The sequence below is a fragment of the Nycticebus coucang genome, chromosome 1 (assembly GCF_027406575.1).
Source record: "Nycticebus coucang isolate mNycCou1 chromosome 1, mNycCou1.pri, whole genome shotgun sequence".
Taxonomy (NCBI): Eukaryota; Metazoa; Chordata; class Mammalia; order Primates; family Lorisidae; genus Nycticebus; species Nycticebus coucang.
In genome coordinates this window covers 701,526-845,704 of record NC_069780.1, presented here as the reverse complement: position 1 = coordinate 845,704, position 144,179 = coordinate 701,526, and the positions used below count along the sequence as shown (strand labels likewise).

At 40.4% G+C, this 144,179-nt stretch overlaps 3 protein-coding genes and 1 pseudogene across 3 annotated transcripts in view; 3 read left to right on the top strand and 1 right to left on the bottom strand.

Moving 5' to 3' along the window:
* The window catches only part of LOC128589652 (UDP-glucuronosyltransferase 2B31-like), a 25,527-nt gene extending 15,573 nt beyond the window's left edge, over nucleotides 1-9,954 (top strand). The window contains exons 4-6 of the mRNA XM_053596710.1: nucleotides 4,245-4,332; nucleotides 5,206-5,425; nucleotides 6,744-9,954. Of these exons, the coding sequence (XP_053452685.1) occupies nucleotides 4,245-4,332; nucleotides 5,206-5,425; nucleotides 6,744-7,023 (588 nt within the window). The 3' untranslated portion in view covers nucleotides 7,024-9,954. The remainder of the gene's footprint in view (nucleotides 1-4,244; nucleotides 4,333-5,205; nucleotides 5,426-6,743) is intronic.
* A 51,923-nt stretch (nucleotides 9,955-61,877) lies between these two features.
* On the top strand, nucleotides 61,878-81,622 carry LOC128588757 (UDP-glucuronosyltransferase 2B4-like). The gene is made up of 6 exons (XM_053595894.1): nucleotides 61,878-62,651; nucleotides 63,973-64,121; nucleotides 70,668-70,799; nucleotides 73,370-73,457; nucleotides 74,297-74,516; nucleotides 79,836-81,622. Exons 1-6 carry the CDS (start codon nucleotides 61,928-61,930, stop codon nucleotides 80,113-80,115), a joined length of 1,593 nt encoding a protein of 530 aa, XP_053451869.1. The 5' UTR covers nucleotides 61,878-61,927; the 3' UTR covers nucleotides 80,116-81,622.
* Nucleotides 81,623-95,225: 13,603 nt separating this feature from the next.
* LOC128588019 (transmembrane protease serine 11E-like) lies at nucleotides 95,226-137,071 on the bottom strand. Its single transcript, XM_053594951.1, has 10 exons — nucleotides 136,997-137,071; nucleotides 122,289-122,413; nucleotides 116,099-116,220; nucleotides 113,501-113,568; nucleotides 110,392-110,555; nucleotides 107,040-107,078; nucleotides 105,203-105,380; nucleotides 104,084-104,343; nucleotides 103,210-103,352; nucleotides 95,226-97,028 (listed from the first exon to the last, which is right to left on the bottom strand). Exons 1-10 carry the CDS (start codon nucleotides 137,002-137,004, stop codon nucleotides 96,867-96,869), a joined length of 1,269 nt encoding a protein of 422 aa, XP_053450926.1. The 5' UTR covers nucleotides 137,005-137,071; the 3' UTR covers nucleotides 95,226-96,866.
* LOC128592742 (uncharacterized) lies at nucleotides 108,117-108,215 on the top strand (annotated as a pseudogene).
* Nucleotides 137,072-144,179: the final 7,108 nt, after the last annotated feature.

Below are 144,179 nucleotides of genomic sequence, written 5' to 3'. Positions count from 1 at the left end.
ATCTCTGATTTGATTTTGGATATTTCTTTTCTTCTACTGAGTTTAGTCTTAGATTGTTCTTCTTTTTCCAATTCCATAAGATGGCTTGTGAGATTGTTGATGCGCTCTCTTTCTTTTTTTCAAATGTAGGCATCTAAAGTGATGAATTTTCCTCTCAAAACTGCTTTTGCAGTATCCCACAGGTTTTGGTAGCTTGTGTCTTCATTGTTGTTATGCTCAAGGAAGTTAATGATTTCCTGTTTTATTTCTTCCTGCACCCATCTGTTATTCAACAGAAGATTGTTTAATTTCCATGCCTTTGGGTGGGGTCGAGCGTTTTCGTTAGAGTTGAGTTCTACCTTTACTGCCCTATTGTCTAAGAAGATACAAAGTAAAATTTCAATTCTTTTGATTCTGTTGATATTTGTTTTGTGTCCCAGGATATGATCAATTTTAGAGAATGTTACATGGGGTGATGAGAAGAATGTATATTCTTTATCTTTGGGATGGAGTGTTCTATATGCGTCTATCAAGCACAGTTGTTCTAAGGTCTCATTTAAATCTCTTATATCTTTGTTTAATTTCTGTTTAGGAGATCTGTCCAGCTCTGTAAGAGGAGTGTTAAAGTCCCCTGTTATGATGGTATTATCAGATATCATATTGCTCAGACTGAGTAAGGTGTGTTTCAAGAATCTGGGAGCATTTAAATTGGGTGCATAAATATTTAGAATTGAAACATCTTCTTGTTATATTTTTTCCTTGACCAATATAAAGTGACCATCTTTGTCTTTCTTGACTTTAGTTGCTTTAAATCCACATGTATCTGAAAATAAGATTGCAACTCCTCTTTTCTTCTGAATTCCATTTGCCTGAAAAATTGTCTTCCAACCCTTGACTTGGAGCTTTAATTTGTCTTTTGAAACCAGGTGTGTTTCTTGCAGACAGCAAATGGATGGCTTGTGTTTTTTAATCCAGTCAACCAATCTATGTCTCTTCAGTGGGGAATTCAAGCCATTAACATTTATTGAGATAATTGATAAGTGTGGTAGTATTCTATTCATCTTGTTTTGTGAGAGTCCATTGCTTAGTTTTATCTTTTGCATCACTCTGTCCTTTAATTTCTGAGTTCTTACTTTGCTGCTGATCCATTGTGGTGGTCAGTGTGCAGAACAGGTTGAAGTATTTCCTGTAGAGCTGGTCTTGTTGTGGTGAATTTCCTCAATGTTTGTATATCCTTAAATGATTTGATTTCTCTGTCAATTTTGAAGCTTAGCTTAGCAGGGTACAGAATTCTGGGCTGGAAATTGTTCTGTTTAAGTAGATTAAAGGTAGATGACCATTGTCTTCTTGCTTGGAAAGTTTCATTAGAGAAGTCTGCGGTCAATCTGATGGATTTGCCCCTGTAGGTCAACTGGTGCTTACTCCTGGCAGCTTGCAGAATCTTTTCTTTTGTCTTGACTTTGGACAGGTTCATCACAGTGTGTGTTGGAGAAGCTTGGTTAGAGTTGGGGCAACCTGGGGTCCGATATCCCTCTGAAAGCAGTGTGTCAGAATCTTTGGTGATATTTGGGAAATTTTCTTTTATGGTATTCTCTAGTATGGCTTCCATTCCTCTGGGGCATTCTTCTTCCCCTTCTGGGATTCCTATAACTCATATGTTGGAACGCTTCATAAAGTCCCATAACTCTGACAGTGAACGTTCTGCTGTCTCTCTCTTCTTTTCTGCCTCTTTTACTATCTGAGTTATCTCAAAAACTTTGTCTTCTACCTCTGAAATTCTTTCTTCTGCATGGTCTAACCTGTTGCTGATACTTTCCATTGCATCTTTAAGTTCCCTGATTGACTGTTTCAGTTCCTTCAGCTCTGCTATATCCTTTCTATATTCTTCATATCATTCATCTCTTATTTGATTCTGTTTTTGGATTTCCTTTTGGTTATTTTCCACTTTATTAGCAGTTTCCTTCATTGTTTCCATCATTTCTTTCATTTTTTTCATCATGTGTATTCTAAATTCCCTTTCTGTCATTCCTAACATTTCTTTATAGGTGGAATCCTCTGCAGTAGCTACCTCATGGTCCCTTGGCGGGGTTGTTCTGGACTGGTTCTTCATGTTGCCTGGAGTTTTCTGCTGATTCCTCCTCATGAGTGATTTCTTTTATCTGTTTCCTTGCCCTAATTTTCCTTTCACTTCCTCTTGCTCTTTAAGTTCTCGTGCCTATGGACTAAGGGTTCGATGAGTCCTTTTGGTACAGGACCAGAAGGGTGAGAAGGTTGAAGAGCAAGAAAGGGATGAAAGAAAGGGGGACCGAGTGAAAAGAAAAATAAAATAGAGAAAGGGGAGGGAGTGTGTAAAAGGAATATTGTCAAAAAGAAGAGAGGCACAAAAAGATGGAGACAGAGCAATATAGGTGTACAGTAGGGTACTTTGACACAACCTTAAAAAAAACCCACCTTCCGGGGGTGCCCAGTTGGGTGGTTCTCTTGAGGTCAGCAGCTCTTTGCTAACCTGATCAGACACAGTACCCCACCTCCACCAAGTAGAGAGGAAAGACAAAAATGCTATAAATCAAACCAAAACAAGCAAACAGAAAACTTTACGGGATAAAATCTGGTGAAAAACCAAATAATAGTGGTAGAAACACTAGCAAAAATTAAGTTTTAGTTATTGAAAAAGGCAGCAATTGGAAATTATAATTGAACTAGAAAAATTGAGAAAGAAAAAAGATCTGTACGGAAAGGTTACAATTAAAAAACAAAACAACATCAGAAACATCAAAATAAACAAAAAAAAAAAAAACAAACCAAAAAAAAAAAAAAAAACAACCCAAAACAAAGCAGTATGAATATGTTGTTGAATATTGTCTGGGCAACACGTGGTCTTCTGGGGTATGAGATGTTAATCACAGTTCTGATACTACTGGAGGCTGCTGATTTCTCAAACCCCAGCAGGCAGACACCCTAAATCTCTCTTCAGCCCACTTAAAAGGCACTTTGAACTTGTAAACTTGCTGAGCAGAAGATTTCCCAGGAAAGTGCTTGTCGCTGGAATCACTGCTGAAGTGGCTATCCACTTACCCAGTGTGCCAAAACCGGTCTCACTCTGCCCCTGAGGGTTAGGGCTGCCAGGAGGCTCAGACCCCACCCTTCGGCTACTCAGTCACTAGGTTACTAGCTCCCACCCGATTCTAGCTCTGTGACCCTGAGGGCAGAGCTTGCCGGGGCAGATCATTCACAATGGCTCCCTGTGGCCCACAGCCAAACACTATTAACTCCGTCTGGCTCAGTGGCTCAGACTGGGGCCCTAGACAACATCCAAAGTTCTCCGCACTCCGGCTCAGGCTATCCCCAAGGCAGTTCAACTGAGTGTCAATTCCAAAGACACCAAAACAGTTCACAGGTAAGGCCTTTCTGGTTTGCAGTCTCGCTGTTACTGAACTTAACAGTTGCAGGCGGGTTTAGACCGATTGAACACATGCAACCACTTGCCAGTTTTCCACTGTTTTAGTCCTCCTCTTGGGGTCCAGAAGTTTCTTGCTGACTCCCTGTATCCTCACAGGGGTGATGATAGGCAGATCCCACCAGCCAGAGATGCCTAGAGTCCTATCTCCCCAGCTTATGTCAGTCATTTCTGATTGGGGTTACTAAAGATTTTACTTTTTTATTTCTAGTTAGTCTAGCCAAAGTTTTATCTATATTTTTTTTCAAAAAACCAACTCCTTGTTTCGTTAATTTTCTGAATGATTGTTTTGTTTTCAATTTCCTTAATCTCTGATTTAATTTTGGATATTTCTTTTCTTCTGCTGCTTTAAGGCTTAGACTGTTCTTCTTTTTCAAATTCCATCAAATGGCTTGTGAGTTTGTTGATGTGCTCTCTTTCTGCTTTTCGAATGTAGGCTTCTAAAGAGATAAACAGCAAAACAGTCCTGAGAGGAAAATTTATCCCTTTAGTGTATGTTTTTTACACTACAATTTTATTGCTTGGCAAATAATTTCTAAAATGCCTGAATTTACCAGTGTGGGAATCATTTGTGTAAGTTACTCCGAATTTCTTAGATGCTACATTGATCTTGGCAGTCACCCATAAATCCTGGTTATTCTGTTCACCTAGAGTTTGGGTTGTTCTCATGACTTACCAGCCTTGTGCTCCCTTCTCCATAGTTTATATGAAGGGTTTAGAAAGAACACTGACAATCCCTTTAGAGAGCCAACTTGCCTTAATTTTGGATTTGTACTCATGGAATGAGGTATTTTCTCCACTGGAACAGGTCCTGTGGAGATTTGATGGCAAGAAACCAGATACCTTGGGACCCAATACTTGGCTGTACAAATGGCTGCCCCAGAATGACCTTCTTGGTAAGATTCTGGGGGAAAAATACTGAATACATGAGTCACACCCAATTAAGGTGATAGTAGGTCAAAAGCTTAACATAAAAAGTATTTATTTATGAAAACTCAACAAAAAAAGCCAGCTGCTTTATACACATATTCTAGTCTGGGGGTGGGGGTGGAGAATAACCTATAACACTTGGCATTTTGCTGCACACACTCATATTCTTTATGTCCAGAAATAAAAGTGTCCATTTCAGCTACCAGGGGTGTCTCTGTCTCCTACCTCCTTTGGAGCAACTTTACCTTGACCTTCTCCCTACTGAGAGTCATTTCACATGACACTGAGCATCACAGTTCCTCTTCTGTTTCCACGACTCTGTCTTGTCTGTGAGAAGGAATCCCCAGTCTCTATCACAAAATGACGTCGCGTCATAGAGAACTGTGGGCTGTCCTTGCTGTGACCTCAGCCCTGCTCCTGTCACACTCCCTGCTGCCTGGACACCTTGCACATCAGATACAGTGACTGCACTATTTCCCTGGGAGAAAAGTGCTTACATGTCTGACCCTGTCTTTTCTTTTCTTTGTACATTTCTTTGATCCAGAATGTTCTTTTTCATTGTCTCCTGGTGATCTTGTATCTGTCTTCTGTTCTCAAGTCAAACAGAATTTCCCCCCTACACACTTCACTTCTCTGTCCAGCACAAGTAGGTCCTTCTGCCTCTGAATCTGAGAGCAGTTCTAGTCCAGGTTTGTTGGGAGTCTAGTCTACTATCTAGAAAACATTATCCTGTCACTGTCCTTTAATATGCCTTTCTCATTTTATTCCTGAGACTAATGAATTTCTCCTTTTATTCCTGAGACTAATGAATAATTTCACTGATATTCACCCAAATGTAGGTCACCCCCAAACCAAGGTTTTTGTAACTCATGGTGGAGCCAATGGCATATACGAGGCCATCTACCACGGGGTCCCCATGGTGGGCATTCCTTTGTTTGCGGATCAACCTGACAACATGGCTCACATGAGGGCCAAGGGAGCAGCTGTCACCTTGGACTTCACCACAATGTCCAGTGCTGATTTGCTCAGCGCTCTGAAGACTATCATTAATGACCCCACGTGAGTAGCGTGACTTTTTATTAGGTGGTATTTATAGACAGGTTCTCTTGTCATAAGTAAATGAGATTAATTCATTAGTATATTTTAAGTAGATTGGGTTTGAAAACAATTTAAATTATTTTTATATTTTAAAATTATAAATTTCAGTGGATATAAATGCTATGAACCCCCTACTATTTGGAAATTTAAAAAAAAAATTATTTAATCAGCAACTTGCTTTCATTTCCCCCAGGTACTTAGCTCACAGTTGCATTGAACCCAATAAACTTAATGGGTAACTAACTAGTACAAAAATTTTCTATATAAAAATAACTTCAGATACACAGAGAAGTATAAACAAGATGAATGTTTACAATTAAGACAGAATCCATAGTAAAAGGAGTAATGAATTTGGAAATATATGAAAATATTTTCATTCAATTACTACAATTTCTTAATTTATTTCTTTTCTTTTATTCCAAAGGTTATTTTTATATTGTTATGATTTTCATAGATTCGGTAGTAGATATAATTTACATAGGATACAATTGGTGTATTCAAATGTAAATTTTCAATATATTTAATATATTTATGGAGTTATGAAAGTGGCACTATCATTTTAAAATATCTATATCACCCCAAGGAAATTTTGTAAGGCATAGCAATCTCCTCCTATGAACACCTGATCCCAGGAAATGCTAATTTATATTTTCTCTACAGATTATTTTCTGTAAGTATCACATATAGGAATCATATACTTTATGGTGTATTAAAAATAGCTTTTTCACTAACCATAATTGTTTTTAGTTTCATCCATGTTGTTGTGGGTATCAGAATTTGTTCCCTTTTATTATTGTTGTTTGTGATTCATTGCGGGTACAAAGAATTACATTGCACTGATTGCATGTGTTAGGTAAATTCCTCTTAAAATTGTGTCCTGCCCCAAAGATGTGCCATACACCATGATCCCAATCCCTCTCTCTCTTGCCCTCTCCCCTCCTTCATTCCCCTACCCCCTCAGGACGATGAGCATTTTTTCATATGTTTGTTGGCCATTTGTCTATTTCCTTTAGTGAAGGTTCTATTCATCCCTCTTGCCTAGTGGTATGAGGGATTGTTGGCTCATTTTTTGTTGAGTAAATTGAGTTCTCTGTAGATCTTACTTATCAAGCTTTTGTCCGATTCAGCATATGAAAATATCTCTTTCCATTCTGAAGGTTGTCTGTTTGCTTTGGTTATTCTCTTTGGAAGCTAAATGAAGCATAAACTTTTTCATGAATTTGCTAACATTAGCCAATAAACTTACTCTCAATGATGGAATCTTTTGTTTCTCCTCCAGATACAAACAGAATGCTGTGAGGTTGTCTAGAATTCACCATGACCAGCCAATGAAGCCTCTGGATCGAGCGGTCTTCTGGATCGAGTTTGTCATGCGCCACGGAGGAGCCAAGCACCTGCGGGCTGCAGCCCACGACCTCACGTGGGTCCAGTACCACTCCCTGGACGTGATTGGCTTTCTGCTGGCCTGCGGGGCAGCTGTGCTGCTGTTCCTCACAAAGTGCTGTCTGTTCTGTTACCGGAAGTTTGCTACCCCAAGGAAGAAGGGGAAGCAGGAGTAGCTGGGTCCCAGAACTGAAGCTGGGGTCCTGAGTGGAGGGGCTCCCAGTGTATGCCAGAAAGAGGGGTATTATGGAGATTCTCCTCCTCCTGGGACAAAACGTCTTTCCCTACTTACCTGGTCAAGTCAGAATTTCCAGAGATTTAGTTCCTATTTGAAAGATAGAATTATCCCATGTTGAACATTGTTAAAAACTGGAAAATGTAAAAATCATATAAGATAAAAGAGTTTATGGCTAAATGTGTTGTTCTAATTCACAAATTATACAATAAGCATGTACTGACTTAGCTGTGTTTCACACATTGTGTGTGGACAGAAGAACAGTAACAAGTCCACTCTTGGTATCAATACTCAGAATAGTTTGGCTTTATCTAGAGCACAATTTTGTTACTTTATTGAGTATTACTCCAAAAACTATACCAAGATTAGTTTCTACATAAAGTCTCTCCCTGGCTTTTGCTATTGTGAGGCGGGTACTGCTGCTTTGCTCCCCCTGGGCATGCAGTCCCCCTGAACCTTCTTCTCTAGAAGACACCATGACACTCACTTTCTTAGAACCTGATGTGTTTCCCAGGGGACGTGTGTGCGTTAGAAATGCAGCAACTCCTGTAAAACTGCTTCCTAATGTAAAATTGAACTAGCTTACAAACTATTTGGTTTCACAAACAAATGTTTCAGGCCATTTCCAAAGATTTTTCAGGCTAATTTCATTTCTATTTTCAGGCTTTTATAACAGATGTACAGTCTCAACATTAAGGTGTGATGAGACAGATGTGCACACACAGGATGATGCAGCACCGTGAAGGGGCTTGCTGAATTTTCCATCTCTCTAAACATTAGGAAACTTCCATTAAAATGATCCAACTACTCTCCAAACCAATAAATTTAAAGAGATAATTCAAATTGGGAGGAGATCTACATAGGAGCTGTGTTACGTAAAATGTAGAGTTTTAACAAGCTTTACAAGGAACATATAGAAACGGAAAACTGCAACCTCCACATAAAGGAACATGTGCCTGTGAGAGGGCTGAGTTTGTAAATTTAACAGGAAAAACCCTGAAATTAGACACTGTCAATATGTTCAAAGGTAACTGCACTTAAATAAGAAAAGGACGGTTCAATGACAGTGTCACGTCCAGAAGACGATGTGCAGGAAACACTTGAAGCCATTGTTTAAAAAAAGAACCAAATGAAAAATTTAGAGGAAAAATTAAAATAACTGAAATAAAAAATCACTAACAGGATTCTGATTCACATTTGAATCCAAAGAAATAAAAGCCTGCAAGCTTCATGACTGTGCAATAGAGATTACATAATCCCAAGAATAGAGGAGAAAAAAATGAAGGAAACAAACTGAGCCATAATGGATGTTGGGACACACTTCAGTGCAGCAATAAGTGTGACCTAGAGTGCCAGAAAAGGAGGGAAAGAGCGAGAAATGGGGAAAATATTCAAAATTAATGCTTGACGCCTCCATGAGGGATAAGATCTCATCTGTATCCCAGCTGAATGGATTCTAAGTAAGATAAACACAGAGAGATCCAAATAAAGGCACATCGTGCCAGGAAGCTGAGAATTAAAGAACGAAAACCACGAAGCCCAAAGAAATAACCAACTCATCACATGCGCGGAAACTCCAACAATGTCCACAGTTGACTTCTCATCAGAAACAACGCTGCTCAGATGAGGGCTGGAGCAGGATGATCAAACAGAAACCTCCAGTGACTGTCCATCTGCATGAACACCCCATTCAAATGCTGTCCACAGAAACAAACCCCTCAGAAGCACAACCACCAGGTGAGTTGTCATCTTATGTGGCTTTAACATTCTCTCAAGGAAAAGGCACTAAAGGGAGCAGAAAAGACGATTGTTATTTCCTACACCAACCCTCACACATCTGCCAGTGGTGCCTCCCTTGCCGTGTACAGAGGATTGCGTCAGTGCCTGTGGAAGGGACATTTTGACCGGATCAGCCACACAGAAGTCTTCCTCCCTCAAGACTGAGTTCCTGTGAACCCCACGAGCAGTGCAAAGAGTATTGGGGTTGATCTAAATTCGTAAGGCAATGTGGCCACAGGGCTGCAGTCCTGTGGCAATTTCTGTGGCTGTGCTGTCCTGAGCTGGTCGCCATCAGGTGCATGTGACCCAGTGAGACAGTAGTTGGTGCATCAAAGTCGGGGAGTGTCATCCCTCCCCAGTTCCTGTCACAGTCAACACAGCCAGGGAGAGCCTTTTTCAACTGAGGAAAGGAAAGGGAAGAGCTCAAAGGACTTTGTTTTACAACTTGTATAAAATCTCAGCCACAGTAATATGGCATAGCAAGAATTTTTATTTGCAGATACTATTTTTCAATAAAAGGAACATCTCTGCTTGGGAAAGTAATTGATATTACTCCAAGGTCAAGAAAAGCACAAGATAAGCCTGAAATGTGTGTCAGAAAGTTTAAAAAGTGCACAAAATGATGGGAACATAACAAAAAGATACAGAAGACAACTGAAAGGAGTCCCAATAAATCAAATATGGATCGACGTCCACAAAAACAATGATGATAGTTATGAACTGTGGCCTGTGGAATAAATCAAATACTCATGAATCAATATTAACAGAACTAAAAGTAAATAAATAGATCGAGAAAAGGGATGTTCTTTACAGTAGAATTCCTGTTAATAATTATGAGGAAATGATGGGCATAGAAACGACCATTGGGCAAACTCCACAGTAATTTTGTGTCAGGCAAAAGTTAAAGGTCAATGAAGAGAAGTAACAATTAAGTGAATTCTCCCCCATGCAGATATTATATCCCCCTCTTTGCCTCCCATTCACCAAAGCTTTGGAGGGACCTTCTCCAAAGAAATTGAAAGAAATGTTCCAAGGTAAAATGAAGTAACTGGAGTTGATGTAAGCTAGCAAAATAAAACCTTCTTTATTCTGACATTTCTGGATCCCTTTAAGTAGTGTCTATAGCTAAGCATAAAACTCAAAGTCACCCAGTTATCAAGTCCTTCACAGGTACAAACATATCCCAGGGAGTCATTCTATTCTCCACCCTGTTTTTTCCTGAAACACCTTCTCTCTCTGTGACCTGCCTGGGCTGGTACAGTGGCATTATCATTGCTCACCACTACCTCAGACTCCTGAATTCAAGTGATCCTCCTGCCTCAGCCTCCCAAGATGAGACTACAGGTGCATGACACCAAAACAGGTAATATTTTTTTAAGACACAGGGTCTCATTTCACTTAGGTTGGTCTTGAAGTCCTGGCCACAAGTAATCTTGCCTCTGCCTACCAGAGTGTCAGGATTGCAGACATGATCCACTATGCCCAATCAAATTCCTTATTCTTAAGTAAAAAGATAACCAAAGGTTAACAACATTTGATAAAAGCAAATAAAATAACAGGAGTAAAGTGAAGATTAATAAACACCTGGGCATGTACACACATATGCACAAGAACAAAAAGACACAGTCAACAAGCAAAAAGAATTTTTAAATATAATAGGCATAAATTTGTAAGAAACCTCAGAGATAGTTAAAAAAATTCCATCCATCAAGAATAATATTCAGTAAAAGTGAAAGAATAAGGAAAAATGTGAGAACTCTTTCCGGCCCATCGCAGGTGTTTCCACCCCATTGTGCTCTCTGTGCTCTGCCCTGGGTCTCTCACCTTCTGCATTAGGGCTTCTATGACACTTCACAAGGAAGCCTGGACCTCACCCAGCACTTCACGTGGAACACCGGACCTCACCCAGTGCTTCATAGGGAACCCCGGGCCTCACCCAGCGCCTCATGTGGAACCCCGGACCTCACCCAGCGCCTCATATGGAACCCCGGACCTCACCCAGGGCTTCACGTGGAACCCCTGACCTCACCCAGTGCTCACTCACACACGCCTGACCGGACAGTGTGAGAAACAGGCCCTGGAGATACCTTGCATCCAAGCACCTCCCGCTGGATCTGGGTGGGCATGGGTCCCACCAGCTCACAGCCAGGACTGGTTGGTGACTGCTTTACTGACTTTGCTCCCTCCCGTTCACTCTTCCCTGTCCTCTATTCCTGGACCCTCAAGTCATTTCCCAAACTGTAGTGCTCTAATCCTCATCTCAGTCTCTGCTTTCTACGGGAAAAACAGACTGTGGCGGTTTGTGCCTCAGGTAGCTCTAAAAAGCACCCAGGAAGTAGATAACTCACCAATAACTGGGAAAAACAATCTGAAGCCAATAATACACGAGAAGGGATAACTGTGCTATCCAGTGAGGTCACAATTGATCCAGCTTATAAAACTGACATGAGGGGAAGGGAAATTGAGATTTGTTACCTCAAGAGGAGAAACATTTGATTAAGAACAGTATACAAACAAGGGTAGTTTAGAGAGGGAGGTGATTGTTAACAGTTTTAGAGGCCTTGTAAAAAACAAAAAGAAGGCTTAGTTTAAACAAATGATTAACCAAAATATGCTGTGACATCATAATTTCTCCTCTGCAGTCTTTAAAGAAACTTCTGCAGCAACTGAAAACCAGGACTAGGCTGTGGACATGAAGGTAGCAAAGATGCAGGGGACTATTCCCACAGGCTCTGCAGTCGCTGTGTGGAGTCAGGGCGGGGAGAAAAGGAACAGGAGACTAAGGATTTGGGTTAGAGAACAAGCGTGAACCTGGAAATGTCAAATTCTCTGGAATCTGGAGACAAGCAATGCACTTGGCTTTAATGAGAATCAGCCTCAATATCACTTTTTTACTAAAAGCCTGGGGCTATTTTCTTTCTGCCATTGTAAGTCATTTCCCAGCTCTAGTGTCCCTGAAGCAGCATGTGGGACGGAGTAGCACCTCACTGCACAGCCAGAAATTTGGGGTTTCCTCAGAACTTAACTACTAATAGCCTACTGTTCACTGAAATTTAAACATCCCAAACATGAGCTGTGTTAGAAGCTAAATTCCAGGCAAGATGGCCAAGAATGATTTCCTATCTTCAATGTGGCCAAGTCATAAGGCAGAGAATTTACTAAGGCACAGCCCACTGAGAATACTGAGAGCCAAACTGTCCTCACCTCATTCATAAAGTGCAGGGCGAGAGGAAACTTGTCCTGTCCCCTGAACATTTGCTCAAAGATCAACTCACGATTAAGGCCAATTAATAAGAGAAAAGATTTGTTTGCCATTTACACAGAGAGAAATCACAGCATGATAACCCCAGGTCCAATAAAGTTCAGATTTTATTTCTTACCTTTAAGAGAGGAGGTAAGAATTGAGGAATATATAGGGATAAATAGTTGCTGGATGATTGAGGGGATGGGGAAATAGACTAACTTGTCGATTAACCTGAAAACTGGTATTATGTAACAAAAGATTTGGACCCAGTCTGCTGCATTCGTAACCTTCATTCCTACAATATACTGAGATAACAGGAAGGGAAAGGGAAGTGAATTGTCTTCTCTCTGACCTTCTGATCAGATCATTCTGTCTATGCAGAAGAGGGAAAGCCCCTTCCAATGTTTCTTGACCTTGCATGGCCTTAAATTCAAAGTATTCTTTCTGGTGCGGCGTCATATTTGGGCGTAAGTTTCCTGAGTTTCTTCAATATGAAAGGCAAAGTAAAAGTAGAAGTAGGACCTCACTGGGAAAGTATTTTAATAGAAAGGTCACTTAGGGAAAGTATGTTGCTGTCCCTACTGAAAGCTTTGCTCTTCATCCTCTGAGGGTTTCCTGGAAATGAAAAGACAAGAGAGAGATTACTGGGAGACACAAGCACAAATTTATTTTAACATGTATAATATGGAGAAATTGCAAGAGCATGGTTGCCCAATAACCTCAGTGAGGCCCACATGCTTCTCTTCTCTTACTCATACGAACCGAGATGAAAGAAATGTAGGAGCACATGATTTTTAAGGGGAAATAAGTTCACCAAGAAGGCATAAATAATAGGTTATTGGTTTTTGAAAATTAAGTGGCACTGGAGAAGAAATAATGGTTTAACACCAAGTTTGTCAAGTTTCTCTGGATTTTAATTGTGGTCCTTAATTTCTAGTCTCTTCTTCTGCCTAGAAAAAAAATGTGTTGGTTTTTTTTTTTTTTTTATTAAATCATAGCTGTGAACATTAATGCAATTATGGGGTCCAATGTGCTGGCTTTATACACCATTCGAAATATTTCCATCAAACTGGTTAACATAGCCTTCACCGCATTTCCTTAGTTATTGTGTTAAGACATTTATACTCTACACTTAGCAAATTTAACGTGTACCTTGTAAAATGCACCATAGGTATGTTCCCACCAATTACCTTCCCTCCACCCATTACCATATGTGTTTTTACTAATTTGTAGTAGGTAAAATTGGAGCAGAGAAATTGAAGGCAGTTGTTTTTTGCTTTGGTGAGTCCAGTTTTGAAGTAGATAAGGGAGCTTACGTAATTCTAGGTCAGAGAAGGTGAGCTTGGCAGCTGGATTGGTCAACCCAAAAGAGAATATGCCTGCTTCCAGATTGAGGAGAGAATGAAATAAAAAGAGAGATAAATGCATCGAATCAGTTCAAGAATTCTTCAATGAAGCATAGCATGATGAGAAACAATTAAAAACAAGAGAGCTTGGAGAGTAAAGCAGATAATTGGGAGGAAACTAATGAAAACCTTTAAAAAATAAACACGTTTTAATCAGATTAGTGGCAATTCCTAGGTGATTCCTGTGGAGGGCTCAGAAGGTCAATCAGGAAAGCAGAGGACTTGGTGGCCTCTCTGCTGCTGATCCTGTTCCTTCTTTCATTTATCCATTCAATTCTATTTTATTTCATGCAATCAACAATATGGCATATAGTTGGAGAATGCATCAATGATTTTAGTAGTATTTGTTTTTATATTCATCTGCCTAAGCTTACCTTAGTATCGCTTTATGTCAGTGATTCTTTTACCTCTGAACATTTGCGTTGTGAATATTTTAAAATCTTAATATTTGGTTTTCTTCCTCTTTCTACAATTTTTGTGAGCAAATGTGTGTGTGTGTGTGTATTTTGTTATTACCTTGAACTTCTCCTGAGTTAATCTTCAACAGATTCAAATTTCTGCACACATTCCTCATTCCTGTGTTGTGAAATCATCCCTTCACCGTAGTTTGTCAATTGCCTCTGCTGGAGCCCAGGAAGCTTTCCAGTTTCATAACATTTGGTTTAAAAAGTACTTTTCTTCAATGGCTTTTACAAAAAGGGTGAAAGGCAACATGTGTTGATGAGGATGGAGAGAAGAGGTAATTCTTGCAGATAGTTGGTGAAAATGTAAATTAATATAGTGATTATGCAAAATGTATAGGGGTTCCTCAGACAACTAAAATTAGAACTACCATATGATTCAGCAATCCCACTTCTAAAATATATCTGAAAGAACTGAAATTAAAATGACAAAAAGTACCTGCACTCCAGTGTTCACTGAAGCATTATTTACAACGGCCAAGATATGAAATAACCCTAAGCATTCCTCAACTATGACTCGATATAAATCATGTGAGACACATGGGTGGTGTCCTGAGACTTTACTGAATTCCTGATCACTTCCAAGAGTCTTATGGTTGAGTCCTCATGGATGTCTAAGCATGAGATCCTATCATCTAAAAAAGGGAAAGTTTTACCTTATCTTTTTCTATTTAGATACCCTTGATATCCTTCTCTTGCTTAAGTACATTGGCTAGGCCTTCCAGCACTATGTTGAATAGTAGTAGCAATAGTCAACAGCCTTCTTTGTTTCCACTTCTACATGGAAATCCTGTCAATTTTATTCCATTCAATATGATATTGGCTGAAGGTTTATCATAGATGGCTTCCTTCAGTTTAAGAAATGTTGCATCTATGTTTATTTCTTAAATATTCTTATGAGAAAAGGATGTGGAATTTCACCAAATGCTTTTTCTGCATGTATTGAGAGGATCATATGGCCATTATTTTTGCTTCTATTTATGTGCTGAATTATATTTATGTATTTGCATATCAGACATATCATATCATATGATTTACATATCAAACATAATTGCACAATTATGTTTATGTATTTGCTTGGTAGTCCTGGGATAAAGCCCACATGGACATGGTGTATAATTTATTTAAAGCATACTTGTATTCTGTTTGCTAGGATTTTACCAGTATTTTTGCATCTATATTCATTAATGATATTAATCTGTAGTTTTTTGGGGGGAGAGTTGGGGATCCTTTCCTAGTTTTGGCGTAAGGGTATTGGCTTCATAGAAGAGTTGGGGAGGGTCCCTTCTTTCTCCATGTTTTGTAGTAGGTTTGGCAATATGTATACAAGCTCTTCTATGAAGGATTAGGAGGATTCTGGTGTAAAACCATCTCGTCCAGGACATTTTTGTTGTTGGAGTCTTATTTTTTTTGCAATTGCAATACTTGATAATGATCTTTTCAAGGGATGCATTTCTTCCTTGTTAAGTCTAGGTAGGTAATGTTATTCTGGGTATTACACCATTTCCTCCACATTTTGAAATTTCTGATACAGAGCTTTTGTAGTATTCAGTGGTGATTTTATATACCTCTGTGGTGTGTGTTGTTATTTCTCCTTTTTATATTCTTATTGACATTATTAAAAATCTTACTTTTCTGTTTAATATGGCCAAAACTTTATTCACTTTATTTATCTTTTCAAAGAACAAACATTTTAATTAAAAAGTTTCATTAATCTCCCTAATAGTTGTTTCACTCTTGATTTCATTTATTATGAACTAATTTTGGTTATTTCTTCATTCTCGTAAGTTTGGAGTTGGATTTTTCTCTCTTTTCCACTTCCTTGAGATGTTCATTGGATTGTCAATTTGCACTCGATCTCATTTTTTAATGTAGTTACTTAAAGTGATAAATTTTTCCCATGGGAATGCTTTTGCATTATCCCATAGGTATTGACAGCTTGTGGCTTCAATGTCATTTCATTCAAAGAATCTAATGATTACCTTCTTTATCTTTTCTTTGACCCAGATGTTGTTCAGATAAAAATTGTTTGGTTTCCATGGCTTTTTGTGGGGATAAAGTTTTCTGTTGGAATTCTACTTTTATTTCTATTCTGGTCCAAAGAAATGCAAGATATATTTTCTATTCTTTTAAATTTGTTTGAGCTTGATTTGTGTGCAAGAATATGATCAATTTTGGAGAACGATCCATTAGCTGATGAGAAGAGTGTATGCTCACTATTATTTGGGTTGAATGTTCTGTATATGTCTTTAAACTCATTGGTTCTAGACTCATGTTGAAATCTACTGTGTAGTATCTGCTTGGGAATCTTCCATCTCTGTCAGTGGGGTATTCAAGTCCCCAACATTACGGTGTTGAAGGATACCATATTTTTCAGACCAAATAGGATTAATTTTATAGATATGAAATCATTTAAGTTGACTACATACATATTTAGAATTGAAGTGCCTCATTGTTGTGTAGTTCTCTTGACCAGTATGTAATGTCCTAATTTCTATACTCTTGTTGTTTTAAACCCCGTTGTATCCACAAATAGGATTTCAACTCCTGATTTCTTCTGATTTCCAATTTGCCTGAAATATTGTTTTTCAACCCTTCACTCTCTAAGTCTTGTTTTGTCCTTGGATATGATTCAGGAGACAACATATACTTGCCTATGTCTCTTTAGTGGTGAATTCAAGCCATAGATGTTCACTGAGAGAATTGATATATAGGTTGGATTTCTATTCATCTCTGTGGATTCTTACTGCCTTACTTTATCCCTTTGGACATTTTGGAAGCTAGGCTTTGTCCAGTTGTCTTGACTTTGTTGATGGTTCCTTGTACTGGTCTAAATAAAGTACTGTCCTGAGAACTTCCTGCACAGATGATCTTGTAATGGCAAATTTCCTCAATGTTTGCTTGTCAGTAAAAGATTTGAATTCTACATAGAATATGAAACAAGGCTTAGCAGGATACAGAATCTCATGCTAAATGTTATTTTGTTTGACAAAATTAAAGTTGTGACCCCACTGTCTTCCTGCTTGTAGAGTTTCTACTTAAAGTTCCCTGTCACCCTGTTGGTTTTTCTCTTGTAGGTAAAATGCTGCTTGCACTGGTCTGTGTGAAAAATCTTTGCTTTTATTTTGACCTTAGCCAAGTTAATTATAATATGTCTAGGACATTCTGTGTTTGAATTGAGAGGTCCTGGAGTTCAATAGCTATCTAACGTTTGTATGTCTGGCAATATTGGAACGTTGTCTAATATAATGTCTTAAAAAAGTATTACCATGCATTGGGGACTCTCATATTCTCTGTCATGGATATCCACCATCCATATGTTTGTTTGCATTGCCTAGTATCATATCTCTCTAAGAGATTGCACTGGTTTTACTCTCTTATTTTATAACTCTATAATAATTGGGTTAGCTAGAAAATCTTGTCTTCAACTTCTGAGATTATTTCTTCTTTGTGTTCTTATCTATTGCTGAGACTCTCTACACTTTGACTGCTTCTTTTAATTTTTTAGGTTGTGTTATATCATTCCTAATTATGTCCAGATCCTTGGTGACTTTTCTATAGCTTCTTTGATTTCTTGAGGTGATTATTCAAATTCTTTTGCAACTTCTTTTTTTTTTTTAATTAAATCATAGCTGTGTACATCAGTGCAATTGTGGAGTACAATGTGCTGGTTTTATATACAAATTGAAATACATTCATAAAACTGGTTAACATAGCCTGCACCACATTTTCTTACTTATTGTGTTAAGATATTTATATTCTACCCTTAATAGATTTAGCATGTACCCTTGTGAAATGCACAATATGTGTGATCCCGCCAATTACTCTCCCTTTACCCTTCCTCCCCTCTTCCCTCCCCTCCACCTCTCCTCTTTCCCCTTCTTCTTGGGCTATAGTTGGGTTATAGCTTTCATATGGAAGTGTGGGTTCTTATAAATTAGCTTCACAGTAGAGCTGAGTACATTGGATACTTTTTCTTCCATTCTGGAGATACTTTGCTAAGAAGAATATGTTCCAGCTCCATCCATGTAAACATGAAAGAGGTAATGTCTCCATCTTTCTTTAAGGCTGCATAATATTCCATGGTGTACATATGCCACAATTTATTAATCCATTCATGGGTTGATGGTCACTTGGGCTTCTTCCATGACTTAGCAATTATGAACTGGGCGGCAATAAACATTCTGGTGTAAATATCTCTGTTATAAAGTGATTTTTTTTCTTTTTTTTTATTAAATCATAGCTGTGTACATTGATATGATCATGGGGCATCATTCACTAGCTTCACAGACCATTTACCAAGTTTCACATATACCCTTGTAAGGTGCACCGCTGGTGTAATCCCACCAATCCCCTTCCCTCTACCCACCTCCCCCCTTCCCCTCCCTTTCCCCCTTCCCCCTATTCTTAGGTTGTAACTGGGTTATAGCTTTCATGTGAAAACCCTAAATTAGTCTCATAGTAGGGCTGAGTACATTGGGTACTTTCTCTTCCATTCTTGAGATACTTTACTAAGAAGAATATGTTCCAGCTCCATCCATGTAAACATGAAAGAGGTAAAGTCTCCATCTTTCTTTAAGGCTGCATAATATTCCATGGTGTACATATACCACAATTTATTAATCCATTCGTGATCGATGGGCACCTGGGCTTCTTCCATGACTTAGCAATTATGAATTCAGCTGCAATTAACATTCTGGTACAAATATCTTTGTTATGACATGATTTTTGGTCTTCTGGGTATATGCCCAGTAGAGGAATTACAGGATTGAATGGCAGATCTATTTTTAGATCTCTAAGTGTTCTCCATATCTCTTTCCAAAAGGAATGTATTAATTTGCATTCCCACCAGCTGTGCAAAAGTGTTCCCTTTTCTCCACATCCGCGCCAACATCTCTGGTCTTGGGATTTTGTGATATAGGCTAGTCTCACTGGAGTTAGATGGTATCTCAAAGTAGTTTTGATTTGCATTTCTCTGATGATTAAGGATGATGAGCATTTTTTCATATGTCTGAAGGCCGCATGCCTGTCTTCTTCAGAGAAGTTTCTCTTCAAATCCCTTGCCCAGCCTGTGATAGGATCCCTTGTTCTATTCTTGCTAATGCGTTTGAGTTCTCTGTGGATTCTGGTTATTAAACCTTTATCAGAGACATAACCTGCAAATATCTTCTCCCATTCTGAGGGCTGTTTGCTTGCTTTACTTACTGTGTTCTTGGCTGTGCAGAAGCTTTTTAGTTTGATCAAGTCCCAGTAGTGTATTTTTGAAGCTGCTTCAATTGCCCGGGGGGTCCTCCTCATAAAATACTCGCCCATCCCGATTTCTTCAAGGGTTTTCCCTGCACTCTCCTCTAGTACTTTTATAGTTTCATGTCTTAAGTTTAAATCTTTGATCCAGTGAGAGTCTATCTTAGTTAATGGTGAAAGATGTGTAAAACACTTTCAGTCTTTTACAGGTTGCCAGCCAGTTCACCCAGCACCATTTGTTAAATAGGGAATCTTTTCCCCACTGAATGTTTTTAATTGGCTTGTCAAAGATTAAATAACGGTAAGTAGCTGAATTCATCTCTTGATTCTCTATTCTATTCCAGACATCTACCTCTCTGTTTTTGTGCCAATACCATGCTGTTTTGATCACCATTGATTTGTAGTATAGTCTGAGGTCTGGTAGCGTAATTCCTCCTGCTTTGTTTTTATTTCTGAGTAATGTCTTGGCTATTCGAGGTTTTCTCTGATTCCATATAAAACGAAGTATTGTTGTTTCAAGATCTTTAAAGTATGACAGTGGAGCTTTAATAGGGATTGCATTGAAATTATATATTGCTTTGGGTAGTATAGACATTTTAACTATGCTGATTCTTCCCAGCCATGAGCATGGTATGTTTTTCCATTTGTTAATATTTTCAGCTATTTCTTTTCTTAGAGTTTCATTGTTCTCTTTATAGAGATCTTTCACGTCCTTTGTTAGATAAATTCCCAAATATTTCATCTTCTTTGGCACTAATGTGAATGGGATAGAGTCCTTAACTGTTTTATCAACTTGACTGTTGTTGGTATATATAAAAGCTACCAATTTATGAATGTTGATTTTGTAACCTGAGACGCTGCTGTATTCCTTGATCACTTCTAAGAGTTTTGTAGTAGAGTCCCTAGTGTTTTCCAGATATACAATCATATCATCCACGAAGAGTGAAAGTTTGATCTCTTCTGACCCTGTATGGATACACTTGATCGCCTTTTCTTCCCTAATTGCAGTGGCTAAAACTTCCATTACAATGTTAAAAAGCAATGGAGACAATGGGCAGCCTTGTCTGATTCCTGATCTGAGTGGAAATGATTCCAATTTAACTCCATTCAACATGATATTGGCTGTGGGTTCGCTGTAGATGGTGTCTATCAGTTTAAGAAATGTCCCTTCTATACCGATTTTCTTAAGTGTTCTGATCATGAAGGGATGCTGGATATTATCAAAAGCTTTTTCTGCATCGATTGAGAGTATCATATGGTCTTTGTTTTTTAATTTGTTTATGTGCTGGATTACATTTATAGATTTACGTATATTGAACCAGCCTTGAGATCCTGGAACAAAACCGACTTGGTCATGATGTATAATTTGTTTGATGTGTTGCTGGATTCTGGTTGTTAGGATCTTGTTGAATATTTTTGCATCTATATTCATTAGTGATATTGGTCTATAATTTTCTTTTCTTGTTGGGTCTTTCCCTGGTTTGGGGATCAGGGTGATGTTTGCTTCATAGAACGTGTTGGGTAGTCTTCCTTCTTTTTCTACCTTTTGGAACAGGTTGAGTAATATAGGTACTAATTCCTCTTTAAAGGTTTGGTAGAATTCAGACGTGAAACCATCTGGTCCTGGGCTTTTCTTTTTAGGGAGGTTTTGTATGGTTGATTCTATTTCCAAACTTGATATGGGCCTGTTCAACATTTCCACTTGATTCTGGCTAAGTCATGGAAGGTGACGTGCTTCCAAGTGTTGGTCAATTTCCTTCAGATTTTCATATTTCTGAGAATAAAGTTTCTTGTAATATTCATTAAGGATTTTTTGGATTTCTGAGGAGTCTGTTGTTATTTTGTCTTTGTTGTTTCTGATTGATGAGATTAGAGATTTTACTCTTTTTTTCCTGATTAGGTTGGCGAAAGGTTTATCTATTTTATTGACCTTTTCGAAAAACCAGCTTTTTGATTTATTGGTCTGTTGTATTATTCTTTTGTTTTCAATTTCATTTAATTCTGCTCTAATTTTGGTTATTTCTTTTCTTCTACTGGGTTTGGGGTTGGAATATTCTTCCTTTTCCAGTTGCTTGAAATGTCCCATTATGTTGTTAACTTCCTCTCTTTCCGTTCTATTGAAGAAGGCTTGCAGTGCTATAAATTTCCCTCTTAGAACTGCCTTTGCGGTGTCCCAGAGGTTCTGATAGTTCGTGTCTTCATTGTTTTTTTGTTCCAAAAAATTGGCGATTTCTTTCTTAATCTCATCCCTGACCCAGCTATCATTCGGCATAAGGTTATTTAACTTCCATGTTTTTGTATGAGTATGCAGATTCCTGTTGTTACTCAGCTCAAGTTTTATTCCATGGTGGTCCGAGAAGATGCAAGGAATAATTTCTATTCCTTTAAATTTACTGAGGTTAGACTTGTGACCTAAGATGTAATCGATTTTGGAGTAAGTTCCATGGGCTGATGAGAAGTATGTGTAATCAGTTTTGTTGGGATGAAATGTTCTGTAGATGTCTGCTAAATCCAAATGTTGGATGGTTAGGTTGAAATCTAAGATTTCTTTGCTCAGCTTCTTGTTGGAGGATCGATCTAACACTGCCAAAGGAGTGTTGAAATCTCTGACGATTATGGAGCTGGAGGAAATCAAGTTGCTCATGTCTGTTAGAGTTTATCTTATAAATTGAGGTGCATTCTGGTTGGGTGCATAGATATTAATAATTGAGATCTCATCATAGTGAGTATTACCCTTAACAAATATGAAGTGACCATTCTTGTCCTTCCTTACTTTTGTTGGTTTAAAGCCTATTGTATCTGCAAATAAATTTACAACACCTGCTTTTTTCTGATTACCATTTGCCTGAAATATGGACGACCATCCTTTCACCCTGAGTCTGTATTTGTCTTTTAGGTTAAGATGTGACTCTTGTATGCAACAGATATCTGGCCTGAGTTTTTGTATCCAGTCAGCTAACCTATGCCTCTTTAGAGGACAGTTTAAGCCGTTCACATTAATGGAGAATATTGATAAGTCTGCTGAAGTTTTGGGTATCGAGTTTTTCAAAAGTCCAGTGGCCATTTTTAATCCTTTCGCCAGTGTGGAAATTGGAGTTTGATCCGAAGTTTCTGAGTGAGTTTACTTTTGTGGTATAGGATTGGGTTGGTCATTATGGAGGATAGGTCTGAGAATATCCTGAAGAGCTGGTTTGGTTATGGCAAATTTCTTCAACATATGAATGTCATTAAAGTATTTAATTTCTCCATCATAAATGAAACTCAGTTTAGCTGGATACAAGATCCTGGGTTGAAAGTTATTTTGCTTTAGGAGATTAAAAGTTGGTGACCACCCTCTTCTGGCTTGAAAAGTTTCATCAGAGAGATCTGCAGTCATTCTAATATTCTTGCCTTTGAAGGTAATGGTTTTCTTTCTCCTGGCAGCTTTGAGGATTTTCTCCTTCATATTAACTTTAGTGAAGCTAATTATGATATGCCTGGGGGATGTCTTATTGGAGTTGAATCGTGCTGGGGTTCTGAAGCTGTCTGCTATCTGAATTTCAGAATCTCTAGGCATGTCTGGAAAATTCTCTTTCATAATTTCATGCAGAAGGGCCTCTCTGCCCAGCGAGGCCAATTCATCTGTTTCTGGAACTCCTATGATTTGGATATTCGCCTTCTTCGAATTATCCCAGAGCTCTCTGAGTGAGTGATCCGTTTTTGCTCTCCATTTCTCTTCCTCTTTGAGAGTTTGGGAGCATTCAAAGGCTTTATCTTTGATGTCAGAAATCCTTTCTTCTGTTTGCTCCATTCTGTTACTGAGGGATTCTACTGTATTTTTCATATCTTTGAGGGCTGCAAATTCTTGCTTCAGTGTGTCTAAGTCTTTGGTGGTTTTATCTTTAAATTCGTTAAATTCTTGAGACAACTTTTGAATTTCTCCTCGAATTCCTAATTCCACTCTATTAATCTTGTCTGCAATCCAAATTCTGAATTCGATTTCTGACATTTCAGCCAGTTGTTTATGAATGGTATCTTCAATTGCATCTGCCATATCTTTCCTTGGGGGGGTTGATCTATTCTGGTTATTCATGTTACCAGAGTTTTTCTGCTGATTCCACCCCATGGTTGTTTTACTCCCTCTGATTTTTTCCCCTGGGGCTTTGTCGAGGGCCCGTACAGTGTTGTGGCCTGAGAAACTGGGGCCCTGTCTGGTGTGCTGGGGCTAAATGGTTCTGCTTGTTTTCAGCTGGTTTCTGTTCCACCCTAGTGAAACAGATACTTTGGATTGAAGTCTCAGCTGTGGAGAAATATCAGCAATTAAGTCACCCTGCCCCCCACCGGCGAACAATCGGAAAAGAAAAATCAAACCTTCCTTCCACCGTTCACCTAGGGCACCACCTGATTTGTCCTCAGGTGATTGGTTCAGTTCAAAAATGTCCAAATCAATTGTCTCAGTCTGCACCTGTCTCGGGTGAGAGAGTTTAAGTGGTCTCTGGGAACTGGATCACAGGGGTCTGGTGACTACTCTGGTGTGAATTGCTCCAGTGCTGCGTGGAGTCAGGAGAAGCCAACCAGCCTATAAATCAGTCTGGGAAGGTTGCTGCCTCCTTCCCCACCTTGCGCCACTTCACACCCAGTCACTGATAGCCCTGCAGTTGGCTGACCCAGTTGCCTGTAGTGAATCGGTACTCCAGGAGTTTGTACCTGCCTGAATCACAAGGAAGTCTGTCAGGCCACTGCGCTCTGCCTCTCTCCAGCAGGAGGAGGTGAGGCCTCACAACCTTGGGTGCTAGATGAAGGTTGAGGGGTTTTCACTCATGTCCAGTCTCACCCCTGATTAATGTTACTGACAGAACAGAACAGAACAGAACAACTCTGTATTTCCCCTGCAGAAGAGAAGCTGAATTGAGTTCCAAATCAGCTTGTCTTTGCTCTTGTATTGTCTATAGGCTGACGATCCCCTGAGGGCCAGGTGCATCTTAGGTTTAGTAAAGCGGACCTCTGGGTCAGCCCCGCCCTGGGAGTTTCCCTGGTTTGCAAGTTTGTGTTGCCTCAGGCAAACTCAGAGTCTCTGGTTGCCCAGGGAGACAGGGGGTGTGGCTTCAGAATATTCTGTAGTGAGCCGTATTGCTAGCAAAAGAGGGCTGCTGCCTTATGGCTCAGGCAACCGCTGCTCCGGTGTAGCTCCCCTCTGGCCAATCGTCCTCTCTCCGCTCCGTACCCCAGAGTCTGCACCGACAGGCTGCAGCCCAGCACTGTCTACACTCCTCGAGCAAACGCCCAAGAGTCTGGACCCTTGGGAGACAGGCCTCCAGACCTTGGAGCGAGAGCAGAGGGGAGCGCAGGGAGCACTGGAAGCCTGGGGTTGCGGGCAGAGAACACACAGAGCTTTACACAGTTTTATGCCTGGCCATATTATCACCAAAAGATGGCTGTCGCACTGTGTCTCAGGGAACTGCCACTCTGGTGCAGTCCCCTCTCCGCCGACCAACCAAGACTGGCCTCCAGACCCCAGTGTGAGCGAAGGAGAGCGCTGGGAGCTCAGAATTCCAGGTTGAGACCATATACAGTTTATACAGTTTTATGCCTGGCAGGAGGATGCCATGGCACCCCAGTAGGGGAGGTAGGTCCAGTTTTTAGAGGGTCTATCCTGTGGAGTGTAGTGGGAGGACCTTTGAACTCTGCCTGGTTGTTTGTGGGGCACTCTGAGCCATTCTCATGGGGGAGGGGACTCCCGTCCGCTTGGTGATGGATTTTGTACCTTTTGTTTGTATCCTTGTGGTCACAGCTCGCCTCAGCGGGGTTGACGTGCGTTCTACAACCTTCTCTCTTAGTGCAGCTCAAATCCACCAGGTTACTTGCTGAATTTTTGTCCTTTAACTCTGCTTCTGAACGGGAGCCTCTGTGGAAAGCTGGCTTCAGTCAGCCATCCTGTCTCCTCCCCCATAAAGTGATTTTTGATCCTCTGGATATATACCTAACAGAGGAATTGAAGGATTGAATGTCAGGTCCATTTTTAGATCCCTAAGTAATCTCCAAACATCTTTCCAAAAGGAACATATTAGTTTGCATTCCCAACAGCAGTGCAAAAGTATTCCCTTTTTTCCACATCCACACCAACATCTATGGTTTTGGGATTTTGTGATGTGGGCTAATCCTACTGGAGTTAGAGGATATCTCAAAGTGGTTTTGATTTGCATTTCTCTGATGATTAAGGATGATGAGCATTTTTTCATGTGTCTGTAGCCCATGCACCTATCTTCTTCAGAGAAGTTTCTCTTCAAGTCCCTTGCCCACACTGAGATGGGACCATAACCTGCAAATAACTTATCCCATTCTGAGGGCTGTCTGCTTGCTTTACATACTGTATTTGTGGCTGTTCAGAAGCTTTTTAGTTTGATCAGATCCGAATAATGTATTTTCGGTGTTGCTTCAATTGCCTGGGTGGTCCTCCTCATAAAGTATTCTCCCAGGCCGATTTCTTCAAGTGTTTTCTCTGCACTTTCTTCTAGTATTTTTATAGTTTCATGACTTAAATTTAAATCTTTAATCCAGTGAGAGTCTATCTTAGTTAATGGAGAAATGTGTGGGTCCAGTTTCAGTCTTCTATAGGTCACCAGCCAGTTCACTCAGCACCATTTGTTAAATAGGGAATCTTTTCCCCACCGAATGTTTTTAATTCATGTGTTGAAGATCAAATGACGGTACATAGCTGGTTTCATCTCTTGTTTCTCTATTCTGTTCCATACATCTATCTTTCTGTTTTTTTGCCAGTATCATGCTGTTTTGATCACTATTGATTTATAGTATAGTCTGAGGTCTGGTAGCGTGATTCCTCTAGCTTTGTTTTTATTTCTGAGTAATGTCTTGGCTAGTCAAGGTTTTTTTCTGATTCCATATAAAAAGAAGTATTATTTTTTTGAGATCTTTAAAGTATGACAGTGGAGCTTTAATAGGGATTGCATTAAAATTTTGTATTGCTATGGGTAGTATGGACATTATAACAATGTTGATTCTTCCCAGCCATGAGTAAGGTATGTCTTTCCATTTATTAACATCCTCAGGGGGGAGGAGACAAGATTGCGGACTGAAGCCAGCTTTCCACAGAGGCTCCTGTCCAGAAGGAGAATTAAGGGATGAAAATTTAGCAAGTAACCGGATGGATTTGAGCTGCACCAAGAGAGAAAGTTGAAGAATGCACATCAATCCTGCTGAGGTGAGCTATGATCACAAGGACGCAAACAAAAGGTATAAAATCCATTACCAAGCGGACGGGAGTCTTCCCCTACCCCATGAGACCGGCTCAAGAACCCCACAAACAAACAAGCGGGCAGAAATCAAAGGACCTCCCACTTCATTACACAGGAGAGACCTTCTAAAAACTGGACCTACCTCCCCTACTAGGGTGCCATGGCATTCTCCCACCAGGCATAAAACTGTATAAAACTGCAAATATCCTTTACCTGCAACCCTGAAATCCCATCACCCCCCTCCACTCACACTGAAGTCTGGAGGCCTATCCCCCAAGAGTTTGGATTCTTAGGTGATTTCTCAGGGGTATGGACAGTGCTCGAGCTGCGGCTGGTCAGTGCTGACCCTGGGGCCCAGGAGCAAGGAGAGGGCAGGCTGCTGAGGGGGAGCCACATCAGGGCGGCACTTCCCTGAGGCATGGTGCAGCAACCCTCCTTGGGCACCAACACGGCCAGGCATAAAACTGAGTGAAACTGTGTACTTTCCCCGCTTGCAGTGCAGAGCTCCTAATGCTCCCTTACACTCTCCCTCTGGGGTCTGGGGGTCTGTCCCCCAGGAGTCCGGATTCTTGGGTGATTTCTGGTGGGGAGTGGACAGTGCCTGAGCTGTGCTGACTCTGGGCATGGTAGCGAGGAGAGGAGGGTTGGTTGGAAGGGAACCGGTCCAGAGCAGCGGTTCCCTGGAACGCTGAGCAGTGGCTGTCTTCTGGCAGTGGTGCGGCCAGGCATAAAACTGTGAGGAACTGTGTGTGCTAGCTACCTGCAGCTCTGGGATCCCAACACTCTCCTTCACCCACGCTCTCAGACCTGGAGGCCTGTCCGGGAGTCCGGATTTTTGGGTGATTTCTCGGGGGGTGTGGACAGAGCATAAACTGCGACTGGTCAGTGCTGACTCTGGGGTACGGGAGCAAAAAGAGAAGGGTTGGCTGGGTGCGAGCCACACCAGGATGGCAGTTCCCGGAGGCGGATCAACAGCCACTCTTTTTTAACAGCAAAGTGGCTCACTCCTGGATATTCTGAAGCCACACCCCCTGTCTCCCTGGGCAACCAGAGGAGGCCACCCATGAGTAAAGGATTTGCCTGAGGCTACTCACAAACCCAGGAAGCTTCCAGGGCGGGGCTGACTCAGAGAGGTAACCGAACTCAGAACAGCTTCTCTTCTGCAGGCGATTTTAGCAGGAACAGAAACAGAATTCCGTAAAGTTGCTCTGTTCTTTTCTGCTCTGTCAGTAACATCAATCAGGGGTGGGCCTGAGCCTCAGTGAACACCCCCTGACCTTCATCAAGTGCCCAAGGATGTCAGGCGTCACCTTCTCCTGCTAGATAGAGGCAGAGTGCAGAGGCCTGGCAGATTTCCTTGCAATTCAGGCAGGCACAACCCCCTGGAGTTTCTGTTCACTACAGGCAACTGGGCCAGCCATCTGCAGTGATATCAGTGACTGGATCCGACAGAGGGGAAAGGTGGGGAAGGAGGCATCAACCCTCCCAGACTGACCTATTTGCTAGGTGGCTCCTCCTGACACCACGCAGCACTGGAGTACGCCATATCACAGTAGTCACCAGACCCCTATGACCCATCTCCCAGAGACCTCTTGAACTCTCCCACCCAAGATAGGTGCCAACTGGGGCAATCGATTTGGACCTTTTGAACTGAAACAATAGACTGAGGACTTTTCAGGTGGTGCCCTGGGTGTACGGTTGTAGGAAGGTTTGATTTTCCTTTTCCAATTGGTGCCAGACGTGGTGACTTAACTGCTGGTTTTTCCCCCACAGCTGAGACTTCAACCCAGAGTAAATGTTTCACTAGGTTCAAACAGAAACCAGCTGAAAACAAGACAGAACCACTTAGCCCCACCACACCAGACAGGGCCCCAGTTTCTCGGGCGACAACACTGTACGGGGCCCTCAACAAAACCCCAGGGGAAAAACTAAAGGGACTAAAACAACCATGGGGTGGAATCAGCAGAAAAACTCTGGTAACATGAATAACCAGAATAGATCAACCCTCCCCCCCCCAAGGAAAGATATGGCAGATGTAATTGAAGATACCATTCATAAACAACTAGCTGAGATGTCAGAAATCAAATTCAGAATTTGGATGGCAGACAAGATTAATAGAGTGGAATTAGGAATTCGAGGAGAAATTCAAAAGTTGTCTCAAGAATTTAACGAATTTAAAGACAAAACCATCAAAGATTTAGACACACTGAAGCAAGAATTTGCAGCCCTCAAAGATATGAAAAATACAGTAGAATCCCTCAGCAACAGAATGGAGGAAGCAGAGGAAAGGATTTCTAACATCGAAGATGAAGCCTTCGAATGCTCCCAAACTCTCAAAGAGAAAGAGAAATGGAGAGCAAAAACACATCATTCTCTCAGAGAGCTCTGGGATAATTCGAAGAAGGGTAATATACGAATAATTGGGATTCCAGAAAGCGATGCGGTGACCTCAAAGGGCACAGAGGCCCTTCTATGGGAAATTATGAAGGAGAATTTTCCAGACATGACTAGAGATTCTGAAATTCAGATAGCAGACAGCTTCAGAACCCCAGCACGATTCAACTCCAATAAGACATCCCCCAGGCATATCATAATTAGCTTCACTAAGGCAACATGAAGGAGAAAATTCTCAAAGCTGCCAGATGAAAGAAAGCCATTACCTTCAAAGGGAAGAATATTAGAATGACTGCAGATCTCTCTGCTGAAACTTTTCAAGATAGAAGAGTGTGGTCATCAACTTTTAATCTCCTAAAGCAAAATAACTTTCAACCCAGGATCTTGTATCCAGCTAAACTGAGTTTCATTTATGATGGAGAAATTAAATACTTTAATGACATTCATATGTTGAAGAAATTTGCCATAACCAAACCAGCTTGTCAGGATATTCTCAGACCTATCCTCCATAATGACCAACCCTATCCTATACCACAAAGTAAACTCACTCAGAAACTTCAGATCAAACTCCAACTTCCACACTGGCAAAAGGATTAAAAATTTCCACTGGACCTTTGAAAAAGTCGATACCCAAAATTTCACCAGACTTATCAATAGTCTCCATTAATGTAAACGGCTTAAACTGTCCTCTAAAGAGGCATAGGTTAGCTGACTGGATACAAAAACTCAGGCCAGATATCTGTTGCATACAAGAGTCACATCTTAACTTAAAAGACAAATACAGACTCAGGGTGAAAGGATGGTCATCCATATTTCAGGCAAATGGTAATCAGAAAAAAGCAGGTGTCACAATTTTATTTGCAGATACAATAAGCTTTAAACCAACAAAACTAAGGAAGGACAAAAATGGTCAATTCATATTTGTTAAGGGTAATACTCAATATGATGAGATTTCAATTATTAATATCTATGCACCCAACCAGAATGCACCTCAATTTATAAGAGAAACCCTAACTGATATGAGCAACTTGATTTCCTCCAACTACATAATCGTCAGAGATTTCAACACTCTTTGGCAGTGTTGGATCGATCCTCCAATAAGAAGCTGAGTAAAGAAATTTTAGATTTAAACCTAACCATCCAATATCTGTATTTAGCATACATCTACAGAACATTTCATCCCAACAAAACTGAATACACATACTTCTCATCAGCCCACGGAACTTACTCCAAAATCGATTACATCTTAGGTCACAAGTCTAACCTCAGTAAATTTAAAGGAATAGAAATTATTCCTTGCATCTTCTCGGACCACCATGGAATAAAACTTGAGCTGAGTAACAACAGGAATCTGCATACTCATACAAAAACATGGAAGTTAAGTAACCTTATGCTGAGTGACAGCTGGGTCAGAGATGAGATTAAGAAAGAAATTGCCAATTTTTTGGAACAAAAAAACAATGAAGACACGAACTATCAGAACCACTGGGACACCGAAAATGCAGTTCTAAGAGGGAAATTTGTAGCACTGCAAGCCTTCCTCAAGAGAACAGAAAGAGAGGAAGTTAACAACTTAATGGGACATCTCAAGAAACTGGAAAAGGAAGAACATTCCAACCCAAACCCAGTAGAAGAAAAGAAATAACCAAAATTAGAGCAGAATTAAATGAAATTGAAAACAAAGGAATAATACAACAGATCAATAAATCAAAAAGCTGGTTTTTCGAAAAGGTCAATAAAATAGATAAACCTTTGGCCCAACTAATCAGGAAAAAAGAGTAAAATCTCTAATCTCATCAATCAGAAATGACAAAAACAAAATAACAACAGACTCCTCAAAAATCCAAAATATCCTTAACGAATATTACAAGAAACTTTATTCTCAGAAATATGAAAATCTGAAGGAAATTGACCAATACTTGGAAGCACGCCATCTTCCAAGACTTAGCCAGAATCAAATAGAAATGCTGAACAGGCCCATATCAAATTTGGAAACAGCATCAACCATACAAAACCTCCCTAAAATGAAAAGCCCGGGACCAGATGGTTTCACATCAGAATTCTACCTTTAAAGAGGAATTAGTACTTATATTACTCAATCTGTTCCAAAAGGTAGAAAAAGAAGGAAGACTACCCAAACATTCTATGAAGCAAATGTCACCCTGATCCCCAAACCAGGAAAAGACCCAACAAGAAAAGAAAATTATAGACCAATATCACTAATGAATATAGATGCAAAAATATTCAACAAGATTCTAACAAACAGAATCCAGCAACACATCAAACAAATTATACATCATTGCCAAGTTGGTTTTATCCCAGGGTCTCAAGGCTGGTTCAATATTCGTAAATCTATAAATGTAATCCAGCACATAAACAAATTAAAAAACAAAGACCATATGATACTCTCAATCGATGCAGAAAAAGCTTTTGATAATATCCAGCATGCCTTCATGATCAGAACACTTAAGAAAATTGGTATAAAAGGGACATTTCTTAAACTGATAGACACCATCTACAGCAAACCCACAGCCAATATCATACTGAATGGAGTTAAATTGGAATCATTTCCACTCAGATCAGGAACTAGACAAGGCTGCCCATTGTTTCCATTTCTTTTTAACATTGTAATGGAAGTATTAGCCACCACAATTAGGGAAGAAAAGGCGATCAAGGGTATCCATATAGGGTCAGAACAGATCAAACTTTCGCTCTTCTCAGATGATATGATTGTATATCTGGAAAACACTAGGGACTCTACTACAAAACTCCTAGAAGTGACCAAGGAATACAGCAGCATCTCAGGTTACAAAATCAATATTCATAAATCGGTAGCCTTTATACATACCAACAACAGTCAAGTTGAAAAAACAATTATGGACTCTATCACTTTCACAGTAGTGCCAAAGAAGATGAAGTATTTGGAAATTTATCTAACAAAGGACGTGAAAGATCTCTATAAAGAGAACTATGAAACTCTTAAGAAAAGAAATAGCTGAAAATGTCAACAAATGGAAAAACATACCATGCTCATGGCTGGGAAGAATCAACATTGTTAAAATGTCCATACTACACAAAGCAATATATAATTTCAATGCAATCCCTATTAAAGCTCCACCATCATACTTTAAAGATTTGAAAAAACAATACTTCATTTTATATGGAATCAGAAAAAACCTTGAATAGCCAAGACATTACTCAGAAATAAAAACAAAGCAGGAGGAATCACGCTACCAGACCTCAGACTATACTGTAAATCGGTAGTGATCAAAACAGCATGGTACTGGCACAAAAACAGAGAATTAGATGTCTGGAACAGAATAGAGAACCAAGAGATGAATCCAGCTACTTACCATTATTTTATCTTTGACAAGCCAATTAAAAACATCCAGTGGGGAAAAGACTCCCTATTTAACAAATGGTGCTGGGTGAACTGGCTGGCAACCTGTAGAAGACTGAAACTGGACCCACACCTTTCACCATTAACTAAGATAGACTCTCACTGGATTAAAGATTTAAACTTAAGACATGAAACTGTTGGGCCCTGCCATGTGCCTGAGGCCTAGTGCAACTTCCCAATCTTGACTAGAAGTAGATCCATCAAGCTACTTCCGCGTAGCAATGACTCAGCAAGTCCCAGCCTGAAACTGCCTCTACCTAGATACAGCCAACATGGCATCATGCCATTGGTGCAACCCTGTTACCACCCATCACACCACCTCAGTCCCTGCCTCCTTTCCCTGCCCCTTCCACACGCCCTATATAAGCGGTTGCTTGTCGCAATAAAGTTGAGTTCCTGCTTCGACAGACTCCCGGCTCCCTGTGTTCCTGTTCGGGCCGTCGATGCTCACTATCCCACTCAGCCCCTGGGACGAGATCGGGCTGGCTCCGATCTTCCTTCAACTGCGACTGCCGGAGGACCCAGCAGATTGGTGCCCCGTGTGAGGAACTCGGCTCCCCACACGAAGATCGCTGACGGGACAATCGGTCTGTGGGTGAGTGTACCCCCGTAAATTATGAGGAAGTCCAATTCCAAATTTGACCCTGCTTTGGAATCCCTTAAAATCTTACTCAAAAGCAGAGGACTAGACCTCTCGGACAGTCAGACCCTTCAAGCCTGGGAATGTTTACTTAAGGTCGCACCCTGGCTTCTGGAGAGCAACCTCTTTGACTGGGACACCTGGGATAGGGTTGAAAGATTAATCAGAAGAGTACATATAGAAAAGGGGGAGATTCCCCCACTTGTATCTGCCTTAAAGGGCTGTTCCCCCCCAGCCCCCCCAAGAAAACAGAGGGAGCATCAACCTTGAGAGAAGCGGAGAATAAAAGTCCCAAAGCAGAACCGAGCCCAGATCAGAGCCCTGAATCAGCGGACCTCACTGGCCCACCGAGTCAACCCAAACCTCTCTATTCTTCCCTCAACCCTTTTGGGAATCCTCCAACTAATCCTTTCCGGGCCCCCTCTGCACCTCCTCCATATGGTGGAGAAAGTGGAACTGAGGACAGAGCTACCAACCTTTTTCCAGTTAATATTAATCCCGGAGGTAATTGCCCCGCAGCCTGGTACCCCTGGGAGGCTCAAGGTCTCAAATATCTAAAAAAGGCAGTTTCTGAGGACGGCCCTAACTCACCCTGGGCAGAAACCATACTTGAAAGGCTAGCACACCAAGCATGCGTAGCCCAAGACTGGAAAGAACTAGCCAAAGTGGTACTCCCGTGCCCCACATTCCTTAAGTGGATGGCCTACTTCCAGGAGGAGTGCCGTGTTCGGGGAGAACGTAATCAGAGCGCCCAACCTCCCATACCCATAACTTATGGCATGCTTTCTGGTACGGCTGATCAGTTTTCCACTGGTCTCCAGCAGGCAACTATTCCTGCTCCTTAACAAGATCAGGTCAGAGCCAGTGGGCTAGCTGCATGGAAGAAATTAGATGAGGGCCCCACTGAATCCCCCATAGCGGGAATCAATCAGAAACACACAGAGGACTTCTCCACCTTTATTGACAGAGTCCAAAAATGCCTAAAAAGACAGTTCCCTGCTGGAGAGTTACGGGACCGATTTTTCTATTCTTTAGTCTGGGATGGCATGACCACTGATTGTAAGCTCGCCTGTGCCGGGTTAAGAAACCAGGCGATGGAGAGGTGGATCATAGCTACTCGAGATGTTGGTTCCACGTCTCATCAAGCAAGGGCGATGGTTTCGGCACTTCAGGCAGACCGCCAGGAAGAACTCCAAACACTTATTAATGCCCTTCAATTAGCCCCTACTGCAGGCAAGCGGACATGTTTTGGGTGTGGTAAAGAGGGCCACTTCAAGCAGGAATGTCCTAATCAAACCAAACGCCCCCTTGACCCACCAGGGGGGAATGGCCCCCGCACACCCTGCCCTCGCTGTAAAAAAGGCTTTCATTGGGCCCGCAATTGCAAATCCAAATTCAATCTGAAAGGTGAGCCTTTAAACTCCCTGTGGGGCTATCCCCAGCCCTGTTAAAAAAGGGGAGCAGACCAGTACAAACTCATTGGACTATTCCCCTAGTTGTGGTCATGAGACCAAAAATAATCCTTACAATTGGAGATAAATCCTTCAAATTCCTCATCAACACTGGGGCAGACCACACAGTTATCAGGAAGGAGGAAGTACCCCAATCTTGGCGACTAATACCTGGACCACCCTTGTTAGGTGTGGGTGGCCAATTTACCTCCTGGGAGACTGGTGCCTGGCTCCCCTGGGTGGACCCTAGTGGAAACCATGGGGTGGTGTGCCCGCTTGTGGTCCTGGGCCTAACCACCAATCTCCTGGGTCAAGACATTTTAGGTGAGGAGGAGGCATTTATCACCATCGACCATAACAACTCTCAGGATGATCACCCCCAAGATAAACTGGAAAAGCAACTTCAACAAAAACAGAGAGGGCAGTACTATTATCCAGATGATCCATACCTCGAACCAATCAATCAAGAACACTCCCGGGTTCACCCCCAATTCTAAAGGCCACTGCTCATCCCCCCGTACATCCGGGGACCCTGTATGGGTAGAGCAGTGGCCTCTCCCTTCAAATAAACTCCAACATCTAAATTTGTTAGTCAACCAACAATTAGACCAAGGGCATTTAAGACCATCTACTAGCCCTTGGAACTCTCCAGTATTCATAATCAAGAAGCCCAAGGGCTCTTGGAGACTCCTACAAGACCTCAGAAAAATAAATGACAGGATGATCTCTCTCGGAACTCCCCAGAGAGGTCTACCCTGGATTCCCACAATTCCCACAGCTTACTATTCCCCTCCATCCAAATGATATAGAAAGGTTTGCCTTTTCCATACCTTCAACCAATTTCCGAGGGCCAGATTTAAGATTTGAATTAAGTCCTACCCCAAGGAATGGCTAATAGCCCCCCTATCTGTCAATATTATTTGACACACATCTTCACTTCATTACTAACGCAACCCAACATACTAGTCTACCTTTATATGGATGATATAATCTTAGGAAGCCACAATTCAGATAACCTCCAAGAACTCACCACTGAATGCCTCGCTATCCTCCACCAGAATAATTTTCTAATAGCTCCTGAAAAGATACAAACCACCCCCCCATTTAATACCGTTTCCCCTATTAAGCCCCTACTGGTCCTTCAAGAAACTTATAGTTTGCCCCAGCTGCAGAAATTACTTGGGGAAATTAATTGGCTAAGACCTTGGATCCCTATCTCCACTGAGGAGATAATTCCCCTGTTTAATCTTCTAAAAGGCCTAGATTTAACCTCTCAAATAACATTACCACCTCATTGTCAACACATGCTGACTAAAATTCAACAATCCATAAACCAAGCTTCTTTAAAAAGATTCAATCCCCACATACCCCTTATCCTCTACCTCTTTCCTGGAGAAACTTTATGTACCGCCCTCTTAGCCCAAAAGGGGGAGCCTATCCAGTGGATTCATCTCTCGGTGGGAGGAGTCCCTAGAGTCTATTCCATAAACAATCAGATTGCCGACTGCATAGTTAAAGGAAGGGACATAGCAGTCAGATTGTTTGGCATTGAACCCCATTCCATCATCACCCCATATAAACTCTCAGATTTTTCCTGGCTTCAGAGAAATAACGATAGAATTGCACTGGTGCTTGAAGGAGTCTCAGGCCAAATTGATTGTCACTACGGTCCTTACAAATGGATGAACTCCTTTGCCAAACTAACTTGGAAACCACCACAACTTTTTCTCCTGCATCCTAATCCCACCTTCCTCACCGTCTTTACAGATGGAGGGTGCCTAGGAGCTTCCATTATTATTTATCCTCCCCTAGGATAAGATCAAAACCCACCCCCTTAAAATCCATCCTACATGAGCTTGAAGGATTGGCTCAATTCAAAGAACTTTTTGCTGTTGTCATGGCCCTTAATTCCATACCTGAACCCTTTAACCTATTTTCAGATAGCCTTTATGTAGTTAACCTACTACCCAATTTAATAGAGGCTCATATTAAATTAGATTCCAATCCCATATCCCCATTAATGATCCAGGTTAGAACTCTACTCAAACAAAGAACCAATCCAATTTACTTACAACACCTTAGAGGACATCAAAACCTACCAGGATTTTTAGCTACAGGCAATAAATTAGCAGATCAGCTAGCCTCCATGCCACAATGCAATACAGTAACAGAAGCAACACAATTTCACCAACTAACTCATATCAATTGGAGAGGGCTTAAACACAAGTATCCCCACATACCTGTTAAGGATCTGAAAAGAATCATTCGTACTTGTCAGTCATGCCAGCCTTTCCTTCAAGTTCCCCCTCTGCAGACCTCGGGCACCAACCCCCGAGGCCTTCGACCCAATCATCTATGGCAAATAGATGTTACTCACTATGCCCCTTTTGGGAAACTTAAATACATTTTCATGTCCATTGACACCTTCTCCCTCACCTGTTGGGCATCAGCACATGCTGGAGAAAAAACTGAACATGCCATTAGCCATATGCTCCAATGTTTTGCTACCCTTGGTCAACCTGATCAAATTAAAACTGACAATGGCCCTTGCTTTACAAGCAAATCCTTTACAAATGTCCTACAAACTTGGAAAATTTCACACTCCACTGGCATACCACACAATCCCCAGGGTCAAGCTATCATTGAAAAATTCAATCAAACCCTTAAGGGTCAATTACAAAAACAAAAGGGGGAGTCTATGCCCCCTCATGATCAATTGAAAAAGGCCCTATTCACACTAAATATCTTAAATTTTTCCAAAGAAGACCCACACTTATCTCCCTTTCAAAAGCATTGGTCTTCATCAGTGACCTATAGCTCCATCTGGGTCTAATGGCGAGATCCGCTTACGGGCAGGTGGAGAGGACCAGACCCACTCCTTACAGCAGGGAGAGGTTTCGGATGTGTTTTCCCTCAAAACGAGAAAAAACCCATTTGGGTTCCGGCAAGAGACCTTAAATACTTGCCCCAACAAGAAGAGGATAACCTTAATTTATCCAGGGGGTCTAATGCCCCTGAGAAATGTCTTTCTACTTCCCCCCTAGAAAAAACCCCCAATGAGGAAGCAACTGCTTCCACTGCTGATGATGCTAATGATGTTCATCCCCCCCAGTGACAAGGGAATGGACGACCCCAATGCTATCCGGAGTCTCATAGCATCTAGGGAGGCATCTGTTTATTTTTTCAGGAGAAGTGCTGCTTTTATGCCAACAGATCTGGGATCATGCAAAACAAGATCAAAACACTCCAAGAAGATCTAGAAAAGAGAAGAAAAGAACATGATTTTTTACCCTACCTTCTTCCCCTGACCCTTACTTACCCTTATGTTAGTTATCACCTTTGGACCCTGTTAAAAAGGTTAGAGGCAATAAAAATCAGGTCGAGGTCCGATATCACCAGCTCATTAACCATGAATCTAACTATTATTCTTAACCACCCTCCATAGCACCGATGATGGGTAAGATCCCAAAAATGGGACAACCTAAGACAGGATATGGACAGGCTGCACGGTGGATTACATTTATAGTACCCAAAGACGGGTAAGATCACTCTGCATTCAGTCAACCTAAGACAGGGACCAAACCGTTGACGTTTGTATCCCCATGATGGGTAAGACTGAAACTGCAAGAGTAGGCAACCTAAGACAGGGACTATGTTATTCCACCATACAAAAAACAAAAGGGGGAATTGTTGGGCCCTGCCATGTGCCTGAGGCCTAGTGCAACTTCCCAATCTTGACTAGAAGTAGATCCATCAAGCTTCTTCTGCGTAGCAATGACTCAGCAAGGCCCGGCCTGAAACTGCCTCTACCTAGATACAGCCAACGTGGCATCATGCCATTGGTCCAACCCTGTTACCACCCATCACACCACCTCAGTCCCTGCCTCCTTTCCCTGCCCCTTCCACACGCCCTATATAAGTGGCTGCTTGTCACAATAAAGTTCAGTTCCTGCTTCAACAGACTCCCGGCTCCATGTGTTCCTGTTCGGGTCGTCGACACTCACCATCCCGCTCAGCCCCTGGGACGAGATCAGGCTGGCCCTGATCTTCCCTCAACTGCGACTGCCAGAGGACTCAGCATGAAACTATAAAAATATTTGAGGAAAGTGCAGGGAAAACCCTTGAAGAAATTGGTCTGGGTGAGTATTTTATGAGGAGGACACCCCGGGCAATTGAAGCAACCTCAAAAATACACTACTGGGACTTGATCAAACTAAAAAGCTTCTGCACAGCCAAGACACAGTAATTAAAGCAAGCAAACAGCCCTCAGAATGGGAGAAGATATTTGCAGGTTATGTCTCTGATAAAGGTTTAATAACCAGAATCCACAGAGAACTCAAATGCATTAGCAAAAAAAGAACAAGGGATCCCATCGCAGGCTGGGCGAGGGATTTGAAGCGAAACTTTTCTGAAGAAGACAGGCTCACGGCCTTGAAACATATGAAAAAATGCTCATCATCTTTAATCATCAGAGAAATGCAAATCAAAACTACTTTGAGATATCATCTAACTCCAGTGAGACTAGCCTATATCACAAAATCTCAAGACCAGAGATGTTGGCATGGATGTGGAGAAAAGGGAACACTTTTGCACTGCTGGTGGGAATGAAAATTAATACATTCCTTCTGGAAAGATATATGGAGAACACTTAGAGATCTAAAAATAGAGCTGCCATTCAATCCTGCAATTCCCCTACTGGGCATATACCCAAAAGACCAAAAATCACATCATAACAAAGATATTTGTACCAGAATGTTTATTGCAGCCCTATTCATAATTGCTAAGTCATGAAAAAGCCCAAGTGCCCATTGACCCACAAATGGATTAATAAATTGTGGTATATGTACACCATGGAATATTATGCAGCCTTAAAGAAAGATGGAGACTTTACCTCTTTCATGTTTACATGGATGGAGCTGGAACATATCCTTCTTAGTAAAGTATCTCAAGAATGGAAGAAAAAGTATCCAATATATTCAGCCCTACTATGAAACTAATTTAGGGCTTTCACATGAAAGCTATAACCCAGTTACAACCTAAGAATAGGGCGAGGAGGGAAAAGGAGGGGAGGGTGATTGGTGGGATTACACCTGAGGTGCATCTTACAAGGGTGTATGTGAAACTTAGTAAATGTGGAATGTAAATATCTTAGCACAATAACTGAGAAAATGCCAGGAAGGCTATGTCAACGACTGTGATGAAAGTGTGTCAAACGCTCTGTGAAACTAGTGCATGATGCCCCAAGATCATATCAATGTACACAGCTATGATTTAATAAAAAATAAAAAAAAAACATTCTCAGCTATTTCTTTTCTTAGAGTTTCATAGTTCTCTTTATAGAGATCTTTCATGTTCTTTGTTAAGTAAACTCCTAAATGTTTCATCTTCTTTGGCACTACTGTGAACAGAACAGAGTCCTTGACTGTTTTTTCAGCTTCATATTTTTGGTATATATAAAGGCTACAGATTTATGAGTATTGATTTTATAACCTAAGATGTTGCTGTATTCCTTGATCACGTCTAAGAGTTTTGTAGTAGAATCCCTGGGTTTATTCAGATTACAATCATATCATCTGTGAAGAGTGAAAGTTTGATCTCTGACCCTGTCTGGATATCCTTGATTACCTTTTCTTGCCTGATTGTGATGGCTAAGACATCCATGACAATGTTAAAAAGCAGTGGAGACAGCGGGCAAACTCACCTAGTTCCTCATATGAGTGGAAATGATTTCAATTTAACTCCATTCAATACAATATTGGCTGTGGGTTTGCTGTAGATGGCCTCTATCAGTTTAAGAAATGCCCCTTCTATACACATTTTCTTAAGGATTCTGATCATGAAAGGATGCTGGATATTATCAAAAGCTTTTTCTGTATCAATTGAGAGAATCATATGGTCTTAGTTTTTTAGTTTGTTTATGTGATTAATTATATTTATACATTTATGTATTTTAAACCAGCCTTGAGACCCTGGGATAAAACCCACTTGGTCATGGTGTATAATTTGTTTGATGTGTTGCTGGATCCTGTTTGCTAGGATTTTATGAAACATTTTGCATCAATCTTCATTGGAGATATTAGTCGATAATTTTGTTTTCTTGTTGGATCTTTTCCTGGTTTGGGGATCAAGGTGATGTATGCTTCATAGAATGTTTTGGGTAGTATTCCTTCTTTATCTATATTTTGGAAAAGGTTAAGTAATATAGGTACTAGTTCCTCTTTAAAGGTTTGGTAGAATTCTGATGAGAAGCCATCTGGTCCCAGATATTTCTTTATAGGGAGATTGTGAACAGTTGATGCTATTTCAGAGCTTGATATAGGCCTGTTCAACATTTCCACTTCATTCTGGCTAAGTCTAGGAAGGTGGTGTGCTTCCAAGTATTGGTCTATTTCTTTCAGATTTTTGTATTTCTGAGAATAGAGTTTCTTGTAATATTCATTAAGGATTTTTTTGAACTTCTGAGGAGTCTGTTGTTATTTTATCTTTGTCATTTCTGATTGATGAAATTTGAGATTTTACTCTTTCATTCCTGGTTAGGTTGGCCAAAGATTTATCTATTTTATTGACCTTTTTAAGAAACCAACTTTTTGATTTATTGATCTGTTGTATAATTCTTTTGTTTTCAATTTCACTTAATTCTGCTCTAATTTTGTTTATTTCTTTTCTTCTGCTGGGTGTGGGATTGGAATGTTCTTCCTTTTCCAGTTGCTTGAGATGTCCCATTAAGTTATTAACTTCCTCTCTTTCCATTCTCTTGAAGAAGGCTTGAAATGCTATAAAATTCCTTCTTAGGACTGCCTTTGCAGTATCCCAGAGGTTCTGGTAATTTGTGTCTTCATTATTGTTTAGTTCCAAAAATTTGGTAATTTCCTTCTTAATTTCATCTATGATCCAGCTATTATTCAGCATAACTTTGTTTAGTTTCCATGTTTTTGTATGAGTATGCATACAACAGATTCCTGTTGTTACTGAGTTCAACTTTCATTCCATGATGGTCTGAGAAGACACAAGGAATAATTTCTATCCTTTTAAATTTGCTGAGGTTAGACTTGTGACCTAAGATGTCATCAATTTTGGAGGATTTTCCATGGGCTGATGAGAAGAATGTGTATTCAGTTTTCTTAGCATTGAATGTTCTGTAGTTATATTTTAGATCCAATTGTTGAATGGTTAAGTTTAAGTCTAAAATTTCTTTGCTTAGCTTCTTATTGGAGGATCTATCCAACATTGCCAAAGGGGTGTTAAAATCTCCGACTATTATGGTTCTGGAGGAAATCAAGTTGCTCATGTCTGTTAGAGTCTCTCTTATAAATTGAGGCACATTCTGGTTGGGTGCATAAATGTTAATATTTGAAATCTCATCATGTTGAGTGTTAGCCTTAACAAATATGAAGTGACCATCTTTATCTTTCCTTACTTTTGTTGTTTTAAAGCCTATTGTATCTGTGAATAAAACTGCAACACCTGATTTTTTCTGATTTCCATTTGCCTGAATTATAGATGATCATCCCTTCACCCTGAGATTATATTTCTCTTTTAAGGTAAGATGAGATTCTTGTATGAAGCAGCTATCTGGCCTGAGTTTTTGTATCCAGTCAGCCAACTTGTGCCCCTTTAGAAGACAATTTAAGCCATTCGCATTAATTGAGAGTATTAATAAGCTTGGTAGCATTTTGGGTATTGAGCTTTTTGAAAGTCCAGTGAGCAGTTTAAATCCTTTCACCATTGTAGAAGTTGGAATTTGATCAAATGTTTCTGAGTGAGATTACTTTGTTGGTAGAGGATTGTGCTGGTCATTATGGAGGATAGGTCTGAGAATATCCTGGAGAGCTGATTTAATTATGGCAAATTTCTGTCCTTTAACTCTCCTTCTGGATGGGAGCCTCTGTGCAAAACTGGCTCCAATCGGCCATCTTGCCTCCTCTCTTTTGCAACTTCTTTGCATTCATCTTATTTGCTCTCCATATTTGGAGTATTATTTCTGCCATTTCAACAAATTCTGGATGACATTTCTGGCTATAGCTCCATTACCCTTAATTTTCATGTTGCCAGAGATCTTTTTTTTCCAAATTAATATGAGGGTACAATTTTTTTCTTTTTTTTTTTTTTTGTAGTTTTTGGCTGGGGCTGGGTTTGAACCCACCTCTGGTATATGGGGCCGGTGCCCTACTCCTTTGAGCCACAGGTGCCACACTGAGGGTACAAATTTTTACATGACATTGTTCTTACTTCCAAGATAAATTTCAAGTTATAATTTACCCTTTCACCAGGGAGCAGGCTGAACACCCTCACATTGTGCACATAAGTTTAGATTACACCAATTGCTCTCTCTCTTTCCGCAAATCACCCTCCCTCCTCTCCCCTCCTTCTTTCTAGGCTACACCTTCATCTTGGCATGTAATTGCTCACATATAGGTTTCATATTAGTATTGAGTATATTGGATATATTTTTTGACCTTCTTGGGGCACTTTACTGAAAGGAAGGCATTTCAGCTACATCCAGGTAAACACAAATGATGTAAAATATCCATATTTTCTAATTTCTGAATAGCGTTCCATGGTGTACATATGCCATAGTTTGTAAATCCATTCATGGCATTTGGGTTGCTTCTAAGACTTGGCAATTATGCATTAAACTTCAGTAAACATTCCGGTGCTAATGTCTTTGTGGAAAAATGATTTCTGTTCTTCTGGGTAGATACTCATAATGAAATTGTGGGATCAAATTGGAGGTTGATTTTTAGTTCTTTGATAATTTCCCATACATCTTTCCATAAGTTTGTATTATTTTTGCAATCCCACAAGTAGTGTAGCAGGGTTCCCTTCTCTCCGCATCCACTCTGGCATCTGCATAGTTGGGACTTTGTGATGGCTAATCTTTCTGGAGTTATGTGCTATCTCTCAGTAGTTTGATTTACATTTCTCTGAAGATTAATGATGAGTATTTTTAATGCGTTTTTTGGCTATTTGTCTATTATCTTTGGAGAAGTTTCTGTTTAAGTCTCTTACCCACTTACAAGTAAGGTTTTTTTATCTTTTCTTATTGATAAATTTGAGTTCTCTGAAGATTCTGTGTATCAGGCCTTTGTCAGATTGGTAACATGCAAAATCTCCCATTCCAAAGGCTATCTGATAAGTTTAGCTGTGCAGAAGCTTTTTAGTATGATCAAGTTTCTTTTTTTTTTTCCTTTTTTTTTCTTTTTATTAAATCATAGCTGTGTACATTAATGTAATCATGGGGCTCCATGCACTGGTTTTATATACAATTTGAAATATTTTCATCAAACTGGCTAACATAGCCTTCCTGGCATTTGCTTAGTTATTGTGTTAAGACATTCATATTCTACATCTAGTTTCACAATACCCTAGTAAGATGCACCATAGGTGTGGTCCCACCAATTACTCTCCCTCCACCCACCCCCATTTATTTATTTTTGATGTTGCTGTGATTGCTGAGGAGGGAGGTCTTCCTCATAAAATTTTTCCCAGACCACTATTTTCAAGCATTTCCCCCACAATCTCTTCTAGAATTTTTATTGTTTTTTTTGTCTTAAATATAAATTTGTTACCAGTGAGAATCAATTTTTGTCAGTGGTAAGAAATGTGGGTCCAGTTTTAATCTTCTACATGTGACTAACCAGTTTTCCCAGCACCATTTGTTAAATAGTGATTTTTTTCCCCCAGTGCACACTTTTCTTAAGTTTATCAAAAGTCAATGGCAATATGTGGCTGGGTTCATCTCTACATTCTCTATTCTATTCTATAGATCTATATCTTTCTTTTTGTGCCAGTACCATGTTGTTTTGATCACTGGAGACTTGTAGTATAATGGGAAGTCTGGTAATGTGATACCTCCATATTTGTTTTTATTTGTAACAATTGTATCTTAGCACTGGATGGAGAAAGATGGTGTACTAGAGACATCTCCTTGTCTGCTAGTTGTAGTGAAACATGAGAAAGTGGCCTTCAGCCACCTCTTGCTGGGGAAATCTACACAAAAATATCACTCTTCAGGGCACAGAAACCACTCTGGGGGGGGCACACTCACTCTGTGAAGCATTAGGAGACTTCAGAAGCCAAAAAAGAAGTCTGGATCTGAGGAATACCAATGCAGAAGGCAGGTGTTTTGTATGAGCACAGGTTTGGCCAGCTCTCCCATGGAAGGCTGGACACAGGAAAAGGTTGCCATACAATATTTCAGTTTTCAACTGGGCTGCTAGCTGGACCATTGAGTATAGTCAAAGAATATCTGAAGATCATGGTTGAACTGGCGGTGGGGGAGGTCTGGTGGTTCTCCAGTTGGCTTTGCTGCTGATATCCACCATTGTAAGAAGACTGCACACAAGTGAAAAGAACAGTAGGGTCATAGAGCATGATCAGTTTTGGCACATATGCTGAGCTCCAGTGGCTATACCTAGAGTGAGCTCAGCACCCCTGCATTCCTTGTAAATGGCTGCTTTGTTGTCAAGGGACACTGTCTGGCAGGCTTACTGGTATGTCTCGCAAAAGTTTTGAGACCTCTGATGAATACTGATGAAGCAAACAGGCTGGATTGAGGGCAAGGAAGTCAGGAAGAAAAGATCCAGTGTCCTTTGCATCTAGAGTGGCTTCCAACCCAATCATACACACAAAATTCAGTGTGTGTTCTCCTTCTCCTTACATCACTGTGTCACCCGGTAGCCAAACAGTATATTCCAATTCACACACACACAAACACACATGTTGGTTTTTACATTTTTGCTTCTTTTTTCAACTTTTTCCTTAAGTTTTTTTCTCTCTCTCTCTCTTTTACTATTGTTGTTGATTTTTTATTTAGTGTTTATTTTTTGGTTTGGTTGGTTCCATTTTAATTTTTCAATTTTTCTTTTTTCAATATCAAGTGCTCTTGCATTTTTGTTATGCTCTTTTAGCCCCTTTTATTCTTTCCTTCTTCTTTATTTCTGTCCTTTGGTATTGATTTTTCTACTTTTCCCATCTTTTCCACATAAACTTATCATATAAACACTAAGATACAGGTTTTTCTTTTTGTTTCTTTTTTTTGTTTGTTTCTTTTTTTTTTTTTTTTTTTTTCAGTTTCTGGCCAGGGCTGGGTTTGAACCCGCCACCTCCAGCATATGGGGCTGGCACCTTACTCCTTTGAGCCACAGGCACAGCCTGATATAGGTTTTTCTCTTCTGTGCTTAAACAATTCTATTTTTAATTTTCATCTATTTGTATTATTTACTTTTCACTTTTTACTCTTCTCTAAAGACTAGAGGGGTGTCATGAAATTCATCTGGTGGTTGGGTTCACAGCATTGGTCTGGCTCAAGAAGGCCACAAGTTCAGTCTTGTGTTTGGCATTGGAGAGAAGATATTCTCAGATTCCTATGGCACAGAATGATGGTTTCTCACTATATTTGGAAGAGGTAGGGTCTTTTTCTTTTTTTTATTGAAATGGAGTCTCTCCATGTCACCCTCAGTAGAGTGCTGTGATGTCACAGCTCACAGCAACCTCAAACTCTTAGGCTTAAGTGATTCTCTTGTGTCAGCCTCCCAAGTAGTTGGGACTATAGGCACCCACTACAATACTCAGCTATGTTTTTGGTTTCATTTTCATTGTTGTTTAGCTGGCCTGGGCCAGGTTTAAACCTGCCAGCCTGGGTATATGTGGCTGGCACCCTACCCACTAAGCTACAGGCACCAGCAGAGGTAGGGTCTTGTTTGTGCCGAGGCTGGTAAGGAGCTTCTGACTTTGAGGAACCAACTCAGCCTGCTGCCAAAGGTCCTTGGTATGTGGGTGTGGTTAAAGCACCCTGCTGAACACCACTACTTTTTTTTGTCATTTTCATTCTCTCTCACTATCCTTTTCCTCTACATTTTATCATTTCATTTCTTCCACCTTTTTTATTTCCTTTTTATATTTTCGTTTTCTTTCTCCCTTATCACTCTTTATTCTTATCTTCCTTTTGGCCCTATACCAAAAGGCCACTGCAGCACCTAAGCTCTGACACAAGGTAACTTAAACTAAGGAGGTAGGGAGAAGGAAAAAAGTAGGAGAAGTAAGTTAACAGAAATAAAATGCACATGATGAGAAATCAACAGAAAAATTCTGGCAACATGAAACACCAGAATAGAGCCAAGTCCCCAAGGGATCATGAGGCAGCTACTGCAGAGATACAACTTTGGGGGATGGAAAACTATTATAAGAGGGTCTTTATCTAGCACAAATAGTCAATGCAATCTCATTCTTTCTACCCTCGATGAATCCCCAACAATAAAAAAAAAAGAATTAATGGAAATGACAGAAGGGGATTTAAAATATGGAATGCAAAACAATAAAGGGAACTGACGAGAAAGTGGAAGAGAACATAAAAAAGTACATTCAAGCATATGGTGAAGCTTAAGGACTTAAAGAAGTCAATCAGGAAACTTAAAGATGCAGGAAAAATCATCAATAACAGATTAGACAATGGAGAAGAAAGATGCTCAGAGCTAGAGACCATAAATCTCTTCAGATAACACAAGCAGCTAAATAACAGAAAAGAAGAGAGAGAAAGCAAAATATTCACTCAGAGAATTATTGGACTTCCAAAAGCATTCAAACATGTGAATTATAGATATTACTGAAGAGGAGGAAGAACATCTCAAAGGATTAGAAGCCCTAATTGACAATATCATAAATGAAAACTTCCAGCTCAGCGCCCACAACACAGTGGTTATGGTGCCAGCCACATACACTGAGTCTGGTAGGGTTGAACCCAGCCTTGGCCAGCTAAAACAACAATAACAACTGCAATAAAAAATAGCCAGGTGTTGTGATGGGTGCCTATATTCCTAGCTCCTTGGGAGGCTGAGGCAAGAGAATCACTTAAGTCTAAGAGTTTGGGGTTGCTGTGAGCTATGACAACATGGCACTCTACCAAGGGTGACATAGTGAAACTCTGTCTCAAAAAAAAAAGAAAGAAAGAAAGAAAGAAAACTTCCGAAGTATTACTAAAGATTCTGAAACACTTCTTTCAGAAAGATATCAAACCTCAGGTTGACTCAACACAAATAGAGCATTTCTAATACATATTGCAATGAGCCTGTCCAAAATTAAGCTGAAAGAGAAAATTCTGCAAGCATCCTGAAGTAAGCACCAATTAACCTACAGGAACAGCCATCAGGATGACAACAGACTTCTCAAATGAAACTTTGCTAGCCAGAAGGGAACAGTCATCTAACTCAACCTTTTTAAACAAAACAAATGTTACCCAGAATTCTGTATCCTGCTGAAATAACCTTCAATATGGATGAAGAAATCAAATTCTTTACTGATATACAAATATTGGAGAATTTTGCCACAAAATAGCCAGCTCTACATGAAATGTTCATATCTATTCTCCACAATGGCCCATCAGCAAAATAACATCCATAAGCTAAAAGGAAAAAAAAAAAAAAACCTACCTTCCACAATGGTGCAATGGATCTAAGCAATGGACCTTCACAAATTAAGATGAATAGAAGTCCACCACACTTATCCATTCCCTCAATAAATGTTAGTGTCTTGATTCCCAACTGAAGAGGCACAGGATTGTGATTACACAGTAGCCCTTGGGGAGCATGTTCATAATGGGTTGGCTGTGGAGACACTTGTTGACGCTCCCCATTCAACTAGCACTTGAGAGAGTCCTTCTTCACTCTCATGAGACAAACCTACTCCTGGTCCTCTCGGAACTGACTTGAAGGTTCCTAGGTTGACAATTCTGTCAAGCAGGGACTTTTTTTCAGAAGAACTCTCTAGTGACTACTCAAGAAGATTTCCTATCCCCAAGGACAGCAAAGACAAGGGAAGGCCCAACTCAGGGAGGCCAGGGTGTGAGAGAATTGAGCATCGTGGCTTAGACCCTGTGTTCTCCCCTCTTGCAAGTGACTTACACTTGGGAAAGTCTGCTGTGTGGCCTTCTTATAAGGCCGGCTAGTCGTTGTCCAGCTCTGCCTCTGTTTGATTGCATGAATCTGACTCAGGAATGGGGCAGAGATTGCAAGTTGTCCATCAATACTCCTTCTCTCCTTCTGTAACAGAATTGTCACATTCCCTGGGGACATGACCACAAAGATTATCTGATCCCTGGTTAGACGTGGCTGAGTGACTTTGAGCTAAGGGAGTGTAAGCAAAGATGGTGTGTCCTTTATGGAGACATCCTGTCCAGGTCCACCTCTATCTTCCTGCCAGCTGGAATGTATACTGTATGGCTAGAGCTGGAGCAGCCACCCAGATCCCCAAATGACCCTAGGAAAGGAAGCTAAGCAGACCAAATCCTCAGACGGAAATGAGAAAGGAATCTCAGTGTTCAGTCCTGTAAAACTCTGACAGCTCCGATCTGACTCCTCTGGACTTTTACATGACAACATCTTTTCCTTGTTTAAGCCACTGTTGTGAGTTTTCTAGCACTCAAACCAAACTTAATCATGAAGAGGCAAGAAAACTCTGTGTCTACATACCTAAGCCTGGTTTCCAATCAATTTCATTAGTGATATAGCTGATATTTTAATTTCAAAACAATTTCTACGTGTTTTAATTACACATTTTTATCAATAATGTGATTTATGTATATGTACAAAAACAGGAAATTATGTTATTATACATTTAGTAACTAACTATAACCCAGAAATGGGACTCAACATAGCACCATTGTTCAGACGTTACACTATTGATCCCAATAGCCTGTGTCATCTCTGCAAAGCCACTACAGGACTGTGTGGGCCTCACCTCTCCTCAGGTGCCCTGGAGGTACAGTGATGTTACTAATTACCTTGTGGCACAGTTAGAGAGTGAATGTGTTAACTGGTTTAAGGGCTACAAATAGTTGCTGTTACATGTATAGTTACTGTCAAAATTCAATTTGCTTTAACTATTATCATTTATACTTATCTATCTAAAGGATAGATACCTTTACACGATGAATTTGGCCTTTACATAGATTACCTACTACATCTTGAAAAATTAACATGTTTCAAAAGTGTTTTTTCAATTTTTTAATTAAATCAAATGGGGATACAATTTTTAGGGTACATTTTCTCATTGTATCGCCAATTAATATGGGGATACAATTTTTAGGGTACATTTTCTCACTTAAAGGGTAAAATTTCATTTTTAGAAGAGCCCCTCACCCAGGAGGCATGTTATACAACCTCACAATGTGCACATTAGGTAAGATCCCACCTCATGCCCTCCTTCCTTCTGCCAATGTCCTTCCCCCACCCCCTCCCACTTCCCTCTACCCCCAAACTGGACTATAATATGTTTTATTGTTCTTATGAGCATGCAATTGTTTATATGTTGATTTCATATTAGTATGGGGTACATTGGATATTTATCTTTCCATTCTTGTGATACTTTACTAAGAAGAATGTATTTCTACTCCATCCAGGTAAGTGTGAAAGATGTAAAGTCTCCGTTTTTTTAATGGCTGAGTAATATTCCATGTTATACATATACCACAGTTTATTGATCTATTCATGGGTTGATGCATGCTTAGGTTGCTTCAACAACATGGCAATTACAAATTGAGCTGCAGTATACATTCTAGTGCAAATGTCTTTGTAGTAAAATGATTTATGTTCTTCTAGGTAGATATCTAGTAATGGGATTGCAGAGTCAAAAGGAAGGTCTATTTTTAGATCTCCATACTTCTCTCCAAAAAGGCTGTATTAGTTTGCAATCCCACCAGCAGTGTAGAAATGTTCCCTTCTTTGCACATCCACACCAGCATTTGGTATTCTGGGACTTTGTGATGTGGACTAATCTTGCTGTGGTTAGGTGAAACGGGGTGGGTTTGATTTGCATTTCTCTAATGATTACAGACAATGAGCAGTTTTTCATGTGTTCCTTGGCCATTTATCTGTCATCCTCAGAGAAGTTTCTATTCAAATCACTTGCCCACTTAGAGAGAGAGTTGTTTGCACTTTTCTTATGTTTAATTTGAGTTCTCTGTAGATTCTTGTTATCAGTCTCTTGTCAGATTCATAACATGCAAAAATCTTCTCCCATTCTGAAGGTTATCTATTTGCTTTGTTAGTGGTACCCTTATCTGTGGAAAAGCTTTTTAGCTTGATCAAATTACAGTTATTTATTTTTGGTTATGCCACAATGGCTAAGGGAGTCTTCCTCATAAAGATTTTTCCCAGGCCAATATCTTCAAGTGTTTTCCCCACACTCTCTTCTAGAATTTTTATTGTTTAGTGTCTTACATTTAAATCTTTTATCCAACAAGAATCAATTTTTGTCAATGGTGAGAAGTGTGGGTCCAGTTTCAGATGTCTACATGTGAATAACATGTTCTCCCAGCAACATTTATTAAATAAGGATTATTTTCCCCATTGTATGTTTTTGTTAGGCTTACCAAAGATTAAATGATATGTGCCTGGGTACATCTCTAGATTCTCTATCCTGTTCCATATATCTGCATCTCTATTTTTGTGCCAGTACCATGTTGTTTTGCTCACTACAGCCTTGTAATATAACCTGAAATCTGGCAACATGATGCCTCCAGATTTGTCTTTATTTCTAAGAACTATATTTTCTATTCGGGGTGTTTTCTAGTTCCATGAATCGAAGTACTATTTTTCCAAATTCTTTAAAATATGACATTGGTGCTTTGATGAAGATTGCATTAAATCTATAGATTGCTTTGGTAGTATGGACATTTTAGCAATGTTGATATTTCACAGCCATGAGCATGGTATGTTCTTACATTTGTTGATGTTTTCTGCTATTTTCTTAAAGTTTCAACTTTCATGTCTTGTTAGATATATTCCCAGGTATTCCATCTTACTTGGTGCTATTTTAAAAGGAATAAAGTCTTTGATTTTATTATTGGGTTGATGATTGTTGGCATATACGAAGACTACTGATTTCTGGGTATTGATTTTGTATGCTGAGACACTACTATATTCCTTGATCATATCTAAGAACTTGGTATTTGAGTCCCTGGGATTTTCTGAGTATAAGATCAGGTCATCTGTGAAAAGGAAGAATTTGACTTCCTCTGTCCTCATTTGGATTCCTTTGATCCCCTTCTCTTTCCTGATTGCAATGGCTAGGATTTCCAACACTATGTTAAATAGCAGTGGAGACAGTGGGCACCCTTGTCTGGTTCCAGATTTGAGTGGAAATGCTTTCAATTTTACTCCATTCAACATGATATTGGCTGTGGGTTTGCTGTAGCTAGCTTCTATCAGCTTAGGGAATGTTCCTTCTAAGCCTATTTTCTTGAGTGTTTTTAATAGGAAAAGATGATGGATATTGTCAAAAGCCTTTTCTTCATCAATTGAAAGAATCATATGGTCTTTGTTTTCAATTCTATTTATGTGTTATATTAAATTTATAGGTTTGCATATATTGAACCAACCATGGTTCTCTGAGATAAAACCCACTTGATCATGGTGTATAACCTTTTTAATGTGTTGTATGCTGTTTGCTAATATCTTGTTGAATATTCTTGTATCAATATTCATTAATGATATTGGTCTATATTTTTCTTTTTTTGTTGGGTACTTTCAACTTTCCATTTTTTCCACTTTTTTTGTTGGGTACTTTCTATGGTTTTCTTTTTGTCGTTGTTGGTTTGAGGATCACAGTGATATTTGCTACATAGAATGTGTTGGGGAGGATTCCTTCTCTGTGTTTTAGAAAACTTTACACATTATAAGAACTAGTTCCTCTTTGAAGGTTTGAAAGAGGTGTGAAACCATCTAGTTCAGAGTTTTCTTTTGGGGGAAATTTTATATAACTTATGCTATTTCGATACTTGATATGCTTCAAGATTTCTAAATTTTCCTGGCTGAGTTTTGTAAGGTATTGTGCTTCCAGATATTGGTCTATCTCTTCTACATTTTCATTTTCTTAGAATAGAGTCTTTTGTATTAATTGTTGAGAATCTTTTCTATTTCTGTGGCATCCGTTGTTATTTCCCCTTTATCATTTCTGATTTTAGTTATTAGAGATCTTATGTTTCTGGTTAGTCTAGCCAAGGGTTTACCAATTTTATTAATCTTTTCAAAGAATCAACTTATTGTTTGGCTGATCTTCTGAATAATTCTTTTGTTTTCAATTTTGTTTAGTTCTCTTCTAATTTTGGTTATTTCTTTCTTCTACTGGGTTTGGGATTAGATTGTTCTTCCTTTTCCACTTGTTTGAGATGGCCCATTAGGATGCTGAATTGCTCTCTTTCTGTTTTCTTGATAAAGGCGTATAATGCTATAAATTTCTCTCTAGGAACTGCCTTTGCAGTATCCCATGAGTTTTGCTAGTTTGTGGCTTCATTAGTGTTTTGTTGCAGAAATCTAATGATCTCCTGTTTGATCTTGTCTGTGACACAGCTATCCTTCAGCATAAGGTTATTTAGTCTCTATGATTTTATTTGAGTATAAATATTTCTATTATATTGAATTCAATGTTTATACCATGGTGGTCCAAGAAGATACAAGGGATAATGTCCATTCTTTTGACTTTGTTGAGGGGAGGTTTGTTATCTAAAATATGATCAATTTAGGAAGATGATCTGTATTAATTTCTGTTAGGATAAAGTGTTATATAAATGTCTGTTAAGTCCATTTGTTCTAGGGTCTTGTTTACATCCATCATTTCTTTGTTTAGTTTCTGCTTGTAGTATCTGTCCAGTACTGCCAATAAGGTGTTAAAATCTCCAACTATTATAGTGTGGGAAGATATCACATTGTTTACATCAGTTAGGGTTTGTTTTACATATCGAGGAGCATTCAGATAGGGTGCTTAAATGTTAACTATTGAAATTTCTTCAGATTGTGTGCTTCCCTTGACTAGTATGTATGCAGTGTCCATCTCTATGTTTCATTATCTTTGTTGGTTTGAATACAATTGTATCTGCATACAAGATTGCAACCCCAGCTTTTTTCTGCTTTCCACTTGCCTGGCATACTATTGCTCATCCCTTGACCCTGAGTCTTTTTTTTTTCTTTGCACTTTTGGCCAGGGCTGGGCTCAAACCCACCACCCCTGGGATATGGGGCCAGCACCCTACTCTTTGAACCACAGGTGCTGCTCCCTGAGTCTTGTTTTATCCTTTGAGGTAAGGTGATTTTCTTGCAGGTAACAGATATCTGGCCTGAGTTTTTGTACCCAGTTGACCAGCCTACTTTTATTTAAAGGAGAGTTCAAGCCCTTCACATTAATTGAGAGAATTGATAGATGTGGCAGAGTTTTGGTCATCTTGTTTTTCAGAAATCCAGAGCTTAATTTTATACCTCTCACCATTGTGGAAACTAGGCTTTGTCCTTTAATTTCCGGTTAGGTTTACTTTGGTGGTAAATATATCTGCATATTTCCTACAGAGCTGGTTGAGTCATGGCAAATTTCCTCAGCATGTGGATTTCATGTGAAGTGTTTGATTTCTCCATCACAAATGAAACTCATTTTAGCAGAGTATAGTATCCTGGGCTGGAAATTATTTTGTTTTTGTTTAAGAAGGTTGCAGGTTGATGACCGTCCTTTTGTGGCTTGGAGAGTTTGGCTGAAAGATCTGCAATCATCTTATAATTTTCCCTTTATAAGTAATATTATTATTACTCCTGGCTGCTTGTAGAAGTTTCTCCTTCCTATTAACATTGGAAAAATTAATTAAATGTGTCTAGGAAAAGCTTTGTTTGGATTGAGTCATGTTGGAGTTCTTAAACTATCTACTATCTGAATTTCTGTGTCTCTTGTACTACTTGGGAAATTCTTCACCATGATATCTTGAAGCAGAGAATTTATGCCTTTGGGACCATCCTCTTCTCCTTCAGAAATCTCTATAATTTGGATGATTGATTTCTTAGAATGATCCCATAACTCTCTCAGGGAATATTCTGTTCTTTTTCTCCATTTTTCTGCCTCTTTGAATGCTTGGAATAAATCAAAAGTTTGTCTTCTTTATCTGAGATTCTTTCTTCACACTGAGGGACTCTACTGTATTTTGAAGCTCCTCAAATACCTTTTTCAATTTGCTAAGTTCTGCTATATCTTTCCTCATTTTGTCCATATCCTTGGTGACTTTGTCTTTGAATTCATTAATTTCTTAAGACAACTTCTGAACTATTTTCTGGTTCTTTGTTTCCATCTTTCCTCCATTCCAATTATCTTATTTGCTATCTACATTCTAAATTCTGTTTCTGATATTTTAGCAATTTCTCTGGGGATAGTATTTTTGTTTTGTTTTGTTTTTTTCCTTAGAGACAGAGTCTCATTTTATCACCCTCGGTAGAGTGCCATGGCATCACAGCTCACAGCAACCTCCAATTTCTGGACGTAAGCAATTCTGTTGCCTCAGCCTCCTGAGTAGCTGGGACTACAGGCACCTGCCAGAATGCCTGGCTATTTTTTTGTTGCAGTTTACCTGGGGCAGGATTCGAACCTGCCACCCTCAGTATATGGGGCCAGTGCTCTACCCACTGAGCCACAGTCACCACCCCCATGGATAGAATTTTCTGAATTTTCTGATGTATTTTCTTTGATGAACCCAAGAGGCATTGATTTGCTCTAATTTTTCATGTTGCCAGAGTTTTGCTGATTCCTCCTCATGAGTATTTTCAGGTTCTTCCTCTTTTTCTCTTTTTTAATATGTTAATTATACTTTTTTAGTTGAATTGATCAGTTGTTCCTGATGAGTCCATTTTTCACTGTTGTAGTGCTGTTGCTGCACTAACAAAAACAGACAAGTGGTGAATCCACATCCCCAGACAATGTCTCTAGGGGAACAAAAATCAGTAGGCCAGTGGTTCTCAACCTTCCTAACACTGTGACCCTTTAATACAGTTCCTCATGTTGTGGTGACCCCCAACCATAATATTATTTTTGTTGGTACTTCATAACTGTAATTTTGCTAGTGTTAAGAATCATAATGTAAATATCTGATATACGGGATGTATTTAGGTGACCCCTGTGAAAGGGTCATTCAACCCTGAAAGAGGTCACGACCCACAAGTTGAGAACCACTGCAGTAGACAGTCCTGGCCCACAGTTTCAGTCAAGGTCATTCTGCCAGTGCTGGTTGTGCTCACCAAATCAAGCTCACAAGGCTGACCAGCTGACATCACTGTTCCAGAGTTCAGGAGACATGCTTATGCACTGGGCAACATCCAGCCAATGGAGCATTGGGGGCTGAAGCTCTGTGGACAGCATACACCCAAAGCTCAGATCTAGTCGCTCAGGCACAAGGCACCACCTGCACAACAAGCTAGGGGCTGCCACCCAGCCAACATGTTTCAAATGTAACTGACAAAAATAACATCCCTTCCTATTTTTTATGTAGCAAGTAAATTTATGGCATAAACCAAAGTGCTTTATGGGTGAACTATGACAAGCGTCTGTTGTTGTTCATAAAGTTAAGGTAAAATCCCCCAAACAAACATCACTTTTTATCCTCTATAAAGTGTGCAGCCCAGGACCTTTAATGCATTCACAGTGTTGGGCAGCTGTCACCGCTCCTAGGTACAAAGCATTTCCATCATTCCAGAAGGACACCAGCAAAGCTACTTTTCTTCTGAAGCCCCCTCCAGCCCTGGACAACCATAAAGGAGCTTTCTGAGCATAAGCCAGGCCATTTTCACACTTTTAATATCCTGGTAGTCATACATTTGTGGTCTTCTAGGTCTGGCTTCTTTTACTTAAAATATTGCTTTGAATTTCCACTTATTTCATAGAATGTCATTCTTTTTTTTTAGTGAAAACAGTTAGTCCTTTATGTGGTTACAATACATTTAGTGGTGCCATCCATCAGTTGATGGACACTTGAGTTGTTTCTACAGGAGGGTATTAGGAACAGTGCTCCTAAGAATATTCACACACAAGTTTTAGTTTTAACACATAGGTTCAAAACTTATGGTATATTCCTAGAGTTGTTGCTAGGATACATGATTCTGGCTATTAGAGGAAACATCTGGCTGTCACTTATGAAGTTGTACCACTTCATATTCTCAGCAGCATTTGAGAGATTTCCAATTTCCAGTTTTGCTACCTCTTCACCAAAACTTATTTCCATTTTATTTGATCACAGCAATTATTGCTTACATCTATGTAATTAGCTCCCCAACAGGCAATGCTGTCTCTCCTCTTCACTTCTCAAGCTGTAAGTGGACTCGAGTCTCAACATATCCCAAATGTGAAGTGTAGGTGACCCAAGAGCAGGTGTGCTGGGCGTGGATATACCCACCAGAGCTTCATGATACATTCAGACATAATCTGGGAAACATGCGGGAATGAGAACTAAGGGAATGAGAAAAGGGTGGAAACAATATAAAGTAGATTAGCAGAATTTATTGATTTGGGCCCCCTAAGCAAAGAGTCATTATTTAATATTGCAGCATGGCAAATTACAAAGAGTTCTATAATATAAATCTATGTTTATCAATTAATATGTCCAAATGCATGTTATGACCTGTGTTTTCTATGTGTTGACTGAAGCATCTGCTCTTTAATTTGGTAGTGCTCAGTGATTTAGTGCACTAATCCTTCATTCTTATAGCCAAAAAGAACTGCTCTCCATGCTTTCCCAATTACCCTGTGATGAGACATCTTTCAAAACTCTGCCACATCATGTAAACTTCTGATCAGCTTTTATTTCCTCTTACATGTGCTAGAGACCCAAACCATCCCATGGAAGAGAGGTGAACAATTACACTGACCCTAAATAAGCCTTCATGATGGTACATGCCCATAGAGGCAGCTAGAAGGAAAGAGGCCTCTCGACATCTAAAACTAAGAATACTAAACACCCAGTGGAAATTCTGGCCCTGCTAGAGGTGGTTGCCTTACCTTCTCAGATTTCCCTGGACACAGAGAGATGACTGACCAGTCACTAAAAGTGACCAGCAGCAGATAAAGCTGCAAAATGGCTGCTGAAGAGGCCCAGAGACTAAGGGCCATCGTGCCCCACTTAAATTATTGGAATTGAAAACTCATTACATCAGGCAAGATGAAAATCAGGCCTGAGATAGGGATTTGGTAAGATAGATTCTGGCTTCTTCTGTAAGATTGATGTCTACAGGATGGTCCTTATCCCCAAAACCGAAGCTTGGTCCACCCAATTCCAAACATCTCCATGGAGGAACACAATGTAAAATAGGAGGCTGTTGAATCTGGTACACCGACATGGCTGGGCCCCACCCTCAGAAGACTTCTCAGGATATCACACAGTTGCTCACTATGTGCTAAAAATAAGCCCAAACATGACCCTCCTAACATGGTGGTGACATTCAACGGGCTGTGATCTTTTGAAGACCATCCAGTGAACTCCACCCCAGTGCCCAAGGCTGGTGGAAAACACAGGTCCTCCTGGTGCACAGAGACACTGTTTCAGGACAGCTCCACCCATATTCCACCACATCTGAAAAACTCACAAAAGCAACCAATGCCTTACTAAAGGAAATAATTCTCCCAGATGCAGACTTCCAAGCTCCACACAAATGACAAACCCATTCTTTATTTCACAAATCACCGAAATGGTGAGTGAAGGACTGCAGATCAAGATGAAACAGCACTCTCCCCAGAGACCAGAGTCAACAGGAAAAGAGAAAAGTGAACCACACTTCAGAAAAAGCAGTGGCAAACCTCAGGAGTCAGGAGACAGATCTGAGTAGGGGTAAATTTTATCCATGAGTTGGGGCGGCAACCCACATGAGCTAGTGTTGACATCTTAGGAATTGTATGTGGGAGATGCTTCTAAACCCTCTACCAAAAGCTCCACTTTTCAGCCTCTTACGTGGACCCAGCATTGGGCAGGATACAAAACTGAGCAGACATGACTAGCTCTGTTTTGCTGCTCTCTCCAGATCTGCTTGTCTCACCAGGGTGATATCCCTTCACCGATTGCTTCACCCCTTCATCCAGGGAACAAGGTACTCCAAAACCTGGGAAGACCACAGGCCAGAGAAGTGTACCAGCCTCTAAGATAAATAGGGGTCACTCATTGATCAATCAAACTCTCCGAGGTAAAGGGTGTATCCATCACGCAGAACCGCCTGCTTGCATGTATGGACCAAAGAAAGGTTTGAAGCTATTGCTCAAGAAAAGCCTTATAGATACATAGTGTTTCCTCTTATATTTTCCTGGAGGATGCAAGCCCTGCTCACCCTCCAGCCTTAAGCATATTCCTCCCACCTGCTGTGGTCACTACTAAGCTGTTCTTACTATGGGTGCAGCATTACTCAGCTGGCTACAGAGTGGATCTTTCCCGGTTGGCCATTTACCTCTCTGTGGTACCTCTGGTCTGCTGTGGTGAGTATCCCATACACCAGGAAAAGATTGACAATATTGACAAGTTTTCTTAAGACCCCTTAAACAACGAACAAGGAGATGATGATAGAAGTGACAAAACAGGACAGAATTCCAAGGTCCATAAGGAAAAGGTCCATGACTCTGGACATGGGAAAACAATTTGGTAAACAAAACAGGGACTGAGGGGACAGGGCTTCAGTCCAAGCTATAACGCCCTGAAACTCCCATTTTAAAGGCGGTTTCCTCCAGGACTGGGGGGATTTTTTCTTGTTGACAGCCTCAACGGGGTGCTTAATTCAGAGGACACCACTGTGCTAGGAACAACAAAATCCTGCCTATAACTCATGGACAAAAGAGCCTGAGGGCATTGGCTGGATTTCCACAGAACACTGCCAATATTTTATTATTATCGCATTATGATATTATAGTACTACACAGTATTATGTTACAGAAAATAGACTTGTCTGCCGCTGACTGGCCCTGAAGAGCTGACCTGAACTGGTGCATTCCTAGTGGCACAAGGGCTTTGTGCCACAAAGCCCTGCCCCTGGTCACTATCTGAATGTATAGACATTGCACTTTAAGCCTACCTTGGGCCCAAGGACAGAGGACAAAAACTGGGGGAAATAGAGGGGCCTGCTACTTTGCCCACTCCGGTCACAGGTGGACCTGGTCTGCTTCCCACCAGTACCATCCTAGAGCTTCAATCTCTCTCCCATCCATAGGCTTAGAGTATCACCGGGAAGGCAGAAGCCCTCTTCAGCAGACTTAGGAACAGCTTTCCAGGTGTCCCTGATTCATGCTGAGATGTAGCACCAAGAAAAGCCACATCACAAAACTATGTGGCATAGATACCCCAACAGCTTCCCCTGGAGAAACTTGAGCTGTCATTAAATTGGATGTTATGCACTTATTCCACACTACTCAGAACATGTCTCCCTGCCCTGATAAGATTTGCACAAATATACCATAGCCAAATCAGACCCCACACTGTCATTAGATCCAGGCTTTGTGTCCTAGTTCCACCTGGGATCATTTTGGTGGAGGACACTGCCTGTAACTCTAGCTACAATCACAGGAACCGGTACTATCTCCCACTGTGTCCTGTGCATGGACATGCAGGACAAACTTTCCCAAAGGTTCCTGAGTCCCTCAACTATCAAACTTCAGCAACTCACCACCTTAAACCCTAGCACTCAAAATTACTCCCAAATCCGAGCAGATCAATTCCATTCCCAGGGTCCCTATCTTAACCTGCCTTCAGCAGTTGATAGCCAGGACAGATGCGTCACCATGTTTCATAGACATGGGCTGAAGGTGACAGAGGAGAGTTCTGTACAGTGCTTTGTTTCTCAGTGCCCCACTGTGAGCTGTCTCTGCCCATTTCTTGTTCCGAATATTGACCTTTTTCCCACCGGGCACCCCTGCACAGGTTTCCTTTCACTAATTCTCTGCTTGTCCAGAGAGTCCAGAGGCTGAGTTTTGAAATAATTGAGACTCTACCAGGAGGGAGTATATCAAGGATACAGTTACTCTGCAGATAAACAGCCTTGGAGCTGAATCGTCCCACTCCAGAGGGCAGTAATCAGAACAAGTGACTCCAGCCAGCACCTCCTGCCACTATTACACACCCTTCACTCCAAATTCCCTTCTGTCCACCCTGCCTCAGCCCAAGACTTCAAATGGTTTTTTTGAGGCAAGAGCCTTGGCTATCCCCTCATTGCCACCCTATGATGATGTCATTGTCCTTTCCTGACCCTCATCCTTGTCCTTCTCTTTTGCAAGCTGCAGAAGCAGAGCCCAGGCTCAGTTGCACACCTGTCCCAGACTCCCCATTCCCTAATTTCACATCTCACATTGGGGTTAGGACACCTGGATTTCCTGCCTGAAGTAGACTCTTGCCTTACAAACTCTAGCTTGTAAGCCATCGAAGACTTTGGGTTTTAAACATTAGATGGCTGCCCTCCCTGCTTGGTGCTCTGCAATAAAGTCTCCTTACTACTGCAAGGCCCAGTCCCAGCGTGTGGCTTTGATGCTGGTTGGGGTCCTGGTTCCCCAACCCATGTTGACCTGCTTTGAATACTTTAAAAATTACAACTCAATAATAGAATCAGTAAGCAAATCAAAATTCAGCTAAGGATATGATTAGAAATACTGCTAAGAACAATGTATAGTGGTTGATAAGCACAAAAAATAAAGGCTCGGCACCTTTAGAAGATAAGGAGGAAATGTAAATGTAATGACATGTCACGTCACTGCCACTGGCTATGATAGAAAGATCTCTAATAAGAAGTGCTTTCCAGGGGGATGACAAAGTTGTAACCCTGATCCATTGCTGGTAGGACTGGGAAATGCTACAGCTAACATGGACAACAGTTCAGCAATTCCTCCAAATGATGGACATACAGGAAGCAAAAGACCTGGTAGTCCGATCTAAAGGAAGACAACCTAGAGAAATTAAAATATTTCAACACAAAGCTTGTACTTGAATGCTAATAAACAACATTTTCATAAATGCCAAAAGTTGAATAAAATCAATGTCCATCAATTTTTGAATGAATACAAAAATTAAATCCATACTATGAAATTCTAGTTGGCAATAAAAAGGAAAGAACTCTGAATATAAGGGATGCTGTGTATGATCCTTTTTAAACATTCTGCTAAACTGGTAAATGTCAACCATGAAAGACTACATGTTTATGACTGTATTTATCAAATTATCCATAAAAAGCAAATCTATAGACATCAAACTTTAGATTCGTGTGGCCCGGGGTAGGGAGAGGAGAAACACAGAGCAGCGAGATGCCAGCTGCAGAGCACAGGGCTTCTCTCAGGGAGGCAGGGCTGCTGGCACAGCTCTGTGAATGCGCTAAACACGTCAAACTCTAAACAATAATAAGTCACTCACATCATGTATGGTGTAAATATCAATAGAGTTGTACAAAAAAATTTTAACCAGATATTGATGAAATATCGACCCAGCTGTGTAATTACTTCATTTCTTATTCGGTGTCAAGTGCTGACAGACCCAGGTGTCTCTCCTTTGCCTCTATTTTGGACACTATGTAAAGTGTCTTACATAACACAGATGACTTGCATATGCAAGGTCATCAAAATTAGTTACATTTTACCAATTATAAACATAAAGGGACATTAAACACACTTGAGCAAGCATGAGGTCATCTACCTTTGGTTTGTCCACCCGCCAACCACTGTTCAGATGATGTACTTACTTTTAAGTGTACGAGTTAAATTTCAACTTGATCGGTTTATCCTGGGATATAAGGATAAAAAATGTGAGAAAGAAATAGTGACTGTAAAGGAAGCATTGCACTGACCAGGATGGCTGTGAAATGGACTTCAGCTCTTCTGCTCCTACAGCTGAGCTGTTGCTTCAGCTCTGGGATGTGTGGAAAGGTGCTGGTGTGGCCCACAGAATACAGCCACTGGATCAACATGAAGACCATCCTGGACAAACTTGCCCAGAGAGGCCATGAGGTGACTGTGCTGACATCTTCAGCTTCCATTCTTGTTAATCCTAGCAAAACATCTTCTATTAAATTTGAAGTTTATCCTACATCTCTAACTAAAGATGACTTTGAGGATCTTTTTGTCAAATTGCTCAATGAATGGATATATGATGTTCCAAAGGATTCATTTTGGTCTCATTTTTCACAAGTAGAAGACCTCATGTGGACATATTCTGACAGTTTTCAAAAGCTCTGTAAAGATGTAGTTTTCAACAAGAAACTCATGAAGAAGCTACAGGAGGAAAAATTTGATGTTGTTCTTGCAGATCCCATTGGTCCCGGTGGAGAGCTGCTGGCCGAGATACTTAAAACCCCCCTGGTGTTCAGTATGCGCTTCTCTCCTGGATTCGGATTAGAGAAGCACGGTGGAGGACTTCCCTTCCCTCCTTCCTATGTTCCTGTTATGTTGTCAGAATTAAGTGATCGCATGACATTCATGGAGAGGGTGAAAAATATGATGTATGTGCTTTACTTTGACTTTTGGTTCCAAACATTTAATATGAAGACGTGGGATCGGTTTTACAGTGAAGTTCTTGGTGAGTAATGTTTCTATTCATGGGTGTTAATTCCTACCTTTCCCAGTGCCTTAGAAGGTGAGTGTGTATGAACGTGGAGTCATACAAGTGTGTATTTTGTAAATGAAAGGAAGAAATTAAAACATAAGATGAAATACCAATCTCAGAAATATTATGGAAATATGGAAACATTATAGAATCAGTTAGAACTTTGTGGCCATCACTTCTACAGACACTCCCTATACACATAAATGTGCAAATTAAAACACTTAGAGTTTCATTTCACAATCCTGTGTCTGCTTTACTATTCATTCTTTTTGTCTCAAATAAAAGTTAATAGACACATGAAGAAACATCTTGATGAAATCAGACATGTGTAGTGAGGAATTACACGTTATTTTAGCTCAGCTATCAATGAAGTATTAAGGAAGTTGTTTCTTCTTGTGTAATGTAGTTTTCTTACTTAAAATTACAATAGTTTTCCTTATACCCAGAAAGATCCCTTAGAGGATGGCTGTTAGAGGTGGCTGTATCTCAGAAACAGAAATCTAAAGTTTTAGATTTCTAATGTGTCTACTTCCTTCACAAAAGGGTAGAGATTATCTGTCTTAAGGCCTAAAACCCTATTGACATGTGAACATCCAAGCGTTCATCTATATTTTATTAAACTATATATCTACAGTAAGATCAATGAGCCAAATGAGGGGGAGCAAAAGTTAACCATTTCTATAATTTTTGAAAATTTCCTGCTATTTGCAAATATATTTATTTTTAGAATACTAATATTATTTAAGATCTTCACCAGAACAAAAAGGAGAAGTAGGACAAGTAGTTCAACCATATATTGAAAAAACTCAAGATTTACTTGGAGAACCAAGGATTATGAGACTGGCTTCATAAATTGGAGACACTAAATGAGCACTTATTGCAAAGAAGTCTTTATGGTTTGGGTAGGATTCCTTGATAGCAGATCTCAAACAATTGTTTAAGTGTATATTTTTTCCTTTTGAAGTTTCAGAAAATAAATAAATGCAAGGGTAATTCCATAGTGGATTATATTAATAATGATTGATAATTATGAATATGCTGATGTAACATTAGAGACTTTTTCTCTTCAAAAAATTCTCTTAATACTTTGCTTTCCTTATACATATGTATGAGCAACTTATAGAACACACAGAACTAAATTATACCTACATATTCATGTGTGGATATGTTTGTTTAAAACAACCACTGTATAAATCATTGGCTACATTATTCCAAATATTTTCAGTAATTACTTTTATAATCTCACAACAGCCCTCTTACATCATCTACATTTGGTTTCTTCTATCCCTTTCAGGAAGACCTACCACTTTATATGAGGTGATGGGGAAAGCTGAGATGTGGCTTATTCGAACCTACTGGGACTTTGAATTTCCTCGCCCGCTCTTACCAAATTTTGATTTTGTTGGAGGCCTCCACTGCAAACCTGCCAAACCCCTGCCTAAGGTGAACATATTACTATTTCCTTTGTTTTGAGTTCAAATTGAGGCTCTTTACCATTATCCTACTTTAAAGGTAATACAATTTCTTATCAATATAAATGTGTCCCCAAAACAGTGATGGCCAGAATAATGTTTACTTTCATTCCAGCATTTAAACCATTCCTCACTGAGATTCCTGAGTTTTACCTCTGAGAACATCAAATGGACAGTTGGCCACATCAGAGCAGGTGTTTCCTGCCTTATCTCTGTTCTAGAGGATCCCTCAATAAAGCTCCCTTGGGAAACTTTTGGGTCAACACCATAATTGTCTAACAGAAGCACAGACAAAGGCATATGTAATAAAGACAAAGTAAATCTTGTTACCTGTATCAGAAAAGAGACCTTAGATTTTATCCACAAAAGAATTCCTCCGGCATATAAAATAATATTCTTTATGCAGGAGCCTAAGAAACTAATGCATTTACCTTAGTACCATGTTTTCAAGATGACAAGAGAAAACATGCTTTTTTTGCAATCTTATGTGATCTCTCACAAAGTCTTTTTTGTCTACCTTCTTACAACTCAAAACTTACTTAAAGATAAAACCCGACATTTGTGTTGAGTGCAAATTACTTACCATAACTTTCACAACACACACAAGGAGAGGAAGGATTAATGGAAATTCTACGCACTCTAACCCTGTTCTCAGTAAAAGATCTTGTTCAGTGTAAGGGAAGATGATGGTGGCCCAGGAGAGGGAAGACGGCAGGATGAGAATCAGGACGGTGACAGAGCAGCAGTGACCACCACTAATACCAGCCACTGCTATTAACTTGAGTCATGATTCGAATTCAAGTCAATAGTTGTCACAGCTCTTCTGTAATATATAAATTAATTGTTACCTGAGATTGTTTGCTTTTCTGCTAACCAGTAGATTCTCAGATACTGCTTGTGTATTTTAAAACAGTAAAACATTTGGCAAAATATGCCAAGTGTTTTAAAAATGCATATACTGTTAGTTTCACAGTATAGTTATATAAAACTATAAAGAGAAAAAGTAAACCAAGATGGGAAAATTCAATAATTGTGGCAAATATTCCTAAAATAAACAAATAAGCAATGAAAGTTATTTCTTTCTTTCTTTTTTTTTGGGGGGGGGAGGTTGTTTCAATTTGGCCAGGGTGGGTTCAATCCCACCACCCTCTGTATATGGGGCCGGGCCCTATTCACTGAGCCACAGGCACCGCCCAAAAGTAATTTCAATATCTTACTTTTTTATATTGTTTGGGATTCATTGAGGCTACAGAGAATTAGGTTACACTGATTACATTTGTTATAAAGTCCCTTTTATAACTGTGTTCCTGCCCAAAGGGTGGGCCATACACTGTGACCCCATCACCCCCTCCTCCCCTCATACCTCTACCTCCCACCCTGTATTAGCTCATCTACTGGCTTAATATTAGAATTGAGCACAGTAGATCCTTGCTTCTTCATTCTTGGGATGCTTTACTAAGAAGAATGTGTTCCACTCCATCCAGGTTAATAGGAAGGATGTAAAGTTGCCCTGTCTTTCAATGGCTAAACAGTTTTGCATGGTGTACGTGTACCACGGCTTGTTAATCCAACCTTTGAATGGTGGGTATCTAGGTTGTTTCCACGTTTTGGCAATTGTAAATTGAGCTGAGACAAACAGTGTAGTGCAAATGGCCTTATGATAAAAGGATTTTTTTTTTATGACCTGTAATGGGATTGCAGGATCAAATGAGATGTCTAATTTGAGTTCTTTAAGGGTGCTCCATACTTACATTTTCAAAAATAATTAGAACTTTATACTATGCACATACCATACCACTCTAATAATGTTACCCAAAAATAACTAGTGTGGCGGCAGGTTGCTAAGGAACAGACTGCCAGCAAGCAGTCCTGGCGGGGTTTGGAGAGGCGACGACATATCCCTCCTTCTCCGCTCCTGTCCGATCCCTGCCTCCCGTCCTGCCTCCCGCCTCGGCTGCAGAGCCCAACCTGCTCAGCCACGCGCGCCTAGGGCTCAGGTGCCAGCTCAGGTCGCGCCCAGCTGTCCTACCCTGGAGGCCTCCAGCAGCCGCCGCTGTGGTGCCGACCTCTCCCCGCCCAACACGGTCAATGCTCAGGACCCCTCAGAGCCCCGCGCCTGCCGCTGCCCTGGGATTCTCCGCACCAGGCCAGCGAGTCTGCGTGGACGAAGCTCACACCCGCATTCCTGAGCTGGGCAGTGAGGCAGCCATGTTTACTGTCTATGATGGACAGGGAGGGGAGGAAGTGGCCCTGTGTTGTGCCAAATGCCTTCCTGATACCATCAGAGATCAGAGCCTACGCGGAAGGCGAGCTGCCCACGGCTTTGGAGGATGCCCTCCCAGGATGGACGCCACGCTGACCACCGAGGAAGTCAAGCAGAGCGGACACAGATTGCAGGCGACCCTCTGAGGATGAAGAGGAAAAAACAAAAGCGGACACGGACGAGGCTGCGGGAGGAGCCTACGGTGACTGGGGAAGAGCCGCCGACCCGCCACCAACAGAACTGTCACAGGGCTCAACCCCCACAGATCTGCAGCTGGGACAGGCGAGGATCCGGGGTCCCAGGGCCTCATGGGGGGGCGGGACCTGGGGACCCATCTAAGGAGACTCCTTCATGGGAAAGTGGCCCACGCAGGCCTTCCCTCCCACTGGGCAGCTGGGACCGCGCAGGCCGAGTCCGGAAGCCGCTCACTCCACTGCCAGGCTGGGGACAGTGAGGGTGAGTCGGACGGGAGAGCAGGAGGAGGACGGTGAGGAAGGTGGTCTACAGCCCAGGAGGCGGAGAATGAGGAAGGTGAGGATGACGCAGAAGCGCTGCAGAGGAGGATGAAGAGGGAGAAATGGTGGAGCCTGGGGTGGAAGGCAGAGAGGAGCCTGGCTCCACACTGGTGCAACTGCAGGGCCGGCTCTGAAGAGAGGAAGCTGCTACTGTAGCCGACACAGGAGACTCTGTGTGTGGTGCTGAGGCTGACAAAGCTTTAGACACGTCCTGTGACCACAGCCAGAGGATGGAGTGCAGCTGGCACGAATCCAGAACTCCCGGGCCAGGTCCCCATGGATGGGCCAGTCAGTGGGGGCCTCACCTCTCCAGAGCCGCTGGAGACACTTCCGTTAGAGAAACGGGAACCTGCCACCGGGGAACAGATGGTGGTTTAGCCCTTCCTGACATCAGTGCCGCCCCTCACTGATCACCGGGAATTCATGCTCCTTGCTTGTGAAGACGTCTGGGATGTGAGAGCAGCCAGGAAGCTGAGGACTTCATTCAATCAATGTCATCCAGCATGTTGAAAATAGGGAGCCTCTGTTACTGTCACCCTTGGGAAGAGCTGCTGGATCAGTGCCCTGCACCAGACCCCCCTGGCGATGGCGCAGGGTGTGACAACGTGAGCTGCCTCATCATTTGCTTCAAGGCCGGGATCACACCAGAGCTCGGGCCAGAGAGTGGCAAGTGGAAAGCAGAGGACCTCTCTCCCCTGGGGGCTGGAGAGAATGGAACAGCCACAGGAGGAAGGGCGGGTGGGACAGGAGGTCAGTGATCCAGACCCTGCCCACTAGGCTGCTCTCAGCCCTCCGGACCTGACACTGAGTTTTGTCTTTCTCCTTTTTCTTTCGCTGTGGGTTTGAGATGAGCAGGGGGAGCTGGGGGGCTTTATTCAGCCCATTCTAAAGAGGACTCCCCTCCACACAGCAGCCTGGGAGCCTCTGCACTCCTGACGACCTCCTCCCTGCTCCCTGGGCGCATCAAGGCTCTGCGCCTGTGCTCTACTGTGTCTGGGGAAGGGCTAGAGGTTCTGGGGTTTTGTCTGTGAACACTTTATTTAAGGACATTGTGTTTTATTGGTAGCTCCATGGCCCCGGCTACTTGTACCCCCTCTCTGTTGTATACTTTCAATCAATGCTTTTTCTGATTAAAGGCCAAAACTTAAAATAAATAAGTAAACAAATAGCCCTAATGCAAGTTTAGTTGGAAACTCAGGGGCAAAATGATAAAGACAACAAGATCACAGTTTTTCACAAGACAAAAAGGTACATTAAATATGACAAATTTTTTCTAAACAGAAGAACCTTCCTAGCTGACCACCTCCCTGCACTGACCACCTCCTTACATTGACCTGATTTTCATAGACTGGACATGCACCACTTTTCATGTCAGCACAGGAGCCCTCACTCCTATGGCGAACACATCCATATGCTGACAGTTGCTGTCTGTCCCTTGGGTGATCACTTACAGGAATTGTGCCATATTTGTCACAAAAGTGTGTTGAGTTACATGTACAGAATTCAAAGCATAATGAAGGCGCACAAACTTTAAATTGGAAATGTCTCTGACAGAGAGTGTGGGTGAAACTCTCATCTTTTTTTTCATTTTCATACTATTACAAAATTTCTGACATTCATCTTATGTTTTTTCATAAATATATCACAGTTGATATAATGTGAGATCAGTAATGAAAAGACAGGTTTCTTCTGTACTTCTGCATTTCTTATGTACTCAATAGGGGGTCAGGGAGCCAATGAGACAAAACATTGAACTCAGGTTATATGGAACGTGGCTTCAGGTACCTGGTTTGCACAGACACCTGGGTGCCCCATGAGTTATGTGGAATAGTAACACAGCACCCTCTGACTAAGACTGATGTCCTTTTATTAAAACCATGTTTTAAAAATGGGAATATTTTTTGGAAACAATAGTTTTACCAAGAAGATTTATACCAAGGATTTATATATGAAAGTTTATTTGATATGTTGAAGGAATGGATGTTACTTCACAGAGAAGAAAAAATAATATATGAATTTAATATGAAAGGAATAACAACAACAAAAATGAGTATATGATTTTGATGTAATATCCAGGAAATAGCTCTACATTTCTTTTTTTCTGTCCTTATTGCTTTTTTTGGGGGGTTGTGGTATTGCTGCTGTTGTTTGTTTTCCTGTGCTTAGAGAATCCACTCAGAAATTTAGAATTATTCCTGTACAGAATGTATCTAAATTAAACAACTGGCTCCACTGGAAACCACAAGTCATAATAATTCTCAATGAACTCCAAGCACATGTGCACCAAGACTTGCAGGCAGTGACAGGGACAGCTCAGGATAGAGACAGGGCCCTGATAGGAAAGCTTGGGTGTCCCATGTGGGGCAGGTGCTCTGTGTGGTACACAGTGAGGGGTAAGGACTGTCCATCCCAGCCACCTGTAAGTAGCACATCAATTTAACAGTGTGACATCATGATAAGAATGCCTCGTACCTAACAATTTCCAAAGAAATACAGTCATTCAACTCTGTTACCATACGCCACATGATTATGGATTACAAGTGGGACACCTGGGCTATTGCACTAAAGTTCCAAACCGTAATAACATCGTTCAGAATATCAGTGTTTCTTAGTGTTCTGCTTTAAATAAGTGTTTGTGTGTGTCTCTGTGTCTGTGTGTTTGCCTTTAGGGAGAAAGTATGGGAAACTCTGACAAACTTCAAGTGATGTGACAAAGATTATGGAACTGAAGAACCATAGATATAACATCACCCCAACCCTCAGGAAGATTTCCTCATGGCTCATAGGGAATGGTTCCCAACAAAAAGAAATTCCACATAAAAATGCCTGAAATGACAAAAGAAATTTAATAATTTAATAGAACCACTATTTTATAGAATTGAATCCAAGTGAAGCCACCTTCAATAACCTGTATCAGTAAATCCGACAATATAAATGAAGAGTCTGGGCATGATACTTTTTAGCACTCCCTCTCCTGACTACTTGGAAAAGCTCCGCTTTATTTCTTCCTCCCACACACGTACACACATGCACACACATGTTTGTATGAATATCTCCATAGAAAGTCGTCAGTCACATTGTTACGCCCAGGAGTCTCTCAAAGACCACACCACCAGACAAGTCAAATTTAAAGAGAAGTCCTTTTATTGAAGAGCCGGCCGGCAACTGCCTCAGTGTCCCAACATGGGTTTCTGAGAGCAGCCCGAATGCTTAAGGGGTCAGATTTTTTTAAGGCTTGGTCTACATCCTGCTTGGCATGCAGGCTGACCAGGTGTATTTGGGTAGGTTAGCAAGCAAGGTGCAGAAGAAGAATTTTGCAGCTAGTTAGTCATACATCTTTGTTTTAGTACTTTCCCACCTGGTATTTCTTAAAGGTCAATCCGGGGACAGTTGGTACCTCCCAGTCCATTTCTCAGGAGTTAGTCAAGCAAGAAGTCAGTGAATATTTTCCCCTCTATCTTGGGAGTGAACCAGACTTACTCCATTTTGTTGAGGGCTTGTGGCCCAGAAATTTGCTGGGAGTTAACTGGTATTTTTCTACCTTAGTCTAGGCATAATAACATAACACATGATCTTTCCAAAAATCTTCATGATTAAGTCAGTTAAACACCAGCCCTTACTCTGACACTTCCTGATAGCACATGGTTTTCTCTTCTAGATGTTTGTAACCATCCTTCCAACCATGTTCCTTGTGCTGATACACATACATGTTTGTGATGGACACATTCTTTCTTCACAGGAGATGGAAGACTTCATCCAGAGCTCTGGAGAAAATGGTGTTGTGGTGTTTTCTCTGGGGTCAATTATCAGCAACTTGACAGAAGAACGGGCCAATGTGATTGCTACAGCCCTGGCCCAACTCCCACAAAAGGTTAGACAATGTACCCACTGGTGAATAGTTACTGAATGAGTCTGTCTGAAAGGTTAACTGCCTGATAGCTAACAGACCTCCTGAGGGCACTGTGCACCCTGAGATCTTATCAGAAGGAGGGAAATTTAGAGCGTATCTGCGCTAGCACAGTAGTGGGAAGCATCCCTTGAGAGAAGTCTGCGTTGCAGTCTAGGCTTCCATGCGATTGACCTTTTGTGCCTCCTACACATGTGGAACAGGCCTATTTGGTGTGCTGGTCAGGGAACTGCTCAGAGAAAGATGGCCTGGCTGACCGGTTACCTTCCAGGTACCCACCAAGAAGATTTGGAGAAAGACAAAAACTTGCCTGCCTTCCTGGCCACATGTAATGAAAATTGTGAAGATGGTGTCCTGCCCTGAGGCAGGACCTGGGCATCTAATGTCACCTTCAGGCTAACACCTCTCTTGACTGAGGGAGGAAAAGGAAATAAAGGAGGGAGCTGATCAGGAGGGGGTTCAGAATATAGTAGGAACTTAATTTCTAATATACAGAATACACTTGTGGTCTATGTGTGCTCGTGAATTATTTTCTTGGTTTTCTGTCTGACAAAGACTTCTAATGATTTGTGTTAATTTTATGCTGAAAAGTGGATATTAGCACCCAAATACCAAGTGGAAGTTAAATTTTCCTTAATTCCATAAGGATTACCTGAGAATTCTACAATAGCCTTATTTTGGTACTGGGCATGGACATAGCTGTGTTATAGGAGATGGTATTAATCACTGCTGTAGTCTGTTGACTAAGTAGTAACAGTCAAGCAAAGTTTAGCAAATACAATTTTAGACATTTTCAATGGGTGTCTTGTTATTCATAAACTGCCCACTGGCTCTTGTTCTCTACAGTAAAAGAATTTCCAAGACTAGCAGTAGTGATAATGCTCTGAATCCTGGTCAAATGATGCCACTTGAGAAGTGTGTAGTGATGTGTATCTAACAGTGTTATGGAAATTCCAAAGCTGCATGGACACGTTTCTCACAAGTAGCTGATTTTATGGATGTGGATATTTTGTAAATCAGTAAATGGCAAACTCCAATGAAGTTACTTATATAACAGGCAGATATTAACAAACTAATACTCATATCACTTCAAAGCTTGAGATGACATAGGGTGGCCTAAAAATTAAGTTTATGAACCTGCCCCTGAGCACTTATGTTGTGATACTGTACACACAACTCAGTAAGGCGTCCTGACCTGGGACAGCAGAGTCTCACAATTGTGTTTGTGATGTGTGACAGTGTCTTGCTGAGCAGGGCTCATTATTATTGTTGCCTGTTTTTGTGAGTGGTTGGGAGGTTGAATTAGAGCAACAAACAGGCATTTGTAAATTTCTCATAAAACTTGGCAAGAGTGGAGGTGAAATCAGGGACATGTTAGTCCAAGTTTGTAGGGATAATGCCATGAAGAGAGGGGCAGTCTACAAATGGATTCAAGTGTTTCTGAGGGGAAAGAGGAGAGGATGAGGAGGGGTCAAGGTGAACAGTTATGACCAGAACTGATGAAAATATCACAAAAATTTGTCAAATAGTGCACCAAATCATTAGCTGACTGGGAGATGCATAGCACACCAAGGAAACATTGATGGAGAAAAATCTGGAAAATCTTAAGTTAAAATATTGGCCAACAAATTATGGCCTTTGCATGGTGACAAAGCACCAGCTCACATGGCACTGCCTCTGAGGGAGTTTTCAGCAGGTAAATAAATACCTCTACTGGAACATCCTCCCTACTCACCTGATCTGGCCCCTAGTGACTTTTTTCTTTACTGGAAGATAAAGAAAATATTAAAAGGAAGACATTGGATGACATTCAGGACATCAAAGGGAATATAACAATAGCTGATAGAGAATCCCAGAAAAAAAGTTCAGAAATTGCTGAGAAAGGTTGACTAGGCACTGGTGTTAGTGCACAGCTTCCCAAGGGGAGTTCTTGGAAGGTGAAAATGGTGATATTCAGCAATGAGGCAGAAAGCACATTTGCTAGGATGAGTTCACAAACTTAATTATCAGATCTCAAATACTACAATTACCATGCTTTGATTATCACACATTGTATCCATGTGTCAAAATATCACATGTACTCTATACATACGTACAACTATTATATATCCAAAATAATTAACAATAAGACATTTCAAAGAACAAATTAATAAGAACAGATTAATATTAGCTTTTGAGGATTGTAGTGAGTATAAAATAAATAAATGTAGATCATTACTACTGTATTTTTTTAACCAGAATTTTATTGACTGACAAATAATTTCTAAAATGCTTGAATTTACCAGTGTAGGAATCATTTGTGTAAGTTACTCAGAATTCTAGATACCACATTGATCTTGACAGTAACCCATAAATCCTGGTTATTTTATCCACCTAGAGTTTGGGTTGTTCTCATGACTTACCAACCTTGTGCTCCCTTCTCCATAGTTTATATGAAGGGTTTAGCTAGAACACTGACAATCCCTTTAAAGAGTTAACTGGCCTTAACTGTGGACTTATACTGATGAAATGAGGTATTTTCTCCACCGGAACAGGTCCTGTGGAGATTTGATGGCAAGAAACCAGATACCTTGGGACCCAATACTCGGCTGTACAAATGGCTGCCCCAGAATGACCTTCTTGGTAAGATTCTGGGGGAAAAATACTGAATACATGAGTTACAGCCAATTAGGGTGATAGTCAATAGCTTAACATAAACAATATTTATTTATGAAAACTCAAGAATAAAAGCCAGCTGCTTTATACACATGTTCTGTCCTGGGGTAAAGAATAACCTATAATAGTTGGCATTTTGCTGCACACACTCATATTCTTTATTACAGAAACAAAGTGTCTATTTCACCTACTGGGGGTGTCTGTCTCCTACCTCTATAGGAGCAACTTTACCTTGACCTCCTCCATACTGAGAGTCATTTCACATGACACTGAGCATCACAGTTCCTCTTCTGTTTCCAGCGACTCTTTCTTGTCCGTGGGAAGGAATCCCCTGTCTCTATCATAAAGTGACATCACCTTCACAGAGGAGTGTGGGCTGTCCTTGCTGTGACCTCGGCCCTGCTCCTGTCACACTCCCTGCTGCCTGGACACCTAGCATGTCAGATACAGTGACTGCACTATTTCCCTGGGAGAATGGGTCCTTACATGCCTGACCCTATGTTTAATTTTTCTTTTCTTTTTATTTGTACATTTCATTTCTTTTATCCAGAATGTGCTTTTTCATTGTCCCTTGGTGGTGGTGTTCTCACGTCACACAGCATTTCCTCTATACAGACTTCACTTCTCTCTCCAGCACAAGTAGGTCCTTCTGCCTCTGAAATCTGAGAGCTGTTCCAGTGTAGGTTTGTGGGACTCTATTCTGTTATCTAGAAAACATTCCCCTTTCACTGTCCTATAATGTGCCTTTCTCATTATATTCCTGAGATGTATACTGAATAATTTTGATGAAATTGACCCAATTCTAGGTCACCCCAAAACCAAGGCTTTTATAACTCACGGTGGAACCAACGGCATATACGAAGCCATCTACCATGGGGTCCCCATGGTGGGCATTCCTTTGTTTGCGGATCAACCTGACAACATGGCTCACATGAGGGCCAAGGGAGCAGCTGTCACCTTGGACTTCACCACAATGTCCAGTGCTGATTTGCTCAGTGCTCTGAAGACTATCATTAATGACCCCATGTGAGTAGTGTAACTTTTTTCTAGGTGATATTTATAGACGGTTCTCTTGTAAACAATGAATGAGATTAATTCATTAGTAGATTTTTAGTAGATCAGTTTTGAAAAGAATTTAAATTATTTTTATATTTTAAAATGATAAGTTTTATTGAATGGAAATGCCGTGAATCCCCTACTATTTGGGGATAATTAAATAATAAATTATTTAATCACTCTGTGACTTGCTTTCGTTTTCCACCAGGTATTTCATTCACAGTTACATTGAACTTAATAAATTTAATGGATAACTAATTCATGCAAAAATTTTCTATGTAAAAATAATTTCAAATACACTAAGAAATATAAAAAGTGAATTTTTACAATTAAGACAGAATCCACAGTTAAACAGAGTAATGAACTTGAAAATATAATAAAACACTTTAATTCAGTTCCTAAAATTTCTTAATGTATTCCTTTTCTCTTATTCTAAAATTTCTTTTTATATTGTGATTATTTTAATAGTTTTTTTAGTAGATATAATTTATATAGCATAAAATTCATGTATGCAAAATGTAAAACTTAAATATATTTAGTATGTTTACAGAGTTATGAAGATGGCACTTTAATTTTATTTTTTCTATTTTTTTTATTAAATCATGGCTGTGTACATTAATGCAATCATGGGGTACCATGTGCTTGTTTTATACACAATTTGAAATATTTTCATCACACTGGTTAACATAGCCTTTTTGGCATTTTCTTAGTTATTGTGTTAAAACATTTATAATCTGCATTTAGTAAGTTTCACATGTACCCTTGTAAGATGCACCATAGGTGTGGTCCCACCAATTATTCTCCCTCCATCCATCCTCCTCCCTCCCTTACCCTTTCCTCATATTCTTAGGCTATAATTGGGTTATAGCTTTCATGAAAGCTATAAATTAGTTTCATAGTAGGGCTGAGTACACTGGATATTTTTTCTTCCATTCTTGAGATACTTTCCAAGACTTAGCCAGAATCAAGTGGAAATGTTGGACAAGCCTATTATCAAGTTCTGAAATAGCATCAACTATACAAAATCACCCTAAAAAGAAAAGTCCGGGACCAGAAGGCTTCACTTAAGAATTCTACCAAACCTTTAAAGAGGAACTAGTACCTATATTACTCAACCTTTTCCAAAATACAGAAAAAGAAGGAATACTAGGATACAACCCAACACATTCTATGAAGCAAACATCACCTTGATCCCCAAACCAGGAAAAGACCCAACAAGAACAGAAAATTATAGACCAATATCACTAATGAATATTGATGCAAAAATATTCAACAAGATCCTAACAAACAGAATCCAGCAACACATCAAACAAATTATACACCATTACCAAGTGGGTTTTATTCCAGGGTCTCAAGGCTGGTTCAATATACATAAATCTATAAATATAATTCAGCACATAAACAAATTAAAAAACAAAGACCATATGATTCTCTCAATTGATGCAGAAAAAGCTTTTGATAATATCCAGCATCCCTTCATGATCAGAACACTTTAAAAAAATGGTATAGAAGGGACATTTCTTAAACTGATAGAGGCCATCTACAGCAAACCCACAGCTAATATCGTATTGAATGGAGTTAAATTTCCACTCAGGTCAGGAACCAGGCAAGGTTGCCCATTGTCTCCACTGCTTTTTAACATTGTGATGGAAACTTTAGCCACTGCAATTAGGGAAGAAAAAGCGATCAAGGGCATCCATATAGGGTCAAAAGAGAGCAAACTTTCACTCTTCATAGATGACATGATTGTATATCTGGAAAACACCAGGGATTCTACTACAAAACTCTTAGAAGTGATCAAGGAATATAGCAGCGTCTCAGGTTACAAAATCAACACTCATAAATCGGTAGCCTTTATATATACCAACAGCAGTCAAGCTAAAAAAATAGTCAAGGACTCTGTTCGGTTCACAGTAGTGCCAAAGAAGATGAAATATTTGGGAGTTTACCTTACAAAGGACATAAAAGATCTCTATAAAGAGAGCTATGAAACCCTAAGAAAAGAAATAGCAGAAGATGTTAACAAGTGGAAAATCATACCATGTTCATGGCTGGGAAGAATCAACATTGTTAAAATGTTCGTATTACCAAATGCAATATACAATTTTAATGCAATCCCTATTAAAACTCCACTGTCATACTTTAAAGATCTCGAAAAAATAATACTTCACTTTATATGGAATCAGAGAATACCTCGAATAGCCAAGACATTACTCAGAAATAAAAACAAAGCAGGAGGAATCACGCTACCAGACCTCAGACTATACTATAAATCGATAGTGATCAAAACAGCATGGTACTGGCACAAAAACAGAGAGGTAGATGTCTGGAACAGAATAGAGAACCAAGAGATGAATCCATCTACTTATCATTATTTGATCTTTGAATGAGCCAATTAAAAACATTCAGTTTTTAAATGGGGAAAAGATTCCCTATTTAACAAATGGTGCTGGGTGAACTGGCCGGCAACCTGTAGAAGACTGAAACTGAACCCACACCTTTCATCATTAACTAAGATAGACTCTCACTGGATTAAATATTTAAACTTAAGACATGAAACTATGAAAATACTAGAAGAGAGTGCATGGAAAACTCTTGAAGAAATTGACCTGGGTGAATATTTTATGAGGATGACCCCCCAGGCAATTTGAAGCAGCTTCAAAAATACACTAATGGGACCTGATCAAACTAAAAAGCTTCTGCACAGCCAAGAACACAGTAAGTAAAGCAAGCAGACAACCCTCAGAATGGGAGAAGATATTTGCAGGTTATGTCTCCAACAAAGGTTTAATAACCAGAATCCACAGAGAACTCAAACATATTAGCAAGAAAAGAACAAGTGATCCCATTTCAGGCTGAGCAAGGGACTTGAAGAGAAACTTCTCTGAAGAAGACAGGCACACAGCCTACAGACATATGAAAAAATGCTCATCATCCAGTATAACAAAGATATTTACACCAGAATATTTATTGCAGCCCAATTCATAATTGCTAAATCATGGAAGAAGCCCAAGTGCCCATCGACCCACGAATGGATTAATAAATTGTATATGTACACCATGGAATATTATGCAGTCAAAGAAAGATGGAGACTTTACCTCTTTCATGTTTACATGGGCACTTTAATTTTAAAACATCTGTATCACCCCAAGGAAACTTCGTAAGTCATAGAAATCTCTTCCCATAAACACCTGATCCCTGAGAAGTGCTAATTTTTGTTTTTCACAATGGATTATCCTCTATAGATATCAGATATTGGAACCATACACTTTATGATGTATTAAAAATAGCTTTTTCACTAAGCATCGTTTTTTCAGTTTTATCCATGTTGTTGTGTGTATCAGAATTTTGCTCCCTTTCATTGCTTGATAATATTCTTTAGTGTGAATGTAGCAAAATAAATATTCATTTATCAGCTCATGGACGTTGTCATTGAATCCAATAAGGAACATCACTATACATGTTTTTGCATGAAAATGTTTTTATATTTTGGGGGAGATATTGGAGAAATTGCTGGGCCATGGAAGAACATTTTGTTTATGAAAACTGCCAAATTGTTTTCCAAAGTACATGTATAATTTTTTATGACTGCCATGAAGTTTGAATTATGTGAGATAATTGTGCATATGCTAAGTAAACAGCTCCAATTCCCTGACACTGTTTCCTGACACTTATCGTTTGTCTTTCTATCACAACCATTACAGTAAAGGTAAAAAAAAAAAAAAGAATTATTAGTAGCATCTAAAAGGGTTAAATTCCCAACTGTCTGTGCGTCATAATATTGATAGATAGTCTGCAGCATCTGTCAATCAAGGGGATGCTACACAGCCCTGGAATTTACAAACAGCTGCCACATATGAGACAGACACGAATAAGGACACAGTCCATGACTTGATTAAACAAATAAGCGAAGTTAATCTATGGTGTTAGCTGTCAGGATAACACTTCATTTGAGGACGAAAGTGGTGAGTAAAAAGGTCCATAAAAGATGACACCCCTGGGCAGATGGGCACCAATATCATCATTAAAGTAACGGGTACTTAGTATCTCCACAATGTAATGTTTCAATTAATTCTGAGCATTGGAGCTATTTACTTAGCATATGTACAATTATCTAACATAATTCGATCTTAATGGTTTGAGAAGATGCGCATGTATTTTAAAATTCTAAGATCAATATCTTAAACATTTTTGTTATCATTATTAAATTTTAAGCCTTAAAAATTTTGTGAAGGCAAAAAAATGGAAACCTAATAAACACATGTATATGTAAAAAAAAAATTCTCACCAAAATGCTACATAATCTTGCATAAAATTGAAACATTTCAAAGGAAAATTATTATTTTCATAAATAATTGCATTGTAAATATAACAGCTTTGTATAAAAATAAAACGCAAAATCTGGACAGAATGTATAATATATTAAAGCTTCCTTTGTCTGTAATATTAAAAGCTTTTTGTTAAACATTAAAAAAATTTTTTCTAAGATCAAATAGACAAACAAGACACTAAAAGCCAGAGAATCCGAGGGTGCCACCAAGCCAGGACAAGCCTCTGTGAGAGGTAACATTTAAGGGGACCCTCAAAAAGAGGCAGAGGCAAACCTCAGTCCCTTCACGGAAGAATGCTCCAAGGGAGGGAGGGGACAAAGAGCTTTACAGGTGCTCAGGGGAGAACACTTGCCCTAGCTTGAAGGACAACAGAAAGGCAACGTCCCTATGAGAGAATGTGCAAGAAGTCCCAGTGACTAATGTGTAATGTCCTGTAGACAAGGAACAGATAAATCCTCAACGTGATGAGAATCCAGATGGAGATCTCAGCTGGGGAGAGTCCTAACGGGACAGTCATTCACAGAAATTCATTCTGGGTGCTGGGTGGGGAGCAGGAGAAGGCAGAAGATGAGAGTAGGACCTGAGAGACAGGTCAGGAGGTGGCATTTCACCCACCACGACACACTCCCAGTTACAGCCAAGACGACCATTCCCATGGTGGGCTTCCACTGTCTCGCCTACAGCTCTTAGAATGACTCATACTGTTTCCTCTCCCAGGAAGGTATTTTTTCCACCCGACCTTCTATTTTTAACTTTTAAAAATATTAATGGTAAAATTCAAAATCCAAAATCAAACTATCTATGATGAATCAAATTAAATTTTTTCATATTCTGTCAATTTTGTGATTTTTTTCTGAATCATTTGTGTTATACTTTTCTAAAACCTTTCACGAATTTGATAACTTTAACCAGTAAACTTACTCTCAATGTCAGAATCTTGAATTTGTTTTTCCTGCAGATATAAAGAGAATGCTGTGAGGTTGTCTAGAATTCACCATGACCAGCCAGTGAAGCCTCTGGATCGAGCGGTCTTCTGGATCGAGTTTGTCATGCGCCACGGAGGAGCCCGGCACCTGCGGGCTGCAGCCCACGACCTCATGTGGGTCCAGTACCACTCCCTGGACGTGATTGGCTTCCTGCTGGCCTGTGGGGCAGCAGTGATGCTTGTCCTCACAAAGTCCTGTCTGTTCTGTTACCGGAAGTTTGCTACCCCAAAGAAGAAGGGGAAGCAGGAGTAGCTGGGTCCCAGAACTGAAGCTGGGGTCCTGAGTGGAGGGGCTCCCAGTGTATGCCAGAAAGAGGGGTATTATGGAGATTCTCCTCCTCCTGGGACAAAACGTCTTTCCTTACTTACCTAGTCAAGTCAGAATTTCCAGAGATTTAATTCCTATTTGAAAGATAGAATTATCCCATGTTGAATATTGTTAAAAACCAGAAAAAAGTAAAAATCATACAATATAAATGAGTTTATCATGAAATTTATTGTTCTAATTCACAAATTATACAAACAAACGTACTGAGCTTAGCTATGTTTAACATATTGTGCGTGGACAAAAGAACAGTAAGAAGTCCCCTCACAGTATCAATACTTACAATACTTTGGTTTTATCTGGAGAAGAATTTTATTGTTTTAAGTATTACTCAAGAAACTATTCAATGATTAGTTTCTTACATAGAGTCTCACCCTGGCTTTTGCTATTGTGAGACAGGTACTGCTGCTTTGCTCCCTCCCCTGGGTGTGCAGCCCCCAGGACCCTCTTTCCTAGAAGACACCAACACACTCACCTTCTTAGAACCTGAGTGTTTCCCAGGGGATGTGTGTGCAATTAGAAATACAGGGACTCAGCTCCACGCCTGTGGCTCGAGCAGCTTAGGCGCCAGCCACACACACCTGAGCTGGCCAGTTGGAATCCAGCCTGGGCCGCCAAAAAAACAACAATGACAGCTGCAACCAAAAAATAGCTGGCATTGTGGCAGGCACCTGTGGTCTCAGCTACTTGGGAGGCTGAGGCAAGAGAATCACTTGAGCCCAGGAGTTGGAGGTTGCTGTGAGCTGTGATGCCATGGCACTCTACCCAGGGCGACAGCTTGAGGCTCTGTCTCAAGAAAGAAAGGAAGTAAGGAAGGGAGGGAAGGAGAGAGGGAGGGAGGAAAGAAATACAGGGACTCCTATAAAACTGCTTCCTAATGTAAAATTGAACTATTTATGAAATCTTTGTTTTCACGAACCAAATTGTTCAGGCCAGTTAAAAAGGTTTACCAGGATAATTTCACTCTCATTTTCATCCCTTTATAACTGATGTAAGGTCTCGACTTTAAGGTGTGATGACACAGATGTGCACACACAGGATGATGCAGCACTGTGAAGGGGCTTGCAGAATTTTCCATCTCTGTAAATATACATGACACACATATGTCAATGTCATTCACAGTAAGACAGCCTCACTTAACCATCTAACAGATATGTTGTCAAATTCATTGTGTTCATTGAAAACATCTTGAAATAATGGTATTACTGTGTATGGATCTGCTTTAGATGATCATATATAATTTTCCTTTCTTTTCACAGAAGTCATTTGCTTCCTTTTTCCCATAACTCTGCTGTGGAAACATTCCTCCTTTGCAATGACTAAAAAATAGGATAATCATCATTTTGTTTGACCCTAAACACACCGTACTTTACCATAAACAGTAAAAATGCAAAGAATAAAATCATTACATGGAAAATAGTTAAATCAAATGTCAGTGGTTTCTAAGGTAGTCCTTAACCTGTAAGTGAGGGATGGGCACAGTGATCACAGTGGTGCAGGGAGGGGAGCCTGGCTCTCTGTGGCAGGAAGTCCACAGTCACTCACATCTCACAACACATTTTCTCCAGACTCATCATGACTTAAAAAATAAAAACATTGATTCTAGGAAAATTACAGGAAGAGCTTATAACGGAATAATCCATACACATTATCTTGTAATTGACATATTTTATAGAAAAGCAGAACATATGTAGAGGCACAGTTGAAAATGTTGTTTGATCATGCATCTAAACATGAATTAATTACATCAATCTTTTCCTACAACTCATATGAGAAAATATTGGTTTCCACTGCATAGTGAGAACCACCACAAACACCCAGCCAAAAAGACAGATGGTCCAATATGAAAATTGAGGGAGGATGCAGGCAGACAAGTAAAGTAAAAATCGACAATAACATAAAGATGACAAAGGTCACTGATGTTCAGGAAAATATTTGCAACCTCTAAAAACCTGATAAAACTATTGTTCAGGGACAATGTGGAATCACACTGCAAAGAAAGTGAAAGTGTGCTGAGGCAGGGACAGGCACACACTGTTATCACAGAGTCAAGCCCCTGCCAGCCTGCTCAAAGGCATGTGTGGCAACAGAACAAGGTAGGACGGGTTGAAACCATGATGGGGAAGATGTGGGCACTTACGGCCTTGCAGCTCATTATGCTTTCTTTATGACATGTCCACGTGCTAAAAGAAACTCCAAGCTACACCACAGAACTTCTGGGAGGCATCTTATAAAGTGTGGAAAGGGAAGGATTCCCAGTTTTCAAAATCACTGCCCCTTTCCATGAAATAACATGAAAATTCTTTCCCTGCCTAACCTGTGATTAAGCCAGTGCTGAAACAAAGAAATGAGAGGGGCTGCTCTCCACCCAGGAACCAGCCTCTGCTCTGTCTGTGAAGAAGACCTTTCCCTTTCTCTGGGTACAACTTGCTTCTGCTTCACACTGTTGACTTACTCTTGGATTCTTTCTCACGCAAAGCCGAGGACCCACTTGGACTGTGAGTGGATCCAGCATTGTGAACCATGAGTCTGTACTAATATCATCTCACACTGAGGTTCTACAGGAAGAAATCTGCCATGCAGAGATCCTCGCACAGGAGCACATGCATGAGCGGGATGATCTCTCCTGTGGCCATCATCCATGAACACACGTGCTTCCAGCAGGTGCATAAGTGTCGCCATTAAGAAAACAGGCCAAGTGCAGTCCATGTCACTGAGTGGTGTCCTTATCACATTGCTAAAGAAATGATTTCACATAAACAACAAAAAAGTCTTAGAAATAAATGTGTGTGTGTGTGTATGTGTGAACTAGTATAGATACAGAAGAAACAATACATAGAATTCCAAGGATAGAAATTTTTATTTTTACTCTATATTTTCTGCATTGTTTGACTTTTCACAATAATGTTTTCATTTATTAATACATGGTTTAAAACTTAATTAATGAAATAAACATATTGATTCAAGATAAAAAGTTCTGAGATTTAATAACTTATTAATTCATTAGTATGACTCAGAAAACTTGAATTTACCATGTTTCTGGCAATTTATCATGTCTCTACCTATTTTATCAATTTAGGCCTTTTTTAGGACCCCTATTTCACACTGAAAAAATCTATCAATACATATATTACAATATTTTTGAAATCTTCAATATTGCAGAAATCTAAACTAGCATAATTTTTATCATTTTTCTGTTTAATGTTAATATTTAATAAATTTTTCAACAGCTTAATTACCTCTGCTGTCTACTTTAAAAGGTGACATAAGTGGTGATTTTGCAACATAATCTAATATTTTCACTACTCTTCCATGAAGATATATACATCCCTTTGAACTTTGTCCAACTCTGTGGCCATCTCAACAAAGAGAATGGGGAGGAAGTGACACAGCTTAACTTTCAAGGCTCTGTTAGAAAAGGCAACACGCCCCCTCTCTGTCTCTGTATCTGTCTTTCTTTTCTGTCTCTTTGTTTCTCCCTCTCTCACTGCTGCTTACATGTCCTCAACCCAGTCTAGAGCCCCGTTTGAAACCTGAAGTTCCCTTGATAAAATATCATTTCAAGATAGGCAGTGGCTCAAGCCTATGATCCTATCATTTCAGTAATCCGAGGCTACAGGATCGCTTGAGACCTAGTGTTTGATACCAGTCTGAGCAAGTGCAAGAACCCATCTCTACACAAATAAAAAGAGAAAAAAAAATTGGCCAGGAAAGGTGGTATGTGAGTCCAGCTACTCAGGAGGTTGAGGCAAGAGAATAGCTTGAACCAAAGAGTTTGAAGATACAGTGAGCTGCAATGATGCCACTGAATTCTACCCAAGAATGACAGCTTTTTCCTTTCTTAAGATGTCTAAACATTTTTTTGGTACCCTCTGTAATTATATGCACCAAAAACAGGAGTCTTCAAATACATGAAGCAAATTTTACTAGACTTAGGCAAAGAAATAAATAGCCACTAGTAAAAAAAGACTTAAACGGGGCGGCGCCTGTGGCTCAGTCGGTAAGGCGCCGGCCCCACATACCGAGGGTGGCGGGTTCAAACCCGGCCCCGGCCAAACTGCAACCAAAAAATAGCCGGGCGTTGTGGCGGGCGCCTGTAGTCCCAGCTTCTCGGGAGGCTGAGGCAAGAGAATCGCTTAAGCCCAGCAGTTGGAGGTTGCTGTGAGCTGTGTGAGGCCATGGCACTCTACGAGGGCCATAAAGTGAGACTCTGTCTCTACAAAAAAAAAAAAAAAAAAAAGACTTAAACATCTGGTGTGCTGGAATAACCAGGAATTTCAGGCATGTATTTTTGTCTCTTCACCAAATAATCTTGAACAATGTCTCATGTGCTGCTGAGAGGAATGCATACTCACATTTTGTGGGTAGAATGTTCTGTAAATGTCTCTTAAGTCCATTTGATTTAGAGTCCAGTTTAATTCCAGTGTTTATTTTCTGCTTTGATGATTTTCCAGCTGGAGAAAGAAAGTGTATATATCCACACCATGGAATACTTTTCAGCCTTAAAAGAGAAAGAAATCCTCTCGCTTTCATCACATGAGTGGACATTATGCTGAGTGAAGTAAGCTAGGGCCAGAAAGACAATTACCACATGAACTCACTTAATATGTAACATCTAAGAAGTTGAACTCATAGAAGCAGACATTAAAATGGTGGTTGCTAGGAGCTGAAGTTGGGTAGAAATGGAGAAATTTTGGTTAAAGGGTACAAAGTATCAATTAAATAGAAGAAATATGTTCTGTAGTTGTGTTATACAGAATGATAACTACAATTAACAGTAACATATTGAAAATACTTTAAAATTGCCTAGAAAGTAGATCTTAAAATGTTCTCACCACAAAAAATGATAAATGTGGAAGTTGATGGGTATGTTAATTTAATTTAATACTGTGATCTCACAATGTATTCATGCACACTATAAATATATATAATTTTTATTTATCAATTATACTTTAATAGGAATGGAGAAAATTAATTTTTTAAAAGAGTAGATGGAAGCTCAGTGCCCATAGTTCAGTGGTTAGAGCACCAGCCACATACACTGGGACTGGCAGGTTCAAACCCAGCCCAGGCCTGCTAAACAACAATGACAACTACAATAAAAAAAATAGCTAGGTGTTGTGACAGACATCTATAGTCCACTACTTGAGAGGCTGAGGCAAGAAAATCGCTTAAGCCCAAGAGTTTGAGGTTGCTGTGATGCCACAGCACTCTACTGAGGGTGACAAAGTCAGACACTGTTTCAAAAAAAAAACAAAAGAATTAAGTGTTAGATTATACTCAAATCATGGTAAAAAGTGAGTGGTGAAGTGAGAGAACAAAGAAGTCAAAGGCACTTGCACATCAGTGAGTGTGTGATTGACTGGAGCCTGAACTAAACACACCTATGTCAAAGAGGTGTGATCAATGGGTTGAATCACCTAAGGAAGACATTCCGATTACTTTTCACAGTCCTCTGTTTTTCACTCTACCTTGAGAGAGCTGTGTTTTAAAAATTACATTAGGATAAACAAATTATAGAGTCATGGTTATAAACATTAAGGCCAACAAGTATTTATTGAGCATTTCCCCGAACTAGAATCAATTCCACAAGCATAGTGTAAAAGCTGACACAAATGTATTAGGAAACCATTAAATATATTGTGTAAGGATGGGTGGAGCAAGATGGTGGACCAGAAGAATCATTCAGCTGAGCTCTTCTAGTACAACTGGGGAAAAAAAGAAAACCCAGTCATACCTGGCACGGGGACTTTACCTAGAGTTGTAGCTCCAGGAGCACAGAGAGGTGATGGTGTGCAAGGGACAGCATATGATCCGGACCAGGGAAGGTCTGATACAGTAGGCAAGTGACTGGGAGCTGGCAGGAATGGCCATCACCTCCCCCCTTTTCTGCAGTTTTTTATTTCAGGGGAAGCTACATGTTGAGTAGAAAGCTTCTGCAGTTTTTGGATTTCAGGAGAAGTTCCATGTTGAGTAGAAAGCTTGGAAGAGTGGGCAGACATGAACAGTATACAGCAGCCAGATTTCAATACTGGGAGATGTGGATTTACCACCTTTCTTTATATTTTATGTCTCCCTGAGGTTACTCAACCATTGATTATACGTCTTTGACATAGGTGTGTTTAGCTTGGGCTCCAGTCAATCCCACACTCGCTGCTGTGAAAGTGCCTTTGACTTCTTTGTTCTCTCACTTCATCACTCACTTTTTACCATGATTTGAGTACAAACTAAGTCTCCACTTACTCTTTTTTCTTTTTTTTTTTTTGAGACAAAGTCTCACTATGTCACCCTCAGTAGAGTGCCATGGCATCATAGCAACCTAAAACTCTTGGGCTTAAGTGAGTTGTCACTTTCCTCAGCCTCTCAAGTAGCTGTGTCTACATGTGCCTGCCACAACACTTGGCTATTATTTTGTTGCCGTTGTCATTGTTTAGCAGGCCTGGGCTGGGTTTGAACCTGTCAGCCCTGATGTATGTGGCTGGTACTCTAACCACTGAAATATGGGTGCTGAGCCTCCACCTATTCTTTTAAAGACTGGCTGGAGAGGCAGTGATACTGGGAAGGTCCTGGCTGCTAGGAGCTGCCATTGTGGGAAGGTTGTGAGGTCATAAGGGTGGGTCTCTACCAGGGACCTAAAGCATGGCCACCTTTGTTCCACTTGCCAGGATCAGAACTCCATTCTTGGGACAGGCTCAGTGGCTCCCACACCTCGTAGGAAGTGTTGTTGGGGGACACTGTGAGACCTATCACTGAAGGATTTTGTGGAACTTTAAGATCCCAAACCAGTGGGGACTGAATGCTGAGGGAACAGTCAGGCAATCACCGAGGGTAACTAAATTAGGAGCCAGGACCATGCCTGGGAACTAGAGAGAGGTTGCCAGCTGTCTTCTCAATCTCCTAAAACCACAGCACCTCCTGGTATCCCAGGAAGATTTTGCAACATATATGTGTGTGTGTATATATATATATATATATATAAATATTCCTATTAAAGTTGGTCCCTTTGACTATATTTTTTTTAAGATTTTTTTTTTCTCTTTTCTTTGTTGATGATGTTGCTGCTGTTTTTGGCTCTTTGAGCTTTTTTTGGTTTGTTTTCTTATATTTTGTTTTTGCTAATTTGTTTGGCTGTTTCTGTTCATAACTTCCATTTTTACTTTCATCAAGATCAAGGGCTCTTGTAATTTTGGTTACAGTATTTCAGCCTGCTTTATTCTCTATTTCATTCCTCTCCTTTCTCCCTTTTAATAATTTTCTACTTTTCTCATCTTTCTCACATAAAGCACTTGTACAACAAGAAAGATATCCTTTCCTTTTTCTGGCCTTTCCATTTTCCTCTTATGTCTTTCTCTTTTATTTGATACAGCTGTATTTACTTTATCTTTATCTATTCTTTTATTATTTTTTCTCTTTTTTCTGTTAAGTGCTAGAGTGGCACAGCTTTGGTCTGGCTGGGAGGTCATGGCAGTAATCTGGCTCAAGGAGGCCAAGACATCATAGTCTAGGGAGCCCTTCTACCTGTGGTTCTGGAAAGATAGCATTCGCAAGTCCACACTGCAGAATTTTTCTTTTTCATTTCTATTTATTTTTTCTTTCTTTTTTCTTTCTGTTTTTTGTTTTTCCTCTTTTCTTTCTCTTCCTATTTTTGACAAAGGTAGAATCTGGCTTTGCTCAGGATGGTAAGGAGCTCCTGTTTTCAAGGAACCCACCCAGCCCAGCCCATCAAAATCCCTGAATTCCAGGCATTGCTTTAGCACCATGCTGATCAATACCATTTCTCCTATAACTCTCATTTTCTGTTCCTGTCTTCCTTCTCTCTTGTTCTTCAATTCATTTCTTTCATCCCCCTTCTTTTTTTCTTTTTATTTTCTTTTTCTCTTTACTTATTTTTTCTTCTTTCATTCTTTTTCTCTTGTTTCTCCTTGCTTGCTCTCTACCCTTCACTTCCTTTTGGCCTTATACCAAGAAGCCACTTCAACGCCTAAGCTCTGAGACAACATAATTTGAAGCAAAGGAGGAAGTGAGAAGGAAAAATGAGGACAAGGAGTTAAACAAGAATAAAGCATACATGAAGAGGAATGAACAGAAAAATTCAGGCAACATGAAAAATCAAAACAGGGCAATTCCCCCAAGGGACACTGAGGCAGCTACTACAGAGACTTCACTTATAAAGAATTAATGTATCTGACATAAAGAGAATTTAAAATAAAGACAATAAATGGAATGGATGAGAAAATGGAAAGACAGAATCAAAAGATGGATGAGAGATATGTAGAATATAGAAAGGATATGATGGAGATTAAAAATGAAGAAGACAATCATGGAATTCAAAGATGCAGCAGAAAGTATCAAAAATACTTTGATAGAGCATGGAGAAGAAAGAACCTCAGAGCTATAGGATAAAATTCTTAACCCAAATAGTCAAAGATGCAGAAGAGAGAGAAAGCAGAACAGTCACTTAGAGAACTATGAGAATTCATGAAGCATTCAAGCATACGAATAATAAAGACCTCTGAAGGGGAAGAAGATTGTCCCAAAGGAATGCAAGCCATACTAGAGACTAACATAAATGAAAACTTCCCAAGTTTTACTAAAGACCCCAACACACTCCTTCTGGAAATATATCAAAGCCCAAGTCATCTTGGCTCAACCAAAGCTTCTCCAAGACACATTGTAATAAACCTGTCTAAAGTTGAAACCAAAGAGAAAATTCTTCAAATAGCCAGGAGTAAACACCAACTGACTTATAGAGGAAGAGCCATTAGGGTGGCAGCAGATTTCTCAACTAAAGAGAATGGTCTTCCTTTTTAATATTCTTAAACAAAACAATTTTCAACTCAGAATTATGTATCCTGCTAAACTAAGCTTCAGAATTGATGAAGAAATCAAATCTTTTGTGGATATACAAACACTGAGGAAATTTGTCACAAGACCAGCTCTATAGGAAATACTTGGATCTATTCTCAACACTAACCATCACAATGGATGACCAGCAAAGTAAACACCCAGAAGCTAAAGGTCAAAACTTAGCTTCCACAAAATGAGATGAATAGAATTCCAACAGACTTATCAATTCTCTCAATAAATGTCAGTGGATTGAATTCCCTACTGAAGAGGCACAGGCTGGCTGATTGGATAAAAAAGCAGTTGATAAAATTCAGCATCCTTTTCTAATTAGAACTCTGAAGAAAATAGGCATAAATGACACATTTCTTAAACTAATTGAAGCCATCTATGACAAACCCACAGCTAATATTATACTTAAAGAGTAAAACTGAAAGCTTTTCCACTTAGAACTGGAGCAAAACAAGGCTGTGCCTCTTTTGTCACTACTATTTAACATAGTGCTGGAAGTTCTAGCCAATACAATCAGGCAAGAGAAGAAAATAAAAGGCATCCAATGGGGGCAGAGGAGGTCAAAGTCTCTCTCTTTACTGATAATCTAATATTTATAAAACCCCAGAGACTCAAACTTCTGGAAGTGATCAGGAAATTCAGTAATGTCTCAGGGTGTAAAATCAATGTCTACAAATGAGTAGTCTTTATACACGCAAATAACAGCCAAGTTGAAAAGTAAACCAGGGACACAATTCCCTTCACAGAAGCTTCAAAGAAAATGAAATACTTAGAAATATACCTAACAAAAGAGGTGAAGAGCCTCTACAAGTAAAATAAAGAAACACTAAGAAAAGAAATAGCAGAAGATATTAACAAACAGAAGAGCATACAATGCTCTTGGCCAGGAAGAATCAACATTTTTAAAATGTCTATACTTCCCAAAATAATCTAAAAGTTCAATGCAATCCCCATTAAAATACCAACATTATACTTTCAAGATTTGGAAAAAATAATTCTTCTCTTTGTGTGGAAAACAACCGTTATAGCCAAGGCAATCCTTAATTGCAGAAACAAAGCCAAGGGACATCACCCTACCAGACTTTAGGCTATATTACAAGGCCATAATCATCAAAACAGCAAGGTATTGGCACAAAACTAAAGACATAGACATTTGAATAGACAATCATGAGATGAAACTAACACCTTATAGCCACCTGATATTTTATAAACCAAACAAGAACATACGCTGGGGAAAAAAATCTCTAATAAATGGTGGGGGGGTGACACCGGTGGCTCAAAGGAGTAGGGCGCCGGCCCCATATACCTGAGGTGGTGGGTTCAAACCTGACCCTGGCCAAAAACTGCAAAAAATAAAATAAATGGTGGGACTACAAACTAATACAACCTTTTTGGAAGGAAGTATGGAAAATCCTCAAAGCACTCAAATTAGATCTCCCATTTGATCCTGCAATCCCCTTATTAGGTATCTACCCAGAAGAAGAAAAATCATTTTATCATAAGGACATTTGCACTAGGCTGTTTATTTGCAGCTTAATTTACAATCACCAAAATGTGGAAACAACCTAAATGCCCATCAACCCAGGAATGGATTAACAAGCTGTAGTACATGAAATACTATTCAGCCATGAAAAAGATTGTAACTTTACATTTTTTGTATTAACATGGATTGAGTTGAAACACATCCTTCTTAGTAAAGCACCACAAGAATGGAGAAGCAAGAATCCAATGTACTCAATTCTAATATTAAGACAGTAGATGAGCTAATACAAAGCTGAGGGTAGGGGAGTGAGAGAGCCGGCAGAGGAGAAGAGAGAGGGGGAGGAGGGTCATGGTGTATGGCACACCTCTTGGGGGCAGGACACAATTATAAGAGGAACTTTATCTAACAAACGCAATCAGTATAACTTAATTCTTTGTACCCTCAATGAATCCCAAACAATAATTATATATATAAATATAAATACATATATAATATAAATATAAAAACATTATTATATATAATGTATTAGGAAATAAACTCGGGCATAAAGATAGGCTCACCTAATCAACCATATTTTAGTCTGTTTGTATATAATGTGGAAAAGTGAAGAACAAGATTTTGTATCAATTAACGTAAGATACTTGGAGGTATCATGCAAAAGTCCATCCAGAATTACAAAATTACAAAAATTAAGCCATAATACATTCATGAAGGGAATACTGGTAGTTCTTTTCTACCTGAAGTCATTTTTTGTATTTCCTTTTACATTTTATTGAGCAACTGCCATAATCATAATTTCCTATGAACTTTGAAAGACATAAAAATGAGTAAGGTATGATCCCCACCCCCATGGAGCTTACAGTCTAGTTGAAATTACATTTATTAACATATGTCTATGAAATACGTCTAAAACACATAGATAATGAGTGTAAATACAGACAGGTTCATAAACAGTAAGAAGCCACATGAAAAAAATGGCAGTTTCTTAAAAATTTAAACATGTACTTACCATATGACCCAGCAATTGCACTCTAATCCACTAATCCCAGAGGAATAAACTCTTACGTTCACACAAAATCTTGCACACATGTTCATAGCAGCTTTATTCTTAAGCCCAAAATTGAAAACAACCCAAATACCTTCAAAAGGCAAAGTGGAACACTCCCAGCAACACACAGAATGGACTGTGGACACACAGCAAGTTGCATGAATCTCAAGGGAATCACACAAAGTGAAAGAGCTGGTCTGAAAAGATGACATACTGCACGGTGCATTTGTATGCCACTCTGGAAATGCCTAAACTTTTGAAGATGGAGAACAGTAGTGGTCGCCAGGTCTTAGCGACTGGGGTGCAAGAAGGGGTAGGGCCAGGTGGCTGTCACCAGCACGATGGTCCTTGTGATCAAACAACCTGTATGCTGAGTGTGGCAGAGGTCACGCGAGTCTGTAGATATGATACAATTCCACAGAACTAATCACACAGCACAGTCATGCACTTTCAAAATTGTTAAAATCTGAATGAAGTTGGTGGGTCGTCTCAAGGTCGCCTTCCAAGCTATAACATAGCAGTATAGCTGAGCAAAATGTTGCTGTTGAGGTAAATGCACTAAAGCGTTCTCAAGATTCTTCTGTATTATACCTTACAGTTATAATCTTAACTATCTGAATCTATGATTATCTGAAAACAAAAAGGTATTTAATGGTAAGGAATTTCATAAAATAATATATGTTACATCCAATTAAAGGGATCAAGAAAGGCCTCATGGAAGAGGCAGCATTTGAACTACACTTTTGAACTACACTCGACATAACTAGTCACTCTATGGTTAATAAGATTTATCATTTTTTTTAATTGAAGTGAAAACTTAGAATAAACCCTCAGAGTGAGAGATCACCTTGACAAATTTGTTTCGGAATGATCCCGATAAAGCTTCTTTTGTAGAATCAGAATTAGTACCATATTTTTCAAAACAAGATAATAGGCTCATTGCAGTAATAGTTGTAACAGCTGCCTTATTGGGAGCATCTGCTATGCTTAGGAGTCACATGAATAAATGTTACCTGTATTGTGCAGGTGAGTAAATTGAGGCTTTCTGCTATAACTCACGGGTAATGTAAATCTGGGATTACTTTTTGAAATTAATAAATAATAAAAAAACCTGTGTTTTCTGTATAATGTAAAAATAAAAGAGTCATTCAACAACATTTACTAGGAGATTTATTCACAGAGCTCTTTACTAAAGGCTGTGGGAAGAAGGATAAAAGAGCTGCCTGTCTCCTGCACAATTAGTCGTGTCTTCTTAACCTCTCTGATGAAATGGTTACCACAAACATGCTTATTTTTCTTTTTTTTTTACTTTTTCATAAAATTATTTTTTTCAAGCATTTATTTTAAAATTATAAAACATAGCATCCCACTCACAACAAAATTGTAACCTTTATAAAAGTAATTACACTGCACACAGTCTGATCCCAAAGCAGTCACCCTGGAAATTATTAACAAAGTATAAACACATAGAGTAAAACAGGGGTTCTTTAAGAACATGCTTATTTTTCAAAAGAAGTTACTGTTTTATAGTAACATCTCAGGATATAAAATCAACATCTACAAATCAGTTGCCTTTGCATATGCCAATAACAACCAAGATGAGAGGCTAATCAAGGACACAATTCCCTTCTCAGTAGCTTCAAAGAAAATTAAATACCTAGGAATATACCTAACAAAAGAGGTGAAGGACCTCTACAAATAAACTATGAAACCCTAAGAAAAGAAATAGCAGAAGATATTAACAAATGGAAGAACATATCATGCTTATGACTGGAAAAAAATCAACATTGTTAAAATGTCTATATTTCCCAAAGCAATCTAAAAATTCAATGCAATCCCCACTAAAATACCATCATCGCACTTTCAAGACTTGGAAAAAATAATTCTTCATTTTATATGGAACCAGAAAAAAAAACCCTATAGTCAAGGCAATTCTTAGTAATAAAAACAAAGCTGGGATCTTCAGCCTACCAGACTTAGGCTGTACTACAAGGCCATAGTGATCAAAACAGCATGGGATTGGCACAAAAATAGAAACATAGACATCTGAAATCGAATAGAAAACCAGGAGATGAAACTCATATCTTACAGCCACCTAATCTTTGATAAACCAAACAAGAACATACACTGGGGGAAAGAATCTCTATTCAATAAATGATGCTGGGAGAACTGGATATCCACATGTAAGACTGAAACTGGACCCACAGCTTTCTCTACTCACAAAAATTGATTCAAGATGGATAAAAGACCTAAATCTAAGGCATGAAACAATAAAAATCCTTGAAGAAAGGGTGGGAAAAACGCTTGAAGCTATCCACCTGGGGAAAGACTTTATGAGGAAGACTTCCACGGCAATGGCAACAACAAAAATAAACCAATGGGACTTAAACTGAAAAGCTTCTGTACAGCTAAGGCAACAACAACCAAAGCAAATACACAACCTACACAATGGGAAAGGATATTTGCATATTTTGAATAGACAAAAGCTTGATAACTAGGATCTATAGAGAACTCAAATTAATCCACATAAAAAGAGCCAACTATCCCTTAGATCACTGGGCAAGAGAGATGAACAGAACCTTCTCTCAAGAAGACAGATGAATGGCTAACAAACATATAAAAAAAAGTTCATCGTCCCTAATTATTAGAGAAACACAAATCAAAACCACCCTGAGATATCATCTAAACCCACAAAGAATGACCCACATCACAAAATCTCAAAACTGCTGATGCTGGCGTGAATGTGGAGAGAAGGGAATACTTTTACACTGCTGGTGGGACTGCAAACTAATACAACCTTTTTGGAAGGAAGAATGGAGAACCCTCAAAGAACTCAAACTAGATCTCCCATATGATCCTGCAATCCCATCACTGGGCATCTACCCAGAAGAAAAAAAAATCATTTTACCATAAGGACACTTGCACTACATTGTTTATCACAGCTCAATTTACAATCCCGCAAAATGTGGAAACAGCCTGAATGCCCACCAACCCAGGAATATATACCATGGAATAGTATTCAGCCACTTAAAAAAAAAAAAAAAAAAAATGGAGACTTTACATCTTTTGTATTGACCTGGATGGAAGTGGAACACATTATTCTTAGCAAAGCATCATAAGAATGAAGAAGCAAGAATCCTATGGACTCAATTCTGAAATGAGGACAATTAACAACCTACTACACGGTGGGTGGTGGGGGAAGGGGAGAGCAGACTGAGGGAAGGAGGGAAGGGATGGGGGGTCATGGTATGTGGCACACCTTTTGCGGACACAATTATAAAGAGGGTCTTTATCTACCAAATGCAATCAATGTAACCTGGTTCTTTGTACCCTCAATGAATCCCCAACAATAAAAATAAGAACATAAAGTTTAAACTATTGCACATATGTTTACTGCGACCCAAATCTCTATTTGCCAAATCCTTTGTAAAGTCAGCAGGAATTAATTTTTAAATGCCTTTTTTGAAAAGTAAATTGTATTCTTTTGGCTTTGCAGATTCTAATACAGAGTTTAGGGCCCAGTTTTTACTGTGGCTTAAACACCCTGACGTCCAGAGCCCGGAGCCCTGGCCGGCTTCCCTGCAGCTTCCTGCAGCCTGAGAGCGCCAGGAGCTCTGTCATAGAATACTCGCGGCCCAACGACACCAACTTTGTACAGAACACTCAGAGCACTCCAGTTTGAAATGTGCTCATATCTTTACTAAAAATGTAACATTTTTCTCAATATTGTTTTCTCGAAGGTTTTATTAAATGGAACGAGATAGTTTATGCAAAACATTTAACGTTGACAATTCACATTAGTTTTTGTATCTTATTTTAGCTAAGGGCCTACATTTTATCAGCTTCTATGTCAATGTCATTCAGGTCAAAGTGAAGTCTGTCCTGCTAATGCTGGTATTAAAGTGGTGGCTGTAACAACGCAGAGCTTGTGTGCGCAGCTGCACACAGCGAGGAGGGGCGACCGAGGCCTCGGTGGGAGCTCAGCGCCACCAAGGTGTGTCTAGGCTATGGTGCTGATGTCACTGTGGCCTAGGTCACCCAAGGCTCGGTAATAATTTTCTAAAGCCAAAACTGTAAAGACGGCCGTATTGTGATTTTCCTCTTCAGTCCCGCATCCAGGTGGTCAGCAATGCAGCGTGAAGCCAGCTTGGGCAGGGAGGCACTGGCCGGATGCCTTCCCACTTCAGCCTGGACTAGGCCACAGGTGCTGTGAGTACCAGCAGACTACAGCACAGCGGCCCGCAGGGCGCACCCGCCACGGCTCACGCTGAGCTCTGTGCAGGCTCCAGCTGCACGGGCTGTGCACTCCCACCTGGACGCACCCCCTCCCGCCCCCGCAGCTCCGGAAAGCCTTAGCTGCAGCAACTGGCCATCTGGGCCAGTCCTCTCTTCATCCCTTCCCATTCAACTGCACAATTTTGCTACATAAGTCATGCTGATCATTGTTAAATGATTTTTTTTTTTTTTTTATTATTGGGGATTCATTGAGGGTACAATAAGCCAGGTTACACTGATTGCAATTGTTAGGTAATTTCATTCTAGCCTCACATTTCCAAAAAATGTGTAATAATAAATTAATAACATTTTCCCCTTCTTCCCTTTCTTTATAGATTATCATAACTTCAAGAAAATGGATGATGTATTTATTATTGTATATTGACATCCTCAGCAGTGCAATGTTAAGTATCGTTTGCTTTAACTTGTTTATAACAAGCACATTACATGGAGTTTGTATTATTGTAGGTCACAGAAACCAGAATCTTCCTCATATTTATCTCAGTCATTTGACTGGAAATAAACCTAAACCTAAATCAGGTTTCTCACTTGATTTCCATTCTTTCTCCATCATGAAGCAATTGGTATTCCGCTGTCTGTTTGCTTGACCTATCATAATAAATATAATTTTCCACATTGCGCTAAGAAAAAAAAATACTTCTCTAAACCAAACAGTAGGTGTTTTTCATCTCATATTTTCTTTTACTCCTTGTCCTGTACCTTGAAAGTAAAAATCTACAAAGATGATAGAAGCTGAAGGAAATCAAAGGAGTTGCTTTGAATAGTATGTAGGCGCAAGAAATTTGCGTCAAGTCAAAATTTAGGTGACAGAAATCTAGAAAACTAAGTGAATACGGTTAGGAGCTGGCAGAGCAGAGCGCGCATGCGCACACACAGAAGGACCTATAGGCCTCAAGGGTGCGCCGAGACCAGTCAGAGCTGGAGGATTTGCCAGGCTTCTTCTGCAATTCCGTGTCTCTGAAAATGGCCTGTGCACAAACAATGTGTTGCGTTTCCTCAGATACCAGTTCTGGCCGTGATCCAGTCGCGGAGGGCAGTAACTCTAGTGTAAACGCCGGGCTTGTTGGGCTTGGCGCAGCCTTCTCCCCAGCTCACTATCCCAGCGAGGTACCAGATGTCTCTAGCATCTGCACTGACCAGTGGTCCTCCAGAGTCACCCTAGAGGAGAGGAAGAGACAAGTAATTCACAATTCAATTCGTTACACAGGAAGTTGCTATTTCTCTAACTTAAGAGTGCAGTGAAAGAAGGGATTTTTAAAGTCTTCAGTGTGTTCAAACCCAGACGTGACTCTCTGCACCTGCTCCGGTATCCAGCTGCCAGAGGCACTCCAATGCCTGCTGGGTGCCCTGAGGTTGAAGGCTCCATCTCTCTGGGGAACAATCCTCTTAACTCCCCTGATACATCTGACAAAGTAACTTACCTCCTTATTAATGTGGCATAACCGCACAAGAAGGGTAAAAAAGTCCATTACTAACAAGAAGCACAGACATTAGAGTCAGACCTCAGTGTTCCCATCTCAAGTATGGCCCTTTCAAGCTGGCTACCGCTTTTAATTTACATATTTGCAAATGCTCCTAATGATACCTCTATTGTGAAGATTATTTAAGAAAGTGAATCTAAAGTGCCTAGTATAGCACAGAGCAGACTTCAGGAAATGCATATATAAAAAGACAAATTCTAATTGTTTATATCTGCAAATAACAGACACCTGTTTCTTCCTAAAGGTTATACCAGCCAGGCATTGCTGAGCACGCAGTCGAGTGCTCTACGCTCTGTGAACCCCCAACATGCCACTTCACTGAGTTATGTAATTCTTGCACAAAACCCATAGAGTTCAGCTTAATATTCTCTAGTTTAGCAATAATTAAGCTGAAACTCAGAGAAATTAAGTAAGTTGCCTGAGATCACATGCCAATCAGTGGCAGAACTTCAATTTGAATCCAAAATGAACTAATTCAGAAGCCCAGGCTTTTTCCCCTATATTACACTAATTTCCTTGTGAATTTTTTCTTCCTCGGTGTTAACTATTATGAATAGCAACTAAACTTGAAATGTTTGTAATTTCTTTTGTTAACTCAAACATTTTTAAAATTTTATTTCAGATTAATATGAGGGTGCATATGATTGGTTTATATTGTTTGTATTTGTTATGTAAATTTTGGGTTGTAGTTGAATTCTTCACCCAGGAGGTATACCCTAAACCCCTACTTTGAATCCTTCAGGTGAGAGCTTCCCAAACCCCTCCCCACTTCCCTGTCCTTCTTGAATTTAATTGCATTTTTCTCTCATATTGGCCTGTAATGGTTAATCTGCTAGTTTCACATTAGTATTGAGTATATTAGATACTTGCTTTTTCATTCTTGGGATATTATACTAAGCAGATTTTCTTCAACTTCATACAGGTAAATACAAAAGATGTAAAGTCTCCATCTTTTTAAGGCTAAATAATATCCCATGGTACATATGCCACAGTTTATTAATCCATTCTTGGGTTAATTCCACATCTTCTTGATTGTGAATTGAGCTGCAAATTGAGTGTAAATGACCTTATGACAAAACAATTTCTTTTCTTCTGTGTAAAGACCATGTAATGGGCCTACAGGGTCAAATGGAAGGTCTACTTTTAGATCTTTGAGAATTCTCCATACTTCTTTCCAAAAAGGCTGTATTAGTTTGCAGTCCCACTAACAGTATAAAAGTGTTCCCTTCTCTCCGCATCTGTACCAGCATCTCAGCTCTGGGACTTAGTGATAGGGGCTATTCTCACTGGGGTTAGGTGATATCTCAAGGTGGTTTTGATTTTCATTTATTTCTCTGATGATCTGGGATGATAAGCATTTTTTCAAGTGTTTGTTGACCAATCATCTGTCTTCTTGAAGAAGGTTCTGTTCATGTCTCTTGACCACTGATAAATGGTATTGTTTGCTCTTTTTTGTTGATAAGTTTGAATTCTCTGAAGATTCTGGTTAGTAGCCCTTTGTCAGATTCGTAACATGCATATATCTTCTCCCATTCTGAAGGTTGTCTTGTTTTTTCATTCTTGCCTTGTTGATTGTGTCCTTAGTTTTACAGAAGCTTTTTAACTGAATTAGATCCAATTTATTTATTTTTGTTGCTGCTTCCATTTCCAGTGAGATTTTCTTCATAAATTTTTTCCTAGACCTATGAGATTCAGAGTTTTTCCCACACTTTCTTCTAAAGTTCTTATAGTATCATGTCTTAGATTTAATTTTTTTTTTTTTTTGAGACAGGGTCTACATCACCCTCGGTAGAGTGCAGAGGTGTCACAGATCACAGCAAACTCTTGAGCTTAAGAGATTCTCTTGCCTCAGCCTCCTAAGCAGCTGGGACTACAGGCACTCACCACATGCCCAGCTATTTTTTGTTGTTGTTGTTGTTGTTGTTGCAGTTGTCATTGTTTGGCAGGCCAGGCCCAGGTTCGAACCTGCCAGCCTCAGTGCATGTGGTCGGCACCCTAGCCACTAAGCTACAGGCACTGGGCCCTTAAATTTAAATCTTTTATGCACCATGAGTCAATTTTTGTAAGTGGTGAAAGGTGCAGGCTCAGTTTCAGTCTTTTTATGTGTGGTTATCCAGTTCTCCCAGCACCATTTATTAAATAGGGATTATTTCCCCCAGTGCATACTTTTGTTTGCTTTATCAAAGATCAGATGATGATATGAGGCTAATTTTACCTCTAGGTTTTCTATTCTGCTCCATAGATCTACACCTGTACTTTTATGCCAATACCATGCTGTTTTTTTTCACTATATACTTGTAGTATAACCTAAAGTCCGGTATCTGGAATCTGATGCCTCCAGGTTCATTCTTATTTTAGTAGAATTGAAACTAGTACAGCTTTTATGGAAAGAAGCATGGAGACTCCTCAAAGAACTAAAAGTAGACCTTCCATTTGACCCTGCAGTCCCTTACTAGGTATCTGCTCAGAAGAAAAAAATATATTTTACCAGAAGGACATTTGCACTTGAATGTCAGCTCAATTCACAATTGCACAGATGTGGAAATAATTCAAGAGCCCATCAGCCCACAAATGGACTAATAAACTGTGTATATGTGTACGATGGAGTACTACTCAGCCATAAAAAGATGGAGACTCTACATCTTTTGTGTTTACCTGGATGGATTTGGAAAACATTCTCCTAAGTAAAGTATCACAGAATGGAAAATCAAGCATCCCATGTACTCAATACTAAGTTGAAGCTAGCAGATTAACAATTACAGGCCCACATGAGAGACAAACTTGACTAAATTTGGGATGGGAGGAGCTTGGTGGGTTCCCACTCAATGGGTACAATGTACACGTCACACCTCCTGAGTGAAGGACACAACTACATCTCAGACTTTACCTTACAAATGCAAGCAATGTGACCTAATTGTAGGTCCCCTCATATCAATCTGAAGCTTAAAAAGAAAAAGATTTTCAACAGTCAGCAAATTTCATTACCCAGGCATCACCTATTACACAAGGATCCAGAATAAAATCATCAGGCTGCATTCTTCTAAGAAAAAAAAATTAAATTAAAATACTTTTTGTCTTTGGGTTGTTAAGACAGAGTCTCAAGCTGTCACCCTAGAGAGAGTGCTGTGGTGTCACAGCTCACAGCAACCTCAAACTCTTGGGCTTAAGCCACAATCTTGCGTCAGCCTCCCTAGTAGCTGGGACTACAGGCGCCCACCACAAGGCCCAGCTATTTTTTTATTGTAGTTGTCATTGTTGTTTGGCAGGCCCTGGCTGGGTTTGAACCCGCCACCTTCAGTGCATGTGGCCAGCACCCTACAGGCACCACCTAAAATACTTTTTAGAAGAGAAATAAGAAACAAAGGATTTGGATCAAACCCATTTAATCAAATTTCCATCATGCATAACGGACAGATTTGACCCTAACATGGTATAGCTAAAGTTATTCAGATACCACAGATAAAGCGAGCATCACCAATATCTAGCATTATACAATTACAATTGCATACAGTAATTTGCAGGGTACAATGCAAACAAGTTAGACTTGAAGAGCATTTATTTGTGTTTGTTTACATCATCACTTCTGCAAAAAAATAAAAATAATAATACTAATCTGTCTAGTTGTCAATGTCGACAAACTGGAAGTCTATTTTAATTTATTAAAATGAGGTTCAAATAATATTGTCATTTCTCTATGGATATATCTGATAATAGCCAAAAATCCTAAATGGTGAGTACTGAACTTTATTAAGATTTTCTAAGCAATCTAAAGAAGCTCTTCCTTGAAACAATAAAGAATAAAACCCATGTTCATTTTTTCTGCCATGTATCCAGCCCATGTTTAGTTAACCAGAACATGCCCATTGATCTGTAAGTCCTCAAAGAGCAAAACATGCAAAAAAAAAAAACAGACATTTTATTCTTCAAGAAAGGCAAAATGACCCTCAGGTTCTCTCAGGAAAAAAAAAAAAGATATATATATCTAAATACATAAAAATCACACTTTAGAAGTAGAACTACACCACAGTGGGGAATCATATTGATAACAAAGACAAAAGAGAAAAAAGCTGTAAATTCTAACTTTTCTAAGAAGGAATTTAAAAAATAAAATGACTTCAGTAATTTTTCCAAGAAAAAAAAAAGAAGTCAAATTGTTCCTTTTACTGACTATAAGATCATGTTTCTAGAAAAACCTAAACACTCCACAAAAACCTCTTAGATCTGATAAATGTATCAAGTGAAGTTGTAGGATACAAAAACAACATGTAAAAATCAGTAGTGTTTCCATAGACCAACAATAAACTAGCCAGAAAAGAAATCAGGAAGGCAATCCCATTACAAAAGCTGAAATAAACCTGAAATACCCTGTAATAAATTTAATCAGGAGGTGAAAGGCCTCTACGAGAACTAAAAAACACAAATGAATGAGATTTTAGAGGACACAAAAAGATGAAAGGCTATCCCATCTTCACAGATCTGAAGAATTAATATTATTAAAATGACCACACTATTCAAGTCAATTTAAAGATTCAATGCAATCCATATGAAAAATCCATTGCCATTTTTCCCATAACTGGAAAAATGATCTCCAAATTTGTGTCAAATCGAAAATGATCCCAAATAGCCAAAGCATTCCTAAGCAAAAAGAACATAGTTGGAGGCATCACATTGCCTGACTTCAAAATGCATGGCATGCTATAGTAACCCAAAAGCATGACATTGTTAGACAAACGCACAGGCCAACGGAGAAGAATAGGGAACCCAGAAATAAATCCACACACTCACAATTGATTTTCCAAGAACACACATTGGGAAATGACACCCTCTTCAGTAAATGGTGCTGGATATACTTGACATCCATATGCAGAAAAATGAAATGGGACCACTACATTTCACCTTATACAAAAGCCAGCTCAAGATGGATTAAGGATTTAAACATCAGCCCCCAAACTATGAAACGATTAGAGGAAAATTCATACAGAAACTTCAGTACATTAGTCTAGGTAAATATTTTATAACTAAAACCTCAAAAGCATAGGAAACAAAAGGAAAAGTAGATCAATGGAATTATATTGAATTAAAAAGCTTCTGCAAAGCAAAGGAAACAATCAACAAAAAGAGACAACCTGCTGAAGGGGAGAAAATACTTGCAAACTGTTCCTCTGACAAGAGACTAATATCCAGAATATGCAAGGAATTCAAACAACTCAACTAAAAATAATAAGAATATTAATTTCACTGAAAAGTAGGCAAAGGAATGAGTAGATATTTCTCAAAAGAAAACATATAAGTAGCCAATAACTATATGATAAAATGCTTTGCATCATTATCATAAGGAACTGCAAATCAATAAGATGTCCTGGTACCCCAGTTAGAATGGCCTACACACACATAACTCAGACAAAGAGATAGTCAAATGCTAATAGGTAAGTCAAAATTAAATTCTATGAAAACATTAACATGTGGTTCTATTTATATGACTTTCAGGAAAACACAAAATTGCAGAAATGTAGAACAAACTAGTGATTGCTATGTTAAGAATGGTGAGGTATGGAAAGTGTCACTCTTGTGGTAGGTCTTTGTTGTGACAGGACACAACCTGCAACCTTATCTACAGTGATGGTCACACAAATCCACACACATGACAATCCTGAATCATCGATTCCTTGATTCCATCCTTGATCCACTTTCACCATCGATTCCTTGATTGCATCCCATGCAATGTGAGATGTAACCATGGGGAAACAGGGGAAAGGCACCTGTGACTAATCTGTTGCTGCAATTTCCTATAAATCTACAATTATTCCCAAAAAGTGAACAAAAGATTAAGCAGCATACTAATAGGCAAAACCATTTACCTGGCATGCATCTCTTTTTCCTTTTAAGAAACCAGCACATAACATTCTAGGAGTTATGGCACCGTTGTACGACTGAGGTTCATTGCAGATTCTGGTGTCTATGAGAGTCACCTGTGCTTGCCGAAGGTGATTTTGAGTGGTTCCTAAGGGGAAAAACATCTTTGTTCTTGTAGATATTCATATATTTTACAAACCTGAAGAAATTCTTTCATAATTATTGGATAAGACAGTAGTATAAAATCTTAGAATATGTATGTTTTAGACACAGTTACTTTCCTAAATACTTTAAATGAAAAGTTACATGCCTAGGAAAGAACTTCAAGTTAGTTAACTAATTTCCACTTTATTCTTGAGATTAGAAGGAAATTTTGGTAGGGGATAATGAATGATGTCTTCATGATGCTCTGATCTCCTGAGTAGATAAATTAAAGATCCCTAATCTCTTAAGTGGCTAATTCCTAGTAAAAAGTTCAGTGGCCAGGACACCTGGGCAGTGTTTGCTCTTTCTGAGACCTTTACTAGCATCATCACCCCAGCAGTTAGGACACCATGGACGATGACCTGGGGAGGGAGGAGTCATAACTCTCTTTTTTTTTTTTATAACTTGCATTTTCTTTTCTTTTTTTTTTTTTTTGCAGTTTTTGGCTGGGGCTGGGTTTGAACCCACCAACTCCGGCATATAGGGCCAGCACCCTACTCCTTTGAGCCACAGGCCCAGCCCCCAGAGTCACGTCTCTTATAACACTGGTGGAACCTAACTTGGCCTGGGTCCATATGACCAAACAACCAAGGCATTTCAACATAGTGAACGGAATTCTTTAACCACCACAGAACATCAAAGTAGATTTGATTTGAGTTTCTTTCAGATGCTCACCGTCATTCTGCAGTGCTCCGAATCCTGTCACAAACATCTTGGCACCAGGATGGAACTCATAGGAGGCGTCAGGGAGACAGACTCTGTGTGCTGTGTTTGTGTAGGGGACAGGGCTAGAGAGCTCTGCTAGTGAAATATCATAGTCGTGTGACAGGTGTTTGTAGTTTTCATGAACAATTATCCTCCGGAGGCCTTGCACCATTTTTGCAGGTCTTAGCGTTACTCCAAAGGAAGCAGTCCATCTGGTGTGGTCCTTATACCTAGGGAGAAAAAATGAAGATTGGATTCCAGTCTGCTGACGATATAATCAAGTGATTTAGTATACTAAATATTGATAATTCAGTCTACAGGTACAGAGAATTTTTCTTCTTTTTAAAGTTACAGTTTCTATGTATAGAAAAAAACTCTTTCCAAGCTGAGAATCAGGCTCGGTGGTCAGGTCAGGTGGAAAAGCCACTGCTCCCTAAGACAGGACAAAGTCTCCACAGATCTTGACAAAGGAATTGAAGGAGTCATTCGGGGAGTTTCAAAAATGCAGTAGAAAGTTTCAGAAACACATGAAACCACAGAGGAGAAAGAATCCCAGAGCTTGAAGACCAGGCTCTCTGTGAACCCAGTCAGCTAAAAATGCAGAAAAGCAGAGGGTAAGAGCAGAGCAACTCTGAAACAGTTTCAGGACGACGTGAAGGCCCAAGCACACGAATTACAGGTACCCGAAGGGGAAGAAGACAGTCCCAAGAGTGTGGAAGCCTCGTCCAGGATGTTATAGCTGAAAGTTTCTCTAACGTTGCTGGGGATTCAGACATTGGCCTACTTGATGGATATCCAACCCTCGAACCCGGGAGGCTCAATGCAAACAGACCTTCTGCCGACACATTGTAATGAACCTGACACCAAAGTTGAAATGAAGGAGGAAACTCCGCAGGCCGCCAGGCACCAGCGCAGCTCAGCCACACCCACGATGTTGAGCCCGTCGGGGTGTCAGCTGACTTCTCAGATGGTTACATCATCTTTAAAGTATGCTAAGCTCTGGTCTGTCAGAATGCACCAAGTGTGTATCCCTCTTGCCGACACCTGGTGCACTTTAACCCGCCATCACCCTCGAGGCCCGAGACTCACGTGGCGAAGCAGTGGGCCGCGCTCACGAGCCACGAGGCGTTGATGAGCGCGGCGCCGCAGCGGTGCACCCCGTCCCACTGCAGGCTGGCCTGCCACGGCCACTCGCCCTCCTGCGCCGCCGTCCCGCCCACGATGCGGACGCTCTGCCCGGTGGGGCTGCTCCTCCGCGTCCCGCAGCCTGCAGAACACAGGGGCGTCAGCCAGCACTTCTCGTAAGCTTCCAACTGTGCTGCTAGTCCCCACAAAGTTTCTTAAACTTTGTGCTCTGTTAGTATCAAACATTTTCTCTTGTTCTTTCCTTTCCAAAACGGTAACGTTTCACTTAGCTCCTGTTCAGCCTGTAGGACTCAATTTCCTCTTCTAGGCGTCTTCTCTGACAATTCCCCTGACTCCGGGTTGAATTAGTTATAACTTTCCAGATGTTTGCACACTTCGCGATGGCCATAGTTACAACATACTCTTTTACTACTTGCTCCTCAAATGATATGTAACAGCAGAGAAGGGGCTATCCGGGGCCTCATAGGACGCTGGCCCGTACACCTGTCCCTACATTCACGACAAAAACTCCAAGCAATGCCTGATATCTAAGGCATCAAAACCACCTTTTTTTGAGGGCTGTTGTTTTAAAATTACAAGTTCATGCATTAGTCTGATGCATCTAGTCCCATTAGAGTATCAGCTGCTTTAGGCAGGGATCATATCTTATGCACTTTGTAGACTTATGGTCTAACACAGTGCTAGCACTTAGCAAGTTCCCAGTAAAAATTGGTGACAAGAATATATGCTATTTAGATCATAGGATTATCTTTTGGTTTTGTGTTCAGTTGAGTTTATAAATTAACTGACATTCTGAGCTACAGTAGCACATTTTTTTCCATCTGTTAAGATAAATATGTAATAATTCTATACTTATTAAATTTATTCTCTAGGCTCGGTGCCAGCCACTTACACTGAGGGTGGCAGGTTAGAACCCGGCCCCCAGCCAGGTAAACAACTGCAACAATAACAACAACAACAAAAAAATAGCTGGCCATTGTGGCCGGTGCCTGTAGTCCCACGTACTTATGGGGCTAAGGCAGGAGAATCACTTAAGCCCAAGAGTTTGAGGTTGCTATGAGCTGTGATGCTACAGCACTCTACCAAGGGTGACAGGGTGACATAGTGAGACTCTATCTCAAAAAAATAAATAGATAAATAAATTTATTCTCTAAATTAGCAGTTCTCAACCTGTAGGTCACAACCCCTTTGGGGGTCAAACGACCCTTTCACAGGGGTCGCCTAAATACATCCTGCATATCAGACATTTACATAACGATTCATAACTATAGCAAAATTATAGTTATGAAGTAACAGCAAAAATAATTTTATGGTTGGGGGTCACCACAACATGAGGAACTGTATTAGGAAGGTTGAGAACCACTGATCTAAATCATAGTGGGGGTACTCTGCCATAGGGGAAGAAAAGTACCAGGACTAGAGTCAGCACTTTTAAAATTACACATGATATCATCTAGATAGCAAAGCCCAGTAATGTCTTCAAAATATATCCCAACCCCATAATTGCCCACAATATCCATGGCATGGGATTTATAACAAGATTTTATTTAGGATAAAGTGACAATCAAGTTTCTGCCTCTAGCTGAAAAAAATCAACATATATATAACTTTTATTTAATCTTTAGAAACTCGCTCTGAGAGTACATCGTAGTGATCTGCTAACAGAGCACCAGTAAGTAGACTATTTTTGCCCTTTTTTAACAGTTGCACAATTATCTTCTACAACACATGTGCCATAGGCACATTCAGGTAATGCTACTTTGATAAATATAAAACTTACAATTGTTCAGGTAGCTGTCAGTTTCTGTCTTGTTGATTTCTGAAATACACAGGGTGAGCAGAACAGGTCAGGATGTCTCTGAGTGCTTCAAACACTAAAAAGCTGCTTGATTCTATCATTAGATAGTATCTCCAGGTTATGAAGAAAAAGCATGGTTAGTTTGTCATAATATATGCTTGCTGTCATGGGAAGGAAGGGAGAAAGTAAAATTCTTTTAACATCCCTAAGGGTAAGAGTTCACATATTTATATTATAAACACCTATTCCCTGTCCATTAATTCTAATTCATTAGTTTTGTATTGAAGCCCAAGAATCTGAATTTTATACCAGGAAATCAGGTGCAGGTAGTTCACAGCCTCTCTCTAGGAAACTCTGATCTAAACTGTAGCAGTAATTACCCAGTTGTAATGGCACTTTTACTGACCATTACTTCAGATTATTTCACTAAGTTCATAAACATAGCCTGATCTATGCAGCACATGTGGGTAGCATGTCCATAAATCAGTCCTCACATATATTTAAAAGCAATGTTGTACCTTTTAAGGCTTCTTTCTGCTAAGTTTTAGAAAGACAGTTTGTCCTCAAATTGTCATTCAGCTCCAGCCAATACATGCACTAACTCAATCAATAGATCAAACTCTAAGCTCAGACTTTGCAACTAAGTAAATCTCCAGTGACCAAAGTTGTTCCCTTTGAACTTGACAGGATACATGTCCTTCATGCAAAAGTATTGATCTGTTAATTTCTTCTTTTAGTATTTAGTAATATGTATTTACTGGAAATCTGTATTCTAGAAAGTTTTCTTTCTGACTTCATGTATTCCGGCTATTTGTGGGGAAAATGGGAAAAATAAGAAAGAATTGATCTTTTGTTCCCAATTAACACTCAGAGAACCACCTGAGTGTTTTCTGACAATCTGTTCTTCTCTATCTCAGGCTCTTGCTAGGGACATTCTGGCTTTGTGTGCGGACACACCCGACACAGGGGCTTCATGGAAGCCTGCCTTGCACACCACACCCTGCCCCAGAATGGCCTTGTGCTTGGTGAAATGCTGACTAGAAATTCTTAATAATTTCTGTGCTTGCTTCAGCAGCATATATACTAAAGTTGGAATGATATAGACAATATTAACATGGTCCCTGGCCAAGGGTGACATGAAATTCTTAATCATTTTATCTTATGACTTGTCTTGAGAAAGCAAAGCCCAATAATGGAGCAGGTGCTGAGCATGGGAAACACATACGACTGCTTGCCACCTCATCTAGGTGTACTAATATCATTCATGGTGCCCTTCCAAAAAAAATAAAGTCAGAATTTTGGTGGACTCACAATGCATGAGAGTTGAGTAAGACTCACAGCAAGTCTAAGTGTGTGTTATGCCTTCCTCTAAGTAGGCAGGGGCTCTGCCAATTTTCTGCTTCAACTATAGATTGTTTAGAATCCAGAAGGAAGGCAATAGCATCCTCCCAAACACAGGGGAACAAGGACCCTGTTGCATCCTTTCTTGCTCCTGTTGCTTCCTATTAGCCAACAGCTTTTGCTGAAAATAATAAGAAAGAGAAAGAAAGAGAGGCTGGGCGCAGTGGCTCAGGCCTATAATCCCAGCACTCTAGGAGGCTGAAACAGGAGGTTCCCTTGAGCTCAGGAGTTCAAGACCAGCCTGAGCAAGAGCGAGACCTCATGTATATTAAAAATAGAAAAATTAGCCAGGGACGGTGGTGGACACCTATTGTCCCAGCTACTCAGGAGGCTGAGGCAAGAGGATGGCTTGAGACCAAGAGTTTGAGGTTGCTGTGAGCTATAACGTTGTGATACTCTACCCAATGTGACCAAGTGAGACTCCATCTCAAAAAAGTAAAACTAAAAAGAGAGAAATAGCTCCTTTTTCTTTCCATCCTTGCTCTCTTCTCAGTGAGCTAAAGGCAGAGCATGGTAGGATGTGTCCTTGTCAAGAAGGGAAATAAACAGAGCCAAGCCCGCCTTGTGCTGTTTCCATCAGTTCCTCAGAAACTAGCAGTGTGCCTGAGTGGTGAAGTGCAGCCCAGTCAGAGCACAGCCTGTCTGGCCTACGTGCAGACATCTGCCTGGCTTCATACTTGCCCTTCATTTTTTTTTTTTTATTTTTTGAGACAGAGTCTTACTATATCACCCTCGGTAGAGTGCTGTGTTGTCACAGCTCACAGCAACCTCAAATTCTTGGGCTCAAGCAATTCTCTTGCCTCAGCCTCCTGAGTAGCTGGGACTACAGGTGCCCACCACAAGACCTGGCTATTTTTTGGTTGCAGTTATCATTGTTGTCTAGCAGGCCCAGGCCAGGCTCGAGCTCGCCAGCCTCGGTGTAGGTGGCCAGCACCCTACTCACCGAGCCATAGGCGTCGAGCTGTACTTGCCCTTCATATTCACAGAGGCCACTTGTCCCCTGTTCTCTAATTCCTAGGGCACCATGTCTATCAGCCACATGTGGCCAGTGAACTCTTGACATGTGCCTGGTTTTACTGTAATGTAAGATCAGCATGAAATGTGCCCTAGAATTCAGAGCTTTATTCAGAAAAACAATGTAAAATGTCTAAATGTCTAAAATGTCTAAAAACAATGTAAAATGATCTTTACATGGACTACATGGTGAAACAATACTACTGTGGACATGTTGGGTTAAATATACAAATCATTGCAGTTAATGTCACATGTTTATTTTTATTTTTGTAATGTGACTACTGGAAAATGTAAGATCATCTTTGAGCCCACACAGCCTGCTTCTAGCCCTGCACTGTTCTGTAACATAGAACTGGGCCCATAACTAGAACTTGAGGACCTCATGTTTCTTACTTTCTAATAATGAGAACCTGTTACTACTTATTTTGTCCTTTGTGGCCTCACCAACAACAAAAATATCACCTCAAAATTTTCACTTATACTTGAAAACATACCAAAAATAAGCATAAGTAAATACAAAATTTTCACTAGTAAATGGTGTAAGGGAAGAAGCTATAACAAGGCATAGAAAGCAAATGTGCGGATGGTGTGAACCGTTTCCTACATCACCCTCTCAGAAGGGGAAGTGAAAGCAACCAGGAAAAGAAGAAGAAGACGCAAATCCACGTCCTCCTTTAACAACTGGACCCTAGGCCGGAGGACAAGCCAGTATGGAAGGGCCTGTCCTGGAGTTCATGAAAAGCTTGCATGGGAGGAACAGTGAGGGTAGTTTTAAAAATTAAAATACTTTTTCAGTACCAATTTAGTTCTAAAGAACTATCCTATTGGTAGCAAGACCTCAGAATTAAAGCATATAAAAAAAATAAAAATAAGTTATTCTATGTAGGAAGAGTAAACTAAATAAGGGAAATCAACTTACTTTTAATTTTAACTGATTCTGGATCTACTTTAGGGGGTCCCACAGCATCTCGCAGCTTTTCATGTAGAACATGTTGAATAATATAATTTACAGTTTCAGGATCCTCAGTAGCACGGAATCTACAGATCAGCAGCATATGAGCCAGAACCCTGTGTTGCTCTTGACTGTGGACAGGAAGAGGGGGCGAGTGGGAATGAGGGAGGGAGGGGACAGAGAGAAGGGGAGGGAAAGAAAGGACAGAGGGAGGGAGGGAGGAGGGGACACAGAAGGGGGAGGGAGGGGAGAGGACAAAGAGAGGGGGAGGAGGGAGGGGACAGAGAGAGGGGGAGAGAGAGAGGAGACAGAGAAAGGAAGGGGAAAGGAAGAAAGTGAGGAAGGGAGTGAGGGAGGGAGACGGGAAAGGAAGGGAGGATTGAAGGATTTATGATAAAATCACAGTTTTTTTCTTTATCATTTTTTGGAAACACACACAAAAAATAAATCTCTAAATGTTTCTTTCTATATTCCTGTTGTTCACTATGTACAGAACCCCAAACTCAGCCTCCCTGACAGCAAGCTGGCATGTCTGCATGGTCTCCCTTACCACCAAAGGTCCTAATTAAGTATATGGCTGTTAACATAAAGACACTTACCTTATCAACCATCCAAAATTACCCAACATCAGGTGTAGTAGACATGACATCCCTGTGCTTTCAGCCTCCAGGTTTCATTCTTGTGACTCAGGTCCACTGATTTCTTCTAAGCAATCTTCCGGCTTCCCTAAACGACCCCTGATCCTAAGAAAGCTTGACCACATTGTCCTGACTTTACGTGACTGTATTTCCACGACAGAGTATTAATCAGCCTCGGTGTTAACTGTATGAGTTACTACCTGCCTGCATTTGCTCCTTCCTTTCCATAGTCAGTTCCAGCAAGCTTGCCCCCCGCCCCCCCCCCCCACTGCATCAGCCCTACTCTCACAAACTGCACACGAGCATCTTAGTTTTAGAGGGCAGTTTTGTGTATCTGTCATACATTTGAATATCCGTCCTCTCTGACACAGCATTTTCACTTCTAAAAATTAAATCTTCAAATGCAGTCTCAGGTGTGCAAAGCATATAAATATGTCATATAACTTTATTTTTATAAGAGGAAAATAAATAACGACTTGAGTGTGCATTAACGAGGTGAACCTACTGTGTCTATCACACCAGCACATACTTGTAGTGAAATACTACACGGCCAGCCGAAGAACGAAATAGATCTATACTCAGTCACTGGAAGATGCTCAGAATAAATGAAGAAGATGTGTTGTTTGTGGGAGAGGAATTGTTGGACAGGAGGCTTCTCATTCTATTTTATATAATTCTGTGTTATTTGAATTTTGTATAATTTTGTGTTGCTTTTGTAATCTGGAAAACATAGGGCTTTAAAGACATTATTATTATGTATTTCAAACCCTTTCACTGCCTCAAAAAAAGAAAAAAAAGTACCATGAATTATTTATTCTTCTTTTGCTTAAACTAGTGCTATAAAAAGCAGTAAACCCTCTGTCTCCCCTACAGTCCACCCTCTCTCTCACCTTCTCTTCACAGTATTGAAATAATAAGTCGCCTGACTTCCTTCATCCCCACAGCCAGTTCTCTGCTCAAACACTAATAGCCTCTAGCTGACATACCCAGGGGACTCTTTTCAGTATTTGTTTTACTTGGTCAGGAGTATCGATCAACGCTGACCATTCCCTCCTTGTAACTCCTTGTCTTTAGCGTAAGTACTGCCTCACTCGTGATTTTTCTTTTTTCCTATTCCTTTCCTATTTCTAAGGTTCCTGTTTTTCTTCCATTCCCTTAAATATTCTTGTTCTTCAAACTTTCTTCATCCTCTTTTTTTTTTTAACTTGCATTACCTTTTTTCTGAGAAACTTACACTCATGCTTTCCAAAATGTCTATTCCACGATGAGCAAGTTCATGTCTTGCACTCAGCTCCCTCCACCAAGTCACCTCCATTTTTCAGGCTCCTACCATCCCCAGTGTCTTAGCTCAGCATCTCTAACACAGACTTCACCCCTCCAATAAACTTGCCTTTTTACTGACAGTAATGGGACAAAGAATAGTGAGTAGCCGCAGCAAGATCACTGGGATGAAGAGGTGAGGAAATTGGAAAGTGATTTGGAAAATGGAATTGGCAGGATCTTGTTATTCATAAAGTATGAGGGACCCAGACAGGGAGGAGTGTGTGATGCCATCCACGTTTCTCATTAACACTGCTGAACTCTCCTTGAGCTGAGGAATTGTCCATGGAACTTCTACGTGGAGATGTGTGTGGGCAGGAAAATAATTAGAGAAATTGGGAAAATAGTTCAGAACGGAGATAGAAACCTTGGTTTTAAGAGCATACAGGTTTGCGAAGTGAAAATTTAAGAATCAAAGAGGTGGGTGTAGATCTGAGAAAGGACACTGTCAAACATCAGAGAATATGGAATTGTCAGGAGAAAGTGGCCAGAGATGTCAGCTAAATAACTGACTGGGAAGTAATTTCTAGAATCTTGTCTTTAGAATCATACTGGTTACAGTTCTTATCTTGTTGAAAAATACAAATAATTTGTACTAAGAAATACATCATTTAAAATTCTCCCATAGTATTTTGCATAAAATTGTTACATTCTGAACCTTTTTATTGGTGGTCAATTAACAGATGAGATTTTCTAAGCTAAATATTTGGAGCATACAGAGGTGAGATAGAAGAAAAGTAAGGAAAATTGAGGAGGAGGAGGACCCCGGGCTGAAGACAAACTTCCTCATCACACTGCCTCACACAGGGCACTGCTCATAACAAACCCCAGGTGCATTAGGTCCCCACTTGTACTAGAGTTTCCCAAAAGCAATTGTATAGCATCAGCACCAATTACACTTCTGTCCCTAGCGATCACCTTGCAAATGGTTACTTGAGGTGTAAAGAATGAGTAAGGGATTCTGTAAGCTGTGGCATACACAGAACACGACCCAAATAAATGCTTATTGAATTGAATAACATCATATCATTAGCACTTCCAAATGTGTTTATGGCTTTCTAGGTTAACAGTATCAGCTTTAAATTAAATTCAGAGATCAGCATTTTACATTTACATACCTGAATTTGACAACATGAGATTTGACAAATTCTCCCTTTAATGAAGATTTATAAAATGCGTTTCTCACCTGTTTGAAAAATAATGGAACTATGTCAGCAAGAACAACTCTCTGCAAGTTTATTCAAAGCTCTATGGAAAAATAAAAAACAAAACAAAACAACGTTGACCAACATTTCCCAATGTGCTGAACGTGAAGAAGCCTGTGGAATCTTCTTTGGTATGTTCAGTGATTTCAGCTGACTTCTGCCTGAGGGGTGACAAAAGCTGGAAACTACAGTGGGGCCAGAGAAATGCCTGCTACACCAGGCACAGAAAGAGGCCCAAGGGAATGAACCTGTTGTCTTGGAAAGTAAGAGTGAGCATTGGTACCCTGGGTAAGGGCTTTCACTATACACAGACAAAATAAAATAATCCTGCCCCTGATAGTTTGAGCAGAGAGATGAGCGCCTGGCCGCATCACATGGCTTAAAGACAAAGTCTAACATAGCCCTAAGTTTCATTCTGATGAAATGAAAGAAGGCATTTGATAAAGTTATTTCTTACTGTAATGAAATAAGAATTCTAGCCAGCTTAATGTTTTAAGAGTTTAAGGAAACACTTCAAGGGTCTCTTGTTTTCAGTGTGTGGATTTTCACCAGTTACTGCAAGCTTATTAGCAGAAGCGATGAGCGTTTTTATTCTTCCTTATATCTCACTGACTCATGAGTTTTATATCCAGGGATGATGCCTACAATTATGAGACAAATCAGCACAGTTCAAATAAGTCCTCTAAATAGGATGACAATACTCACTGGACAATTTTTATTTAAGGATTTATTTTTATCAAGTAATTTTAAATCTAATATTAATTTTTAAATAGTCTTTAGGATTAAAAAGTCCTATCTATCTATATTCCCTTAGATTTAAATTCATCTATAATTTACTTATTTAAATAAATAAAATTTATTTGAGTGAATGAAACTGTATACAATGGCTCATGCTTATTATCCCAGCTACTTAGAAGACTGAGGCAGCAGGGTCGCTTAAACCCAGGCTGCCGTGAGCTGTGATCATGCCAATGTACTTTTAGCCTGGCCAGCAAGCAAGACGCTGTCTCAAAAAAAAAAAAAAAAAAAAATTTGTTTGGTGAATGGTACAAAGAACAAGGAAAATAATTGCCTGTTTACTTGACCTTTCGTTTATTTTGCATATGTATTTTCCTTCAAGAAGGGCTTCTTCATATACTTTCCTGATCGGGTGTTTGCAAGGAGGTATGTAGCCAGGATTCAATCTCTGCCCAGCCAGGTGGCCTAATCCCAGGCTTCCAGTGTCCTAAGCAATTTCTGGGGCAGAGGGATGGGAATGGGGGGTTCTTATCCAGGATATTGGAAGTGAAAAACAGTTTGGAGATTATCTAGCCTAACACCTTAATTTTCATATAAGGAAATTTGTCCAGAATGATAACATGATGGCCAAATGACACACCACTGTCTAATGAGTAGGACCAGCACCAGAGGACTTCCCAACTCCTGGCTCACCCTCACTTCCAGCATAGCCTTACTTCCAGCATGTTGCACTGCTAATTCCTTCACAGACTATCAGAAAAGTTAAATTATTCTTTGATAAGCCTATCCTGCTAATTTCTCCAGTTAGGATGAATGTTGATCCCTTAGGGATAGAGGTAAGTATCCGTGGATTTCCTATAGACTTTTGTATCAAAACTGGTTGAAGATTAGATATTTTTAAAAACTAAGAGGCTATTTAGGTGTGTGTCTGAATAGTTTCAATCTGCACGATCTATTGTTCAGGGTCTGCTTTTTAGGAAGTCTGGAACATGACAACTGCATTGTGGGCCACCTTCCCATTTCTAGAATTTCTGGATTCTGCTGAAAAATAGGGTAGCACTATTATATTTAATAATAACAGATTATAGTTATTTAATGATTGTTTATTATAATAGGAACACATATAACTTCCAAGAGAATTTTTGAAGTATTTTTTGATAGGACTCACAAGGTATTAAAATAATACTGCACCCCATTTAAAACTGCAATAGGCTAGAATAACAAGAAAAGACACACAAGAACTAAAATGCAAAGTATTTTAAGAACTGTAAAATACTGTTTGTTTTTCACAATGCTCATAATGCTTTAAAAAACCTTTAGGGATGCATGTTTTACATACCATATGGTTTATCTATTTCAAATGTATAATACAAATATTTCTGTTAAATTAACCAAGTCGTATAATCACCACCACAGTGTAGCACCTTTTCCTCACCCCAACAAGATCCCTTGTGTCCATTTACCATTAACCTCTCCCACTCCCCTGTTCGTCCCAAGTGACCATGGTGGACTCTCTCTATATATTTGCCATTTCTGGACATCTGCTATAAAAGGAATCTCGCCGAGCAGAGTGAGCCCGGACACAGACCAGCGAGTGGCCGGCGTACAAGTCACAAGCTCCTCAGTTTTGTGAAACATCCCTTAGGTGGGGCCTCTTTCCACTGTGCAAAGACACACAAGGATAAGTTGAATGGATGTGTTACATGCTGGGACACTTAAAAATGTGGTTAAAAGGGACAGCAAGCACCATGGAGTGGAGGAAAAGGTGCTTACCATTGACTCAAGTCTCTGGCTCATCTCTGTAAAATTTTTAGAAGCCTCTCTTCCAAAGTCAGCATAGAGTTTGTCGCTTGTGAATGACAATGTGCTGTAGTAATTGTAGGTCTTCCTTTGATCTAGAAGGAAAGGGGCAAAATCTCATCATAATTTTTATCAGATGTGTAAGCCATCATTATTTCCCCCATTTGGTGGTTACTAGAAAGAGTGAGACAGGAGGAGCACTTCCAGCCGACATCACAGTCCTCATCAGCCTGCCTGGCGTCGCCAGTGCCTCAGGATAAAGGACAAGGGCGCTTGTCAGGGTTGGGTTTAGTGGACAAAACCTAAGCACGGGGCGGGAGCGCTGCACAAACTCTGCGGGACGTCGGGCCTGTACTGTGCACCTGCCCTTCCCCAAGAAGCCACAGGAGGCAGCACCTGCGGTTCCCGAAGAAGCCACGGGAGGCGGGGAGCGCGTCTGAGCCCCCGATCGCCCAGGTGACTGCGCTTTATATCCAAAAGTAGCTTTCCCTCCTAAGTCACCTACACGTCAATTCTGGCCACAGGAGAAAACTGATTCTGGCTAATGAGGGAGATGAAGGTGGAAATTAAAATGGCAGGGATTCTGTAAGAAGTTTACGGAACCAGAGCTGCCGCCGACGTAACTCCGGACACCATTAGCTCCCCGGCTTCCCTGTCGCTGCTCCTCTCCCCTCCCAGCAGCAGCAGGGGGCGGGCGGTCGCTGCTGGCCGCTGGCGCCTCCGTGCGTCTCCTCTCGCCCGCTGCGGGGTCACGGCCCTGGCCCCGCGGCCGAAGCGCACAGAGTCCGGGAAGACGCGCCCGGGTCCCTCCGCAGCCGCGTCTCATCCTGGCGCGGTGGCCGGGCCGGTCCGGAGCAGGGAACCAAGGCGCCGGACGGTTACTGTGGGAAAGTGGGCTCATCCAGGCCCCATCTCTCTCCTCTTCCCTCCTTCTCATTCTTTGCCTCTTCACCTACACTCCAGAGGAAAGGAAGCTAACGACGAACCTCCTCACAGGCATCTCTGGTACCTCCGGTTGCTCAGAGACTCTGTGTGAAGGTGGTGTTGGGCACGTTTAACAGTCCACAGTCTCACATGTAAGAGACAACAGTCCACTGTCTCACATAAGAGACAACAGTCCACCGTCTCACATGTAAGAGACACAACAGCCCAGCGTCTCACATGTAAGAGACAACAGTCCACAGTCTCACATGTAAGAGACAACAGTCCGCCGTCTCACATGTAAGAGACAACAGCCCGCCGTCTCGCATGTAAGAGACAACAGCCCGCCGTCTCACATGTAAGAGACAACAGTCCACTGTCTCACATAAGAGACAACAGTCCACAGTCTCACATGTAAGAGACAACAGCCCACAGTCTCACATGTAAGAGACAATAGCCCACAGTCTCACATGTAAGAGACACAACAGCCCAGCGTCTCACATGTAAGAGACAACAGTCCACTGTCTCACATAAGAGACAACAGTCCACAGTCTCACATGTAAGAGACAACAGCCCACCATCTCACATGTAAGAGACAACAGCCCACAGTCTCACATGTAAGAGACAATAGCCCACAGTCTCACATGTAAGAGACACAACAGCCCACCATCTCACATGTAGGAGACAACAGTCCACAGTCTCACATGTAAGAGACAACAGCCTACAGTCTCACACGTAAGAGACAACAGTCCACAGTCTCACATGTAGGAGACAACAGTCCACAATCTCAAATGTAGGAGACAACAGCCCACAGTCTCCCCACATGTAGGAGACAACAATCCACCGTCTCACATGTAAGAGACAACAGCCTACAGTCTCACATGTAAGAGACACAACAGCCCACAGTCTCACATGTAAGAGACAACAGCCCACCATCTCACATGTAGGAGACAACAGTCCACAGTCTCACATGTAAGAGACAACAGCCTACAGTCTCACATGTAAGAGACAACAGTCCACAATCTCAAATGTAGGAAACAACAGCCCACAGTCTCCCCACATGTAGGAGACAACAATCCACCGTCTCACATGTAAGAGACAACAGTCCACAGTCTCACATGTAGGAGACAACAGTCCACAGTCTCGCATGTAGGAGACAACAGGCCACAGTCTCGCATGTAGGAGACAACAGTCCACCGTCTCGCATGTAGGAGACAACAGGCCACAGTCTCGCATGTAGGAGACAACAGTCCACTGTCTCGCATGTAGGGGACAACAGTCCACAGTCTCACATGTAAGAGACAACAGTCCACAGTCTCACATGTAGGAGACAACAGTCCACAATCTCACATGTAGGAGACAACAGTCCACAGTCTCACATGTAAGAGACAACAGTCCACAGTCTCACATGTAGGAGACAACAGTGCACAGTCTCACATGTAGGAGACAACAGTCCACAGTCTCACATGTAAGAGACAACAGTCCACAGTCTCACATGTAGGAGACAACAGTGCACAGTCTCACATGTAGGAGACAACAGTCCACAGTCTCACATGTAAGAGACAACAGTCCACAGTCTCACATGTAGGAGACAACAGTCCACAGTCTCACATGTAAGAGACAACAGTCCACAGTCTCACATGTAGGAGACAACAGTCCACAGTCTCACATGTAAGAGACAACAGTCCACAGTCTCACATGTAGGAGACAACAGGCCACAGTCTCAAATGTAAGAGACAACAGTCCACAGTCTCACATGTAGGAGACAACAGGCCACAGTCTCAAATGTAAGAGACAACAGTCTGGCAGCACCTGTGGCTCAAAGGAGTAGGGTGCCAGACCCATATGCTGGAGGTGGCAGGATCAAACCCAGCCCCGGCCAAAAACTGCAAAAAACAAAAGAGAGAGACAACAGTCCACAGTCTCGAAAATGTAAGAGAAGCAGCCAACTCCAACATGGAACAGCCAGAAAAGAGTTGAGCTTCCAGCCAATTCTAACTTATGAAGAGCAGACTTTTTTACAACACCTCTTAATGGAATGGAAAAGAAAAAGACCAAAAATAAATTTAAAAAAAAAGAAAAGAAATAAAGTTGAGGAGACTCTGAAGGAAATATTAATTGAACTAAACAGGCTTTTAAAAATCTCTTTGGCTGGTGGCCGCCTGTAGTTCCAGCTACTCTGGAGCCTGAGGCAAGAGAATCACCTCAGCCCAGGAGTTGGAGGTTGCTGTGAGCTGTGTGATACAACGGCACTCTACCAAGGGTGATAAAGTGAGACTCTGTCTCTACAAAAAAAAAAAAATCTGTTTGGCATTCATTTGTGTAAAATGCATTAACTCATACATTGATAGTTGACTTATAAACAGACAAGTACTTCTGTCATGACACTGTCTTTAAAATAAAAACTGCCAATTATCTCTATGAAGCAAGTTAAGTAACAATTTCTTGTTCTGGCTGAAATAAATATTGAAAATGTATAGGTTCCTGGGTTTAGAATATAATAATATGCTGAAATTAAATAACATCTGATTTTTTACTGAACAGCTAAGAGATGTCTGGGAGAAATGCCAAGTAAATGGAAAAATTTAATTAGTCTAAAAAAAAAAAAACCCCAAACCCAAAACCACTTAGTGAAGTTATAGAAGTCTTTTGTTATATAAAAGTTAACACAAAAAATTACTGGTAAATTTCAAAAGGCCACCCTGGACATCCAGAGAATTTGGTGGGAAAAAAGGAAATGTTGTCAGACTCTGATAGGCCCGGGAAGGGGCTGGTGATGTACGAAGGGAAGGGATGGCAGCCTGGGGACCCTGAAAGTTCAGGCACGGTGTCCTGAGTGTAGGGGACCTGGGCGGGGAACTGGCGACGTTTTGCCCTTCTTCCATCTTTTCCCACCTCCCTCTCCTGGAATGGTCAGAGTGACATAAAATACAGGCAAGTCCCTGACAATATATACAATTTCAGGTAAGGTTTTAAATTTATCGAAATATCGAAAAATAACTCCTATCTTTGCAAACCACCATTCTGCTACATGTGCACTTTTAACGTCTGCCTTATAGCTAACTATGACTTTCTGTGCAGTTGCATCCATTGTTACCCTGTTTCTCAAACCTCAGTGTGCAAATGTTCCACCTGGGAGCCTTTAAAATGCAGATTCCAGTATGTCAGGTCTAAATTTGGACCAAAGACTTGCATTTCTAGCAGATTTCCAGGTGCTACTGATGCTGTTGTTGTCTGCAGGGTAACTGGGAAAATTCTAAGGAGCAGGATAACAGATGCTTCCATTCCCTTAGACCTGATTTTTTTAATTATTAGGTTGAATCATTTAAAATTCACATTAGTATAGGTCAAAAATGATCAAATATTGGCAATTTCATGCTCTATCTTTGTGCTCTATTTTTGCTGTGCTCTATAGACTTAAACAGGCCACTAAGGGTTAGAACATATTGCCAGCTTCCAGAAATATATGGCACATTTAGTTATTGAAAAATATTATTGGTGATATAAATAGAAAAGTAAAATAAATAAGGACGGGTGTAAATTTGTTGATACTTGCAGGTTTGTGATTCTATAACCTGCAATTATTGGTCATAACAGACTCACCTTTCAATATCCAAATCAAAGATCATGGAGGGCACACATGCAGCCCTAGAGGCCTAGACACAAACTACACATAGAATTCTATGCCATTTGGGACTTTATGAAATGAGAGCCAAAGTGATGTTTTAGCCAAATCCAATGACCTTCACCTAACCCTATTTCTGTGACAGGTTTATTTGGGTGTTTTGGCACAATGGCTGCTGAATGCTCACCTTCTTCTTACATCCCCAGAGGGCAGGTCACCAGTGTCAGTCAGAAACACACCTCACAATCATACTGTTTATTCAGGTGCGCTATGGGGCAGTGAAGTAATGTGTCCTGTGTTACTCAACTGATCATCATAACAGGATTCAAGAACAGGTTACAGGAAAAATCCTGCCAGGCAGTCACTGTACACAAATGAGTAAGATGTATAAACCTTATAAAACTTGGCTTGGAAAGAGGCAAAGGAGAAATAGTAAGGAAGATATTCTTTCACTGAAATTATCAGGGCCCTAGCAATTAGGAATATCAGACAATCCAAAGTGTGCCCCAAGAAAATGTCATATTATTCGTTCATTGAGTATTCAATAAACATTTATAGAGCACCTGTATAGGACTGTAAAATTGCAAAGTTATTGAAGCAATTTTTTATTAAAAGCACATTCAAGAAAATGTGTTATCAAAATGCAGATACCCCAAATTTAAAGACAAGTATATGAGCAAATTCTACCAAAAACAAACAAAAAAAATCTTTGCTTTAAAGTATTTTTTTAACTACCGAGAAATGATCCAGGTTCCACCTTGCTTTGGAAATTGAGCTTGAGCTTTCGTGGATGGTGGAGGAATATAATCAGAGTATGGGTCACTCTTTCCCTTTTGGGGAAAGCCACCTTTGGCACATTCCCAATTAAGTTAGAATCAAGCAATTGGTCTCTATGGTTATAGGGCCTTGAACATCAAAGCACACTCTAGTCTCAGAGGAAGATATTAAAGTAGCAGGTCATAGCTGAGTCAACTAATTAAAGCTGGAGACAGTGGAAGGAAAGTTCAGAAGTGCTGTTGCACCCTAGAACAGCTCTGATGCCCTGGGGACTTTCTAAGGCCATGTCAGGGGCAGCTCAACTGGCAGTGAGGCACCTGGAAACCTCACTGTGAACCTGGCTGCCATTGACCTTCTCAGCATATGGCACCCTCCATAACAATATATCCCACGATGATATTTTAAATAACAGAAACACTTATTTAATAATATATCACTGTTCCAGCTTACTAGAAGTCCCTAGATTGTGTAATTGATTTAATGGATTGTCAGAATTTCAATGAGCTGGTATTTTTTTTTAATTTTAGATTAATTACAATTAGCTATTACTTAAATCAAGGTGATGCCCCTGTAACCTCCAACAACTCAAGGCTTCAGGTTCCAGCCATCCTGTGGTTCCCTCCTATTTGACACTTGATCACTGCTTATAAATGAACATGAAAACCCGCAAGGTGTTATTCCCAGGGGGAGTGGTGCGAGGGAGACCCCTCCTTAGCTTAGGGGGATTGACCGCAGGGAAACTGCGGGTATGCAAATGATTTGTGGGGACAGGACGAGCCTGGGGCAAATCAAACCGGAGGAAGCAGGAGGTGGCAGCCGCAGCCTGCAGGTCCTACTTACTGTGCCTGACGTAGTGAACCGTGAGCCCCACGCACACCGCCAGGACGACCAGGGACACGAAGACGACCAGGCCGACGACCCAGGGCGCAGGACACGCTGCTCTCCTGCCCCTCACCACAGCTGGCCTGGGGCAGAAGGCAAACAGATCATATCAGACACAGGACACAACCACCCCTCGGGCAAAATGGACGTTTCTGGAGAACAGAGAACCGTTCAGCAGGGTGCTGCCTCGATTTACAACACACACGCAAGGTCCCGGACTGCTGAAGCCGATCCCAGCTCAGGCTGACTTTATGCAAGAAACATGGCTGCTGTGTGCCTCGGATTCCATACCCATGGAAGAACCACAAGAATGACGCGGTGACAGCGAGGGTCGAGGGGATTGCTCCGCGCAGCACCTGTGCGCGGCCGGCCGAGGGCGGCGAGGCGTTGCGAGGAGGGGAGCTGTCCCCGGCAGTCCCAGCTCTCCACCGTCTGCCACCGCCTGTGAAGTTGTCATAGCGAGTCCAAGAGGCCCCAGATAGAGTTCCTCATTCTATTCTGTCTCTGATTTATTGCCACATCAAACTTTGAGGATATGCGTTCAGAGATAACCATAGGCCCTCTTCTAAAGAACCTGAGGTTTTGAGCTGGTATTTACCTCTAAGTTCCAGGAAATCCTTCTGCCTGAGATTCCCTCAACCTCTTCCATTTTGTTCTGCCTCCAGAAACACATGTTACTGAAAGATGTTGATCAACCTGGTTTTCATTTGACTGTTGAAGCTGTTGTTCCCTTGGGTTCTAATAATTGAGAAGAAAACTCAAAAACCAGAGAAAATAAAATTATAAGTCAGAGCTGACTAAGGAATTCCAATATGATACTGTTACTTTAAATTTCTTGAGGCATTTACCATACACATTTGTGCTACAAGTTCTTCCAAAGCTCTGCCTGTCTGGTGGGTGAGGACTTGGGGCAAATGTGCTGTTTCCTGGAAAACCGGGTGTTGGATCCCAGTAAAGAGGATTCTACGCCCAGCCCTTCTCTCAGTATCTCTGACACTTGGACAAATCATTGAAACTGAGTTTAGTTTTCTCCATCTATCAATAAGGGGCAGGACTCATTCTGTTTGAAGCACTGTAGGACCCAGAATGAGGTCATGAGTTTGTAAACTTCTTGCAAACTGCAAAGCATTTCACAATAGTTAATTTTTGGCTTACAGAAATCCAGGGGACTCTGTTGCCCGGTGACACAGGACCAGGAACTAATAATATTATCATGCAGGTCCCTGCCCCCCCCCCCCCATCACTGCCTCCTGCCTCAGTCTGGACACACAGTAGCGAACACAGTGGAGGAAGTTATGGTGCTGTTATTGCTGTGTGACTCTGCCCTGCTGAAGCTTTAGGATACAGGGGAGACTCCCAGGACAGTCTCGGTTGGTCTCCTTCCATTTCTGCAACTCCCACAGGCTGTAGCCAGGGAAACTTCATTTTCCTCTCCCCACTTTTCCCTATCTCCAGTTTTCCCTCAAGTGGGTTTCAGAATGCCTCTTCCTAGAACAGCAATCCTTGCCATATGAAAAGACTAATCCACAAGGAGGCTAAGACGCTCCCAAAGCTGACTCCTGCCTCTTCCCTGATCAATGCTGGCTGTTTGCTGCAGGAAAAGGGAGATGTGTACAGCAGAGGTAAGCAGAACTTTGGAGAAACAGGGAGGGAAACTAATGGCAAACCATTACAGATGAATAATATGAACTTGTGCTTATAGGAAATATGGTAATATTATAAAAATTATATGATAGTTATGTAAAATTGTGAAATATAGAAAAAATTATATTTCTTCTATAATAACTTTTTCTTCTAAAAATATCAACTGGCACCGATACAGTAACTGTTAATCAAGACAGAAAAGTAAAGAAGGCAGTCCTTAAACTGAGGAGGTGGATCTCACCTGTGAGATGGGATACATTTTAATAAAAACTTTCAGATCATGTGCAATCTATGGTCTAGTTTTTGTAAATAATACCACCATGTATATAGAGAAGAGGACTCTATAGAGAAAGGGACTCGCCAAATTGTTAACAGGAAGAAGTGGAATAAGAAATAAACTTTTAATTTTAATTTATGTATTTTTTTGTTTCGTGGCGGATTTTTTTTTTTAAATAAACATCATAGCTTTTGAATTAGATGAGAGAAAGAGAGAAATTTTACAAGAAGACAAAGCAAATGAAGAAGATGATACACATCTTTTCATGGAGTTTTACATCACTGCTGTGTTCAAGGCAGCCTTGGGCCTCTTTCCTGATTCCCACATCTGTTTTAGTGACATGCTCTTCCTTGTGGCTTAGAAGACAAGAAGGAGAAGGGTGAATACCATCACAAACACTTTGAATAAACACGTAGGAGACTCTATTTCTGAGCCCTGTAACCAGCATATTCACCGTACAGTCTCATACCCACAGATCCAGAGCTCTTTATTTTCACCATGTGAAAATCAGAGTCATAATTCCAGGCCCCTCCTAACCTAATGAGCTATGTGGAGATAAAAATGGCAAGATGTTTTAGTACCTGGAACTCCCGAGTGCAAGAATCATTGTACAAATAATGAGGATGATTATTATCATCATTATTTTAATTATTAATAATAATGGTAATGCCCACATTACTGAGCTGTTTGTCATTTGAAACATTATCTTTTCTTGTCCCAGTCCATATGGCACTGTTTTTCAAACTGATTCACCCTATTTTTATTAGCTTTATTGAGGTATAAATTACTGTTTCTTAATTACTTTCTTCTTCCTCAACAAGTAATTCAATACTGAATAACTCCAAATTAGATGTGGCAGAAAGTGTGCTCAGAAAAATTAGTAAAATTGAAGAATAAATTAATTTTATATATCAATAGATACTTGTGTAATTAACCTTCTCCCCAACATAATCACATGTCCAAGCATTATTTCTACCTGTCTAAATGTATCTGAACCTCTCCAGGTAAAATTACCTCTGTATAGACTGAGTGAATTTTAATAGCTTTGAGAACATTAAATTGCTCTCTATGATCTTTTTTTTTTCCCAATTTTGGGACATGTAATCAGTGAAGAGTCAAGTGAATAGAGCAGTTAAAGTATGTGTACACACTTTATTTATTAGCCCCAATTATCAGAAGGCAAGCAAGGTGTCCAGAGCAGCATTGCATCCTTCTTTAACTTGTCGTTTATAGAATCACGCTGAAAACCACAGTAACAAAAGGCAAGGGGAGAAAAGCCATTAATGCAGATAAACCTTATGGCAAGTACTGGGAAGTGACAGGTCAAGCAGCACTGTGCTTTTAAGGGACCTCTACCAGAACAAACCCAAGTCTCCCCACCAGCACAACTCCTGGTCTGGACCGCCTGTTCTTCTAGTGACTAACACTCCCATCTCCCCCAAGCCACAAGCTCAGTGCAGCCGAGCTGCTGCAAGTGAACATGATCACAATCTATGTTGAGTTGGTGGTTTGAAAGCAGTGCTATCATTAACCTCTGCTCAGGAGATCAGCACACTTTTCTGCAAAGGTCTAGGTAATGACTATCTTAGGCTTTCCAGACTACACCTGCCATCCTAGCCCCTTGGGAGGCTGAGCCAGGAGGATCACATGAGCCCAGAAGCTCAAGGCTGTAGTGAGCTATAATTGCACCACTATAAGAGCATGATTCTGTCTCTAAAAAGAATTACAAATAACATTTTTCTGTCTTTTCCACAGATCAAAACCGTTCTATAAAGTATCTAATAGCATCAACCAGGCCCTGGGCTGAATTGTAAGATGTGCATCCACTGAAATAATAATTATGAATTGTTCTCAGGCAGAAGTTACATTATAACAACATAGAAGTCTAATTACCAGACAGCTATTCCCCCCCCTTTTTTTTTTACAACTCCAGGACAAATAATGGAAAATTCACTGTTTTTATTATAAATGTTTTTGTTTATACCCCATCTTGCATCACAAAGCTCTGTGATCATTTTTTTAATTTAAGGTGGCTTATAAAGACACACACACATATGTATACATACAGGGTTTTTTGTTTGTTTGTTTTTTATTCTTGGGCATTTTTTTTAATTTTCTCTGATCATTTTTTTTATTAAATCATAGCTGTGTACATTGATATATTCATGGGGCATCATTCACTAGCTTCACAGACCGTTTACCAAGTTTCACATACACCCTTGTAAGATGCACCCCTGGTGTAATCCCACCAATCCCCTTCCCTCTATCCACCTCCCCCCTCCCTCCCCCCTCTTTCCCCCTTTCCCCTATTCTTAGGTTGTAACTGGGTTATAGCTTTCATGTGAAAACCCTAAATTAGTCTCATAGTAGGGCTGAGTACATTGGGTACTTTTTCTTCCATTCTTGAGATACTTTACTAAGAAGAATACGTTCCAGCTCCATCCATGTAAACATGAAAGAGGTAAAGTCTCCCCATCTTTCTTTAAGGCTGCATAATATTCCATGGTATACATATACCACCATTTATTAATCCATTCGTGGATCGATGGGCACTTGGGCTTCTTCCATGACTTAGCAATTATGAATTGGGCTGCAATAAACATTCTGGTACAAATGTTTAAATTTAAAAATGCAATAGGAAAGCAAAACACAAGCGGAAACAAAATGGGAACAGCCCTGAACCACATGTTATAATCCCATCTAGACTAAACTGGGCAACAAAATTTGTAATTTTATAGCAGCCAACTCAGAAACAAAACTAAACAAAAGCAAAACACAGACAAGCAAAGCCTGCTCTGTAATATTCCTCCTGGTCTCACAGTTGTTCAGCAGCCACAAGGTTCTTTTAGGTGGTTTGTTTCCTCACCAAGGAAACAAAAATCAGTTCTTTAGTACACTTAGTATATTCTTAAATACCAAGCAATGGCATCAATTTTACTCAGTAAAAGCAATTTGTTGTGGGGATGAGGGTTGTGTGACATGAAGCTCTGTGATCATTGTTTTAAGTATCTGATGATACTTTTTAATTATTATTGAAATGTCCAGAAGGCATTTCCACATCATAAAGATTATCTATAGATTATTGCATGGTAGGCATAAAACTGAACTTTTAAAAATGTAGTATTACTTAGTACAGCAATAAGTTTTTAGTAAATATTGTGAGTGACAGAAAATCTTACCCAGAACTTAACCATTTCTCTATTTAACCAATTTAACCATGAAATTCAAGTGATGATCTTTTATCCCACAGAGGAGGCTGTGAAATAGCACGTATTAGACAGGAGTTTTACATAAGCATCAGGGGCAGCTCAACAGGGAGGCAGGTTTCCGACCTCCACTGTGTAACCGTCCAGGTCTTTACCAAGTTCTCAACCAAACCTGGTGCCTCACAGGTCATCACAAACTGCAATTAAATTGAAACTTCACCTGACCTCTAGAAACTTATGATTACAAGTACATGGTGTGCAAAAAATGTAAAGATATGACTAAATACTAAGGCATGGGTTTATAGACTTATTAATTGAGCTGTTGTGAGTTTTATTTCCACTAACATAGGTGCCTTCTTTTCCTTAAACTCCTTCTGGCTTGAGATAATAAATGAGTGTGATCTGAGTAATCAAGTTCAAAAGCAGCAACATCCAACAGAGAAGTTGATAGCGACGCCAGTGCAGCCAGTCTTAGAAATGGTGCACACTTCAAAGTGTAGAAAGAAGATGAGAACAGCAGGCTGTGTACGACATGCCCTGCAGGTGGATCAGATGAAAATGGTTGAGGAACCCAAGCTAAGACACTCTGTGGCTGCTAACATGTAACTTTAGATGTGAAGAAACTTTCTGTGATCTTTTTTTTTTTTTATTAAATCATAACTGTATACAATGATATGATTATGGGGCATCATACACTCACTTCATAAACCATTTAACACATTTTTATCACAGTGGTTAACATAGCCTTCCCGGGGTTATCTCAGTTACTGTGCCAAAACATTTACATTCTACATTTACCAAGTTTCGCAAATACCCCTGTAATATGCACCACAGGTGTGATCCCACCGATTCCCCTCCCTCTACACACACCCCCTTTCCCACTTCCCCCTATTATTAAGTTGTAGCTGGGTTATAGCTTTCATGTGAGAGTCCCAAGTTAGTTTCATAGTAGGGCTGTGTACATTGGGTATTTTTTCTTCCATTCTTGGGATACTTTACTAAGAAGAATATGTTCCAGCTCCATCCATGTAAACATGAAAGAGGTAAAGTCGCCATCTTTCTTTAAGGCTGCATAGTATTCCATGGTATACATATACCACAATTTATTAATCCATTCGTGGATCGATGGGCACTTGGGCTTTTTCCATGACTTAGCTATTATGAATTGGGCTGCAATAAACATTCTGGTACAAATATCTTTGTTATGTTGTGATTTTTGGTCTTCTGGGTATATGCCCAGCAGAGGAATTACAGGATTGAATGGCAGATCTATTTTTAGATCTCTGAGTGTTCTCCATATATCTTTCCAAAAGGAATGTATTAATTTGCATTCCCACCAGCAGTGCAGAAGTGTTCCCTTTTCTCCGCATCCACGCCAACATCTCTGGTCTTGAGATTTTGTGATATAGGCTAGTCTCATTGGAGTTAGATGATATCTCAAAGTAGTTTTGATTTGCATTTCTCTGATGATTAAAGATGATGAGCATTTTTTCATATGTCTGAAGGCCTTGCGCCTGTCTTCTTCAGAGAAGTTTCTCTTCAAATCCCTTGTCCAGCCTGCGATGGGATCCCTTGTTTTTTTCTTGCTGATGCGTTTGAGTTCTCTGTGGATTCTGGTTATTAAACCTTTGTCAGAGATATACCCTGCAAATATCTTCTCCCATTCTTGACTGTCTTCCTACTAGGCCTTGCTCCTGACTTTGTCTAGTTGCCCCCTCTGGGAGCCCACATGATAACCATCCAAGCGGCTTTGCCCTGGAGACCAGGCACCTGTGTCAAGGTGTGAACAGATGAGAATCTGGGCACATTCCACGTCACATAAGTCCCAGAAGACTCGGCCCTCATGTGTCCTTCTTCATTTGTTAAAAGCCCAGTGGAATTTAAATTGGTCTAGATCAGGTCTAGATCAACCTTCCTAATGCCACGAGCCTTTAATACTTTGGGTTGTGACCCACAGGTTGAGAACCACTGGTCTAGATGCTCTTTAATTTCTACCAAAGCTAATGTTCCATCCCTCAAATAACCAAAAAATGCTTAATATAATAATTAAAATTCAGCTTTTATTAAACATCAGCCTTCATGTAGTTCTTCAAACACATCATTTTTCTGTTGACTACAATGTTAGAAAATTTGAAATATTTCTAGTCAAATATTCAAATACTAGAAATAATCCAAGTATCCTCCCTGTGAGAAAGCCTAGTGTCCACTTTTGAGGTTAAAAGTCACACTTTACTACTTTCCTGGAGAAGTTGATGGTATAAAAAAAACACAGAAGGAATAAATTCTACTATCTGATAGTACTGTAGAGAAATTATAGTTAGCAATAATTTATTGTATGTTCTAAATAGCTAAAAGAGAAGAATCACAATGTTCCCAACACAAATAAAAGACAAATGTTGGAGGTGATGGATATCCCCATTTCCCTGATCTGTTCAGTACATATTGTATACAGGCATCAAAATATCACATGTACCTCAAAAAAATGAACAACTATTACATATCTAGAATGTTCTATACCCAGACTGACACATGCCTGAATATGCCATCCGGAATATATGCTAAGAGCCTGTGGTCTTCCCAACGGCTGTTTCCCTGGCCAACTCTGTAAACCACATGCTAAGAATCCTTAAAGTAATCTAAAAATTCCTGTATATAATAAAATCTTATTTGAATGAATTTAGCAATGGATGACAATTGGAAAATGTACAGACCTTCTTGATGTTTTTATAATTCTTTCAAAAAGAAATGTGATTTTTCTTGATTAATGTCTTTCCTGCCCCAATTACTGACCTGCCATATATGTTTGGGGATGGAACACAAGATTTGTGAAATAAATCATTATATACACACTTTAACTTAATGATATTCTAATATATTATCACTTTAATAACAATGAAACAAGCTCAAATTCATATTAGAATTTTTCTGTGTAAATTAACACCACAAAGATCATAAGAAAGAAGAAGTATTTGCTTCCAGAAGAAGCAAATTGTTTCAGTTGCCAGCGTCTATGGATTTACCTCATATCTCGATGACTATGGCTGCCGCACCCGTGGCTGTAGCTCCGCTCACCTAACTTCAGCCCTTCAACCGCCTACGTGCCTGCTTATCTCTGCTGGACAAGCCTCTCACCCCTGAATCCTAACGCGTCCACATCACAGACTCCTGGATGCCTAGCCCAGATATGTTCTTTTATTCTTAATATTAATATTAGGAACATTGATGTTTTGTTAGGCAAATGGCCACCTGGAAAAGAGAATTGGGAGTTGTCATGTGACTGTCTGGCCTCTATGTTGGTGTCTGGAGCCCTGAGGAGCTCTGCATGGTGAGAATGTGTGTACCAACAAGAGCACAGATGCCACGCCAGACGGTGACCCAGGAGACACTGCTCTTGCTGGAGAGACAGTGCGACAGTGGGAGCCCAGGTCCTTCCTAGTCATTTTGTGAACCTCCCTTCAGCTTGTTTCACCGTAAGCAGAATGAAGTTCATTTCGTGTGACCTGCTGTAGCTCTGGGCTTCCTGCCACTCACAGCTGAATCTGAAATGCTATGATGTACAGGACAGATCAGTTGTGATCAGGGTAAATGGCCACTGTCTTCAGGAAAAGAGGGTATCAAGAAACATATTTCCCAATTCTCTTGCAGATTCTATATTTGGAAAAGAAGGAAAACTATTTTTACTTAATTTTCTCTAGCCCCATAGTTTTGAGATAGAAATAATAAATCTAATATTAATCAGAAGGCCAAGTTTCCAATCAAGGAACTCCTGTAACAAGCTCAGTGCCTTTGGGGAATTAACTTCCACCCTTTTGTTCAGAGGGTAAAGCTTTGCCCTCAGACAGCTTGGGTTTCGTGGAGCTCTGCCCCTTCCCAGCTGGGAGGCTTCTGGAACATCAGAACCTGCAAACAGGCTGATGACAGGCCCTGACTCACAGGTTCTTCTGAAGGCCAAATAAAATAACATAGTGCAGTGGCCGCAGGCCAACACATGGCAGCTACTCAACAAGCCTTGGCTATTATCATTGCTTCCTCCTTCATAATGAGAAATTAATTTTAAAGTGAGTTGCAAAATCCCTCCACATGCTTCACATGTGCCTGAGGGGATGAGAGGCGGAAGGATGGCAGAGGGGTCCCAGCCTGGGCCTCCACCCACAGCAGCTCTGCCCCAGACCCCAGGTCTGTGTGAGGCCTTCTGTGCATAAAAGGGATTCAGCCGGCAAAGACAATGAAGAAAAGCCCTCGCCCTGAGCACAGCCAGGTCCAGGAGGCTACGAGTCCGGCAGCTGTCAATTGTCAGACACAGGCGCGCGAGCGCGCGCGCGCACACACACACACACACACACACACACACACACACACACACACACAGTTCAGCATCAGGATTAAACTCTCTTGGAAAGGCCAACTCCAGCTCTGTTTCTGAATCCAGCAACTTATACCCACCTGCTTCAAAATGGCTTGAATGTACTATATGATTTGAAAGATTAGTTTGAAATATTTACGATATATTCATTTACCATCTTTGGTAAGATTAAGAGATGCTAAGATTAAGGCTAATTGTCTGAAGGTCCAAGAGAGTTAGCTTTGCTTACCAGTGGGCACCTGTGACTCGGGGACCATGACCTGGGAGAGAAGGCGCAGAGGCCGCGAGAGCAGGGGCTGCAGACAGAGCACGCACATTCAAACTCCAGCTCTGTTATTAGCCACCGGGAGATGTGGACTTTTCTGTCTTCCTAACTTTTGGTTTTCTCTCTGTAAAGTCAGTGTTATATTAAAATTACCTGCCTCACAGGGTCACTGATACATACAAATGAGAAAACATATGTTGGGGCTGTGTACAGCATATGTGTGTGTACCCATATACACAGACTTATGTATACGTAGGACACACACACATATCAAAGAATATTTTTATTCCTACTATATGTACCCTCTCTAAATTTTACCAAATGTGATCTGACAAGCTTTTAAAGTGAATAACTAATTTTAAAAGTACCACAAAAAATTTTTTTATACAATTTCAAATGGTTATAAGCAATAGCAATGATATTTCTGGGTCATGTCCCCCTGTGATAACTTCCTCTTGACTGTACTAGACTCAGCAGACTGGTGACCTGGGAGGACGGTTCCATCTCTAGCCCTGACTGACTCACCCATTCTTTTGACCACATGTAAATTATCGAATCTTTGAACACTTTATTCCCTTACTTCATAGACTGCATATAGCAATGCTTCCTGTCTACCAACCCCAGAAGTCTACTTCAAAGATTATCCATTGTTCTTTGAAAATATAAATGTTATGTATTTTACTACAATAAGATGATTGATCAGAGTAGCAGAAGAGCCTCTGGGACAAACAAAGTAGGCCTGGTGGGAATGGTCTGGCATCATGACTAACAGCACAGGACAGGCTTTGAAGTCAGCTGGACTTGCATTAACTGCCAGTTCCATCACCTCTGGACAAATAGTGTTAACCTGTCTGAGCCTCAGTTTTCTCATCTGTGAAATGGGTATAATAATATAACCACAGCTTGTTACAAAGGTTAAACACACATGGTGTTTAAGGACAGCAGTTGGCACGTAGTACATGTGAAGCAAGAGATGGCAGTGATGATTTTGTCTTGCCCTGACTCACAGTTCAACTTTGAACCAAGTGCTAAATCCTCTGTGTCTGCTTTTGAATCTTCAAAAAGGAGGTATCATTTGACATCTTCAGATGAAAGCTTGTGTGATATAATTTAATGATGCCTGCATAGTCCTTTGGATTCCATTCGTTCTATTATCTTAGAATCACTGTTCTAAAAAATTCAAAAATTGCCCAAGCACACAGGCCACGTGCACACCTGAGAGAGGAAGGTCGGGCTGCAGGTCCAGGCATGACCTGGTGTCTCTGTCACTCAGTTTTCTTTCTCAACCTTTTAAAACCTTCCCACTCTCCAATCAGGCATTTCAAACCTGTTAAATGATGCCTGAATCTGTGAGAATATTCCTCTCAGTTCTCATCTATCATCCTCGGTGAGAGCTTGAGGAGACGCTTAGGCGGTTCCTGCCAGCCCTGCCCCAACAGAGCCGTGAACTCAGCCAGGGAGTCGGCTGCACTGGGGGCTCGGAGGAACTGCCCCGCCGTCAGGCTCACAAAGCCCAGGGCTGACACTAATGTGCGTTATGTGCTATTTTTCTGGAATCTTTCCACGTCTTCCCTCTTTATGCTGAAGCAATGACATGTTTTTGGAGACGATCAGACAATAGTGACAGAATTACAAAGGTCTACTCAGCGGTTAGTTACTGCAGACCAACAAATTAATTCCATGAAATTGCACCAAGATGAACTTGGTTTTCACAGCATAGCAAACATAATCCTTTTTAGAAAACAGCAATGATGTAACTGCAGCATTATACTCTGTGTGGAAAATTAAGGTCACTGCTTATCTTATTTAAATACAAAGGCAGTTTTAGGAAAATTGAATAATGGCAACAAGTGGATTTTTTAAATGTTTTTAAAAACTGTAAATAAAAGTAAAATTAGACCTCTACTCTTCCTCCCTCAGCATGAATGCAGATGATTTCATACTAATCTTTACCCTGTCTGGGAGTTTTGCCCACACATTCGCATTTTCTCCACATGTTTATATGGGTGTTTGTTTTCCATGTTTCTGTCAGAGCATAAAATTTCCAACAATTCTTTGGAAATGTGTCACAGGGAAAACAATAAGGACTTTAAAGCTAGAAAGATCAGGTCAGATTATAGTTCCAAAACTCAGTAGAAGCCTAAATAATCAGAGCCACAGTTATTTCATTAAAAAAAAAAAAAAAGGAATTAAATTTCTCAAAGCATGACCAAAATGCAATGAAATTGCCTTTTACAAAATCCCGATGTCTAGCAGGTGGTCCACAGGGGGCTTTCTTCCACAGAGGACCCATCACAAGAACTCATTGAACACTTCAATGCGGCCCAGGCTGATCCTGGCTGCAGGAGAGCCGTGAGCACCTGCCACACGCCTGCCACAGTCGCTCCAAGCCCAAACCTCAGCAGAGTGCCCCTTAGCATCACTGTTGGCTGATTATCAGGGCGACATTAGTAGATCAGTTTTACTGTAAACAGACAGATGCTTAAAATCCAAATAAGAGCACCTTGTCTATTTGACACAAACCACCTAAAAAAAGGTCTGCCTGCTCCTTCCAGTTCCCCACGCCTTCCTAGCATCCTTCCTCCTGACCATCACTCTCCTGCCGGCAGTGAGAGGTGGCTCAGGAGACAGCACCTGCCATTAAGGTGAAGATGTAACTACACCAGTTTAAGTAACACCAAGGGCTACCTCTGTTCAAATGACTTATTTCGCTTTTACCTTAATTTCTTTCAGCCTCACAGATTCCCTTCTTTTTTGTCTCTGCACAGTCAGTCCTCCTCAGACTTGAGGGTGAGGAAGAATCACACTGTGTAAATTGTTACAATAAGATTCTTGTGCCTCCATCAAATTCGTCAGAATTTCTGGGATTGAGGGCTGCCTCCCTATTTTGAATAAGTGTTCATTGACTGCCATGCAGGGGTCCAGGGCCACGCTGTGAGAAATGGTTCTCACCCTAAGAAGTGAAAGTTAAATTTGTCCATTTTGTCTCATCTCAGTATTCCTCATTTTACCCTTATCTACCTCAGCGTCGTGCATGTGAAATCCACAAATTCAGTCTCTCACTGTAACTCTCACCAGTGGCCGCGGGTGGCAGTGAGCGTTCACCCAGCACAGGACACTCCTCTGATCACTGTGAGACGGGGTCTTCTCTCCCATAGTCCCTTCCCTATAAACGTATTCCTGACAGTTTTCTTGAACCTTCTGAAATAGGGTGTGTGTGTGTGTGTGTGCGTGTTTATAAAATTCACATATTGATCACTTTATGCTCAAAGAGTAGTATGAAATATGAGTGTGGAGAAAAATGGCAGCATACTCATGACAAGAATGCTTACCTGCTCCAAATTTCTTCACACCCATAAATTCTAAAAAAGTGATTCTTATTCAGGCAACTGAAGAGGGATGAGGTATTTAATAGAACTACATGTTTTCCTAGCTATAAACCAATGCTCTCAAAAGGAAATTATCTACTTATATCCCATTATTCCAATTATATCTCTTTCTTGAGAGCTCTCCTGTTGGCACACTCACAGCAGCAATTTTGAGTAATAAACTTAATCCCTTTTCCACTCTGGCCCATTCCTTAACCCTTAATCCCATCTAGACCCACAAGAACACAGATGTGCTTCGTCCTTCGTACAATCCCCCACCTCAGGAAGATGTTTCCATTCATCAGCTAGTGGATTTTGTGGGGGGTTTGTTTGCTTGTTTTTCTTCCCTGAAAGGTAACTTTCACCTACTCTGAAGTAGAACTTTGAAAAACAGGCACATTGCTTCAAATTAGAGGCGACACTCAGGGAAATTCATGCCCATGTTCCCACATTACAGCCCCTCTGTTAGTTCAGAATACTTCACCTCACTCAGACCCAGCATAGACAGGCTTGCAGTCCATTCAGTGTGTCGAGTGTGGAAAAAGTTTTCTTGCAGCACTGTTTTCTCTAGTAGCATTTCAGAGAAAACAAGGGGAGAAAGGAAGGACACAAAATCATCACGTTTGATGAAGGAAACCTTGCAAAGACAGGGAGCCTTGATGTGTCTGACCAATTTGTTAGTCTCGGTAGCTCTTAGTCGTGGGTTCATCAACACACACAAGAATATTAAACTTCTAACAAGTATGTGCAACTTCCTGTCAGTGACAGGACCCAGCTGCTTTTCCTTATTGAATGAAGACTACAGATTTCACTGGGAGTCAACATTTTTCAAACCCTTTTCTTCAAGCAGAAGTTAATTAAAAATGATATGCCAATATGTCAATCAGAGAAAATAAATCTTAATCCGAAGATGATTTTCATACTCAAAACTGGTACGCTGAAACCTTGCTACTAGTTTGTTTCTAACCCTAAAAGGAAACAACCTAAAAATGATTATGACCAACCTACTAGAGAAGGTGATGGTGGCACATCAGTAGATTTATTTTTAAAATCTGACATAATAATTCAGCCATACTATCTTCTTTCATTGTTTCTGATTCTTTCAAAATACTTACAATCTTTAAACTTTAAACCCTGTGCAGAAATAAACACAATTTTGATCTGCATAATTTTACATTTTTTTCACTTGTATACTTTCTGAAATAAAAGCATTTCTCACTAAGACAAATAAAGCCCAAGCAAAAATACATTCTGCTTTTCTTGAAACAAACAAACTTACTAAAGGACAGCTGTCAAATAGCACGTGCCCTTACGTGTAGTTGAAGGCTTCTGAAAGGCTACGGGAAATCACTGTGGCTAGAGCACAAAAGGATGGAAGTGACACAGAAGGAGTAGGAATCTGTTTCTTGACATAACTTCATGTAAAATCTCAATTTCTTTTCTATATTAAAAATAGTAACAAACTGAAGATCTACATGCCCCTTGTGTGGCTTATGCCACTTTAAGCTAGCAGGTGCCTAAAGACAGAGGCAAAGGAGCTCACCGGTACATGGCTGAGCCGCACAGAGTGTCCGGTGAAGACAGGTGCCCGGTGTAGACAGGTGCGCATCCAGCCCCATCAGTGATCCCAGTCCGACTGAGGTGGAGAAAGAAGTCACTGATGATCTAAACAGAACCAGTCGGACGAGTCCTGGCTAGCATGGTGGGGACTGTGTGATGACTAGGACAAAGACAAATTTTACAAGGAGCAAGAGCAAAAATAAACTGTAAGCACTTGTAGGAGTGGGAACTTAAACACTATTGTTTTAAAATATGTTTACTTTTAAAATATGGGCATAAACTAGATTTTTAGAAGTCAGATGCATAAATCTAGAAATTTTGAAACTATCTTGCTCAGTCTCCTCACATTTCCAGTGAAGAAAATGAGGTTTAGTTAAGTCACACTGCTTGGGCAAAAATTACGTGATGGATGAACTGACAAATCAGAACTAACACCCTCATTTTCTAAACTAATCTGACACATTTTTCATTTCCTCTGCATATAATATAAGTTCTATTTTTGCATTAACTGTATTAGTTTTTGGAAATGCATGAAATTAGAAAAGCATTAACATCTTACAATTATGTGCCATTATTTTTCTAGAAAAGTTGAGTAGTTTAAAGATACTAATCCCCAATTGAGGCAGTGTATTTCTTCATCATACTGGAGACAGGCATGTCAGCTGTCATCGAGTAACTACTACCTTATTTCCGGAAAGTAAATAATATATATTTTCTTAATGTGTCTTCACTCTCTGTATGCAAATATCTGTGTTTGTATTAGGTTTAATATTTAAACTGCCTTTTTTAATCCTCGTAAACCAGATTAGGTGTTTCTTCTCAATGCTGTCATGGTGTTGTAACATTTACCTCATTATTCTAGAATTTTTGCTTAATTATATCTCACCTCCACTAGACTGTGAATTCTTAACAGACAGCAACCCTATTCCTGGCACAGATGGGCTCTCAAAAATACACATGAAAAGGACAGGAAGAAGGAGGGAGGCAGGAGGGGCTACGTGTGACCAGTCTTAAAAATCACCATAAAGAAAAGAAGTAAATCTTGTTTAATTCCTCTACACATTCCATTTAGCCAATGGCTCTCCTGAACAGGTGCCAAAGTTAAGATTTGTGGTAAAGTATGGGGTTGGGAAACCAAGAATTATAATCACTCTAGCAGTAACTCAAGAACCCTGTATGTGGAAGCAGACTGAACACAGCTCTAGAACCCTACGCCCTTTTTATTCTGGTCAATAGGGCAATTAACAGTGATTAATAGCAGGTGCATCTACACTCGAGCAGTCATTCCACGTACAGTGTTGGTTACTCTCCACTGTGTGCAGTCATTCTACGTAAAATATTGGGTTACTCTCTACCCACTTCAATATTACAATTTAGCCAAAAATAAAGATGTAACAATAACATAGTAAAAACATCTAGGTTATGAGATTAAGGTATCCTTATGTAGCTTTAAAAAGGTGAAATCTCTGCCAATGAAATTTCGTTATGGCTCAATAATACTATATTCTATCTTATACTCACATTCAATGAAAATACTGAGTTTTCTCTTGCTTTCAAAGGAAAATAGGATTCCTCCTCGGTTTAGGAAAACCTCAAGAACTTTTTTCTCTCACATAATCCACATTCCACCTCAAATAAATTCATTAGGTAGCCATGTGGTCCTACATATTTAGGTTTGCGTGTAACTTAGAAATGCAGGTGCAGAATATGGAGATAGCCCCTGTGAATATTTTAAAGCCCTATGAGTATGAACTACAATATAGAAAACCAGAGAACCAGCAATTAAAGGTGTGTAAGTAGAGGAGAAGTGATGTCAGCCTAAAGATACTGACAGGTAATCACATCTGTCCTTCTGATATTAATGACCTTTGATGAGGCTGCTGGAAAGGCATTATCGGATAGGCCATCAAAGTGTCCTGACATAGCTCACACTTCACTGGAAATTTGAAGAACGATGTGGAAGGACAGAGGAATGAAACATTAGGCTCCAAATTATCCACTGAGTAATGCATGTCGTGTATTTAAGCGTTTCTCGGATGGTTATTCTTGGAATAGTAAGATATAAAAGCAAAGTGAATCATTTCAAAATTGATCTGTAAGAGAAGAAAAGGATTTTAGAGCAAAAGTTTGTCTTTCATTCAAATATTTATTTTTCTTTGCTGTTTTGCTGAAATCATAATTTTTTTCTCCAATCCTTTTGTCCTAAAACTATGACGTGAAGAAAATAGTTTCAGTTACCCTTCTCCTGTGTATGAATCTACCAGTCTGTCTTTCCTGGGCCGTTCTGTGCAATGGCAGGAGCAGAGTCAGGAAAAGGTGTTTGTGGACTTGAGTCTCTTGGAAACCCTCAGCATGTTATGTTGCATAACAAGCACAACAGCAACTTGACCACAGGCATTTTTATAAGCCAACAAATTATTACGTGGTCCTTTCTGCACTCAGCAGTATCATAGCAATGAGGCATCCAGTGGCCTTAGGCTACAGAGGTGTAGGGCAATGTAGCTGGTCGTGGGGGGTTTTCAGCATTTTTGGAACATCCCCAGGCTTGTACCAAGTTCTTTTATGCTTGATAATACATGAATGCCTACTTTAATAAACTGATTGACTTACGGAAGCCCTTACAGTTATACCTGGGTTATGTCACTGTAGTGCTGAAGCCATCCTTTCATCAGTCAGTTTATTGGGCAGTGTGTTACAGACTGGCCAATACTGTAGGACAAGAATGAGCGGATGTGGGTAAACACAGCTGTTGTCATTTCAGAGTCCATTCCTTCTTAGCATTTACTGTTTTGAAGGTTCCCATGTGCCTTAATTTTGTTAACTTGAGAAAACAAAGAATGTCAATATAATTAATTACCTTTTGTCTCTAGCTCATCAAGGAGAGATTATGTGAAAGTTCTGCTGGAAAATAAGTTGTCACTACTCTGCCTCTGATTTTCCTTTTCTTTTGTCTGCATGCACAGTGAAAACGCAATGTTTTCTGTATTTCTCTATAAGAGGCTTTGCAATTGATAAGAGATATCTTCATGATGCTGTGGATAATTTTTCTGGGCCTTGATGTGAGGATCTGCTAAGCCATGTAATGCATTATGATACATACAATAAAAACCAGAGATAAGGATTTTAGAATTAACTGACAATAATAATGCTAAAGCAATTATTTTATTTTCAATTTATTGGTATGTACAATAGAGACAGGCCAATGTTAGGTTGGTGAATAAATGAAGATGACACTTCTGGGCCTAGTTTAAGTGCCAAACAGATTTTTTTTATAGTTACTTTTTGAAAAACACTTCTAAGATTAATTTCATTATGAGGGATCAACTTTCAATCTTCAGAACAGACTCTTAATGAGATATGAAAATATTTACTCTTTATCTCCTTATAAATAAACATGCCCTCAAAATATGCAATAAATTGATAAAATAGGAATCAAATTCAAGAAAAAAGTAAAAATGCAGCTATGTTCTACACATTGTTTAAGAGTCTAATGGAACTGCAGATTTGGCTTTGAACTTCCTGGCAGCAGGAATAACAACGGGAACTTAGTAAGTTTTATAATTCTCATTACTTAAAAGAAAGAAACACATCAACAGAGAAATTTCCCTACTGCCAAATTGATGAAGAAATTTCTCAAATGAAGATAACATTAAGCAATGCATTGAATAATGTCACAATATCTTTACCCAAAAAGTGTGTTTTAATTCATAGAACTATTTCTTATAAATACAGTCACACTCGGGGGACTGGTTCCAGGACCCCACGCACACATACACCCACATCTGTGTACCTGGCAAGTCCAATAGTCAGCCCTGGGGGCCAGCACGTGACAAGTCAGCCCCCTGTGGATCAGAGCTCCACATCCCTCGGTACCATATTTTCCATTCACTTTTGGTTGAGAAAACTCACGTATAAGTGGAGCCACATGTATCAAGCCTATGTTGGTGAACATTAAATTCAAAGGAGGCTGAGACTCTCACTTGAAGTTGAGCTGGCCACAATTTTTGAAGCAGATGCGTTTATGAGGTCGTGTTTGTACATTTCCACCAGTCCAGCTTGATCCAAAGGAAAATTCTAAGTAGCTAGACTAGCAGTACCCTGTTCCTTAGGCGAACTTCCTAAAATATTACTTCTGTCAGGAGAACTTTATAGAGACAGAACTGTAGAGCAGGACACTGGCCATGGAAGCCCAAATGTGAACAACTCACCTGCAGAACCAACTTGCTCCCCCACCAAAAACAGAAAGGAAGGAAGGAAGGAAGGAAGGAAGGAAACAGGACATGACCTGAGTCCCACCCCCCTTAGGGGGGTTGTGTTGCATGCTGCTGATGGAGAGAAGGTCGACACATTGTGTTACACGAAGAAGCAGTTGACAAAATCTATACTTTGTCAAAACTGAAGAACTAGATAAAATTTTACACTTTCATCAAGTAAAATTCCATGATTTAGGTGGGTGTGCTTTTGACTCCTCGGCCGACTTGGTGCATCTGGTGCCGTGTGCTGGCTGTCTGGCTCCCTGTATGCAGTGTCTCAACTCCAGCATGATCCCCAAATAGTGTCATTTTTATTCAGATCAAGGCTTCCAGCCATGATGCATCAAATCTCCTTCTCACATTCCTTAATGAAATCTTGGCATGTGCCATAAATTCAACTAAGTTTAGCTTTCAGAATTCCATTTGTCCAGTTTAAAATTTCAGTTGTGAAACTATGGTGAACAGAACCCTGGCTGGCTGCTGGCAGCAGAGAAGCTGAAAGGAGGTTTGGCTCTGAGACATCCCTTCTCCCTCCCCACTGACGAGCTCCTCCTATTTTGGGGTCACAAGGGGAGACAAAGGAGGCAGAGATGCTGCATGGCCAGCTGTAGTCTGACCCAAGTGTCCCAGGACCTGGGTCCAGTCCGGTTTTGTCTGCTGCCGCCAGAGGGCGGTGTGGAGCGCTCCGTGCTGGCGGCGCCGGGTTTCCTCGGACGGCGGGCGGTCTTCGCTTCGCCCGGGGAGGAGCCCCTCACGGAAACACAACCACAGCTACTTCTGTCCACAGCTCCAGCCCGGGCCCCTGACACCCCCCCCCAAGACACCTGCCTTTCCCCACCTGCGCACTGCTCTGCGCGCAGCCTGATGACTTCTGGCACCGTCTCCTAAAGACTCCAGAGCCAACAGGATGGGGTCAAAGAAAAACTGTGTTTCCTGCCAGGGACAAACTCCAACCTGCATTTCTTTCTACTCTGTCCGTGTGAGCGACTCAAGCAAGCTGCTCTCCCTCAGAAATTGTCTTCTCACAAGTGGTTCCCAAACTTCAGGTGCCAAATTCCCAAAGCTCCCCACACGGCGTTAAGGGCACCTCGGTGAGCACCTGTGTGCCCAGCAGAGCGTCCAGCAACCGAGGGACGAGCGGCCAGCCCCTCCTCCCAGACACGCACAGGCCTGCCGCCAGGCTGAGGCAGCCTCTGGCCCCAATTCTGGCCTCTCTTTGAAGTTTCTTACAGAATCCAGGTTACTTAGATCTTCTTGGTTTCAATTATGAGCCAACAAAAAAGTCCCACCCAAATTCTTAAAATCCTGTTTACAAATGTATCTAGTCATGTCTCCTGATTTCTGTAAGATTTTATGCGTCTTGAGGTATTTCTATCATGATGTTCCATCATTTCAGTTGTCATCAAATGATCAAATGTATCTGTTATTAATTAAAAATTATTGGACTGTTCTTCCCTCATCTCCAAAAATTAAATTTCACTTTTCTGACCAGGTTAGCCTTTTGTTTTCTCCTGAAGCCCTGAATTTAGTTACCTCATGTCTTTTATTCTGCCGTTCTCACCTTGTAGAATTGCCTCCCTTGTTGAGTCTCCTAGCATCCACTCTCTGCTCATGTCCCTGTGAAAATACCAAATTCAAGAAAGTGCTAACCCCTCTCTAAACAGCACATGCCAGGGTCATAGCCCATTGCTCTCCATCTCTTTGACTTGGTTTCTTTTTTCAAAGTATTTAATAATACTTAATATCACTTAAATATATGAGGTTTATCATCTGTTTACTTCATTCAAATGAAAGTATCTGAAAACTGAGAACCTCATCTTGCTCTTGGTTTTATCCCCAAGATCTAGACACTCACAAATAGTTGTTTAATGAGTAAAATATGTACTGAGCCATTTCTCTGTGTGTGATCTCTTTATTGCAGTCTGAGGGGTAGCAGGTCTTCACAGTGAACTTGCTAAGTGTCTACCTGGGCAAGCACTTCATATGTATTTATTGATTTAGGCTTCACAACAGTCACATACAGTATGTATTATTGTTATCTATATTTGCAGATGAGGGAGCTGAAACATATAAGGATTTCTGTAACTTAACGTAGGTCACACACTGGCAGGTGGCTAAACTGACGTTTGAACCCCATCAGTCTAGTTCTTGTTTCTAGGCTGGGCTCTTCACTCCCAGATCTTAATATTGCATCTCTAACTACTAGAGTAGTGGTATTTCTTTAAGTATTTTTTTTTATTTATTTTATTTTTTTATTTTTTTTTTGTAGAGACAGAGTCTCACTTTATGGCCCTCGGTAGAGTGCCGTGGCCTCACACAGCTCACAGCAACCTCCAACTCCTGGGCTCAAGCGATTCTCCTGCCTCAGCCTCCCGAGTAGCTGGGACTACAGGCGCCCGCCACAACGCCCGGCTATTTTTTGGTTGCAGTTTGGCCGGGGCCGGGTTTGAACCCGCCACCCTCGGTATATGGGGCCGGCACCCTACCGACTGAGCCACAGGCGCCGCCCTTCTTCAAGTATTTTTAATAAGTCACTCAATTTAAAGCATTTTTGATAAGTCACTCAGCTTAAAGCCTAAAAGATATGTTTTTAATTCATAAACTAACTAAGAAGCTGAGTATGGTTGCTCACGCCTATAATCCCAGCGCTTTTGAGGCCAAGTAAGGAGTATCAATTGAGGCCAGGGAATTTAAGACCACCCTGGGCAACACAGAGAGACCACATCTATATTTTTTTTAAAGGCTAACCAGAAAAAAACATATTTAAATTATCTAAATTGCCTAAAAGTTTACATTCACTGTTCAATACACAAAGATACAAAGTCTTCCTTGCTTTCTTTTTAAAATTTATTTATCTATAGCAGCGGTTCTCAACCTGTGGGTCACAATCCACAAGAACTATATTAAAGGGTT

Bases quoted from the DNA above. Each gene is read 5' to 3' on its own strand.
- LOC128588757 (XM_053595894.1), top strand. From the start codon at position 61,928: ATGGCTGTGAAATGGACTTCAGCTCTTCTGCTCCTACAGCTGAGCTGT. The intron at 70,800-73,369 runs GTTAGACAATGT...CCACCGGAACAG, and splicing joins TGGCCCAACTCCCACAAAAG to GTCCTGTGGAGATTTGATGG. The intron at 74,517-79,835 runs GTGAGTAGTGTA...TTTTTCCTGCAG, and splicing joins ACTATCATTAATGACCCCAT to ATATAAAGAGAATGCTGTGA.
- LOC128588019 (XM_053594951.1), bottom strand. The intron at 107,079-110,391 runs GTAAGTTGATTT...TGTGTATTTCAG, and splicing joins AGAATCAGTTAAAATTAAAA to AAATCAACAAGACAGAAACT. The intron at 103,353-104,083 runs GTGAGCATCTGA...TTTTCCCCTTAG, and splicing joins CGGAGCACTGCAGAATGACG to GAACCACTCAAAATCACCTT.